We start from the raw sequence: 114,887 nt of genomic DNA on the forward strand, positions 1-114,887 counted from the left end.
GATACACCAAGGTTATGGGTTTGATCCCCGGTCAGGGCACATAGAAAAATCCACCAGTGAATGCCTCGATACATGGAACAACAAATCAATGTTTCTCTCTCTGTCTCTCTAAAATCAATTTTAAAATATATATATTTTTTATTGATTTCAGAGAGGAAGGAAGAGGGAGAGAGAGAGAGAAACATCAATGATGAGAGAGAATCTTTGATCAGCTACCTCCTGCACACCCCCTACTGGGGATGGAGCCTACAACCCACGCATGTGCCCTGACCAGGAATCAAACCTTGATGCTCAACAGCTGAGCCACACTGGTCAGGGCAATAAATCAACTTTAAAACGAACAAAATCAACGAAACCGGTTTGGCTCAGCGGTAGAGCGTAGGTCTGCGGACTGAAAGGTCCCAGGTTCGATTCTGGTCAAGGGCATGTACTTTGGTTGCGGGCACAACCCCAGTAGGGGGCGTGTAAGAGGCAGCTGGTCAATGTTTCTCTCTCATTGACGTTTCTAGCTCTCTATCTCCCTTCCTCTCTGTAAAAAATCAATAAAATATATATTTAAAAAAGAACAAAATCTGTGCCCTGGCCTGTTTGGCTCAGTGGATAGAGTGTCGGTCTGGTTTCAGGCTCCTCCCCAGCCTGGGCCCTGGGCAGGAGGCAAAACCAATTGATGTGTTTCTCTCACATTGATCTTTCTCTCTCTTCCACTCTCCCTAAAAATCAATGGAAAAAGCAAACAAAAAAACAACCCCGGGTGAGGATTAACAACAACAGAGAGAATGCAACCTGCACTGCCTTTCTGATGCAGTGACCCCTGAATCATTTCCATGGTCTGCCCTACGTCCAGCAAATGCTCCTGGGGCCGGCCAGGCCCCTGCTCCAGGGTCGCCTCATTGCAGTGCAGGTGGGTCTTATTTTAAAGACCGTGTCCTTAAGCCACGGCCACCCCAGACACTGGTGTTTTCAGCCTGAGCGCATTCTTCAGGGATCTGGCCGGCGTTTCCCTACAGGCGGCTGCTTCAGAACTGACGGTAATAAATAGATCCGGGCACTGGGGACCTGCAGCAAGTTGCCACCCGACTCATAGGTCCTATAACACCCTCTGCTAGCTTAGCTTAAAGGAATATAAAAGAAAAGAAAACAGCCCAGGGTGATGCAACGTTCTTTAGCAGCAGTGCGATCCTGAGTGCAGGGACTGGCCTGAGGGGACAGTCAGTAGAGGGGTCCCCGTACCCTTGGGCTTTGTCTTCCTGAGCTGCCGAAGGCCTCCTGCCTTTCTAGGTCACAGCGGGTGCTTACATGCCCAGGGGAGAGGCATCGGCCCAGGGCGATCACTGCCCACCGGGCTCCCCTGTCTCTCTCCATAGCTGGGAGTCCCTAACGCTGCACGGGGACCCTCAGCACCCACGTCGCCACGGAAAGGGGCAGGGCGGCGTGTCCTGCCTGCGCCCTCCTGTTCTGCTGCGCTGATTGGAAGTCACAGGCCGCAAAATGACACACATTCTACAATTTCTTTTATGTGAAATGTCCAGAACTGGCAAATCCATAGAGACAGGAAGTAGATTCCTGGGGGCTGGGGCTGGGGGAGGGGAGAGGAAGACTGACTGCTAATGTAAGTGCTAGCAGAGAGTTTCTTTTGGGGGATGACAAAAATATTCTAAAACTGATTGTGGTGATGGTTTCACAACTCAATGAACATAGTAAAAACCACTTTAAAAGGGTGTGCTTTATGGTACGTTAATTATATTTCAACAATGCTATCTATTGTTTTAAATATATATGTGTGTTTTTACTGATTTCAGAGAGGATGGGAGAGGGAAAAAGAGAAACATCCATGATGACTGGCTTGCCTCCTGCATGCCCCCTACTAGAGATTGAGTCCGAAACCCAGACGTGAGCTCTGACTGGCAATTGAACGCTCAACCACTGAGCCGCACTGGCCAGGCAACAGTGCTATTATTTCTTAAAAATCAGCTGCTACACCATCCACCGACTGGCTAACCCCAGGACCTGATTCCCTGGTGAAGAGAGAAACAGGCCCCTTTAGCTTCTGTAGTGGGGGTGGGGGTGGGGGTGGGGGTGGGGACTTCAGATGCCTTGCAGCCAAAACGACTGTACCCATGGGAGTGAAGCAGCTGACGCTTGGCCTGAGAAGTCCCCAGGCCTGTTTGTGGACGGGTTCCCACTCTGCTCCCGGTCACTGGGTCATGACCCCACAGTCTGAGCTTAATCATTTATCGTTAGAGGAGTGTCTAGATCACCTTGTCTCACCTTTGAACACATTAGTCTTTCCAAACACTTTATGTGTCCTGTTTATTTTATTTTTATTTATTTTTGTTTTTGTTGTTAATCTTCACTCAAGGATATTTTTCCATTGATTTTTAAAATATATATATTTTATTGATTTTAGAGAGGAAGGGAGAGGGAGGGAGAGAGAGAGGGAAACACCAATGATGAGAGAGAAGCATTGATGGGCTGCCTTCTGCATTCCCCCTACTGGGGATCGAGCCGACAACCCAAGCATGTGCCCTTGGCCAGAATCAAACCTGGGACCCTTCAGACGCTCTGTCCATTCAGCCATACCAGCTAGGGCTCCATTGATTTTTTTAGGGAGAGTGGAAGAGAGAGGGAAAGACAGGGAGAAGCATCGATGTGAGAGAAACACAGATTGATTACCTCCTGCAGAAGCTCTGACCAGGGCCGGGGTGGGGGAGGAGCCTGCAACCAAGATACATGCCCTTGACCGGAACTGAACCCAGGATTTTTTGGTTGGCAGGCCGACACTCTGTCCACTGAGCCCAACTGGCCAGGGCTATCTCTTTATTTTCATATGACTTGAAGTGGCCCACCTTTCAGGCAAGCCAGTGGCTGTGTCGATGGATATGCGAGTTGCCAACCCACTAGTATCTGAGCTGTGAGTTTTTACAGTTGTGCTTCTAGGCAAGAAAAAATCTGAGCGGCAGATTTCAGTGTTTGGTTTCAATCAAAACCCCACCCCCCACCCCAAGGCTCCCCAGTCTTATTGAAACTCATCATAAGGTTCACTATTTGGGGGAGACCTTCCCACAGTATTTTTGGATCTCATTCAGCTCTACCACTGGTAAATGTTTACCAACCCGTTCTGGGTGGGGCTGGGGAAAGGGTTCTGATGTGTAGGTAGCTTTTGCCAATTTCCATAGTGTAAATGCTCCCGCCATGCCCTTTTCAAACCATCCAGGGGAGGTCACTGAACACAGAATTGGGAAGTGTAGGCCTATCAGCCAGCTGCTCTGCAACAGGGACCCACCCCTCAGGGGCAAACTGGCCTTGCTCAATTGGGTGACCTACATTGGCATCACCTGGGTGGCCCAGGGCCCCACACGTCCTGAACTTGCATGTCGGTCATCCTGGCCTAGCCATGTCCTTAGGAGCCTGGCGGAGCAGACGTAAAGCATCTCTCAAGGAAGGTAACTTCCCCCTGGGCCTCCAGTGATCCCTACGAATACATTTTAAAATCCAGTGTTCAGCATGGACATGGAGAACCAGGCGGATCACAAGGAAATAGGACACCATGAGCAAGAACCAGCAGAAACAGACCCTCAGACACTCCAAGTATTAGACTTATCAGACACAGACTATAAAACAACTGTGCTTTGATGAAAAATAGACGTCTTAACGTCCCCTTGAAGGGGACAGGAAACTATAAAAAGGGACATACGGGATTTATAAAGAACATTGAAGAAAGCTCTACCGTTTCATCAGAGATCAAAACCAAATTCCTTGAGGGGCCATCTGGTGATACAAATGAGTGAAGGGATGGGACACGCTGGTGACCTGGGGAGCTTTGAGGGGCACAGGGCTCCTCGGCTGCAGCTGGCCGTGGCCACGTAGACTGGGGGCCCAGCGTGTACATCTCCTGCTATTTCTAGAAAAAGCTCCACATTAAAAAATTTATTTTTTCTTTTTTTTTAATTTATTGGGATGACATTGGTTAATCAAATTATATAGGTTTGGGGTGGATATTTGGATTGCTTTTTGTTGTAGTAAAATACACACAACGTAACATTGTAAGAGGAAAGCATTTTATTTTATTTTATTTTTTTTATATTTTATTGATTTTTCACAGAGAGGAAGAAAGAGGGATAGTCAGAAACATTGATGTGAGAGAATCATTAATCAGCTGCCTCTTGCAACCAAGGTACATGCCCTTGACCGGAATCGAACCTGGGACCTTTCAGTTCGCAGGCCGACGCTCTATCCACAGAGCCAAACCAGTTTCGGCAGAGGGAAGCATTTTACAGTGTACAGTTCAGTGACATCAGGTACATGCACCGTGTGTGCAGCCACCTCCGCTGGGACCTTTTCACCCAGAACTTTCTCGTCACCCCCAAAGGAAAGAAACCCTGTGTCCACCGGAAGTCACTCCCCATTCCCATGGCCCCCGGCAACCACCCATCTGCGTTCTGTCTCCGTGGCTTTGTCTAGTGGACATGTCTCATGTGAGTGGAAGCAGGCAATGTTTGTCCTTGTGTGTCTGGCTTCTTTCACTTAGCATGTCTCCAAGTTCATTCATGTTGTGGCATGTGCCAGTCCTTCACGCCTTTTTCAATGGCTCAATAGATACATGCATCAATCAATTGGTACTTGAATTTCTGATATGCTATCATATATATATATATATATATATATATATATATATATATATATATATATAATCAGTTCTGTGTGGCCCTCAGCACATACCTCTGCCTGTGAGGGCAGGGCCGACAAGATGAGACCTCTGCATTAGGACTTGCTGCTACGATTATCCTCAGAACGAATCTCTGAGGCGGGTGATCTATCCTTTTTCACATTAGGAACTCGAGGTTCAGAATGGCAGAAAGACATGCCTAGAAAGAGGCCTGCACTGCAGTCCCCCGCTCCATCATCACCCGTAGCTCATCTACCCCACATCAAACCCTCAGGGCAAACTGATGGGCTCCAGAGTGAGTGGGAGCCCAAGATCCAACACATGGCCATGACCTTGAGCTTCCCGGTGACTTAGTTTCCCCGGGTGTAAACATGGCTGGTGCTGGAACAGTTTATCTCCAAGACCCCGAGCTTGCGAACAGGGTCACTCCCACTTTCCCCAGCATCCATCGGGGCGTGCATGAGCTCTGGTCAAATCGGTTTCGCGGGCACCTGAACAAAAAGATGTGGCACCTGGGTTGTCCTGGTAACTGCGGATTCCTCCCCAGATCTACCCTGGGGCAGGATGGGGGGGGGGGAGACACAGCCTCCAGCGCCTTCCCCAATGCTGATCGCCGTTGAACTTTCCCTGCTGGAAGCCGTTTGACGAGCAGGGGCGAGCGTCTGCCCCGCCCCGGGCACCTTTCCTCTGACCCCGGCTTTCCAAAAGGACGCAGGAAAGGGAAGCGACGTCCTGGCGCGCGTGTTTACGCGGGGCAGCGCGTCCCTCCACTCTCTCCAGCAGCACCTCGCGGACTCCCCGATCCCGCCGCCTGCCACTCCGACCGCCGCCTGCAACTCCCGCCAAGTCCGGGGCCCCGCGGGCAACTTGCGTGGCTGCACCCGCCGCCGCCGCCGCCGCCAACCCGCACACCCCGGGCGGCGGACGGGCCGCCAGGCTGGCTCCCAAGGAACGCGCCCCCTCCGCGGCCGGCCCGCCCTCCCCCGGGGAGCCCGCGGCCTCGGGGTGAGTGTCCGCGCCCCCGCCCCGGTCGGGTCTCCGGGCGCCCCTCGCCGCCTCCCCGGGACGGGTGGGGGGCGGGCGGCCCGGCGGCGGCGGCGCCCGGAGGCCGCGCTGCTGGCGGCCGCGCCGCTCCCCCTGCTCCGAGCAGCTGCCGCCCGGCGCTTGCGCACTGGGCCCGGGCGCGCGGGGGCCCGGCTTTGTGTGTGTGTGTGTGTGTGTGTGTCCGAGTGTGTGTGTATCTATGTGTGTGCATGGGAGTGTGTGTGAGAGAGAGAGAGAGTGCACATGTGAGTGTGAGAGAGTGAGTGTGAGAGGGAGTGTGTGTGTGTGTGAGTCTGTGTGTGTGTGAGCGGCGGGCGGGCGGGCGGGCGGAGTGTGGCCGCCGCGGGGCGCGAGCAGGACGGGCGGCGCGCTCGCAGCCTCCCTCTCCTCTCTCCCCGCCAGAACCATGTCGGGCAGGTCCGTCCGAGCCGAGACCAGGAGTCGGGCCAAAGATGATATCAAGAGGGTCATGGCGGCTATCGAGAAAGTGCGCAAATGGTAAGCGGAGGCGCCGCTCCGCGCCGCGGCCGCGCGACCCCAGCCCACATCCCCGGAGCCCGCGGCGCAGCGCCCGCGGCCCGGGCCCGGAGGGAGGGAGAGGGCGGGCGGCGGGCGGCGCGCGGGCCGGTCACCTGCCCGCGGGGCCGCGGCCGTGCCCAGGTGCGCGCGCGCCTTCGCCCACCTGGCGCGGCGGCGGCGGCGGCCTGAGGCGGGGGCTCCCGGGCCGGGCCGGGCGGCCGCGCTGCGGGCAGCGCCCCCGCCGCCGCGGCGCTCGGCTCCCGGAGGAGAGTGCGGGGCCGGCCTCAGAAGCCATTTCGCTTCGTGCGAGTCACATGAAAGCGGCTTCCCGCGCGCCGGGCCGCGGTGCCGGCGGCGGCGGGGAGTGCGCGAGCTCCATTGTGCGGCGCCGAGCGGGCCGCCGCCGCCTCCTCCCCGCGCGCCCCGGGCGGCGCGGCGCCGGCCCCGCGCCCCTGCCCGCGCCGGCGCCCCCGCCCCCGCTCCCTCTCCGGCTCGCCCGCCGCCCGCTCCCGCCGCCCGGCCCGGCGCCCCGGAGTCTGCGGAGTTTGCGGAGCGCGAGCCGTTTAAATTTAGCGCTTCGGGCGGCCCGGGGCGAGGGCTCCTGGCGGGGAAGCAAGATGGGGGCGAGCGCGGGGAGGGGCGCCGCGGGCCCGGAGCGCGGGGTGCCCGACCCCCTCTCCGCGCGGCGCCCGGGCGCCGGGCTCGGGCGAGCCACTGTTATTTTTTTTTAATTTTAATTTTATTTTTATCAGAAGCCGGTCCTGGGCCGCGGCTGCCTCTCCCAAACCAGCAGCTCGTGTTTGTTGTGTGGAGGAGCCGTTGTTTTGTTCTCTGAGCGGGGACGGGGGTGGGGGGAGCGGGGCTGGCCGCGCGTCTCCGCAGCCCGCGGGAGGAGGCCGGCGTGGCCCGGTCGGAATGACCGGGACTGGACATCGGGGGGCGAGAGGGGGGGTTTCTGGCTCGGGATCGGCCCTTCGGGCCGGGCCCGAGGCGCCCGAGATCACCAGGGCGAGGCGGACTTGTTGAAAACTCCCAGCTCCCGGATTTCAACTTCATTATTATTATTATTTTTTTCTTTCCCACGGCTTCACCGGGGTCAGGGAGGTGGAGGAGCCGATGCGCTCACGTGCCGGCGCCGGCGGGCTGGTGGGGAGGGGGGGCCCTTTATTGAAAGCGTGAGCATCGGTCGCCCCACCCCCTCCCCCTCCCCCACCCCCACCCCTCCACCCCCTCCGCGGCTCTGTTTGCGTTTGGGGGTGTCCTTTCTCCGGGAACGCGCCTCGGTCTCTAAGCGCCACAGGGGGCCGAGCATCCAGTCTAGCCGGGTCGCGAGTTCGCTGTCCTTCCCGAGGCAACCCCGACAGAAAGAGGGAAATCAATAAGCCCACGTGCTCGCCGCCGCCTCCCGTGGAGAGGGCCGCCTGCAGATGGCCGGATGCCCGGCGCAGGGCTGGGCTTGGCTCCGGCGGGACAAAGAATTTTCAGGACCGTGAGAAGGGGAGGCTTTCCAAAGTTGAGATCCAAGTCCTGCGAGCCGTGGGAGCTCCCCCAGTGCGCACAGGGCACCCCGAGGCCCCCTGGAGTCTTTTAGAAATGGCAGGAACAGCTGCAGGCCAACACCACACACACACACACACACACACACACACACACACACGAAAGCTAGCCCACCAGTCCCTTCTCCTCCTGCGGGGTTCCCAGAGGGAAGGCTGGGGTTGTGTCCTTAGGGCCTGGGCTGAGCAAGGGGCTGGGGGCAAGGTACCCCACAGCCCCAGGTTCCCAGCGGGGCACAGGCCCTGCACCCAGGCAGCGGCTCTTGCAGGGCCCGCCTGCCAGCTGCTCCGCAGGGAGGGCAGATGGAAGGATGGGGCTTTCCGCCCTGCTGGCCCTGCTGCGGGCCAGGCCTGTGTTGGAGTGGGGAGGGTAAGGGGGGGGGACAGGTCTCCCCCCTCCTTTTGGGAAACAACTTGTCATGAAGACCTCAGGCTTTGGGATCCCGTTCACTTCCTGTGTGTGACCTCTAACCACTGCCCCAGGCGGTCCTGTGCTCCCACCCCCAAAATAAGGTCATGTCTCTACCACACTCATCCCTGCACACAGGAGCCACCATTAAATGTTGTCTTGACGTTAAGGTGGGCTCCACAGAAATTTACATTTTGCTGATTTTTTTTCTTTTTCTTTTCCCCCTGCCCCTTCTAAGCAAAACCAACAAACAAACCAACCAACCTACGCTGCATTGTTTCTTGGGTTTCCCCTGCCTGGAGAAGCCAAATCGCCCCTTCACTCTGCCTTTAGGATGGGCCTTCCCGTCCGTCCTGCAGAGTTTGGGTTGTTTATTAACCGTGTGGCCACCGACCGTGCAGTCCCTGCTGGCTGGGGGGCTGGGTTGCCAGATTTAGCAAATAAATTCATGCACACTGAGTTACATTTGAATTTCATGTAAACAACGAAACGATTTTTAAAGGCATTTCTCTACGTCGTAAGTGTGTCCCGGGCACTCTCGGGGACATACTTAATACTAAGACAATTATTTGTTGTTTATCTGAAATTCAGATTCGGTTCAGCAGTCTGCATTTTGCCTAGAGGATAAGGTGGCATCTGGCATGCCATTCGGCGGGGAAGCCTAGGGTGGTGTTTGTCCCCAGCCCCAGGGACCCCACGCCCGCCCCTCTGCCAGCCCTGCCCCTGCCCCCGCCCCCAGAGAAGCCAGCCACCACCGTGACCAGCGTGCCTGGAGCTGCTGACCCTCTCCTTTCTGTCTGGTGCCCCAGCAGGGCGGGTGGGCAGCGTGCGAGGCAGCAGAGATGGCCGAGGGAAGGACAATGTGGTGGGACCCTTTTCCGGAAACCAGGCCAGGTTAGGGGGCCTGGGGTGGGTGGGTGTTGGGCAGGAGGCAAAGGCTTGAGCTGAGAGGTACAGGCTTAGGCTGGGGACCCCCTGGGCCTTTGGTGTGAAGGGTCCCTCAGAGCCTTGTGGGGACGGAGACAGGCCTGTTCCCCAGGATTTCCCTCTGTCCCTGGGGGAGGGGCAGGTTTGTGCCTAGGGTAGGGGTGTCGAACTCAATCAGAGAAGGGGCCAAAATCTAAAATCCAGCCTAAATCGCGGGCCGAATGGTTTACTGAACAGTCATAAACTGACAATGTCATAAACTGACAGCGGAGTGCAGTGATGACAGCGCGGTGTGGGCCACATTGCAAGGCCTGGCGGGCTGGATTTGGCCCGCGGGCCTTGTGTTTGACACATGTGGCCTAGGGCCTCGCCTCGGAACCCCGAGGGTGCCCTCCGGCCAGACAGGGCAGGGCAGGTGAGTCTGGGCCTCGGCCAGCCAGGCCTCCTGAGGCATCGAACGCCAGCCCCTGGAAACGAATGCAGAGTGAGGGATTCAGAGCTATCGAGGAGGGAGCCAGGTGACCCCGCGATAGTCCTGCCCTGGGACCTGGGCCTGGGAGAACATTGGACATTGATTGGCCTTGGCCTGGGGATTCCGGATGGGTCCCTGTAGTTTATGTAGGAGCCCGTGCTGAGGAGGGGCACTGTGTCTGTAGCTGGGACCACACTTAGCCCTTCCACCCAGGAGCCCGAGTCTGATGTGAAGTCGGATCCGTAAGCATGGCTGGTTCCGGGGGCCATCAAGGCAGGAGGGCTCAGTGCGCAAGGCTGGGGTGAGCCCGGTGTCTACAGGTGGGGAGAGCTGGGGGGTCTGAGGGAGCCTCGGACCCTGGGGAGGGAGGGTCTGTGGGCCCCTCGTGATCAGACCATGTTTTTGAGAGTAGCCAGGAGTCTGGATTTTTATGTTGTCTGCGTTTTTTTTTTCTTTTCCTTTTTTGTCAAGTTTGGCAAACTGGTACAGTTTTTTTTAAGTTTTATTTTATTGATTTTTTTTAGAGAAGAAGGAAGAGGGAGAGAGAAACATCAATGATGAGAGAGAATCATCCATCGGCTGCCTTCTGCCCCTCAGACCTGGGGACCGAGCCCGCAACTCAGGCATGTGTCCCTGGCCGGAATCGAACCCGGGACCCTTCTGTCCACAGGCCGACGCTCTATCCACTGAGCCAAACCGGTTTTGGCTGATTCAGATTTTTAAAAGTACCGTGAAGGCCAGACAAAAACGGCCTGTTGGCCACTTATTTGTCACCTGAGGTAGTAACTACAGCTTAGCGTACCCCCAACCCATCGCCCCGGGGCCGTGTGCCCGGGGCGATGGGTTAGGGGTGGTAGCGGGAGCTCCGCTGCTCCTCTGAGCCCATGTGGTCTGTGTCCCAAGGCACTGTCCAGCCACCCCCTGGATGAGACACCCCCCCACCCCCCCGAGCTCACTCGACATGCCTGTGAAATCCCTTCTCGTCCGTCATCCCTGGTGCTCGCCCAGTGACTTACCCCTGAGCTCCCGGGCCCCATCTCTGCCCGGCTGGCTGCTGGCCGAACCCCGGCCTGAGGTCGGGCTTGACCTCCCTGCCCCGTGTCCCACAGCCCCTCCGTGTCCTCACCTAGAAACGCACCTGCAGCACAGGGACCTGGGGACTCGGGCCATCGGACAGCCTGCTTGTGCTGAGCTCACAACCTGAAGGGCCGGTAACCTCTCGGAGAAGCACCTGCAATCGCCAAGATTCGCCTTCACTGTCCTGGGGCCGGCAAACCCAGACCTGGCCCAGGGTGGCGTGGCTGTCAGCTGGCTTCTCCCGGGGCCAGATCGGAAAGGTGTCTTGCGTATTACAAGTCAATTCCTTTAAAGTGATTTGAGAGAGGAAGGGAGAGGGAGAGGGAGAGGGAGAGAGAGAGAAACATCAGTGATGAGAATCATTGATCAGCTGGCTCTTACACGCCCCCTACTGGGAATGGAGCCTGTAACCCAGGATGTGCCTGACTGGGAATCAAACCATGACCTCCTGGTTCATAGGTCGATGCTCAACCACTGAGCCACACCGGCTGTGTGTGTTTTTGTTATTGTTTTTAACATAAATTGTGGATTTGCTGACCTACTGGGGCCCAGGCCCAGGCCCAGCAGCCAGTTGAGGCCTTGTGAGTGCTGAGGGCCTTCGGTCCCTTGCACAGGTACCAGCAGTTGGCACTTCTGCCCGGCATCTGTGGCTGATGTGCTCTGTGGAGTGGATTCCTCCTTTTCCCGGGAGACGGGAGAGCAGAAGGTCGCTCCGGGGTCGCAGCCTGTGTCCAGCCCCGGTCCTGCCATGGACTGTGAACTGATATCACCGCTCCCCGTCCGTAACGTGGGGTGACCGTGGCCCCCCTTTCCTAGGCCTGTGGGCGATGTCTGGGGGAGAGAGCATGTAAATAAGACGTTGGCACGGGGCCTGGGCACACAATGGCTATTGTGGCTGCTGCTTTGTCACTGGGACTGTTTCTTGGAACGCCCCGTCCCTTCCTGGCACCTTCTGGCTGTTCAGGACGGAGTGGGGGAAGGCGCGGACGGAGGATGGTCCGTCCGTCCTGCCTGCGGGGGGAGGCGGCGGCGGCGGTGACTTAGACACCTGCCTGACTCCTCCTCTCCGGGCGAAAAGGGGCCGCTCCGAACGCAGTGAGGCCCGGAGGTTCCAATAGGGCTCTGCGGGAAATCCCATTTCTCTGTCCGTCACAGCGGGAGGTGATGGTTCTGGCCACACAAGATTGTGGGAAGAGCAGAGCAAGTGCGTCCAGTGCTTCGCACAGAAAACATACCAGGAAGGTCGCTAGTGCAATAACAAAACGGCCCCTCGCTCCCCCCAGAGGGAACGCACGGGGTCCGAGCCGCACAGTGTGAGGGTGGCGGGGTCCGTGGTTTGGGGGAGGGGGCTCTGAGTGTGGCCGGGCACCCAGAAGCCCCTGTGGGGAAGGCGCCGCCTGGTGGCTGTGACGGGTCCCACCAGCCCACGTGGAGGGGAAGACCCAGGCTGGGTGATGTGGGCCGGGAGGGGGGAGAGGGTGGCAGGCAGCCCACGGACGGAGGGGCCCACGCACACACAGGTCTCGGTTCTGGCGGAGCCTGGTCCCTGGCATTGCTGAGGGCTCCTGGCAATGGCACCCCCTGCTCCAGGTGTGCGTCTGGCCCCGCCTCCCACGTCTCCCATGGACCCTGGAGCCAGAACGGCCCAGGTTCGAATCCCAGCTCTCCCTCGGGTGGGTCACCCCGGGGTTTGGGGGCAGTTGGTGATACGATCTGGCTTATGGACAGGAGTTCAGGGCGGAACAACCATCGGGAGAATGACGGGGGCTTGGAGCAGAGTGCTGGGGAGAGGAGGGGGTTTGTTATCCTTCGTGAAGACAGCGACCCCTCCTCCTCCTGTGGCTGGTGGCTTTCTCCTCTTCGCCCATAAGCCTGCCTCCAGCAGCGGGGGCCCTGGACACTGTCCCCCAGGGGTTTAGGAAGCGGCCGGGCAGCTGTGCAGACGGGGGCCTTCGGAGACAAGACCCCGAAGCACCTGCCAGGCTCAGGACTGAGCAGCGGGAGGCTCGGGGCATCTCTCCCTCCAGCTGTACCCACAGTCCAGGCCCCGCTTCCCTGTTAAACCCTCGGTATCGGCGCTGGGGCCTGCCCCTGGGGGTTTGCCCCTGCTCCCTGCCCCCTCTGCTGCTCCAGAGGGCAGAGCCAGGGGTGGTGAGTCCAGCCTCAGACCCCGCCCCTGGAGGAAACAGCTGGCTGCGAGAAGCCCGCCCTGCTGCCCAGAGGGGCTCGGCCGGCCGGTGTGCTGGCTCTGCGGGGTGAGAGCTGCAGGAGCCTGGGGCCCAGACCCCCTGGTCCGGGGGCGTCGTCCTAATGGCAGCTCCTCTCCCGCCCCCCCAGTCTCACCAAGCACTTCCTTCCGGGCGTCCGAAGACTCGAACCCACAGGGTCTTAGGCAGCCCTCACGCAGCCTGGGGAGACTGACAGCCGGACGTGGTCTGGCAGGTGGAGACACTGAGGCTCAGAGGGGAAAGAGAGATGGGCTACACACCGCATCTGTTTGACCCAGAGCTTGTCCTCTTACCCCGAGCTGCTGCCCCGAGGGCGTGCGGCCAGGGCCCCCATGGGGTGAGCAGGGCCGGGCCCAGAGCCCCTGGTAACAGGCTCCCCCTCCTCCCCCTCCCCCTCCTCCCCCTCCCCCTCCCCCTCCCCCCTCCTCCCCCTCCCCCTCCCCCTCCGCAGGGAGAAGAAGTGGGTGACGGTGGGTGACACGTCCCTGCGAATCTACAAGTGGGTCCCCGTGACGGAGCCGAAGGTTGACGATGTGAGTATGAGGGCCGGTCCCAGGAATACACACACCCCCCCCCCCCCCCCCCCCCCCCGCCGCCTGTAACCGCGGGCCGGGAGCCCCACCGTTTGCCAGCGGTGACACACCCTGGGGTTTGGGGCTGCCAGAGGGGCACACAGACAGGCAGGCGCTCCCCGTCATCGCAGCACCGTTCCCAAGCACCCGGTGCCGTGCGGGGTGTTCCCGCGTCTAAGTCTCATCCGGAGTCTGTGGGGCTGATCTCTGCCTTCTCTGTACAAGTGAGGCCACGGGCTTAGAGAGGGGGAGCCGTTTCCCCAGAGCCGCACGGCAGGGGTCACGCGTGTCCTGGCTCCGGGGTTCACGCGCGCGCTCTCTCCACGCGTGGAGAACCTTTTGTTCTCACCCCAGAGTTTGGCACAGGGAAGCGGGGTGGCTTCTAGACTGTGACCACTAGGGGGAGCCCCCGCGGCTGTGCTTGGTTTGAGGGAGGGAGGGATAGATGACAACCCCTCAGAGGCTCTGAGACCAGTGGCTCCCAAAGACCCCAGGTCAGCTCCTCTGGTTCCCAGTCAAAACCCTGCACGGTCCCGCCCCCAGGCCTTCGGTGGGCCGTTCCTCCTGCCGGGAGGGCCTTTCCTCTCCTTGTGATTGGTCCCCCCTGCAGGAGGATGGCCCACACGGAGCCGGCCGCACAGTTTCATTGGCTCCCGGAGGTGCCAGGATCGGGACGGGCAGGCGCAGAGGGGGCCAGAAAGGCTGGTTGGAAGCTGCCGTCTTTGGTCCCCGGCCTGAGTCTCCTGGGGAGAGGGGTGCTGGGCTGAGACCGCGGGTGTTTGTCTCTGCTGGTTCTGTCTGGTCCGGGTTCGTGGGGCACCAGAGCTGCCTTCCCCAGCGGCCCCAGACCGAGGCTCCGGAGGGAGACCCGGTGTGACAGGCTCCTCGGAGGCCGCCTGGCTCTGCCGGGGCCGTCTGTGCCTTGCACACCGTCGGGTGTTGTATCAGCACCATTGCATTTGGGAAGACGTGGTCCCTGCTCTCCAGGAATGTGGAATCTCGCCGGGGAGATAATTATAGAACAGCACGGAGCGGGCACCGGGGACGTGCCACATGGATCATGATTCGGGAGAAGCCACCACGTGCGGGCTGTCAGGGGGACAGGGCGGCTCCAGCCGGGCAAAGAGCACCCTGACGAGCCCGGGATGTTGGACAGGGGCCCCCCTCGCTGGGCCTCAGGTCCCTGTTTCCTGCCACGAAGCAGTAATGCCCAGGTCCTAGGGTATCTGTATGTCTTTTTTTTATTTTTTTTAAATATATTTTATTGACTTTTCACAGAGCGGAAGGGAGAGGAATAGAGAGTTAGAAACATCGATGAGAGAGAAACATCCATTCAGCTGCCTCTTGCACACCCCCTCCTGGAGATGTGCCTGCAACCAAGGTACATGCCCTTGGCCGGAATCGAACCTGGGACCCTTGAGTCCGCAGGCCAACACTCTATCCACTGAGCCAAACCGGTCAGGGCTGTATATCTTTTTAAAAAATCCTTACTGGAGGTTATGTGTGGGTGTGTGGTTTTTTTTTCTTTCATTTGTTTGTTTTTTAGAAAAAGAGGAAGGGAGGGAGAGAGAAACATCAATTTGTTGCCTCCTGTATGCACCCCAAGTGGGGATCGAACTCACAACCTCGGTATGTGCCCTGACTGGGAATCGAGCCTCCAGCCAGCGGAGCTCCCTGGCCGGGGCCTTCCTGTGTGTCTTTTGTAAACGGTTTGCCTCCCCTGCGCTCGGTCCCACCCGCTCAGCTCACTTCCTGGGAGGCAGCCTGGCTGTCCGCAGACGCGTCCGTGTGTCCTGTCCTTCGCCATCAGCGGCCGAGGTCCGCCCCGCGCCTTTTGGAGGTGCCGACACGTGTTCCACGTTGGCATTCTCGGGGATCGTGTCCCACTCTTAAACACAGAGCCGCCCGGCTCTGTAATCGTCGCATCGCGTTACGGCCAACGAACGCACCATGATTTATTTAACGAGCCTCTTCCCGATGGACGCAGGGCGCCCTGATCCTGTTCTCTTCCGGGTTTAAAAGTGGGAGCCCACACAAAAGCAGCCTCCCCTGCCCTCCTGCCCTCGTCTCCCTCTGTGGTACCTGCCCTGGGAGGGCAGCCACGGCCTGGCCCCCAGAGGCTCCCCCTAAAGGAGGAGGGGACCCCGCCAGCCTGGGTGTTTGCGTGCCCCACAAGCACCGGGGCTTTATCCCAGAAGCCTCCCTCTGCGGGCCCTGATCCCGAGCAGGCGAGGCCCCGAGGGGACGTGTTCCAGTGCAGGCCGAGGAGCGCCCTCCGGGGGCTCGGGAGGAGGCGTGCATGGCACCGTCCAGGTCTCTCTCCTGCCCGCACACGCGGCCCGGTGACTCCGTGCCCGCTCCATTTCCTCCTCCAGAAAAACAAGAGTAAGAAGAAGGGCAAAGACGAGAAGTGCGGCTCGGAGGTGACCACGCCGGAGAACAGCTCCTCCCCCGGCATGATGGACATGCACGGTGAGCTCCCCGCCGGCCGGCTGCCACCCGGCCTCTCCCGCCAGGCCCCCTCCCTCCAGGCCCTCTCCCGCCAGGCCCCCGGGCCCTAGTGGCTCGGCCGTATTTTGTTTCCCCAGCAGGTTCGTTCACATTCCAGGCCGAGGGGCAGGAGGGCCAGGCAGGCCTGGGCCTCGGTGCCAAGGAAGAGGCTCGGAGCCCGGCGAGCCAGGAAACATAAACCAGAGCCCCTCCGCTCACCAGGGACAGAGACCTCACAGGAGGCGTCCTTTTTCCCTCCGAGGCCTGACTCCCCACACGCATGGCTGAGTTGTGTTTCCTGTTTCGCTTTGGCCGCCGGGAAGCTCCAGCCTGGGTTTCTGGCTTCACATAAACCCTCACCGACCGCCTCCCTTCCCGTGTTGTCTTACTTCGACACGTGTCGCCCGTGTCCCACCGAGCACCTCCACACTGGAGGCGTGTGGCCTTGACCTTTTGCTTTTTAAAAAAATATGTATTTTGTTGTTTTTTTTTTACAGAGAGGAATAGAGAGTTAGAAACATCGACGAGAGAGAACATTGATCATCCGAGACCGGTTTGGCTCAATGGATAGAGCGTCGGCTTGGGGACTGAAGGGTCCCGGGTTCGATTCTGGTCAAGGGCATGTACCTTGGTTGCGGGCATATCCCCAGTAGGGGGTGTGCAAGAGGCAGCTGATCGATGACTCTCTTTCATCGATGTTCCTAATTCTCTATCTCTCTCCCTTCCTCTCTGTACAAAATCAATAAAAATATATTCAAAGAGAGAACATTGATGAGCTGCCTCCTGCACACTCCCACCAGGGATGTGCCCGCAACCAAGGTACATGCTCTTGACCGGAATCGAACCTGGGACCTTTCAGTCCGCAGGCCTATCCACTGAGCCAAGCCGGTTTCAGCAGACCTTTTGCCCTTTTTACCCGAGAGGAGGGACACGCATCCCCAGCGTATGGCTCCGTGAAATGTTCGCAAACGGCACGCGCCCGGGGAGCTGGCCCAGATGGAGACAGAACGTCCCCGGAGCTCCCCCAGGGTCCCCCCCTCCTTCCCGACACCTGGTCGGTGCCCCGGCCGGATGGATCTCCCCTCTCGCCTTTTCACACAAACGGCCTCGGCCCCGGGGCTGCAGCGCGGCCCAGAACGGGAGCGTGCGGCCGCGGCCGTGGGTTTGGAGCTGCTCCTTGGGAAGCGGCCGTTCACGGTGACTCTGCGCCCGCCAAAGGGGACCTGCAGAGAGGGCGTACGTGCCCCAGGGCCCCCGGCTCTGCCCCCGGCTCAGCCACCACGGTCCTCGCCCAAGTAACGTCCTTTCCTTTCTGTTCCCTTTTTATTGTGAGACATTTCGTAAGAGAGGAGAGCGGAGAGAGTGGAGGGGCAGGCCTGGGCCTCCGAGCCGAGGAAAAGGCTCCGGGGGTTTCCACGGATACGCGCCGCTACTGCCTCGTCTGTCGTTAAAGACGTGCCAACGTGTTTCTGATGGAAATACGATGGGCGGGTCAGAAACACACAGCTCTGGGGAGTACAGTTCAGGGAATTCTGAAAATGGTAGGTAGCTTATGCTAGAGCATTTTTATTTAAAAAATTTTTTTAAAATATATTTTATTGATTTTGTACAGAGTGGAAGAGAGAGAGACAGAGAGTTAGAAACATCGATGAGAGAGTCATCAATCAGCTGCCTCTTGCACACCCCCACTGGGGATATGCCCGCAACCAAGGTACATGCCCCTGACCGGAATCGAACCTGGGACCTTTCAGTCCCCAAGCCGACGCTCTATCCATTGATCCAAACCGGTTTTGGCTTTATTTTAAATTTTTAAATGGATTTTAGAGAGAGAGAGAGGAAGGGGGAGAGAGAGAAACATCCGTGAGACAGAGCCATCCATCAGCTATCTCCTGCACACACCCCTTCCTACCACCTCATTCTCCTATCCCACACACACACACTGGGGAATCGAACCTGCAACCTGGGCATACGCCCTGACCAGGAATCGAACCGGCAACCTCCTGGTGCACAGGACTATACCCAGCCAACTGAGCCACCCTGGCCAGGACTGGAGCATTCGAAAGTAAATTCCCTTCCTCCTGATATTTAAGTCTGCGCCTGCACAGGAGCACGGTCACTGATGGGTGACATGGGTATGCTGTGTGCCCGTGTACCGTTATCACCCCGAACAAAACTAAGAAAAATTCCTGAGTGTCTTTTAGACTCAGACGGGATTCAAATTCCCCAGCCATCCCCAAACGTCTCTTAGCACCTGGCAGGTTCAGCACAACGTTTAAGTAATGTCCTCACATCGTGCTTAGCGGTTAGAGCTCTTTTTTCTTTCTCTCCTGCAATAATCTTCCCTGATCCTTCTCCCCCTGCGTGGTATCGACCCGCAGAGCCTGGCCGGCCGTCCTGTGGGATACCCCGCTTGGTGGGGTAACTTCTCTCTCCCTTTTGCTTCGGATCAAGCTGGGGTCGGTGAGAGGCTCGATCTGGCACTGCGCTTCGGCCTCTGTGTTACTTCCGAGCCAAGCACCCGCGATGTCTGTTTCCTCACCCGGAACCAGGCCTCAGATGCCCCCCGAGACTTAAAGTGTGCCAGGCCTCCGTCTGTGGCCGGCTGCCTCCAAACACAGGGCTCTCGGGAGCCCGTGGGGGCAGGGCAGGGTGGGTGAGGGGCCCTGGGTGTGCCGGCTCGGAGGTTCCGGAGGGGCGAGCGACCCCTTTCCTGGGCAGTGTTCCGTGGGGCGTGGGCCGTGGGGCGGCTGAGCCCCCAGCAGCGTCAGGAGTTCACCTGTGCTTCTGTCCCCCCCCCCAGATGACAACAGCAACCAGAGCTCCATCGCAGACGCCTCCCCCATCAAGCAGGAGAACAGCAGCAACTCCAGCCCCGCGCCCGAGCCCGCCCCCTCCGTGCCCTGCGAGGGCGCCAGCGCCAAGGCCGAGGAGGCCCCGGCCGAGGGCAAGGAGCCCCCCGGGCCCGAAGGTACGTGCCGCAGGGCGGGCTCGGGGGCCCCTCCCCCTCGGACCGTCCAGCCTCTGTCCAGGCAGGCGACGGCAGGTCTTTTTCCCCTCTTTAATATATCTTTATTGACTTCTGAGGGGAAGGGGCAGGGAGAGAGAGATGGAAACATCGACAATAGGAGAGAATCATGGATTGGCTGCCTCCTGCACGCCCCCCACCCGGGATCAAGCCTGCAACCCAGGCGTGTGCCCTTGACCAGAATTGAACCCGGCACCCTTCAGTCAGCAGGCCGATGCTCTGGCCACCGAGCCAAACCAGCCAGGGTGATGCCTGGGGCTCTTATTCTTAGTGGGTAGGGGGGGTGCAATTTAAAAATCACACAATCTAGCCGAATCTGGCTTGGCTCAGTGGATAGAGCGTCGGCCTGCGGACTGAAGGGTCCCGGGTTCGATTCCGGTCAAGGGCGCATACCTTGGTTGCGGGCACATCCCCAGAGGGAGGGTGTGCAAGAGGCAGCTGATCCATGTTTCTCATCGATGTTTCTAACTCTCTATCCCTCTCCCTTCCTCTCTGTATAAAATCAATAAAATATATTCTAAGAAATAAAAATAATAAATAAATAAAAATCACACAACCTAGCATTTGGAAAGCATGTGTTCTGGGGAATGATGAAGTAAGAAAGGGGATGTCGAGTCTTGCCCCTTTTGGGGATACTGTGATTTTTAAATAGGTGGCCCGGAGAAGCCTCCGCCAGCCAATGAGGCGAGGGAGGAGGCCGCCTGGGAGAGCGGGGAGGCCCTGCGGGCAGAGGGAGCCGTGCACAGGTCCTGAGGCAGCAGCGTGCTCAGTGTGGGTGGAGGGGAGCGGGCAGGGCCAGGGGCTCCGACGCGGAGACCCCAGAGGAGGCGGGGCCGGGAGAGTGCAGGCTCGGGGGGCCACTTAGAAGACCCTGACTTTGATGCTGAGAGCGCAGGAGCCGTGGGGGCTCGCACCCCGAGATGAGAAGGATCGCTTTGGCTTCGGTTCTGTGAACGTGCAGGGCGGGGCTGCTGCTTCGTCCGGGTGAGAGAGGAGGCGTTCAATGGTCTGACTGTGCAGGGCGTGTGTGTGTGTGTGTGTGTGTGTGTGTGTTTACGGGAGTGTGTGTTTGTTCTTGTTGAGGTCTCTGGACCCCCTTTATTTTTTATTTTTTAAAGTATATTTTATTGATTTTTTTACAGAGAGGAAGAGAGAGGGATAGAAAGTTAGAAACTTCGATGAGAGAGAATCATCAATCAGCTGCCTCTTGAACACCCCCTACTGGGGATGTGCCTGCAACTAAGGTACATGCCCTTGACTGGAATCGAACCTGGGACCTTTTAGTCCGCAGGCCGACGCTCTATCCACTGAGCCAAACCCGTTTTGGCTATTTTTTATTTTTATTTTTTTACTGTTTTTTTTCTCTTCATTTTTTTTATTAAGGTATTATATGTGTACTTATCTTACCATCCCCCCCCACTCCCATTCATTCCCTCACCCCTCAGAGTTCTGCATCCATTGGTTATGCTTATATGCATGCACACAAGTCCTTCGGTTGATCTCTTATCTCCTCCACCTCTCCCTAACCTTCCCGCTGTCATTTGACAGTCTGTTGGATGCTTTACTGTCTCTGTATCTATCTTTTTGTTCATCCGTTTAAATGTTCTTTATTACCCATAAATGAGTGAGATCACGTGGTGTTTTCCTTTCATTGACTGGCTTAGTTCACTCAGCATAACGTTCTCCAGTTCCATCCAGGTTGCTGCCAATGGTAAGAATTCCTTTTCTATGGCAGCGTAGTATTCCATGGTGTAGATGTACCGTAGTTTTCTGATCCAGTCATCTGCTGACGGGCACCTCAGCTGTTTCCAAATCTGGACCCCCTTCCCGCGAAGATGTTCACAGGTAGTCGGTCCCTGGTTTACAAACGGGTTGACCTGACGATGATGTGAATGAAAGCCATGCCCACGCAGTAGAAGCCAGACTTATAAAACCAATCTCTCCCGGGCCCCTGCTGTGCCCGGCGGTGAGTCCCAGCTCCCCGGCCGCCACAGGGTCAGGAGCCAGGGCGCAGTGAGCACAGGCCGAGCTGGTCACATGGGGCCGGCACCTGCCAGCTGTGTGGCCTTGGGCTGCAGTGTCCGCTCCTGCACACCTTCCTGTTTCCTGGTTCATAAGACGAGACAAATAAAAGCTGCCTCTCTTGTCGGGCCACCACAGGGAAGTGAGCGAGAGAGCAGAATGCCCGGCCGAGCCTGGCTCTGGGAAGGGCCTGGTGAGCCGTTGGTGGTGGTGGTGGGGACACAGAGGGACGGGACCGTGCAGGACCAGGTATGGCTTTCGTCCTGCTTTCTCTGACCAGCTGAGCTGCCTGGCCAGGGCCTGCGTCTCCTCTTAAAGGGCCCGTTGCAGGGATCCAGTCCCTGGTTAAGACCTCCTTTCATAGCTGCCACATTTTGTTACTGCCATCCTCAACCCCCCCCCCCCCCCGGACCCCCCTGTGCCTCCCCTGTGCCCCCTCCTTCCCCCTGCAAGCTTTCTATGTCCAGGTAGGAGCCACACCAGGGTCCTCTTCCCACCACCCCGGCCCCTGGCCCTGCCCAGGTGCCAGCATTGTTCAGGTGGGACCACCCCAGCAGGCCGGGCCCGCCCGCCCACCTGCCGTGGTCAGAGCCCCCCACCCCCACGGCCTCCCCAGGAGGTGCACGCTGCCCGTGGGACCAAGCCGGTTGGTCGCCAGCTGTCGACCTTGCTTTGAACTTGTTTACTGCTGAGTGAGTTCAGGGAATGACATCATGCTCGAGCTCCCTGGACTAAATTTAGGCCCCGGGAAAATAACTTCCCCTGGGCGAGCTCCAGGCCCGCTCTGCCAAGACAATCAGGCCGCGGAGCCGAGCCCATGTACGCGCCCCGAGCCCCAGGGCCTGGGCCCACATCGAGCGCTCAGGCCGGGCGAGGTGGCCGGTGTGACTCCAGGCCACCAGCCTCCTTCGTGATCTCTGTGCCCACATCTGTGCCCCCGCTTCCCGCTCCTCCACAGAGCGCACTCCACAGGGTCAGAGCGGAGGAGGACAGTGACAAAGAAAGTGATTGCTAAAGCAAACACCCATCTATCTATATCTATAAAAAGCCAGCGACCCGAAAGCCAGATCGCCCGGTGGCTCTGACACCCACTGCGTCCAGCGAACCAGCCAGGTCTGGGGGCGGGGCCGGCCAGCCAACCTCCTGCAGCCCCTCCCCCTGCCCAGCCCCACCCCAGATTGGCCCCCTCACCCCAATCAGGAGCAGAGCCGGCTGGCCAACCACCCACAGCCCCTCTCCCAGCCAGCCCCGCCCTGACCGCCCCAGTCCGCTGATTGGGGCTGGGTTGGCCTGCCCCCACCCGCTGCACGAATGTGTGCACTGGGCCTCTAGTTATGAAATAGAATGTAACATGCGTATGGATTTTTTAAAAAAATATGTTTTTGCTGATTTCAGAGAGGAAGGGAGAGGGAGAGAGAGCGAAACGACGATGATGAGAGAGACTCCTTGATCGGCTGCCTCCTGCACGCCCCCTACTGGGGATTGAGCCTGCAACCTGGGCATGTGCCCTTGGCCAGGAAGTGAACTGTGACCTCCTGGTTCATAGGTTGATGCTCAACCACTGAGGCACACCTGCCGGGCTATTTTAGTGTCCTTTTATTTTTAAATTTTTTTTTAAAATATATTTTATTGATTTTTTACAGAGAGGAAGGTAGAGGGATAGAGAGCTAGAAATGTCGATGAGAGAGAAACATTGACCAGCTGCCTCTTGCACACCCCCTACTGGGGATGTGCCTGCAACCAAGGTACATGCCCTTGACCGGAATTGAACCTGGGACCTTTCAGTCCGCAGACCAACGCTCTATCCACTGAGCCAAACCGGTTTCGGCTTTAGTATCCTTTTAAAAAGCCAGGGGACATGTGACGGGGACCCTGAGAGCCAGCTGAGTGGGGCCCTGGGTGGGATGCTGGCGCTGCACACCCCCCCCCCCCCATCCTCTCGCGAGCTCTCCTGCTTTGTGCCCCAAATAAGCTTCAGGAAGAGCAGGTACTTCTTTCTCCAAAGCCGCACTATGACCTGCTGTGCCCTGCACCTTCCTTCTGCTAAAGGGACATGGTTGGGGAGCAGGGAGACGGACGTAGCACCAGAAACAGTCCAAATAACGGGCGGCACGGGGTTCGTGGGATAAGCAATCGGTGACTAGAACGCCATGCAGCCATCTTGTATGGAGAGCATTTTCAGAGGCATGGCGGATCCTCCGCAATGCCGTGTGAGTCCCGTGTGGGGAAAGAGGAGCCGTGTGTGCGTGTAGGGGGAAACCTCTGGGAAAATGGGGCTGGATCCTACAGGGGTCCTCAAACTTTTTAAAGTGGGGGCCAGATCACGGTCCCTCAGAGAGCTGGAGGGCCGGACTATATGAACTACTAATTCCTACTGTAACACCTCGGCTGCGCTCACTGCCCAAAAAACCTGGCTGGCCGGATCAGACTCCTCTGCGGGCCGCATGTGGCCCGCGGGCCATAGTTTGAAGACCCCTGCGAGTGTTACCGGGTGGTGGTAGCTGTGGGTGGTGTGAAATAATTGGCGATTTTGACCAGATTTCCACACCCTCCCCCCCCCCCCCGGTATTTTCTGCTTCTTGCAAAGGCCAGTCATTGCTCTGGCGATCAGAAAGGAATACCCATAGCATTAAGAGAAATGCTTACCAGTCCCCTCTGCGTGTCCCCCAGTGGAGGGAAGGCGGGCTCTGTGATGGGAAGAGGGAGTCGGAGCGCGCTGTGGCCACCAGAGGGCGCCGGGTGCATGTGGCACAGAGCCCGTAGCTTTTTTTTTTCCCCCCCCTTTTATTTTTTTAGGTGCCCTCTGCGGACATTCGGCAGGTAATGTGTGTGCAGGAAAGGGTTGCAGGTGACAGGGCCAGCAGGTGGCCTGGATGCTCATAGCATCTCTAAAAAAGTGAGCTAGAGTCTTCCCCGCCTTCCCCCTCCTCCCCCCCAGCTTACTGTAGCTCCGACAGACTGCCGAGCCACCCCACTACCCCGTCCCCAGGTATTTTTAGTCATTGTCCCATCTGGCCCCGCAAGCCACGTGTCTAAAAACAGCCTCTGTCGTCTTGCTTCACCCTCAGAGGCTTCCGACGAGCAGAATTCGCAGTCTTCCGCGGAGAACTCGGCGAGCAGTGCGGAGAAGGCCGAGCGGCAGCCGTCTGGGGACGCGGGCCTGCCTGCAGAGACCCCCTCCATCGCTCAGGTACCCCGATCCCCGAGGCCTCCGAGGGGCAGCCAGGCCGGCCGGCCGGGCGCCCGTCGGGGGGCCGGGGGACCATTGAAAGGTGTTTTGCTATTTTGTCTTGCTTTCTCGTTGGCCGATCGGAACTCTTGTGCCTTCCCTGAGCGGGTGGCGGGAGCGTCCCGCTGTGTCCCGCCCCGGGCGCTGGGGCTGCGGGGGAGGGCGAGGCTCGGCTGGTGTCGGAAGAGGGAGGGTCCTCAGCTCCGTCATTTTGTTTCCACAAAAGCAGTGCCTGCTCTCAGGGATCCCATCACCTTCCCCTAGAGCTGGGGCGATACGTCCTCCGACTCCTCAAACGCCAGATAAAATAATCTTTGAAGATGTTTTGCAACTGACCCGACTCCCCAGGCCCAGACCCCTCTCTGGGGCATCGCCGTTGGTCAGAATCTGTGCCGAGTCCGTGCAGAAGCAGGAGGCCCGGGGTGGAGTGGTAGGGGAGAGGGGGATAGGAGCAACGGCCAGGGTTCGAGTCCCAGCTTTGTAAGCACACACAGACGTTGGCTTCAGGGTCTCCAGCTGCCAGAACGGGACCGCCGAGCTGGCTTGGGGCTGGGGTTCGATGAGATGAGAGAACGTGGGTAACACGCCCTGGAGCTGGACTCGGAAGGTGCCCCCGTGTTGCCTCGGCGACCGTGATGACTTTCGCCGTGAGCCCTCTGTGCTCATGTGAAAGAAGGCGGAGTGCCAGGCTGGTGTGGTTCAGTGGTGGAGCGCTGACCTATGAACCAAGAGGTCACGGTTCGGATTCCCGGTCGGGCACATGCCCAGGATGTGGGCTTGATCCCCAGTAGGGGGCGTGCAGAAGGCCACTGATCCATGATTCTCTCTCTCTCCCTCTCCCTTCCTTTCTTAAATCAATTAAATATATATATATTTTTAAAAAGAAAGAAATAAAAAGGAGGAGTCAGTGGTATCCCAACAGCAACGAATAAAACCGTCTCTGCTGTGCTGAGCCGTTTCCGGTTTCTGGGGATAAACTGAGGCGCAGCCACAGGAACGAGGGAAAGGGCAGGACTCGGTCCGCATGGTGTGCAGCCCGGAGCCAGGCCTGCCCAGGGCCGCTCCTCTCAGACCTGAGCCTCCCGGTGCCCTGGGATCTGCACCCGCCTTCCTGCAATAGGACACCCTCCAAACGCCCAGAGGCCTAGAGGGCGTGTGGATGGGAGATGTTTGCAGTGGCAGGAAGTTCGTGAAAGGGATCTATTTAAATAAATCTAGGGCCGAAACCGGTTTGGCTCAGTGGATAGAGCGTCGGCCTGCGGACTGAAGGGTCCCAGGTTCGATTCCGGTCAAGGGCATGTACCTTGATTGCAGGCACATCCTCAGTAGGGGGTGTGCAGGAGGCAGCTGGTCGATGTTTCTCTCTCATCACTAATGTTTCTGTCTCTCTTCCTTCCTCTTCGAAATCCATTGGGGGGAAGAGGGGGAAACTGTTCTCAGGTGGTGAACACAAATGCCATATACAGGTGATGTCTTACAGAATTGTACCCCTGAACCCTATATAATTTTACTAACCAACGTCACCCCAGTAAAGTCAATAAAAAAAAAAAAGGGGGGGGTTGTTCTCAGGTGACAGGTGAGGTTGGAAATGATGGCGTGGGACCGCCAGGCAGGATGTGGGAGAGTGACCGTTGAGCCTGTGTTTGAGTCAAGGGACTTCTGGGAATTGGGTGACACCCACAGGCCCTCTCCCATTCCCGGGCACGTTTAACAAATGCCGAGCGCCCGCCTGGGCCCGGCACCCGGCCTGGGCCCCCGGGAGCAGAGGTCAGCAGGGCAAGGCTGGTCTGGGCGTGGCGCTTGAGAAGTAAACTTCAGCCTCACCCTGGCGGTCACTCACGGGTGGGAGGACGGATAACGGGGTCACCTGCTCCAGGAGGGGTGGGCTGAGGGAGAGCTTAGGGGAGGACGCGGAGGGAGGTCAGTGTGACGGGGACAGGCAGGACTGAGGCGACGAGGTTCTGGAGACCCAGGAGGAGTTTGGGTTTGAGGTTTCCTGCCGGTGTGTGACCCTCCTCAAGTCCATGCTCTCCGGCCTTCGGGTCCTGCCCTCAGTTTCCTCCCAGGCTGACCTTTCACCTCCTGGCAGCCCTGAACGGATCTCCTGGCCTGTTAACCTGCCATTCTCTCTCCCTCCCTCTCTCTCTCTCTCTCTCTCTCTCTCTCTCTCTCTCTCTCTTTTTAAATATTTTTAAATATATTTTATTGATTTTTTTTTTTTTATAGAGATGAAGGGAGAGGGATAGAGAGCTAGAAACATCAATGAGAAACATCGATCAGCTGCCTCCTGCACACCCCCCACTGGGGATGTGCCCGCAACCAAGGTACATGCCCTTGACCGGGATCGAACCCGGGACCCCTCAGTCCGCAGACCAATGCTCTACCACTGAGCCAAACCGGTTCCGGCTAACCTGCCATTCTCTTTCCTTCTTCCCCCAAGGATTTGGAAGGAGGGCCGCCCTCTAAAAAGATGAAACTGGAGGCTTCCCAACAAAGCTCGGAAGAGATGTAGACGTGCGGGGGATCCGGGCTCCGGTCCACGTGTCCCGGGAGACCCCTCAGCAGGCTGACGCCCTCGGGTAAGAGCGGCGGACTTCCCAGGCGAACCCGGAGCAGCGCGGCCTCGCTCGGACTCTGAGGAGCTTCCCGCCGCGGAGCAGAACCCGCGGATCTCGAGGCGACTGTCCTTGTGGAGGCGGGCCGGCCGCTCGGGGGTGTCGGGCACGGTCTCCGAAGCCAAGGTTCCGTTTGCGTTGCTGCTGTACCGTCTTTCCTCGCCCCACTTCTACCCCCTCCGCACCACATAAGCCGACCAGAGGGCAGCTCCCACCAGGAGTTCACGCTGCGTCCCACCGGCCCCTCCTCCCGCTTCCTTTTCCTGTGCCTTGTGCCCTCGAGGCGGCCTCCGGCATGTTTCCCCAGTGGTTCTGCGTCTCCCTTTGCGAAGTGCCCTCGCGGCTCCGCGGAGGCTGCCACGGCCCCGGCCCTCGCGTCTCGCTCCCCCCCAGTCCCAGGACTTCAGTGGGCGCAGAGCAGGCAGGGGAGGAGGAGGAGAGCAGCGGGACCTCCTCGGCCACCTGCCCAGCCTCCACGGTCCGGTCCGGGGAGCCTCCGATGTCAGGGCATCTCTCCCCCCGAGCTCCGGCGACTCGATACACTCACTTCCTCCTTCCCTGGAGCCTCTGAACCTGGCGTTTCCCCTGGACACACGGAGCCTCTCCATCCTTCTGGCGCTTTCGCCCTCTGCCCCCGCCCCACCGCCCCCTCCCCCGCCTCCGAAGACGGGGGGACATTTGTGGCCGCTGCGGGACCGGCTCCAGATGACAGGGAGGCTGGGAGGCCGGGAGCGGCGGCAGGAGAAGCTGGTGCTCTCAGAGGATTCCAGATCCACAGGGATCCTTCTGCATCACGTTCCGGACACCACAGAGCCGAGCCAGCCGCTGGGTCCTGTCTTATTCCCGGGGTCCCCTGTGGTCGGTCCCCCCAAGAAGGCCAGAAGGGAAGCACTGAGGAGCGGGAAGCTTTGCCCTCCAAGAAGCGGGGATCGAACCCCTGCCTCCGCCTCCGCCCGCCCGCCCGGGGCAGCTGCTTCTCAGTCAAGGGAAACACAGCCCCTTGGGCCAGCGGCCTGAGTGTCTGGCTCGGAGGCAGCCTGGCTGCTCTCCGTTCCTCTGTGGGCCTCTCAGCCCCGCGCCCGGTCCCCCGGGTTTCCCTCCCGCCCTGGAGGCCGCCTCCCTCGGAGCTGTGTGTGGTGGGGAGGGAGCGGGGAGGATTGAGAGGGTTTGTCGGCGCTTTCTGGTTTCTGGTTTCTGGTTTTTGTTTGTTTTGCTAACTGGTGCGTATTCAGGTTCCACCTTGGGCGCGGGGATCTCCCTCCTGGCCACCTGCGTCTCCGAGGGGGAGGCTCTCCCTCTCGCCCGTCTCCTGCACTTCGAGAAGAATCAAAATGTTCCTGAATTTCAAATACCTCATGCAAAAGCGTCTCCCGAGATCAGGGGAAACACACATGCGAACTTCGGAGATCTCCCCGTTGAAGGGAGCGGTGGTGGCCGGACGCGTTTTGTCTTAAAAAAAAAAAAAAAGAAGAAGAAATCCTCATCCGTTTCACCGCCCTCGGCGGCCAGTGCTCCGCAGACCTGGGCTCCTCCTCCGCGTTACCTCTCGGCGACGCCGGCGGCTTTACCTCCAGACCCTGTAGGTTCGAGTCACGTTTTCCTTTGCAGCAAAACTCCGTCTTGACGAAGGGCGAATTGGGATGTGTATCTCCTGCTCTCGTTTGGGAAGCGAGAGGGGGGCGGCTCAGACGGCCGGCGGAGCGTCATGCACGCGCTTGCACACGCTCGTCCATCGGCCAGGCTCCCCTGCGCCCTCGGTGGGCCCCGCGGACAAGCCAGTGGGGAACGAGGACGCCGTCCACGACACCGAGGCTGTCACTAGTTTTTCTCTGAAGTGCCTGAAGGGAGGGGTGGGCCGGTGGCCTGGGAGCAGCAACCCGGCCCGGCCACGGCCACGGCCACGCCAGGCCACGTGCCAGCGTGGTCCAGACGAGACTGCAAAATCCAGATGTGCTTCCTTCCCCGCGGCCCGCTCCCCGGAGCCGCTGTCCCCCGCCCACCTTGCAGCTGGCCCGGCCAGGACGGGGCCCTGTGCCTTCCGTGGACACCAGGCCCCGTGGCCTCAAGGGCTCCCAGGACAAACCCGTTCCCCCGGCCCCTGGGGACGCCGTGGCTACACATTCCACAAAGTGCTGGCACTTACACCCGCACCGGAAGGCCGTCCGCCGCCGCGCGGGGGGTGACTGACCTCCCGTTTCCAACGGCGGCGTGGCCCGGCACGTTCTCGACCGCCGAGGACCTGGCTAGAGGCATACAGACCTTTTGTTCACGTTACCTGATTTTTGTTGTTGTTTTCTCAACGATTTTTCTTTTTTTCTTTTTTCTTTTGGTGTGCTGTACAGCAGTATAATTTTTCACTTATTTATTCCATCAGTAGGTATGGTTTGTACAATGGTTCCATTTCAGGAAATGAAAATAAAAAATAAAAAAAATTTGGATCACGACCGACGCCATGCGGTGTCGGTAACGTTGTCATCAAAGGTGAAATCCAGCTGATGGCGGGAGCGTCCCTCGGCCCCTGCCCTGGCCTCCCGCACGGCTGGCCCTGTGGCCCGCACAGGGTGCAGGACACCGTGAGGTCCTGGCGCACCGGCGTGCCGGCCGCCGCCATCAGGCACCAGTGGGTGCTGTGGGCAGGTGTGGTGGCCACCCTACCACAGGGAGCAACCTCAGGCCTGGCCCATGCGTGTCGTACAGCCAATCAGAGCCCCAGTTTAGAAGCCACACCTGCCCCACACACACACACACACACACACTCCAACCGGGGTCCTGACCGAGGTCCTGTCCCGGGCTCTGGGCCGCTGGGGCCCGTGGCCAGGACCCTGAGAGGTCAGTCCACATCCCAGGCGTGTTGTCCTGACTTGTCTGAACTCGCCATCCGGTGCGGTGCTCCGAGCAGAGCCAGGACCTTCCGGCAATCCTTCCCCCTCCCAGCAGCTGGGCCTTTTCCCTCTCCGCTCAGACTTCCTCTCCGAGTTGACGTCTTTATTTCTCTCAGTCCAGCCTCACTTCCTCTTGCACCGGCCCCGGGCCCCGGGGGAGCGGAGACCAGGAAAGGGGAGCGCTGAGGCGGAGCCTGCTCCACGCCTCACCCCGTGGCCCCCCTGGAGGCACATGTTCCCTCCGTGTTGGTGCCCCTCCGCTCCCCACCCCTCTGCTTTCTAACACGCCCCGGTGTTTTCACCGGGGCTGGGTGCTCAGCAAAATAAACTGATGTGGGAAGTTCAGCCGGACGGAACACCGGGCACAGGGGCCTGTTTGCTCAGCAACCAAAACGCGTTCGCTGGCCCCCCTTCCCCTCCCCTTCCCGCCCTCGCTGAGCGCCTGCTCCCGGCATCACCGTCCTGCATGGAGGTCCCTGCCTCCCTGTGCCTCCCCCTCTCTCTGCCGTTCTCCCCCCCCCCCCCCACTCTCCCTAGACTGCTGTCTCCCAGGTGTTTTGTTTCCGCTTCTGTGTTTCTCTTGGCTTCTCTGGCTTTTTCAGCTGCCTACCTGCCTGCCTGCCTGTCTGTCTGGAGCTGTCTGACTTCCTCTCCTCTCCCCATGCTGAGGAGCAGTCAGTTTTGCAGGCTTTTCATGCATCCATTGAGCGCCACGTGTGTGCTGAGCCCTGGTCAGCAGTGATGCGAACCTGACCCTTTCCCTCGGGGCAGAGAAGTGAGCCAGCCTGTGCACTAGGGCCGTGGTCGGCTAACTGCGGCTCTCGAGCCACACGCAGCTCTTTGGCCCCTTGCGTGTGGCTTTTCCACAAACTACCACGGCCTGGGCGAGTCCGTGTTCAAGAAGTGGCGTTAGACGAAGTTTACGTTGAAAAAACGTGGCTCTCCAAAGAAATTTCAATCGTCGTCCTGTTGATATTTGGCTCTGTTGGCTAATGAGTTTGCCGACCACTGCCCCAGGGTGCCTGGCGGTTTGTGAGGAGTTCTGGGGGAGATGATTTTGATGGTGTGGCTGGGAAGGCTCCTGGGATGGCAGAGGAAGCCCGGGCACCGGGCTGAGAAGCTTGTTTTCCCTCGTTGATAAGGAGTGGCTGGAGGTTCTGAGCCAGGGCTCTGCTGGGCGGAGGGCAGGGTTTGCCAGGGTGGCAGGGGCTGGAAAAGGTCAGACTGGAGGTGGGGCCGGACAACCAGGGAACTGGGGCAGTAGGCCAAGCAGCAGGCGGCGTGTTAGCTGGAGGGGCTGTGTGCCCCGAGGTAATGGGAGGCATAGACTGTAGACAGGAGGACGGGACAGGTAGGCTGGGGAGACAGAGTTCTGGATCACCTGAGTGTCATGGAGGTCAGCGGCTGGTTTCAAGGAGGAATTGCACCAAGCCTTCAACACCACTCCGGGTGAGGAATGCATAGTTGCCTGCTAGAGGCCATAGTAGATACCAGCTGCCTTTGCCAGTTGCAGTCCCTTCTTCTTCCAGTAGAGGGCCCCATCACTCGCTCTCAGTCCCATGGATGACCTTGTGACCCAGGTCTAGGTCCCTCCCCGTAGGGACAGCAATTGGTTTCCAGGGTGATCACATGACCAAAAGTGGCCCAATGAGAGTCAGCCCTGGGATTTTTTGCGGGAACTGTCGGGAAAGAGTTCTACTGGAGTGTGAAACGGAGCTGCTGACGCCCCCTCCCCCAAGGTGGGGAGAAGCCTGCCTAAAAATGAAGGCAGCACCGGAGAGAGTTGAAAGACGGTGAGTGTGAGCTGCCTGAGAGGAGCATTGGAGCACTTGGTCCCAGCCGGCCCTGAGCCAGCCCTTCTCCTGAACGTTCCAATTTTGTGAGCCAGTCCATGCGCGTGATGGTTTCAGTCTGTTTTCAGTGGGTCTTTCCCACAGGAGGCCCCATGCGGGGTGTCTCCTGGACAAACCCAGGAGGAGTGGGTGCTGAGATGGTGCTCTGACTCCTAATTGGGAGCGTTCCTCTCCCCTCCACACCACTCCTCTTCCCATGTTCCCGGGTGACAAGGACTCGGAAATTTCCCAGCTGGCACCGGGAACTAAACGGAGGATAGCATGGGCCCGCTGTGGACTTCGGAAGCAGCCTCTTCTAGAACCCTCAGAGCTGCCGCACCTTAGAGCTGTGTGACCTCGGGTGCGTATTTGAACGCCTCTGGGCCGCAGTCCCCTCAGCTGAGAAATGGGGAGAATAATAGTGCCTGCTCAGGCGGTTGTGAGGATTAAATGAATTAAAACATGTAAAACGCTTGGGATGAGCCCTGGCACATAGAGAATCTCAATAAACATTCGCTGCTATTGTCATTACCACTGTGGCTATTTATCCTCAAGCATGTTTAGACTCCAAAAGTCCAGCTCCTGGAAAATGATGCACAGAGGAAGGCTTTAGCCTTGCCCTCTGAATTATACCTCCTCTATCTCTCCCTCTCCCTCTCCCTCTCTCTCTCTCTCCTCTTTTTAATAAGTTTTTATTTTTCATATCATTACAAATGTTCCTTCCCCCCCCCCCCACCATTGCTCTCCTCCACCAGGTTCCCACCCCACCCTCTGCCCTTTCCCCTCTCCCCATTGTCCTCATCCATAGGTGCACAGTTTATGTTCAGTCTCTTCCCACGCCCCCCTCTCCCCTTTTCCCCAAGAATCGTCAGTTCACTCCCCTTCCATACCTCTGATTCTATTATATTCAACAGTTAATATTGTTCATCAGATTTTTTTAATTTCCTTGGTTTTTAGATTCACTTGTTGATAATTACGTATTTGTTGTTCATAATTTTTATCTTTGTTTACTTTCTCTTCTGAAAGAACCCCCTTCAGCAATTCATATAATTCTGGTTTGGTGGTGATGAACTCCTTTAGCTTTTTTTTATTAGTGAAGCTCTTTATCTGGCCTTCGATTCTGAGTGATAGCTTTGCTGGGTAGCTTATTTTTGGCTGTAGGTTCTTGCTATTCATCACCTTGAATATTTCTTGCCATTCCCTTCTGGCCTGCATGGTTTCTGTTGAGAAGTCAGCTGACAATCGTATAGGTGCTCCTTTATAAGTTACTACCTTCTTTGCTCTTGCTTCTTTTAATATTCTCTCTTTATCTTTTGCTCTTGGAATTTTAATAATGATGTGTCTCGGTGTGGTCCTCTTTGGATTCCTTTTGTTTGGAGTTCTGTGCGCTTCCTGGACTTGTAAGTCAAATTCTTTCACCAGGTGGGGGAAGTTTTCTGTCACTATTTCTTTCAGTATGTTTTCGATATCTTGCTCTCTCTCTTCTTCTGGAACCCCCATAATTCTGATGTTGGTTCGCTTGAAGTTGTCCCAGAGGTTTCTTACATTATCTTCAATTTTCTGGATTCTCTTGCCTTCTAGCTTCTGTGGAGGAGTGTCTTCTGGCTCTTTATGTTCCAAATCTTTGACTTGATTCTTGCGATCTTCCCTTCTGTTTTTAGGACTCTGTAGAATATTTTTTATTTCAGACAATGTATTCTTTATTTCTTGTTGATCCCTTATCATTTCTTGTTGACTCCTTATTAATTCTAGTTGATCTCTTTTCATATCCTCATAGGCCTTATCCATCTTTTCTAGGAAATTCTTGAAAAACCTTATAAGCGTAGATTTGAACTCTATATCCAGACGCTCTTTGTCCTCCATTTCTTTCGTTTGTGATCTATTTTGTTGTCGCATTTCGCAGTTACAGATGGGGCGGGGTTTCAGGGTGGAGCCTGCAGCTTTGGCTTCCGTCAGCCCCGCCCTATGCGGGTCCTTCAGTGCTCGCTGCCGGCGCCTCTGAGAGAAAGGTGCCCTCGATTTTCGCCTGCTGCCAAACAGTCTATGCTCTCCCACAATGAGCCCGGTATTGGGGTTCAGTTCAGTTGGAAGTGGAGTTGGAGGTGGCGTTCAGAGCAGTCTGGAGCCCCAGTCTCCTTCCCGTCAGGGCAATCCCGCGGCACAGCCGGCCGTCCCTTCTCTGCGCGCTGTGTGCGCACCTCCGGGACCTCCTTTCTCCGCTACCCCGGGGTTCCGACTTACAGCCCAGCTCCCTCTGGCTGAGCCTGAGTCCCCGGGGTCTGGCCCAGAACGGGGGTTCAGAGCAGTCAGGGGCCCAGCACAGTCGGAGTTTTATCTCCTTTCCGCTAGGGAACGCCCGCCAGGCACTCGGCCTCCCTCCTCTCCGGCTCCGTCCTCTCCGCGCGCCGCGTGTCTCCGTACCTTAGGCTTTTACAGCTCCTCCGTGCTTCCTTCTGGTTTTCTCCTTGCTTCTTGTTGTAGGATTTCCAGTCAGTCGACTTTCCTGTAGTTCTGGGTAATGTCCATTTTATATTTTAGTTGTATTTTATTAAAATTGTTGTGTGCGGCTGCGGCTAGTTGCCTACCCGAGCAGCCATCTTGGATTCTCCTCTAAATATTCTCTCTCTCCTCTTTTTAAATATATTTTATTGATTTTTTACAGAGAGAAAGGGAGAGGGATAGAGAGCCAGAAACGTCGATGAGAGAGAAACATCGATCAGCTGCCTCTTGCACACCCCCCACCGGGGATGTGCCTGCAACCAATGTGCATGCCCTTGACCGGAATTGAACCTGGAACATTTCAGTCCACAGACCGTCGCTCTATCCACTGAGCCAAACCGGTTTTGGCTGTAGCCCCATTTTAAAGATGTGAAGACTGAGCCAAAACCGGTTTGGCTCAGTGGATAGAGCGTCGGCCTGTGGACTGAAAGGTCCCGGGTTCGATTCCAGTCGAGGGCATGTACCTTGGTTGCAGGCACATCCCTGGTGGGGGGTGTGCAGGAGGCAGCTGATCGATGATTCTCTCTCATTGATGTTTTTAACTCTCTATCCCTCTCTCCTCCCCTCTGTAAAAAATCAATAAAACATATATTTAAAAAAAAAAAAAAGATGTGAAGACAGATTCAGATACGGCGGTGCCACAGGTGACCCAGCAGGCAGGGAAGGCCCAGGGTGCAGGTGGGCGTGCTTGCTGTCCTGGCTCACTGCTCCCTTGTTAGATTCAGGCTTGAAATCCACCCGTGACTGCAGACTGGATCCCATTTATATGAAATTTCTAGAAAAATCAAAACTATGGAATCAGAAATTAGGACTTTGGTTATTTGGGGCTGGGAACAAAGATTAGCTGCAGAGAGGAAGGAGGAAATATTTTGAACTGTACTCCTAAAGTGGGTGAATCTCCTGGGGGTGTCAAATGAGTTGAATAAAGCCCAAGAAATGCCTCTATTTCTTCTTCCCCCGTGCCTCAGTTTCCCTTACGGGGTGTGTGAGGCTGGCTGTCCAGATTGTCAAGGGCCATCCACCCACAGGAGTCTTCCAGGCCCTGCCCCACAATCAGATGCTCCCCACCAGCATGACCTGACCCGGCAAAGGGATCTGTCAGGGGGCGGGGCAGGGTCTCCCAGGCCAGAGGTGACACTGAATGACCGCAAAGCATCCTGTTTGGCGTCCCCGTATCCGACCTGCTGTCTGGCGGGCCGGAGAGCCACGCGCCGCGGATGCCCGGGCCTCAGACCGTTTCTCCAAGTGGTCCCCAGAGAGGCCGCTGCCTTCCAGCTCCCTCGCTTGTTTATTTTCAAAGGGATGTTGCCAGACCGCGAGGCCACCCTGCCCTTTCACGGTTTGTTTCCTGTAAAAAAAAAAAAGATTCAGGAGGCGAGTGAGGCGGGAGCGCGACCTGAAATCAATTCTTCTGCCGGCAAAGAGCGGCAAGAGGCCCCACTGTCAGGTTGGAGGAGCGTGCGGGGCCAGGAGGCCCCCTGGCTGACCCTGACCCCAGGACACCTGAGGTCCTGATGGTGTTAATGATCATTGCGGATATCCATCCAGTGACTGATGCTGGGACAACTGGAGATGCCTGTACAAGCCTGAGTGAACCCCAGCCCATACCTTGCACCTTATAGCTGGCAAAAGTCACTCAAAATAGCCCTAAACGGTTTGGCTCAGTGGATAGAGCATCAGCCTGCGGACTGAAGGGTCCCAGGTTCGATTCTCATCAAGGGCATGTACCTTGGTTGTGGGCACATCACCAGTAGGGGGCGTGCAGGAGGCAGCTGGTCAATGTTTCTCATCAATGTTTCTAACTATGTATCTCTCTCCCTCTCTGTAAAAAAAGTCAATAAAAATATTTTTTAAAAAACGTCACTCAAAATGGATCCTAGGCCCAAATGTAACTAAAAGTTCTAGAGGAAACATAAGAAAAAAGTCTTGGTGATCTGGTGGTCAGGCAAAACATTTTTAGGCATCGAAGTGCTAACTATAAAAGGAAAATATTGATAAATTGGACTTCATCATAATTACAAACTTCTGCTCTGCTAAAGAACTGCTAAGGGAATAAAAAGACAAGCCACAGACAGGCAAATCTTTTCAAAAACACGTATCAGATAAAGGACTTGTATCTGGACTATATAAAGAACTCTCTGGTGGGTTAGAAGGGGTCAATGAGAGAAGAAAGGGGACATATGTAATACTTTCAACAATAAAATTTAAAATGTTTTTATTGATTTCAAAAAGGAAGGGAGAAAGAAATAGAAATATCGCTGATGAGAGAGAAGCACTAGGCTGCCTCCTGCACGCCCCTCATTGGGGATGGAGCCTATAATCTGGGCGAGAGCCCTGACCAGGAATCGAACCGTGACCTCCTGGTTCATAGGTTGACGCTTAACTACGGAGTATGCTAACTGGGCAACGATAAAGATTTTTTTAAAAATAAAAAAATAAAAAACTCTCAAAAGTCAATAATAAGAAAGCCAGCACGCACCCCCTAAAAAACCTAGCAAAATATTTGCACAGACACATCATCAAAGAAAATGTAAAGAAAGTAAATAAGCAAATGAAATATGATGGTTTGGTTCAATGGATAGAGCGTCGGCCTGCAGACTGAAGTGTCCCACATTTGATTCCGGCCAAGGGCACATGCCTGGGTTGCGGGCTTGATCCCCCGTAGGGGGTGTGCAGGAGGCAGCCAATCAATGATTCTCTCTCACCATTGATGTTTCTCTCTCTGTGCCTCTCTAAAATCAATAAAATATATTTAAAAACAAACAAACAAAAAAAAAACTAGAACGAGAGACCATACCAAATGCTGGTAAGGATGCAGAGAGATGGAGATTCTGCGTGCTGGTGGAAAGGGAAAATGGTACCGCCCATTGAGAAAAAACGTTAGGCAGGTCCTTCTAAAGTTAAACACAAACTTAGCCTACAAGCTGGCCAGTCCCACTCCTATTTACCTAAGAGAAACCAACATGTACGGAAGCCTGTGTGGGAATGTTTACAGTGGCCTCGTACGCAATCACCAAAAACTGGAAGCAACTGAAATGGCCTTCAACTGGTGAACGGATCGACAAGCTGTGCTGTACTCACAACATCTCAGAAATAGAACAGAATGGACGGCAGCTCCCCGCAGCAACGGGGTTGGATCTGGATGTGTTAGACTGAGTGAAAGGAAGCCAGACTCAGAGTTGCTTACTGAATGGTTCCATTTATATGAAATTCTGGAAAAGGCAGAGCTATAGAGGCAGGAAGCCGATCAGTGGCTGCCGGGGACCCTGGGGTGGGGAGAGGGGCAGACTCCTGCAGAGGGCGAGGGAATTGTGTGTGTGTGTGTGTGTGTGTGTGTGTGTGTGTGTGTATGTGTATGGACTATTTCATGTCATGTTTGGTGCCGGTGAGTTCCTGACTATATGTTTGTCAAACTCGTGCAATTGTACACAAAAAAAGAGAGAACGTTACGGTAGGTAAATCATACCTACTTCTGCTTCTGCTAAAGAACTGCTAAGAGAATAAAACAAAATAAAAACAATAACAGCCGACATCACACCATAGGTTATGTGCCAGGCAGGTTGAAGTACTTTACGTACCTTAATTCACTCAATCCCTACAACTACCCTGTGACGTGGGTATTAATTATCCCCAAATTGTGAAAGTTTTGTCCCCAGAGCCCTCTCCCCGTCTTGGTCTCCAAGCCGCTCGGTTTGACCCTCACGACCCTCCTCCTTCTGGGCCTCTCCCCTTTCCCGGGACCGGCTCCTCTCGCCCACACCACGTAGGAAGTTGCCCCATGGATGAGCACCCAGTTTGTAATGAGGCCAGCGGGGATCTCAGACTCCCATGCCTCCAGGGACCAAGCAGGCGATGCAGACCAGCAAACCCCATAACAGGAACAGCAGGGCGTGGTGGGGCCGGTGGGAAGCTGGGGAGCACGTGCTGTGTCTGAAGGGGACGGTGGCTCCTCCGCTCCAGCTTCCACAAAGCGGAAACAATATGGGCCCAGTGTTGTCAGATCTTCGGATAGTTCAAGGAAATCCTGACATCCTGATGTTTCTGTCGGTTTTTAAAATGTTAGCAAATAAGTCACATTTTTAAAAAAACCGTTTAGCCGAAACCGGTTTGGCTCAGTGGATAGAGCGTCGTCCTGCAGACTGAAAGGTCCCGGGTTCGATTCAGGTCCAGGGCATGTACCTTGGTTGCGGGCACATCCCCAGTAGGGGGTGTGCAAGAAGCAGCTGATTGATGTTTCTCTCTCATCGATGTTTCTAACTCTCTATCCCTCTCCCTTCCTTTCTGTAAAAAATCAATAAAATATATTTTTAAAATATCTTAAAAGAAAAAGAAGGAAAATAAAAATCGCCCCCATCCAAGCAGATAACTGGTGTTAGTTAACATGGTGCACTCTCTGACATATACACATAAATGTATGAATTTATTTTTGAATTTGATATAAAATTACTGATAATTTTTAATTTTTTTGTTTTGTTTTGTTAATTCTTACCCGAGGTTATTTTTTACATTGATTTTTAGAGAGAGTGGAAGGGAGGGAAGATGGGGAAGGAGAGGGAGATTGGTTGCCTCCCACATGGGCCCCAACAGGGGTTAGGGGTCAAACCTGCAACCTAGTTACCTGCCCAACCTCCTACCCTTTGGTCTGCTGGCCAATACTCTAACCACTGAGCAGAACCAGCTAGCGCTACTAATAACTTTTTATTTATTTATATATTTTAAAATATATTTTAATTGATTTTTTTTTTTTTTTTTTTTTACAGAGAGGAAGGGAGAGGGATAGAGAGTTAGAAACATCAATGAGAGAGAAACATCAATCAGCTGCCTCCCGCACACCCCTTACTGGGGATGTGCCCGCAATCAAGGTACATGCCCTTGACCGGAATCGAACCTGGGACCCTTGAGTCCGCAGGCCAGTGCTCTATCCACTGAGCCAAACTAGTTAGGCCTGATAACTTTTTAAAAGTTGTTTTTCCATCCAATATCTTATGGACTTCTTCCCATGCCAATATATATACACATAGATCATTTAACATGTGGTGTTTCATTGTATTTGGGGCCATATATAACCCAGTGACTTCCTTCTTGTTAGACATTACATTGTTCCTGTTCACGCTTTATAAATGGCACTGCAGTCCTCATCCTTGTACACGTATCCTCAGGCTAAAATTCTAGAAGTGAAAGCTGGGCATTTAAGAGTTTACCAGGAAGAAACATTTCCAGGCGAAAGAAGGCAAATCATAGGCTGGCAGCTTCAGATTTTTGCAACCAGTGTTCAAAGCCATGGTCCCAGGTGGCCTCCTCCTCCTCCTCTGGAGAGACATCCAGGAAAGGAGTGAGTGCCGCCCAGTTAGGTGAGCCCTTCCTCCCCTCCGTCCCCAGCACCCTCCCCTTCAGGAGGAGGGAGGGGCCGGGCGCTCAGCCTGCATCCAAATGTGGAAGTGAAACTGGCCTCAGAGTAGGGGAGGGTGAGTCACTGGAGGACTCCGGAGGTCCCGCTGGGGCCAGGGTGGGTGCTCTGGGCCCAGGGGCCTCACTGGGCCTCTTGATGCCCTGCCACCGCCCTCTTTCCCCACACCACTCCCACCCCAGGCTGGCTCTGAGTTCCTAAAACCTTCTCAGCTTTCTAGAAGTGTTAACCATTAGATTGAAGCATACCAAATTGCTGTTCCTGTAGGTCAACAGTGGTTGGGCATTATTTAGATAAGTCTACATTGCACACGTACTGAACACTCATCCTGGGCCAGGTGTTGTGTCTGAGCACTTTATATTCTTTTCTTTTTCTTTCTTTCTTTCTTTCTTTTTTTTTTAACTGTCACAACTTTCTGGTGCATAGGAACTGTTCCCCCACTGGACGGAAAACAAATCTCTGGCTCAGAATTTCCCTGGCTCGCCCTCCAAACTTAAGATCTTAAAACAAGCGCTTCTGCGGACGGACGGACTGCGATCTCCCAGGAAAAAAAAAACGCCTCCACTTGGCAGAGCCACCTCTGTGTTAAGCGAGGTCTCGGAGAGAAGTTTCCTTGACCTTGTTTTCACGGTCGGAAAAATGCCTTTTGGTATTCTGGGACTCAGTCTTCTCATCTGTAAAATGGGGACAACCACCACAGCGGCCCCCACCATCAGGGAGGAGCTGTTGAGGACGCAGTTCCGGGCTCTGCAGGAGAAAGCTGGGTTGGGGTTGGGGTGGGGGGCCAGGAGAGGCGGGAAGGGGGAGCCCCACCCCCACCCTCCACGTGGAGGGCCCGCCCCGCCCCGCCCCGCCCGCAGCTCGGCAGCAGGGCGATTCTCCGGAGCGTGGGGCGGGGTCAGCGCCGCCGGCTCGGCCTGCGCCTCCCCTAGGCCAGGACACTGGCGACGGACACCACCCGGCCACCGCGTCCCCCGGGCACCCGGACAGCCCGGAGGGGAAGGGGCGGCGGGGGCGGGGCTCAGAGGCGTGGCCCCGGCTCTGCCTGTTTTTTTTCCTTTTTTCTTTCTGTCCGCCTAGATACCGAAAGGCTCCCCTGCGCCTTTAAGAGGCCGAGGCGGGCATCCGATTGGCCGAGACGCGCTGCTGACGTCACGCGGGGGCGGGCGCCGAGGCGGCCCCGTCGGCCCGCGCCCTCCCCGCCCCCCATCACGCCCCGCGGCGCGCTCGCTCGCGGGCAGTCGGCGCGCGGGCCGGGCCGGCGTCCCCCTCAGCCTCGCCCGCCGCCCGCGTCGCCCCGGGGCCCCGGGGGATGCCCCGGGCCGGGCGCCCCCATGGCCGCCGACGTCTTCATGTGCTCCCCGCGCCGGCCCAGCAGCCGGGGCCGCCCGGTGCTGCTCAAACCCCCGGTGCCCGAGGACGACGACGACGACTCGGACACGGATGAGCCGTCCCCGCCGCCCGCCTCCGGGGCGGCCCCCGCGGCCCGGGCCCCCGCGAGCGCCAGCGCCGCGCCGCCGCCGCCCTGGGCCGCGCCGGGCCCACGCGAGGAGCCGCCGCGCCGCCAGCAGATCATCCACAGCGGCCACTTCATGGTGTCGTCGCCGCACCGCGAGCACCCGCCCAAGAAGGGCTACGACTTCGACACGGTCAACAAGCAGACGTGCCAGACCTACAGCTTCGGCAAGACCAGCTCCTGCCACCTGTCCATCGACGCCTCGCTCACCAAGCTCTTCGAGTGCATGACCCTGGCCTACAGGTAGGGGACCCGGCGACGCCGGCCGGCCCCACCTGTCAAGCCGCGCTCCCTCCGTTGACAAAACCAGCGTTTGGGGGGTGGGGGAGCCGGGGGGGGGGGCTGGGCCGCCTTGTGGGGGGACGGACCCCTTGACTCCACGCATGCCCTCGGGGTCGCCCCCCCCCCCCCCGTTTTGGGGAGGATTTATGGGTCCGAGGTCCCGGCCTCTTCCCCTGCCAGCAGGGCGCCGCTTCTTCCGGCTTCGCGCTCCCCACCGTGCCCTCCTCCTCCCGGTGTCCCCGAGGCCGCCACCGATTTGGGGCCGGAACGAGGTGTCCCTGCGGGCTCGCCCTCCTCCCAGACGCCTCGCGTGTTTCCTGCAGTGTCAGACGACCACCTGCCGGCCGCGGTGGCTCGGTGCAGGTGCCAGCCTGGACCGGTGGGAGCCTCTCTCCTCCCGGATAAAGAGGGGATGAAGGCGTCGTACCTGCGTGGCTCGGCCGCTGCGGGGATGGGAGGTGGATGGGCTGCCGCGCTCCCGGACGCCGCCGCCGCAGGGTGTCTGGCTCCCAGCGGAAGGCTCCTTTTCTTGTCCCAGCACTGGGAGGCTGGGTCTCCTGGCACCCCCAGCTTGGGAGGGGCCCTGGGCGTCTCCCAGGAAGACTTCTGGAACCACAGCTGTTGGAGGGGCAGCCTGTCCTCCTGGCACGCCGGAGGGCTCGCTGGCCCGGCCCTGAAACGTTATACGGAGATGCCCGTGTGGAGGGCAGGCATCCCAGACACCGCCCTGACGTGTGTGGCTTTGGCTCTGGGGCAGAGGGGAGGCACTGAGATGCCAGACCCTCGCTTTCCATTCTCTCCCTTCCTCCTGGTGTTAGGTCTTAGCCTCAGGCGACTTCCGCCTCCGCAGCAGAACTTCTTTGGACTCTGCAGAGAGCCCCGTCCTGCACCCGAGCTCGCCCCTGGGTCGGATCTCTGCGAAGCGGGGTTACTCATTCAGGAACTGGCCTGGCTCAGGCTGGCTAGGGTGTTCTCTGCAGGCAGCCCAGGAAGTTTCCTAGGAGATTCCAGAAAAGTGTAAAGGAGAAGGGGAACCTTTCCCACCCCAACCCCCTTTTTTTGGGGGGAAGAGCCATGAGCCCAGACTGCATCCAAGTTAAAACATTACCCATTTACCGGAAGTCGAAACGCTAGATACGGGACTCGGGGTGACATTTTCCTCTTCTGGAATAAATGATTAATCCATTTGTTCCTTTGTTATGTCCCTGAAATTCCCCCACCCTCCCGTTTCCTCTCCAAGGCCTTCCCTGGCGGTTTGTTTGCCACATGGCTGCAGCAGGTCACCCTTTAATGGCGCGTTGGTCCGGCTCTGCTCTGCCGCTCTGGTCTTGCCAGTTTGAGCTGGCACCGGGCCTGTGAAGATGTTCTGTTTTGTTTTCTGTTTTTAAACAAATGGTATTGAGGCGGCGGCCCTCGGCCTTCCTTTTAGGTCTGCTTACACCATCTCAAATGTTGAGCGCTTCCATTGGAATCAAACCCATTGCAGCATATGCCCCCGTGTGAGAGAGCCCTCTCACACAAAGCAAGGAGTGAAAGACAGGAATGTGTTTTATTAAAAGAACTTAATCCTCTTCTCTATTTTAATATAAACTCCACATACAGGGAGAGAGTGGATGACCGAGTTGCAGGAGGTATGGGCTAGCAAAGAATAAACCAGTCTCCCTTTTGCCCTCAGTTTAGATAACCTAAAGGAATTTTAGCAATGGCATTCCCCGCCTCACACACACTTCTTTCAAAAGTATTTTGGCAACTGGCCATTGCTCAATTAACTTTCTTGATTGCAAAATGCACACTTAGTTTGATTGGAGACTTACCTTGCCCTTAGCACCTCCCACCCCACTGGCTCTCTTGCTTTACTGCTACTCCCCGTGCCCAGGTCCTGCCACTGCAGGTCCCCAGTGGGTGCCTGCCTGCCTGCCTGCCTGCCCAGTAACTTCTCCTGAGGGTGCTCTGCCTCTCGGTGGGAGGCTGGTGTGGATGGCCCTCAAGTTGAGTTGGCAGTGTGGGACTTTGGTACAGCGTGACAGGAATGACTCAAGACCAGTCAGTGGACTGGGATGTAGCCTCGGGCTTAGAAAGCAGCACGGGAACAGGAGGGAGTTTCTGGCCTCAGCTGTCTGTCAGGAGCACTGGCTGGCTTTCAGAGAAGTAGGATCCCTTCGGGCAGGGGTCTTCAAACTACGGCCCGCAGAGGAGTCTGATCCGGCCCGCCAGGTTTTTTGGGCAGTGAGCGCAGCCGAGGTGTTACAGTAGGAATTAGTAGTTCATATAGTCCGGCCCTCCAGCTCTCTGAGGGACCGTGATCTGGCCCCCACTTTAAAAAGTTTGAGGACCCCTGCCTTAGGGGGCAACCAGGGAGGAAGACTTCCCCTCAGAGGTGGCCTGACTCTCCTTTCGCTGGGGCCTGAGCCTTCACCACTGTTTGCCGTTTTTCTCCTTCTCCTTGGCCAAGAGGAAGGCCAGTTGGGCCTCCCCTCCTGGCCTCCTTCCTCTGCTGCGTGACTGTTTCTGGCATGGGCTTTCTAACCAACTTCCTGTGTGTCCCCTGGCCTCCTCGTTCTAGCTGCCTAACTCCCTGGTACACTCTGTGCTATATGGTTGTTGTTTTGGTTTCCTGTGAACTGCTGCCTTCCAGCTGTTTCCAGATGAGGTTCAACAGCCCTTTGGAGGGAGGAACTAAGTGCAGGGGAAGCTGTGGTTATTTCCCCCCAGTCCTGTGAAGTGGTCTGGGACTCTGAATGTGATCTGTTCCTGAACATGCAAAGTCTTGGCCGCCTGAAGGGTCTCTGGCAGACTGACTTTGGGTGGGAAAATAGGATGTTGGAGGAATCGGGACTATATGAGTGCCCAGTGGCCCGCGTGAGTGAATAGCAGTGCTGATGGGACTCCAGCTTCATCTCGTTTCCTTAAAACCCACGTCCTTCCTATCTTGATTGTGTGCTCAATAATTGGGACATTTTGAAGGGAAATAGTTGCTTCCCTCAAGGCAAAATCTCCATGATGGAAGCTTCCCTTTCCTCAGCCTTTCCGTCTGTCACAGTAAAATGGGGAGGATAAAACTGCCTTGCTGGGTGAATGTTAGGATTAACTGAGACAATGTCTGCGAGTGTGTCTCGTACCTGGCAAATAGGAGGTTTAACAGGCGGAATCCAACTCCGCATCCTCATTCAGCTGACATTGACTAGGAGCCCAAGTTTCTCATCTGTAAACTAAAGGAAATGATGTATCTGACGGGTCTTTTAGTGTGGCTTTCAAATGTGCTCTCGACAAATACTCAATGGACACATTCTTGGTTTGCCCATATTTTCTAAGGCTCCACAATGGAGCTGTGCACTCTAGAACAGAGTTCACGGCATTTTAAGGACCGTTACACATGTAAATCATCCACACAGATTCTGAATGCCTCTAGTATTTAGCTCTTTGTGGTTGGTTTTGGTTTCACTTCTCTAGCTTGCTATGTAGCTCTGTATTAGAGAGTCTTGGCATGAACGTGAGGGGAGGAGTGAGGAGTGATGGTTTTTTAGGTATATAGAGATAAGCAGGAGCTCTCTGCACAGTGGGTTTCTGAGGAGACCTTTCATTTGGACCTGTAAGATAGCCTTGGAATACAAGTTTCTAGACTGTGACCTTGAGTAAGTGTAGCCTGTATGGCAATCCCCTATTCCTGGCCCAAGGTGGGAATCTCTGTCAGACATAAGGAATAGCTGGGATTAAAGGTTTAGAGCACTGTGCTCTTCAAGCTTTAACTTTTCAAAAGAAGAACTTTCTGATGCTAGGCCTGGTAACTAGTTGTAAATGGGAACCATTTACACAAACGACTAAGTTAGTTTGACTCTTCTGCAATCATGCTGAAGATACAGTTTTTCTCCCCTTGCTTTCCTTAGTCATTTACCATTGTACTAGGGGCCCAGTGCATGAATTCATGCTCCTTGAGAGTAACTGTGGGCCAGGAGGCTGCGATACACACAGGTGGGTCGCTTGGCCCATCCTCCCCGCCCCTGCCTGGCCCCTCCCACTGCAGCCTGGTCCCTGTCTGCAGGCAGCCCCCCTCCCCCTGCCATGGCCACCACTCCCACACACTGATGGTGCCCGCCCCGCTTGTACCCCTGAAGGCGTGGAGCAATTGGGGCTGGTGGTGTCACGCCGGAGTGGCATCTGATCATGCTTCAGGAACAGGGGGAGGTAGAGAAGCCCTCAGGGGTGATCAGGGGCGATCAGAGCCAGCGCCACCACTCACACCAGCTGATGGTGCCAAGCAATCTGCACCAGCAGCGGGTACTACAAGCAGCAGTTCCTGTGATGACTACAGGTGCGAGTGGGGCCGGTGCTGGTGGTGGGTGTGAGAGGCAGCTGCCAACCCCCAATCTCTCCTTAGGAGCAGGGGGAGGTAAAGAAGCCCCGAGGTGCGATCAGGGCCAGCAGTTGCTGCTCACACCTGCTGACGGTGCTGAGTGATCGGGCTGGTGCTGGGCGCTGGCAGTGGGTACGAGTGGCAGCTCCAGCGCCAGCAGTGGGTACAAGTGGGGCTGGTGCTGGCAGCAGGTGTAAGCACTGGGTAGGACTGTGGTGGGCAGGAGCAAAGAATTTTCAGTAACCACCAGAGGCTCTCCCCAATGACAGCGACTGGTGCCCCACCTTGGTCTGGCACCCCCACTCACTGCTCCATCATCCTGCTGCGGCCGATGCCTGCCATGTTCTACACACACACACCCTGGTGGTCAGCGCACGTCGTAGCAACTGGTTGTTCCACTGTTCCGTCTATTTACATATTAGCCTTTTATTATATAGGATAGTGTGCCATTAAAGGTTTGGATGGGAGTGAGGGCTATCAAGATGAGAAGGACAGGCTCTCTCCTCAGGAGCTCACAGTCTTGGAGTGGGCAAAAGACAGACCATTGTAGAGCAGTTAGCAAGGACTGTGGTAAAAAAAAAAAAAGGTGAACCAGGTCAATGGCGGTGCCAACGATTGAGTGTGTGTGTGCTTACATAACTGGTATCACTATGGACCGTTTCCCCTGACATCAGGGTTTAATGTGCATTGCCCTTTCCTGTGTTAAGGGTTAAAAATTATGAATCACATTGCCCAGCAGGAAGCCCCAGTGTCCCTTTTACCTATCATCTCCCCTTTAGTAGTCTAGGACCAAATTTTCTTTGTTTATAGAGTCCGATTGGCTAAATGCTACCCTGATGGAAAGGCGAAGGGTGAAAACTTTGGGAAGATCCTGGAAAAAGAGGCTAGAGGAAAAGTGGTGTGAGGGTAGGAGAAGAGAAGATTCTCAGATGAACTGAGCAACAACTATATCCTAGATTCTCCTTATATTATCTTATGCATTTCTCACAATAACCCTCTCAGGTAGGTGATGGTAGAGTTCTTATTTTTCATATTTTTTTTTTAAAAAGAAAGAAAACCTGAGCATAAAAGTTAATTTGTCCTATCACCAAGAGGTTAGTCAACTTGCCCAAGACAGTGTCTAGAGCTGAAATGTTATCTCCCTTATCTACTCATAAAGTCTGCAGTCTTGGAGAGGTGGTGAAAACACCAGTTCTTCTCCTAATGGGAGGCATGGAGAATTCAGGATGGGGAAAACGAATGCCGTTAGGTGGCTCCATGCCCCTCCGTGGCTGCCCTTCCCCACTGGTGAAATCCTGTCCTTCCTAAAGTTGCCCTTGTAAACCCAAAGGGAGTGAACGCCATGGTCCTCTGTATGTAATGGCATGATTCTGCCTCATGCCATTACATAGACCTGAGCTACCAGGATTTTCGCTGTCTTCACCTTTGATCTGCCCACAGAGCCTAAGTGTCTGGCACATACTGAGTGGTTAGGAAATATATATAAAATTGAAAAGGGAAGCTCAGGCACCTGGTCTTGCTTCTGGCAAACTTTTACTTATCTTCAGCTGTGCAAAGGCAAACCGCCTCTGTGGAACAATGCTTTGTGGGATGTTGGTGCGGAGTGGGACAGCAGGCCTAAGTGTTTTGCTAGGCAGTGTGTGTATTGTGGCTCATATGGACTGGAGTGGTGGGCAGATTAATGCCCCCCATCCCCACCAAGATGTCCGCATCCTAATCCCCACAACCTGGGTGTATGTTGGGTTACACAGCAAAGAAGAATTAAGGCTGTTAATCAGCAGGGTTTAAAACGGGGATATTATTTTGGATTATTTGGGTGGGCCCAATGTAATCTCAAGGGTCCTCCTTAAAAGTAGGAAAGAAATCTAGAGAACCAGCGAGAAAGAGCAGCGGGGAGGGCTTGGCCTGATGTTGTCTTTGAAGCTGGAGGAGGGGGCCCGGAGTTAAGGAGTGTGGACCTCCTGAAGAAACTGGAAAAGGCAAGGAACAATTCGCCCTCAGATCCCAAGATGCAGTCTGCCGTCATCTTGATTTTAGCCAGTGAGACCCATTTCAGACTTCTGACCTCCAGGACCATCAGATAATAAATTTGAATTGTTCAAAGCCATTAATTTTGTGGTTGTTATAGCAGCAACAGAAACTAATACCGACTTGGTTCCCAAAGATAATTAAGGTAATGTTTTTAAGCACATTGACCCATGTATAAAAATGTCCTTCTTATTTCTTCCACCACTGAAGAGCATAGCAGCACACCCAGAATTATATCACGTTCTGCTGAGTGTATTAGGCGCCAGTTCAGAGGATCTCGTGATAGGTGGGACCTCGTTTTAAAAGGAAAAAGTCTAGAAAGTGGGCCTTATTCTTGCTTCTCAGTACAATTCCTACAGTAGAGTATTGTAGAAAGTTAGTATTACTTATTTTTAAGGATTCATATAATGGTTGATGAAAAAATTCACTGTGAGCTCCCATTTAATTAAATTACTGAAATTGAATTACTTCTTGGGTATAATATGTGCAGTCCAGATAGCAAATAGCTTAGGTGATATATTCCATCTTTTGTTGGAATTCTTTCTATAGTTAGAATTCCAGGCCACAGGACTTGTGTTTTAGTCAGAGCTCTTTTGGCTACCTGGATCAGGGGCCCTCTTGCCCATGCAATGGGAGTTTATTGCAAGTATCTTGGAAGGGAGCTGGTTATCTGGAAGGGTGCTGGCAATCTCATGATAATTCTGGGATTCCTGCATTGCCTGATTCCATGGAGGCTGCAGCTGGGCTCAGGCAGCTCTGGGTCCTCAGCTGGGGAGTTTGCCCTCTTCCCTGGTGATTCGGTGCTTCCCTTCGTGACTGGTCTCCTCTCTCAGACTCCATTTTTCTTTGTGGCATTAATCCTGCTGCCACCAGTTGGCTTTCTCACCTGCTGTCCTGTTCTCTGCTTCTCAGCTTCTGCTTATGGGAACTTCTGCCTCGGCCTGGCTAGAGCTTGCCAGAGGCCTGTGTTTCACACACAGACCTGGCTTAGAGCTTTCTATTACCATCAGCGCTCTTTGCCAGTTGTCTAATTAAATTAGCCTCAAGCCCTAACCGGTTTGGCTCAGTGGATAGAGCGTCAGCCTGCAGACTCAAGGGTCCCAGGTTTGATTCCGGTCAAGGGCATGTACCTTGGTTGCGGGCACATCCCCAGTGGCGGGTGTGCAGGAGGCAGCTGGTCGATGTTTCTCTCTCATCAATGTTTCTAACTCTTTATCCCTTTCCCTTCCTCTCTGTAAAAAATCAATAAAATATAAAATAAATAAATAAGCCTCAGCCTCCAATTTAGATGTTTGAGAGGGAGACTGTCCTCTCTGAGCAGACCCTCACCAGCCACAGAGCATGCATCTAGCCATGGTCTTTGGACTCGTTGCTTTTGGCACAAGTGCTTATTCCTTTCAGCAGTGTTAATCAGGTCTCTATTGTGTGCCAGACACCGCTCCCGCCCTTGGGGATATAGTAGGAAACAGGACAGATGAGTCATCTCCCCTCACAGGGTTTATATTCTAATACTCAGCAAGCAAAGTAGATTTCTATTGTTCGTGCAGTGAAGAACATATAGCAGGAGGGAGGATGGCAAGTGACAGGGGATGGAGGTGAGTAGATACTTTATCTCGATGATCTCGGAAGTTCTTTGAGGAGGTGACATTTCAGGTTTGAACTGAAACCTGAGTGGATAGTCATCCAGGCAGTGAGAGAGGCCTAGGCAAAGGCCTAAGGTGGGATGAATGTGGCACAGTCCAAGGCTAGAAAAAGGGCCAGAAAGCTTGGCTGGTATGTGGGCAGGGGGGAGTAGTCAGAATGACTGAAGAGGGGAGGGGCCTTGTTGGCTTTGGTAATAAGTTGGAAATTATGCTCATGGCACTGGGGAGTATGGTTTGTTGAGGCCACTCTGTGGAGACTAGTCAATAGGAGGCCATGAGTGGAAATGGGTACCACTGGGGGTCTGTTGGCACCATTCTCAGACAAGGATGGTAGCAGTGGGGGTGATGAAATGTGGATGATTCAAGGTGGGTTTTGAAGTCACTGATGGATTGGACATTCAGGGTGAAAGGGGAAAAAAAAGAAATTAACAATGTCTCAGGTTTTGGTCTGAGCCCTGGGAGCTGAGATGGTCCAGGCAGCTGTGCATGCTAACCTTGGCTGCCTTGGCCACCCTGAAAGACAGAGCTGTGGGGGGGCAGCTCCCCTGAGAAGAGACTGCAAGGAGGTGACCCAGTGGCATCCTCACTGTTACCAGAGCTATTCTTCGCTTAGCCTGACCAAAATGTTTTGTTGATTCCAGAGAGGAAGGAAGAGTAAGAGAGAGAGAGAAACATTAATGATTGAGAGAGAATCATCGATTGCCTGCCTCCTGTATGACTCCTACTGGTTGAACCCTGATCTCCTGGTTCATGGGTCAACACTTAACCACTGAGCCACACCAGCCAGGCATGGTTATGGGGTTTTGTTGTTTTTTAAATATATTTTATAGATTTTTCACAGAGAAGAAGGGAGAGGGATAGAGAGCTAGAAACATCAACGAGAGAGGTACATCGACCAGCTGCCTCCTGCACAGCCCCCACTGGGGATGTGCCTGCAACCAATGTACATGCCCTTGACCGGAATCAAACCTGGGACCCTTCAGTCTGCAGGCCAACGCTCTATCCACTGAGCCAAACCGGTTTCTGCATGTTTTTTTTGTTTTTTTTTAAGGGAGTGATTTAAATGCATTAAAGTTAGAGAATGGCCCTGACCGGTTTGGCTCAGTGGATAGAGCGTTGGCCTGCAGACTGAAGGGTCCCAGGTCTGATTCTGGTCAAGAGCATGTACCTTGGTTAGGGGCACATCCCCAGTGGGGGGTGTGTAGGAGGCAGTTGATTGATGTTTCTAACTCTCTACCCCACTCTCTCTAAAAAAAATCAATAAAATATATTTAAAAAAAAATAAAGTTAGAGAATGGTGGTAGCTGAACAACTCTGTGAATATATTAAAAAGAGCAAACACTTTTAAAGGATGAATTTCATGATATGTAAATTATGTCTCAATAAAGGTGTTTAAAAATATTTCAAAAATAGTTCAGGTTTTCAACATTAACTTTAGGGAATCTGACTTGGGAAGCACAGGACTAGGTGATGATAAAGATCTTAAATATTGGGGGGGGCCGCAATAATAAAAAAATAAAAATTAAAAAAGGAAAAAAAAGTAAATAAATAAAATAAAAAAAGAAAGAAAAAGAAAAGAAAAAAATCTTAAATATGTCAGTGTCTATAAATTCCATAATTCTATCTCTTCCATGTACAGAAAGTGAGAGTGATTGGGAAAGTGACCTGCCCTAAGCATTTCCCCTTGATTAAAATTGACTCAGAAATTGATTCTCCAACTTGCCCCCTTGATTGCTAGATCACTCTCTGTAAGGTAATCAATCCTATTAAGACCTTTTCCTTCTTAACATTGTCTTTTAGGGGGTCACAACTCAAATGCCCACATGGGCCAGGAAATAAAGTTGGCCATTTATAAGGCTAAGGGGACCTTTGCTATCTTTTATTTTTTGTTTTTCAAAGTCATGATTACAGAGAAACATTTCTTTGTTATGAACACTATGTGGGCATAAGTGAAATTGACTTGGTCTCTGTGATGGGAAGGCAATAGGGGGCAGTGGTGCAGTAGACAATACCTGATTAAAAGAGGCAGCCATCACTCAGCTCCAAGTGATTCTTGCCAGTGTTACAAGATCTGGCATATTTAAAAAATTGGAAGAAATCTGAATTTGTATGTGAACTCCACTTTTAAGTCTTGGATCAGTCTATAATTTACTGTCTGAGTTTAGAGATTAGGGATTCTGGGAAAATGAGTTTAATCTAGGCTGGATTTAGTTTAGAACTGAGTTTTAGCCTAAGAGATGAAGGAGTATGTTGTGCTGTTTGCCACAGGCACAAGGAAAGTCTTTTTACGTGTTCTCACTCTTTAGTGTACATTCTGCCCCAGGCTCTATTTAAAGTCACAGGACTATAATCTTCTAGATACAGAATTTTAAGACTGTCTGCCTGATAAACCCCAGAAGTATGCATGCTCCTAGTAGTCAAATATGCCGAGTTATGAGGAACTTGGGCAGTTAGTTAAATAATCTTGTCTTGGAGGTAGAAGGTTGATTCTCCATTTTGTGAAATTCTTGGGCCATAGGTTACTCGTAGCTTTACCTTCCACTTCGGACTATTACCCCTTCACCACCAGGCTTGATTGGGGTGGGTCTGTTTCATGGAGTGATTCTGTGGTGAAGGAAAGGGATAATAATTTGACTTAACTCCAGACAATAGATTTGGTTATAATTGAAACAAAATTATAACTTCAAATTAGACTGAGGAAGCCTCTCTCTTGGCTCCTGTTTAAAGTTTCTAACCTATATATGACCTTACACTAATTACCTCTATCTTTTCTTTCCCAGTGTAAGTGTGTGTGTGTGTGTGTGTGTGTGTGTGTGTGTGTGTGTGTGATGGAGGTGGTTAAGAAAGGAATGGACCCTCCCCCAAACACACACAAGAGTATGGTCTGTGTAGCCACCTTGCACACGTTTCCTACCTTTTCTAGCTCTTGGGTTTTCTACTCATATTTGATTTGATCTGGAAAGGTTTTGGCAGATAGCTTTATGGCTTAAATGCCATATCTTCTGCTTCTAAGCGAGATTGAAATAGAATTTGGATTTATTAGAGGTACAGTGTTTTCTCTGCTGAGACAGATTCACTGAAAAGTCGGACAATTATTCTTCTAAGCTTAGAACTTACTTTTGGGAATTTGACTGTATTTCCAGGCCCCTTTCCAAGAAAAAAAAAAAAATTTCAACACCCAGAGATAACCACTGTTAATTCCCTAGTGTTTATCCTTCCAGACCTTGTGGGTTTTTTTTTTGTGTGTGTGTGTTTTTAGGAATAGTGAGTGTATTCTCCCCTCCCCCCATTTAATAGATTGTGAACATCTTTCCAAGTTCCCAAATATTTATCTGCAAAATGTTTTAGTGACTGAATAGTATTTCATTGTGCATATATAAAATTATTTATTTAATCCCTCCCTGCTGGTCATTGAGGTATTTCATGGTATTTTGGGGTAACTTAAAGGTGTTTCTGGGCCCCTGTTCCATTCATCTTTGTTTCTATATCCCAGGTTGGCCACTTTGTCTGAAAATGTCCCTGTGCCTCTTCCTTCTTCCTGACAGAAATCCCCCTTTACCTGAGAACCTTTCAGCAGGACTCTTGAAAAAAAGCAGCAGTAGGCATTGCCACATTAGGTCGCACCTGCCTTGCCACACCCTCATCAGTAAGGTGTGTGTGGAGGAAGGTGGTGAACATATACACAGCTGAAAAGTAGCTGTGCCGGGGGCTGCTGATAGGAAAGCTCCCTGCACTCTCGTGTGCCCCTATAGTCTGCAGGGGGTTGGGGGACACTTTGGATGGTGTTTGACATAGTTGCCGGCAGCGTGCATGCCTGGACTGCACTCCGAGCTTGCGTGTCTGTGTTGTGCCCTGCTGGCTGACAGACCAATGAGGCCAGGGATGTGAGCAGGATGCCTTCCTTGGCTTTTTGTAGTTCCAGAAGCAGGGAGAGCGTGGAGCCTCACGAGAGGCTGTGATTCCAGCTGTGAGTCGCACTGCTGCGGCGAGCTCATGTGTGTTGGGGAGCAGTGTGGGTGAATGTTCCTCCGAGTTACAAAACAAAACTCTGGGATGCGGTCGTACATGGAAGGAAAAGCTGATTCACCCCTAGGAAACAATTTAAATACTTCCTATCACAGAGTCCCGAGATGCTGATCTCTGGCTTTAGTGCCTTACTTACTCATCAGCTTGATCCGCTGTGGGGTGGCTCTGGTTTCATCCATCCCATGCTGGAGGGTATGTGCTGGAGGGGCTGGGTGAAGACCTGAGGTCTTCGGCTATGTTTTAAAAACTGGATCAGGTCATCTGACTTCCTAGGCCCAGGGGAGAGGTCAGGCTGCCTCTTGTGGCATCCACATCGGCAGCTGCATTCTGGCTCAGAACTCCTTACCGAGGGCTCCCTGTCCCAGCCCAGCAGAGCCTGGCCTGGCCCCTTTTCTTTCTCTCTTGCTGAACATCCATTTATCTGACTAGTCTCCATTTCCCTTTGGCTTTGGAATTCACGATTCTCCTCCAAGAGAAACCTTGGCTGAGGGCGTTGTCCCATGGGAAAAAGCCTTCCCATGAAAGCAAGGAACCCAGTTATCAGCTTAACCTCTGGCTTGTCCTTGGTGTTGTCCTTGCATAGTTGTTGAGAGCCAGCAGGCAGGTGGTGTGGGAAATTCACCTTGTGGGCTACATGGCCTCCTCCAGATGCTGCTCAGAGCGGCCTACCAGAGACCTGCTGGATGCAGTCGAGCTGGTTTGGCCTCTATGCAGCCAGCTGCATTTTGCTTATCTCTGTTTTTGTGCTTGTTGCTGGCTCCTTGGGGCTTTAGGTGTGTTTGCATAGTGCTTTGAGATGATTGCCACTGATTTTGTGAAATATGGATGAAGTGAACAGGGCAGGGTATGGTGTGAGAAATATTGCAATCTGCTGGTGCCCACCCCCACCATTTCTTCCCAAAGAGAAGTTCTTTGTGTCTTGCCCTAGAGGACCCTGGAGTAGCAGCTTTCAGGCTTTTGTAAAGCTGGGAGCAGCCACTCCAGCCTGGTAGCTCTAATTCAGATCTTGGGTGCACTGCCCTCCTGAATTGACTGGAAAATTGACCCAGCAGCGCTGTAGAAATACTTGACGTTTCAGCCCTCGTCCTTTGTTGGCTAACTTCACTGGAAATATATCAGTAAGTGAGATTCAAATGCATCCTGGGAGCTCAGCTTCTGGGAAGAACAGGGCTGCAAAACAGCCAGCTCCGTGATGTGTCATCTCTGAGTGGTAGCTGTCTCTGACGCATCACATGGGTTGGCTGATGTTTGCTTATGTATGTAACCTCCCCCTTTTAGTGTGATGTCTCAAAGTCATGGGGACCAGCGGTTGAAATGAGTAAAGGAGGGCAGGTTTTTCAACTGGCTCTTGTTGGGCTGTTGCAATCTCTTGACAAAGCCAGCATTGTTTTGAATAAAGCTGTTGATTGGCTTGAATTGCTCTGGTGCTCTGAGCTAGCTGTTTTTCTTCCACCTCAGCCATGGTGCTCTGAGCTAGCTGTTTTTCTTCCACCTCAGCCAGGTTAGCTGGTCAAGAAGAGAGAACCTGTTTTCTGTTGCCCTCTGTGCTCAGCAGCATCTGAGGTGATTAGTTAGCCATCCAGAATAGACAGCTGTCTCAGTGGGCATTCCACGCTGCTTCTGACCCCCGGCTGGGTGACAGCCAATCATGGCCTCTTGGCATGGAGCCTCCAGGAGTCAAGCTGCTTGCCTGTGCCCTCAGCCTTACTTGGCACTCGCCTGCCCAGTACAGGAGACCACCTGCTCTGGCCAGGTTCCCCACCTGCTGTTGAGGCTGACATTTATGCTGACCTTTTGGCCTGGCATCTGCCCCTATCATTATGTGTGATGCTTCAAACTTGAGATTTAATCTACAGAGCAAAGAATTCCTCTGGCTGGGCTCCCAGATACAGTTCCTCAAGAGTGGGACAGAAACTCAGTGTTTGGCTTCTTTCAGACGTTTTCAGAGGTCACTTTGTCTCACCTCTGCCCCTCATTTAGTTTTGCATTTGAGTGGTCAGATTAGTCATATCAGCTGTCCTTGTGGAAGTCCCAGCCTCGTAGATGAGGAACTCACATGGGGGTGGAGGTAGCCCACACAATGGTGAGAAGATCCAGACTCCATTTCCTTCCAGAATGGGAACTTGGTTTCTTTGCATTTGATTGGATAGCTCTTTAAATGCAGTTGTGATTGTAGAGTGGCATTTGAAGAACTTAGGCGAAATGAAAAAAAAATTTTTTTCTTGCAAGATTCTGGCCCCAGACAGCCAAGTTAAGAAGTGCTTTTTCTCAAAGATGGAACTACAAAGGCAGGAGGAGATGATATATTGTGGACAGAGCTGGGGTGGAGGGTGGTAATAGAAAATGACCTTAACCACAAGGTTAGTTCTTACTCAGACATAGTCCTGGGAACCATCCTACATGATAGATCTGAGGAGCACTGAAGAATCTATCAGTGCATCTAAATCCCTTCTTTTGTTCAGTCGTTTGAGATTTGTATTGAAGTTGAGTATTAAAATGTTTGCAAAAATACCTTATTTATTTGCCCTTCTCTTACGAATAGAGCTTCCTTTGCTATAAGCCAATTTTCCAGATCACCATTGTTTATTTTGTTAGTCATATATTTTATAAACCTAAGCTTATTAATGGAAAGGGGAAATCTCTCCCAAATGCATGGTAGCCATCACTGCTTCTTGAACACATTGATGGTAGTATAACTTTTGATTATTTAGATGCCTGTTTCTACCGAAACCGGTTTGGCTCAATGGATAGAGCGTCGGCTTGGGGACTGAAAGGTCCCGGGTTCGATTCCGGTCAAGGGCATGTACCTTGGTTGCGGGCATATCCCCAGTAGGGGGTGTGCAAGAGGCAGCTGATCGATGACTCTCTCTCTCATTGATGTTTCTAACTCTATCTCTCTCCCTTCCTCTCTGTACAAAATCAATAAAATATAAAAAAATAAATAGATGCCTGTTTCTGAATATTTTTATTGTATTATTACAGTACCGTCTTGATATTCTTGCACTGTTAAGGTACATTTGCTTTTCTAGCCAGGGCTCTCTTGTGAGTTGGGTTTTCAAATTTTTAATGGTTGTCTCCTGCAGGATCTTGGTTGCCACTTGTGCTGCAGTGTTTACCACTTACTTTCCCTTTTTGTCTGGTGCCTCTCTCTTATTATTGGTTTACTTGTTAAAATGAGGGTAAAATAAGAGTAATTAACTTAGTGAGGGTTTAGAGACGCTCCTTTGAATCAAGTGCACAGACCTTTATTATCTATCTTTAATTATTTTATTTATTTCTGTATAACTAAATAAAACTCCACATAGTTGCAAGATAATGCTGTACTTATAAGCTTCTCTTACAGAATAATCCTAAGCCATTCTTTATCCCATTGCATCAGTCAAGTTTGTTGACCAGATTAACTTGTATGTATGATAGAAATTATCTGCAAATCATGTGGAAGAGCAAAGATATTAAACTCTTAAGAAAATTACAGTGTATTTTTATTTCTAAAATGTGGCAAATAAAAAAGTAACTCCAAATCAACATGGTAAACTGTGTCCCATGGGTAATTAATATTACTTTCAATTAATTCTGAGGTGGAAATTCACTTTTTCTCCTTTTTTAAGATGGACATAGTTTTGTAAAGGTCTCCCTCTAGCCTTTCTTTTCATTATATAGAAATGGAGAATTCAGAAATTTCAGAAAGATAGAAAAAAAAACAAAATCATCTGAAACACTGTTCTTGGAGCTATATACCCTGTATTTTGTTATTGTGTCCTTTTTACTTTCTATATCTTTGTAGGTAAAAATAGAACTGCACTATCATTTTCAGTTGTTTTTTGAAGAGCAAAAGTTTTTAATTTTGATGAAGTCATGTGTATCTGCAGGTTTTTGTAGCCATAATTTACCAAACCCAAGAGTTTTTCCCCCTGTTTTTTTCCCCCCAATAAATTTGTAGGTTTGAATGTTACATTTAGGACTATGATTTATTTGGATTTAATTTTTGAATATGGTATAAGATAAGGCTTAAGATTCAGTTTAAGTAGCACTTTGATATATGTTCTTGTTTATATCTCTTCTCATTCTACTTATTTAATTATAAGTTCTTAAAAGTGTAAAACTAAACTCACGCTGAAATCTTTGATATATGTTGCCAGACTGGTTTTCAAAAGTTTGAAAAGATCACCCCAAGAATGGGAGAAAATATTTGCAATTCATATATCTACTAAGGGATGTGTATCTAGAATATATAAAGTTTATACAACTCAGGAAAAAACAAACAAACCCAAGTTAAAAATTAGCAAATGTCTTGAATAGACATTTCTCCAAAGATGTAAAGATGACCCATAAACACATGAAAAGATACTTAACATTATTAATCATTGATAGATCCTCCCTTCCTCCAATTGATGGACAGACGTAAACTCCACCTGCAGCCAGACATTCCTGAGCACTGAACCACCAATCAGCACCTGCCAAAAACCCTAAGCCCCCAATTCCTAAGTCCCTAGGTCCCTAATCATAGGCCTTACATGAAACCACCAATTAGCGTGTGCTGAGTGCCCTAAGCCACGTCCCCTCTCCTTCCCTTAAAAAGTGCTTGTACTCGGCCCTCGCTCGCTCTCTCTCGCTCTCTCTCTCTCTCCCCCCACCCCCTCTCTCTCTGGAAGCAGCCGGCAGTGGTCCTCTTCTCTTCAATAAAGCCTGTGTCCTGGCATCCCGGTCTCCGGCCCTCTCCATTTCATCTTTCATACTGGTGCCTCAGACCCGGGTGAACGTGGACTCGATCCTCTGGCTCTGCTCGGTGGCATGGTCCTGAGTTGATTGGCCCGTCCAGAATACCTCTCGAACCCTGCCATACCAGGACACGTGGAATTTTGTCGCTTTCTTACCAGTAGGCCTCAGGGACCTTCCTGAAACCCCACCCCCACCCCCATCTATTTCATCTTTCAATCATTAGGGAGATGAAAATCAAAATCATGGATTCACACCAATTAGCATGTGATAAGTGTTGGCAAAGATGTGGAGAGCTTGGAACTCTGGGAATGTAAAATGGGGTAGATGGTATGGAAAACACTTTGGTAGTTCCTTAAAAAGTTAAATATAGATCCTTCTGAGTGGTTCAGCTAGTTGGAGTGGCACTCCATGTACCAGAAGGGTTGCGGGTTTGATTTCCAGTCAGGGCACATACCTAGGCTGCAGATTCAATCCCAGGTCAGGGTGGATACAGGAAGCAACTGATCAATGTTTCTCTAATCAATGCTTTTTTCCCTCTCGCTCTCTCAAATCAATTTAAACACACAAAACACGCACACACACACACACAAACATAACCTTGGGTGAGAATTTTAAAAAAGTTGAAGACAGCATGACATTTATTCCTGAAAATAAAGGTATTCCCTTTTATAACGATTGCCATTTTCTTTTTTTCTTTTTTTTAAAATATATTTTTATTGGTATTTTACAGAGAGGAAGGGAGAGAGATAGAGAGCTAGAAACGTCGATGAGAGAGAAACATCGACCAGCTGCCTCTTGCACACCCCCTTCCGGGGATGTGCCCGCAACCAAGGCACATGCCCTTGACCGGAATCGAACCCGGGACCTTTCAGTCCGCAGACCGACGCTCTACCACTGAGCCAAACCGGTTTCGGCACCATTGCCATTTTCATGCCAAAGAAAATATTAGTTCATAAATTGTACAGCCTACATTAAAGTTAGTCCCATTTTCTCAAAACTGTCTTTTGTAACTAGTGTTTATGAATCAGCACTCAGTCAAGACTTTCATTTTGCATTTGGCTTTGATCACTTTAGTATTTTTTAATCTAGAATAATCCCTCTGCTTTTCCCCCCTTGGCAATGACTTTGTGAAGCAGCCAGTCCAGCTGTCTGAAGAATGCCCCATGTACTGTATTAGTTTTCTTGTTGTGTTGTTTAGCAGGTTGCTCTGTCCCCTGGATTTCCTGTGAACTATGTGTTAGGCTCCAGAGACTTGATTACATTTAGGTTCAATGTTTTTGGTGAGTGTGCTTCACAGATAGTCCCTTAAAGGTGCAAATGTCACCTTTGATCATTTGCTTCGCTGTCTTCATTGTAAAGACATGCTTTTCTCTCTGCCATTAGTAAGTCACGTGGGGAGCGTAACTAATTCTGTAGAACTCCTTAAACGTTAATGTTTTTTCACCATCTCCCTCAGTTTGGCAATTATCTTGTAACTTCCCTTATTGATTTTTTTATTTAGAAGAGTTTTTCACTTTTATGTAGTTGAACCACCAATAGTATATAAAAGCTATCTTTCCAAAACTTCCCTTTTCTAAGTCCTGTCCCCTTCTTTTCTTCGTTTCTTCTTTCTTGTTCGGCTTGACTTCAGAAATGGGTGCAACAAGCTAGCTCTTCCTCCTATTCTATCATCTTTTTGGACTACACATTCAGAAATTACATTGACACTAAATATGAGCAATGCATGAACTCATAGCTCTCTCTTCTGTTCCCCAGAATCAGCTACTGGTGCTGACCCCATGCAGTGGCAAGGAACAGGCAGCAGTGAGGTTGAGACTTTGATCCTTAAGGCTCTAATCAGTGGCTCTTACCTTATCATCTCTTATCAAAGCTAAGGATGCAGTAGGGAGGGGACCCAGAAGCCAAACTGCTGGTATTTTGAGAAAGACCTCTTATTCCTTCTGCTTAGAACCCTTTTCTCCACACTTCCTTTCCCTGGTTAGCGCAACCTTCCTACTTGAAGAAGACATCCTGGTTTGCGTGCCCATCCGTGTTTCCCCATGTGCGTTTCCATACACTTCATGGGATCCTAGAGGTTCTATATTTCCCATTAGCTTGTGAGGTCCTGAGGCCAAGAGCTGAGACTGGCTTTGTCACCCAGTCTTCAGGGAAGAGCCTGACACATCACACTGAGGTGAATGTTGCTGGGAGTTTCACCTCCTGGCCTGCAGGCGATTTCTTCCCTACGGATGGATGCATTTGCTTCCTGGTTGGGAAAGCAAGGTGTGATTGCAGGCTCTACACATTTGTACCTTATAAAGAGCTGAGGAATTTAAACGTTTTGATCTTTTTGTTTGTTCTGACTGCCTCAACGTGGGATTCTTAGCATTTTCTAGAGTAACTATTTCTCATTATTTATTCTTATAGAGTCATAGAATTGTGGACTTTGAGCTGGAAAGAGCCGTAGCAATAAGCTACACTATGTGAGTCCACCAGCCTTTGCACTTCCTCCTGGAGGCTGCAGGGTTTAGAACATTTCAACAATCCTCCAGGCATCCCGCTTTCCCCGCCCTCTTCTGGGTGTTCCAGCTCTATCTCAGTGCTTGATAAGGGACATTATGGAGAAGTGCACCCGCTGTGGGAGGTGAATAATCAGTCCCCAGCTGCACTGTCTTGCTGAGGGCACTTTGTGGGGTAAGGAGACTGCTAGTGCAGATAATAGGCGACCATAAAACCCCAACTCCCATTCCTGTTGAAGAACTATTAGGCTTTTCTACTAGGTAGATACTCATCTGTGGTGGAGAGTGAAATGTGCTAGTAAAAAAAAGAAAGATGATTGTATCTGTGCAGATAGGAGTGGGATTTGATTGCTCTGTCATTGAAAAATATATCTAATCTCCAAATGGTAGTTCTCTCCTGCTCCCAAGGACCTTTCTTGAGTCATCACTCGCCCAAACAGTCACTGGGAGACTAGGCTGCTGTGGCCTCGAGGCCTGTAATTGCACTTTATCACAGCACAGAGAGTCAGAGCAGTTCTGAGCGCCATGGAAACGTCACCTGAATGCACAAATCTCTTTTATTGAGACCCTCCTGTGTTCCAGACACCATTAGTTCATTCTAAATATCTTGTTTCATTTAATTCTCGCCTCTGCTCTGTGAGATAGGTTATCGCGCCCCCCCCCCCCCCCAATGAAGTTCTGAAAGGCCAGATATCTGCTCAAAGCCATATCGTAGGCAGGTGGGGACACCCTCATTCTTCCCCTCTCTCATGGCCAGCAGCCGGTAACAGTGATTATGAAAGCCGCCTCTGATTAGAAAAGCTGCTCTTGAACTTCAGTCAGCCCTCACTGAAGGCACCCTGTGTTCCCCCCGTGGAGGGCCTGGCCTGAGGTTCTGGTGATAGATGAATTTTTATGACATGAGGACCGGCACCGTGGACAGGATCAGATTTCCTCAGTAAAATCTGACTTGAGAGCAATCAGATGTTAGCCATTCTTCCTTATGTCAGGAAAGCGGAGCAGGCCCTCCCAATAGCATAAAGACTCGGAAACTCTATAAACAATAGTTAAAGTGGTTGGCTTCAAGTTTTGTTCATAAGTACCTCTCTCCCTACTCTCCTCTTCCCCCCAGAAAGCACACTGGTCCCCAAACGACTGCAGGATAAGGAAGTACAAAATCTCCTTCCGTTTGGTTCAGTCTTTCATTCCAGCCCACTGGTTGGTTTTGTCTGTGAATGTGGAGGGGAAACCCCAGCACATCGGGGACTGCAGTTTTGAGAAAATAAATGTCCATCACTTTCTGTGTTGGCTTTTTCCCTGCTCTGCAGTCTGTTAAATTATTTGTACCTTAGGTATTGTCATTGTATTTTTGTCTATTTTCCCAGGAGGCCTTGAAGCAAGGGTGATGAACAAGATATGCTACCTGACCATAGTTTTTAAAGGCGTGTGTACCCTTCCCACTTTTCTTTTTAGGCGTTTGCTGCAGCAGTCAGGATGCAGCCGGGTGAGTGAGGCCTGTGATCATAAACTGAAACTTCACCTTCCACCCCTGTGTTAAGGTTGAGTTTGTGAATAACAGATTATTACTTTTGACAGAAAGGACATAGTGAAAATAAGTGTATCACAAAGGAAAAAATATAGGTGTTTTGAATCTGATAAAGATGTATCGATAATATGATCATATATCTGAGGAGACAGTGTCAGCAGTAGGGGGCGCTCATCTCGGTGGGGGTCAGTGTAGACTTTCAGTGTTTCCGAAATAGTGACGCATCTGACAGAGATGATCTGGCCTTTGATGTAGTGGGTTGGGGATGTGAGGGCGATCTGGCTGCGACATCTGTCACCCCATTGATCGCCAGGGTTGATGTAGTGGGTTGGTCTCCCACTCTCCTGCCCACCCAAACTCCTGCTACTTGGAAGGTTAACAGCAGGCATGGGAAGAGGACGGAGAGAGGGAGAGGTTTAGGCTGACAGCTGATTCTCAGTAGCAGATGGGAGGGAAATTATCTTTAGCAGGCAAAGGTAAAGCAGATTTTATTTTTGAATTTTTATTATGTGAGGAGTGTTGCACAAAGTTTTTTATTGGTTTGCATGCTTTTTAAAATCCCCTCCTCAGAGATAAGTCAGAAGTCTGGTTGTGTTGGGGTTTTACAGATCCTTTTCTTCTTTCTTACATTGAATGGCAGCTGTTATTACCCCACATGCCTACCTACTTTGGGGATCTCTCGTTTGTATTCTTTAGTGCCAGCATCTCCCTTTCTGGAAGTTGGGAGCTTAGAACTGAGAAGGAAGTTGGACTACTCTACTTTCTCCTCCCCTCCCTAAAAAAGGGGAAACTGAGAGCCAGGGAGAAGAAATGACTTGTTGAGCAGAGATGGTATCCCACTTGAAGTCTCACTGCTATTTTGCATCAAAGCTGGGTCTGCAGTGCTGGATCCTGACTCCTGGTTTAGTCTTGCTCCGTTTGTAGTATACTCCTCCTCTTCATCCGGACGATTCCTTTGTGTTCTCTGAAATAAAGCAAACCTGGAAAAGCTGACAATCAGTTAATTTACAAAGATGTGTTATCTGATTTTTAAATGGTGAGGGGAGGGGAAGGAAGGTGGGATGGGAAAGAACATAAACCTAGATCAAACAAACAAGAACACATCCATGTGAGTGTGTGAGGTTCAGGCAGAGAACGGAGCGTGCTCTGACAGAGGACCGCTTGAAGGATTGGGTGCAGGACAGTAAGGGAAGCGTGGGGCAAAGCCAGGGAGCAGGGGCTGTTCTGGCCAAGCGTGGGGCCCTGTGGGCAGTAGGAAGACAGTGTAGTTTCATTCAGGAGTTCGTTGTACACATACTCTGGTGGTATGTGTTGGGCACTGTTTGTATTGGCGAACAGAACAGTAATGGTCACTCCTCCATGGAAAATGCAGTCTGATTGTGGAGACTGCCAGCAGACACATAACTAGGTAACTGCAGATTGTGGTAGGTACAGGGTGTTGTGAGAGGGCAGAGCGAAATCATTTACCTTGAGAGCGATCCCGCAGGGCTCCGGCAGGAAGGTAAGATGTGGAAGATGAAGACATTAGACAAGTGAAGGAGGATATATCAAAACCAGATGTGGACAGCATGGGGTGGGGAGACTCTACTTTGGGGAAAATTTAGGGGTTCTATTCTGACTATGAGCAGGGGAACCTCTGAAGGAGTTCCAGGGAGGGCGATGTGAACTGGCAAGCGTTGTCAAGGGCATTCCGGCTTGCTGGGTGGGAAGGAGGGGAGAGAGGAGAAGCTCAGAGAGTAGTAATCCGGGCAGCTAGTGTGCAAGCCTGGAGGACACACGTGGAAGGGAGCAGAGGGGAGAGTACAATAGGAAGAGCCCAGGACCAGTCCCGAGGACACCAGAGACAGAGGCTGAGGGAAGGAGGCGGGAAAGGTGGTGAAGGAGAGACTCAACAGGAGCAGCCGGAGTGACCAGAAGGCCGGAGTGTCCGGAGAAGGCCTGGGGTGGGGTGAGGCAAGGGGGCCAAGGAGCAACGTCAGATGTTGCAGGGAGCTCTGGTCAGATGAGGCCGGAAAGTGACGGCTGGATTTGACAGTGTGGACGTTATCAGCGGCCTTGGCGGGAGCAGTTTTGTTGGCTTATTGAGACAGCAACCAGGATCCACCCAATGTCTCACTTCCACATCTGCTCACCTGCCCCTTGGCCCATCCAGCTCCCTCTCCACCTGCCCCTGCTCCATACCACTGAGTGCTTCTGACACAGCACATACTTGGTTGTCTGTCCATAGAATATAAGCTCCATAAGGTAGAGACTTGGTTTTGTTCACTGCTCTATTCTTAGCACCGAGAACAGTGCTAAATAAGTGAGTTGAGTAGACGAGTCAGGATCGTGTCATGGGGAAAGTCATGGCCACAGTATTCATGCTTTGCGTAGCCACATCAACCCATTTCTTTTGTCAAGCACCACTGAACACGGGGCATAGGTGCTACATAGTACAGTATTAACGGCGGGCTCCAGCTCCTGGCCCCAGAAAGGTTAGAATTTGATAGCTGTACTTATACTAACTTCAGTTAACTTACCCTCCTGTCACTGTGACCATGGTTATTGTCAAGGTTAAGGTTTGGGGCTTCATGTTCAACAGAGAACAGATTCCGTGGGTTTTCTTTATTAGTCAAAGCTGACTTTCTGCAAAGGAGCTAATGCTTTTAAACCTATTTATAGATCTTGGCTACCTGGAGAGTGTTACCTTATCCTTTGAAAAGCATCAGACAGCTTCAGATTTCTCTGCCTTTTAAGTAAGTGATGTAGCTGGCAGTGCCTTGAAAATGACTAATGATGGTGACAATAACACTTGTTTCTTGCCAGATTTCATAGGAACTCAGCAACATTTGCAAACATGCTCTGTGTCTACTAGTATCACTCCTCTGGTAGCAGTTTCTGTAGTCCTGGCTCAAATGTGCATTGTGTCCCAGACCTCTGTTATTTTCCTCTTTAAGCCCGATGTCTGAAATGGGGTGGGTGTTTTTAATCTTTATGTAAAAGTCTTAGCCTTGGTGAATATTTGAATCTAATTACTTTTTCCCATCGGAGGATGGAAGTGCCAGGGAAGGCTGTGCTCTTTGAGGTAGTTATTCCTAGTACTGATGTGATGGCAATGTCTCACTCGTGCCCGTGGCTTAGCCACTTTGATCAGGTGAGGAAGGCAGTTACTCTATCATTTGGGTGGGGCTGTGTTGAATATAATAAAATGTGGATGGTGCTTGTGTTTGCACATGTAACTATGTGCATTTATTTTTCTTGCTGGTTTCTCTTCCTGTATTTCATTTTTACATTATTTTTCAATGTTAGTGAAAGTATTAAGATTAGAAATGAGAAGGGACATATGTGGAGAAGCTTATGGAATACCACACAGCTTTAGGTTCCTCTGAAGTAAGTTAAGTAGCTTGAATAAGTGGAGAAGCATACACTGACCTAGGATGATAATGACCCAGTTGGATGGGTCCATGTTGCCCACATTAATTTATGAATTAAGTGCAATCCCAGTCAAAACACTAAAATGGTTTTCTTTTGAGATTTTACAACATGATCATAAAGTTCCCATGGAAAGATAAATAGGCAAGAATTGTAAAAATTTATTTAAAAATTAAGGGACCATCCTTACATAGATACTGGGTGATAAAGTACATCATAATTTGTAATTATTAAAGCACTCTAATACTAGCACAGGATTGAATGTGAATCAGTGATACAAGAGGCCCTAGACCAGACACCAAGTAACCACGACAATGAATTCCAGGGAGGACCCATGCCCTGGCATGGGAGCCGGACCTGAAAACCCCACAAGCTACCTCTGGGAGGAGGCTCTGCTTGGGCGGGACCCGGGGCAGAGGGCCCACAGCTCTAGGCGATTGCCCTCTCCTGTCTTGTCTCGCCTGTGGCTGCTCCCCATGCTTTGGCACCTCAGTGAACCTCTGTCCGTCTGGAGCCTGTTAGTTTTGGCTCCTAGCAGCCTGTGGAACCAAGCCCAGATCCCAGGAAAGGCCAATAGAGACCACTCTTTTGAAGAAAAATCAGAGTCCTGGACGAGGACCAATCTGACTGAGCATTATTCATCCACTCACTCATTAGAGAAACAGCCTAATAGCCATTCTCCTCATATTCGGATCTCTTGCACAAGTTTTCCATCTGCTTATGTGATTAATTGTCTTCCCCAATTAACTAGAAGCCCTGTAAGGTCTTGGGTTGTCCCTGATCCTATTTTCTTGTTTATTTTGGAAATGTAACACATGCACATGTTATATTTAAACAGTATAAAACATTAAACAATGAAAACTAAGTCTCTGACTGACTCCCTTCTTCAGCTCTCCAAATGAAAATCGGTTTCACTGTTACCTGTTTCTTGCCTGTCATTCCTGAGCCTGACTGGCTGTCTTCTTGCCCCTCCCTCCCTTGCTCTCTCTCTCCCTCCCTTCCTCCCTGTGTGTCTGTGCATATCTCCCTGCTGAAAGTACAAATCGTGGCCATACTACATATCTTGCACTTCGGTGTTCCCTCCACTTAATGCAAGTAACCACGATCTTGCCTGTATGTCAGTACAAAGAAATGTGTGTTGGTTTTTAATTGCCCCATGGTGTTTCACTAGGTAGGAGCAGAGCCTGACCAGTGTGGGCCCTTGGTGGGCAGCTTGCTCCCAAGAGGAGAGAGAGAGCCCTGACCACCCACACCGGCTCCTCTTACCCTCACTGGTAACATGCCTATTCCATCTAGCTGGGAGAGAATGAGGGGGAGGCAGCACTAGGGATATTTTGCTACTGGGCATCTTAGAAGCATCAAACAAGCAAGTACGATCAAATGAAGAAACAAGTGGCCTCCACCACTGCTCTGGGACCTATCGTGATAGGCTGACTAGGATAGGACCTCATTCTACCTGGGACCTACAGAATCCCAAGGCCCCTCCCCAGCCCCACCCGCCCCTGTTCTTAATTCCAGCTCCAGTCTGTGCAAGGCCTGCCCTTTAATTTCCATTCCAGAGCAGTCTCTTGCCAGACCTCTGAAGAATTCGGTCTGCTAGTTCTATCCAACAGTTTTCAGAGGGACCTTTGTTGTACTGTGAACTTCCTTGTTTCATGTCATGAATCTGCCTTCTAGGAAGGGTGGCATGGCAGGGTGAGTATGAGTTTGCTTTATGGAGAAGTTTAGCCTTCACTTAGTAAACCCATATTTATTTATTTATTTATTTATTTTTAAAAATGTATTTTATTGATTTTGTGCAGAGAGGAAGGGAAAGAGTTAGAAACATCGATGAGAGAGAGTCATCGATCAGCTGCCTCTTGCACACCCCCCACTGGGGATATGCCCACAACCAAGGTACATGCCCTTGACCGGAATCGAACCCGGGACCCTTCAGTCCCCAAGCCGACGCTCTATCCATTGAGTCTAACCGGTTTCGGCAGTAACCCCATATTTAAAAGCACCTCCCAGGTGCCAGGCACTGTGCTGAGATGAGTCAGACATAGGTTTTGACCTTCCCATGGTCTGAGTGGGAGGGCATGTGGTGCATCCAGGCTCATTGTTCTGTGGGGGAAGCCCCAGGACCTGCACAGGCATGTGGGAGGGGCAGGTTTGGGAAGCTTAGGCCAGAGGAGGTCTCTCGTCTGTGTGTGTGTGGGGGGGGGGGGGGGGGGGGGGAGGCAGAGGTCGCAGAAATTTTCATTCTGTGTTTCTGGTTACACCTTGATGAAGGCAGAGGGATGATCCTGAGTTAGACTAAGAAGTATCCAGGTCTGGAAGACTAAGCTGGGGCAGGGCCTGGGGAGCAGAAGCCCCACCATAGGTGCTTCCTGGGGTACTGCTCTAGGGAGCTCTGGCAAGCTCTTCAGGACTCAGGACTTTTTAGAGCAGCCAGCCAGCCTCTCCTGGCCCGTGGCATGGGAGACTGGACTCCGGGTAGCCCTGTAACAAGGGTCCCGTCCAGTTTGGTCTGTGGCTGTCAGCATAGAGAATGTCTCCTGTCGGCATAGAGATTGACAGTGACATCAGCACACAAAAGGCTCTGAGAAACCCGTCACTAAAGAAACACAGAAATGTAGTCCTCCCAGCCCCTCGCCCCCCCCCCCCCATTCCTAACAGTTTGCCTGTGGAATCTTTGCTACCATACAGCTGTGTGTATCGCTTCTTCAGCTCTTGTCTTGAAATTGCCGTGGAGGAGGGGTGGTCAGCCCCCATGAAAACATCCAGGACCTCTCCTTTCACCCTACCCTCTACTTCTGTGGGTGGGGTTTTGGTTTTGGACTCACTCTTCTTTGTGTTGGTTGAGCGCCACCTGTTGGCTATTAAGACATTACAGAAATCGGGGGTGGGAGGGCGGGCATGTAATAGCAGTTTGTGCTCTGATATCTGGCATACTCCTGCTGAAGTTTGACCACATTTGACATAAATATCAAGGGAAAGTGAAACATTTCAGCAAGAGAGAGGAAGACGACGAGAACCCCCACACTACACCCTGTCAGGTTTGGTTTCCAGCTCACAGGGTTGGATCTCTCCTGCATCACCCCACCCCCTTCATTGTAAGTAACTGAAGCCGGCAGGTGACCTCACTTCTCTGAGAAGATGCTGTTATGCTCAGGTTGCCCTGCTTTGTCTTCGGTAACAGAGTAGTGATGAGGTTGGGTTTGTTGTTAGCCCAGTGGTTAGTTCTTCACCAAACACTGCAGGGCACCCAAGCTGGTTCTCTTCCCAGGAGCCCCCACTTTCCAGTGCCTTTCTCCTGCTTGTGTCTTCTGCGCCGTGGCAAATGCTGGGTCAGGATCCAGCAACATGGAAAGGAGCCTTTTATCCTGGGCTTAAATGTGAATAAACAATCAGTTATAGGAAAGTTTTGGATATTTTTCCCCTTCAGGAAGTAAAGAAATAGGGACCGTTTTGTTTTTATTCCTGGAACCACCTGCCTGGTTAGGCATCAGGTTGCTGACAGGTCGTGCGGAGGTGGGGGAAGCGGGTTGGTTCTGCCCGCTGTTGGGACCTAATGCACTCCGGGACGTACTCTGCTCTCCAGCCTGGTCTGTCTGGTAGCGCCGCACCCACTCCCACTCCCCACCCCTCCAGGCTGCGGCCATGCTGGGTGTTCTCCGCTGCACTGGCCAGGTGTGTTCCTGCTCACCTCGGGCCAGGCAGCAGGAACGGCCTCTCCCCCTCTCCTTGGTTTATTTAAAGGTTTCTTATCTTCTAGACCTTGGCTTAGATGTCACCTCCTCCAGAAAGCCTCTCCTGACTGGCAAACTGGTCAGTTATGCCGACTGTATGCTTCCAGAGTCCTCTGCTCTTCTTCACAACACTCAGCACAGGCAGGACTTGTGCCTCCGGGGACTTCATCTGCCTCATCCATCCCATTCCTCATTCTTAGCTCGCACGCGGCTCAGAGTAGACTTGTCAGATGAGGAAACAAGAAGCAAGTGGTTCTACAGCCATGTGGAATTCAGGGTAGACCTTTGCCCAGGTCCTTGTTCAGGGGTATTGAGAGTGGGCATGTGGGTGTCACCTTTTTCCTCCCATAGAAGAGGAAGTCTATTGACAATAGTGGCACAAAAGAGAGGCCTTTTCAAGTCAGGAGGTGTTAAATTAGGCCTTTCAGTAATAACATAAATCTAAATCACTGAGGTGGTTATTAATATCTTATATTTTGCTTTAGGGTTCACCCATTGTGTGTGTGTGTACACACATTTAATCCCTATTAAAACACTCTGGAGGTGATAGTATTATTATGATCTCACCCAGGAAATGGGTGCCAGAAGAGTTAAGTGACCGTAAAAGTTCAGTTAGGATGCAGTTATGCAGTAGAGTCTCTGAAACACTGCAGCTGCTGGCTGTTGAACTGGGGTGAATGCTGAGCAATGGGGGCGTGGGTTCAGAGTGCCATTGGATGAGGATGGAAGAGAGGAAGAAGGTGTTTAACTGGTTTGAAGGCCCTAATTCTTTGAGCTGAGGCTTCTGCTCTCTGTTCCTCTGATTCTAAGAGAATGTGCTGTGACATTTTCTCTCGGGGGTGGGGGTGGGGGTGTCACAGCCTTCTGGCTGATGTGATTCTGTGATTCTCAGCCTGGCCCGGTGCTGGGTGGGTAAAGGGAGCCATGAGGTTTTGCCAGGTGCACAGCCTTTTGCTTCGTAACCCAGGTTTTCAGGTTCAGCTCAGGTTTATTGCTTGGGTACCATCGTTGAAGACCTCAGCTGTTGAGCTATTGGCATGTCTCTGTCACTTGAGCTTTCTGAGTGGGTCTGGAAAAGGGAAAGGGCTGTGACCTGCAGTCAGGAGGACCCAGAGAACCCCGTTTGGTATGAACCAAAAATAGCCCCTTGCCTAGCTCAAGCCATCTGAAAAAGAGGAGCCCTGTGCCAGCTGCTCAGAGGAGGCTCCTGGCAGAGCCCTTGGAAAACTAAGCTGTCCGAGGAGGCTGTGCCTCCAGAGAATGTTCCTTGCCTGTTGTTAGCTGCTTTGCAAGCGCTTTAACTCATTAACGAAGAATTACTACCTGAGCCCCAAGTTTTGTGCTAGGTGCGTAGGGTGAGGGAAGCCTAAAGGGCCCTCCCTCTGGAAGCTGCAGGCTGTCTATTGGAGGGAGATGTGGGCACAGACATTGTTCTAGCGGCTCCGGGTGAGTGCTCTTTGAGGTGTGAGCTGTGCGCTGGGAGGTCTCCGTGCCTGCTCAGAGGAGGTGGTGGTGGAGCAGTGTTTGAAGGCTGAACAGGTGGGTAGGGGCACAGGGAGCTCCAAGAGGAGTGAGGACCATGTGTGCAGAGGCCTGGAGGCAGGAGAGCGCCTCACAGGTTCAAAGGCCTGTTGGAAGTACCTTGTGGGGAGGTGGGCCAAGACCAGGTTAAAGGAGCTTGGCTTTGCCGAAACCGGTTTGGCTCATTGGATAGAGCATTGGCCTGCAGACTGAGGGATCCCAGGTTCGATTCCTGTCAAGAGCATGTACCTTGGTTGTGGGCACATCCCCAGTGGGGTTGTGCAAGAGGCAGCTGGACGATGATTCTCTCTCATTGATGTTTCTAACTCTCTATCCCTCTCTCTTCCTCTCTGTAAAAAATCAATAAAATATATATTTTTTTTTAAAAAAAAGGAGCTTGGCTTTCATTCAGTGGTCGACAGATATCTTTTTCAGCTTCACTGAGGTATAATTGATAGTAACGTTGTGTAAGTTTAAAGTGTACAATGTGACTTGATATTTATATAGCAAATTCAACAGATTTCTTTTTAACTTTTAATTATGGAAATTTTTTTAAAAATGCAAAAAATAAACAGAATATGATAATGAACCTTGCCCTCACCCTGCTTCAACAGTTAACCAATGGCATCATCCCAACACCTCTACTCCACGTCACTTGGAAGAGGTCCCAAAGGGTCTTATATATTCTATCAATCTCATCTGTGACTTGTAATGGATTAATCCAGAATTTGGTGCCTGGAATGATCAGGTGGCACTTTCTGATGTCACTTCATTTTCAGAGGAATCAATGAGTGTCCCTCTTCTTGCCTTTCAGTGGGAAGTTGGTGTCTCCCAAGTGGAAGAATTTCAAGGGCCTGAAGCTCCAGTGGAGAGACAAGATCCGGCTCAATAACGCCATCTGGCGGGCGTGGTACATGCAGTGTGAGTGCCAAGTGAGCTGGGGCCTCCTGGGAGCTGGGGCAGGAGGCTGCAGGGGCCCCCAGGCCTGTGGGGATGGCCCTCCAGGTTCTTCCATCTGGAGGCCTGTGCACCTTGGAAATTGTTCCTCAAAGAAAAGCCTCTTTTGGGCAGTCTGCAGAGACAGGAAAACCAAGCCAAATCCTAGTGAACTGGACACCTCTCTGCCAACAGGCACAGGGGCCAACCAGGTGGTCTGTGTTGTGAAGGTGCCCGTCATCTGCAGGAGACAGATGTGTTAGCTGGTTGCTTACAACACAGTTGCCCTCTGTTATGATAGACACCAGGGCCCAATGTCGAAAAGGCAGAGGCGGAGGGAGGGGTTTGTTCTTTTCAGGGGAATCAGAAAGGGTGTAGCAGACAGGTGACATTTGAAGCATCAGGGAACAGTTCCCACTTCCAGCAGGTCTAAGAAAATGCAGGTCCGGCCTTGTTCTGTCTCCAGCTGGCCTGGGTGACTTTTCCAGGAGATTGGCGTGCTTGGGCTACCCTGGTGTTAGGCTGGCATTTCCATTTCTTACCCATGCCACATTGACACATTCTTTCTCTTTAACCTGGATCCCTTTGTTTGTCTGAAATCTTGTTTCCCAAGGGAAAGAGAGGGTCCCACCCGAGAGGAGGGTTGTAGACCAAGGACAAGGCTCCTTCAGGGGTCTTGGTTGCAGTAATGATGTCTTACTCCCTCTCTGCCCAGATTTGGAGAAGCGAAAAAATCCCGTGTGCCACTTCGTCACTCCCCTAGACGGCTCTGTGGAAGTGGACGAGCATCGCCGGCCAGAGGTGAGTGGCAGTGATCATGGGTGGCCGGGAAAGGAACTCGCCTCACTCAGGAGCCGGCTCATGAGGACTGGGAGCCAGGGTTGGTTCCTAATGGGAGACCACAGGGCAGCATGCTGGGGCTGCGCTGTCCTGTCAGCTATTGTGACCTTGAGAAGCCATGGGGATGTGGGGAGCAGGTGGCTCCCCTTCTCAGAGTGGGCTGACCCAGGGACTGAGGGACTTTACAGCTGGGACTTACCCTCTACTTTCCTGTGACTGTAGTGTTTCTTGAAGTCAATAGGGAGGGACTTGGACTCCTTATAAGGCAAGTATCTTTTTTTTTTTTTTTTTTTAATCCTCACCTGAGGATATTTTTAGAGAGTAGAAGGACGTGGGGAGAGGTGCAGAGAGAGAAATATCGATGTGAGAAAGACACATCGATTGGTTGCCTCCCACATGCACCCTGACCGGGTCTGGGAATCGAGCCTGCAACCCAGGTATGTGCCCCTGATCGGGACTCAAACCTGTGAACCAAATGCTGTAACTACTTAGTAACACCTACCAGGGCACACGGAAGTATTTTTGGGTGAGATTATGGGGGGCTTTGGCATGATAGGGATCTGACAGTGAGCGGGCTCTCTGAGACAGTCGTGAATTCCTTGTCACCAGAACATTTCAAGGATGTGGAAGGATGCACGCCCTGAGTAAAGGTTCAGTTGAATGAGATACTCTTGGAAGTCAAATCACTTTCCACCAGAAACTTCTGTGATTGACCGTTTGTTCTGACCCTTTGACTCTCCCTGCAGCTACAGGAGCGGCCACTGCCTTCTCACATGAAGGACTGAAGGGCTGAGGAAAGGGGTCAGTTCTCTGCGGGGTGGGCTGCAAGGGTTTCTGCACCCACTCACGTTCTGTGGGCAGCCCCTGCCTCTCTGTAGAATAGGGGGCATATGTCCCCAGCACAGTGTAGTAGTGGCTACTGGAAACATGCATTTGGGTGTTATCCCTGGGTCTCTGTAGGGCTCCTCAGCACCCGAGGGATCATTCTGTCTGACCCCATCCAATCCAGACCCTCAGGACCCATGCTGCCGAAGCCCCCCTTGGCTATTGCATCTTCAGTTAGAGGCCACTTGCAGCCCAGAAGAGGGGAACACACTTTGTGAGTGAAGTCTAGGACCATGGTGGGCTGCGAGCTGGATTGACCAGGCTGACTTCCAGCCTGGCGTCAGACATGACTCTGTTCCTGGGTGACTGCTGCTGACGTGCCGCGGCGCCATCTCTCCTGCTGACCTGCTTCTCTCCCGCAGGCCATCACCACAGAAGGGAAGTACTGGAGAAGTCGCATCGAGATCGTGATCCGGGAATATCACAAGTGGAGAACCTACTTCAAGAAAAGGGTAACTGGCCTGGGATCCAAAAGGAGCATGTTGGGGAAGGGGCCCCGGAGGAAGGAAGGGATGAGTCCTGCGTTCAAACACTGGCCCTGAGGCTGCAGCTCCATAGCTCTCCGTGGAACAAGCGTTCTAGCTTTCCGAGTGATGGGCTTGCTGTGGCCGGGATCTTTGCTGTCAACGTCTCCATCTGTGAAAAGGCTTTTGATCCACAAACACTGGTCAGGAATCTCCTCTGCCGGGCATTGCCTGGGGGTGGCAGGGTCAGGACTCTCTCTCCACCTGCCCCCCAGAGACAGGATGCCTAGATGTTTCTGGAGTCCACGCTCTTTTAGGGAGGAGAAGCCGAGGGCCTCATCTCTTCCCTGGCCCTGGGTGACCTGCTTGTCTCCTTTTCTCCATAGTTACAGCAGCACAAGGATGAGGACCTCTCCAGCCTGGCCCAGGTGAGGGAGCTTGGGGGTGAGGACTCCCGTAGGGAGCCCCCTTTTGACAAGAAACAGCAATAACTTGGATGGCTTGACAAGTGAGCCCCATATCAGAGGAGTTTGGGGATATGGACTCTCCCTGCGGCTAAAGGAGGGGCCGCTACCTTCTCACATGAAGGATTGAAGGGCTGAGCAAAGGCATCAGTTCTCTGCTGGGTGGGCTGCAGGGATTTCTCCCTTCTGTTCTGCACCCACTCATGTTCTTCGCAACAGCCCCTGCCGCTCTGTAGAATAGGGGGCATATGTCCCCAGCACAACATGGTTGGGAGCTCTGAGTCCACCACCGCCTGCTCGACTTCTCCATCCCCTCTGTTGGCGGTAGGAAGATGACATGCTTTATTGGCACAAACATCGGGATGGATGGAAGACCCCAGTCCCGATGGAGGAGGACCCACTGCTGGACACAGACATGCTCATGTCAGAATTCAGCGACACACTTTTCTCCACACTCTCCTCACACCCACCGGTGGCCTGGCCCAACCCACGGGAAATAGGTAACCCACCCCCAGATCCCTGACTTTGAGTGCCTGGCTGGTTTCCTTCTCTGTCAGGCCTCCCTGGGGCAGACTTCACTTCAGGGCCATCTCTGAGCAGCTGCATGTCACTTGTTTAGAGCAGGCGGTAAGAAGGAAGATTGACCAACCTCACTGACGTCTGACGGCTCCATGCATTGAGTGGGTGGGGACTGCAAATTGAGTCTACCTAGGAGCTGTCAGGCCCATGGTCTCACTGTGAGAAACAGCGGGGGTTTGATCTGAATCAGTTTCATATTTCTGATTCTGTCCCCTTAGCAAAAGATGTGTGCCTAGCCCAAGTGACAGGTCTGAGACCCACTCTGAAGAAGATGAGCAGCACTCCTGGGCATGACCTCTCATCTGGCCTGAGAGTTTGTCCAGTTCACCCATCATGGAAGCGCCCACAGAATTAGAATTGGGACAGGGGTTGGGGGAATCTCTGCAGAACTGATCATGATTTCTGGGAGTGTCCGTACTTGATACTCTATTTACCTTTCTTGAAAAAACTTATTCTTTTCTGCATTCTGGGAGCAGAGAATGGCCATGAACCCACAAGAAGGTAGAAATCCCAGCCAGTTGCCTACGTTTCTTCTTGGAAGAATCTAGAATCTGAGCAGGACCAGGCCTTTCATCTCTTCCTACAACTTTGAGAAGGCAAAGTCATTGCTCTGTCTCCTTTCTGATCCTTACAGCACATCTGGGGAATGCAGACATGATCCAGCCGGGGCTGATTCCTTTGCAGCCCAACCTGGACTTCATGGACACGTTTGAACCTTTCCAAGGTGAGGACATGAGCAGAGAGGGCATGGCCACCTGCACCTCCTTCACCCAGGACAAAGCAGACCGGTGCTTCCCTTTCACAGAGGGAGCTGTTGGAGTGGGAAAGGGAGCAGGGAGGACTTAGAATTTCCCCAATTTTTTGGTTGTAGCTGCAAAGTCTGCAAGTGTCTCTGGGGCATTGCTGTTGTGGGAATTGGTCTTCTCATTCTCAGTCTGAAGAGCCTCTGGTTTGGCCATGACTGTGAGCAGTTTTCCCTCTAGGCAGCAGAGGGCGCCAGCGACACGGCCACCTCCCCACAGTTTCCTGCAGTTAAAGCTGGTTCTTTGCGCTAATATATGACTGCTTTAGGTTCATTACATGTTACGCAATTTTACCATGAGATGAACTGCCAATAAAAACTTTTGATAACACTTTAGGAATAGCTTTTTGTACAGTGCAATCAGTTTTTCTAGAATATTCGTTTATTTCAATTAGCCACTTTAAATAACTGAAAACTTGACTATTCTATGTCAAACTCAACACTCTAACAACAATCCTATTTTACCCTGTCTATATTAGTGGAAAGGATTATTTGCCTTCTTGAGTAGGCCTAAGCATTCCTGGTACTAGGCTGGATTTGGATATCAAAAACCCACCTCCCCACACCATGGGTACAAGACATCTCAAACAAGTCTTGTCGCAGGGAGAGGGCAGCTGCTGTCGGTCAAGTCTCTGTCTGTTACCTGGATTCCGACTTGAGCTGTGCATGGGAAGCAAAGCAGCCATGGGGGCAGGAGACCTCCCTCAGAAGGGGTGAAGGTTCAGGCCCCTGCAAAGTTTGGGGGGTAAGGGTCTGTGCTTCACCTCTGTTGACCCCTCTGCGACAGTGCCTGTGTTAGGTTGTTCCTTTCCTGAAGAATCTTACCCTCCGGGGCCAAGCAGGGTGATGTGAGGTTCAATTCTGTCTCCTTGGTAGCCTGTGTAAAGCTGGTTCCTGAGCTCCCACCATTGTGAGAGCTGGTGAAACTCCAGGCCTGGGAGTATCTCAGAGCTCACACTAGTTGCCATCAGGTGTGGTTCCAATCAGAGGGCCTCTTCCTGCAGTTCCCTCAGGGGGAATGCCCTCTCCGGCCATGGCATTCCTCTGGGTAAGGTGGGGTTCAGTGCCTGATTTGTTTGCATTTTAATTTAAGGAAGTGACAGACACACGGAGCTCAAAAGCCCCAATGTTGTCTTTCAGAACTCTTCTCTTCCAGCCGCTCCCTTTTTGGCTCCATGCTGTCTGCACCTGCCTCAACATCTGCACCAGATCCCAACAGCCCACCTGCTCAGGTAGAGGAGCTGGGGGAGGGGCACAGGGCTGGTCATGAAACCTCTGCAGTTGTGGTTAGGCTAATGACATAACCACACAGTCATGAGCAAAGTGCGAGGGGCTGCTAGATCACAAGAAATTATGCTAGCCCCTCCTTGAAAGCATCCTGGAGATTGACACGGTGGGAGACTGACTCCATAAGTATATGCTCCTATCTAAGGCTCCAGGTAACCCGTGTGCAGTGAGCTCTGTTCTGATCATTGAAGACAGTGGTTCTCAACCTTTCATAAAATTATTTTCGTTGCTACTTCATAACTGTAATTTTGCTACTGTTAATGAATCGTAATGTAAATATCTGTGTTTTCCCATGGTCTTAGGCTCTACAGCAGAGGTTCTCAACCTGTAGGTCGCCTAAGACCATCGGAAAACACAGATATTTACATTACGATTCATAGCAGTAGCAAAATTACAGTTATGAAGTAGCAACGAAAATAATTTTATGGTTGGGGGTCATCACAACATGAGGAACTGTAATTAAGGGTCGAGGCATTAAAAAGGTTGAGAACCACTGATTTAAGACAAAGTAAGCAAGACAGCAAAGAAAAACGTGGGTGGCAATGAAAGGAAGTTCTGTGTATTCCTTTGAGTTTTTACTCAGCAATCACCGGAGATTGGTTTCCAAGTGAGGCCGGGCCTTTAGCCCTGAAGGGGCTCTCGGCTGGTGCCCATGTGCAGTGAGATACCAGTAACCTGGCCCATCTTCTCCCATCTGGCTCTGGGAAGAATTTCCTCTGAAGAGATTGAGATCTGATTCCTTATAGCTTTTCCCTTTTAGGAAGAGGTGACCTCTCTGGAAGTTGATATACGAAACTGTCCTGAGGGAACCCCATGAGCAGCTGGCATCCAGGCTGCCTCTGCTCTGTAACAGAAGATGGCAGGGACTTTTGGGGACCCCTGCTGGACTTCAGAAACAAGATATTCCCAGGCCGAGAGCCAGCTGTGTGCAGACAGTCACTTCGTCTGAGCCCTGTTATCACTTAGTTTCTAAGGGAAACAAGACCCCGTGGACATCTGGGAGACACAGGTGCACCCCCCAGATCAGCAGTAACGGGATGGGACAAGTGCCTTTGTCCCTCTGTTCAGGGGTTCATCTCAGGTGCCCGGCAGACATTGTACTTTGTGGCGTGTAGCACCAGAAAGTGATGGCAATTTGTGTGATCCCAGTATTTTTTCCTCCTTTCTCTTCCCTTTTCAGGAGAGCATCCTGTCCACCACCTCTCTCCCCACCGTGAGCCTCCCCGACAGTCTCATCGCATCCCCCGCAGCCACGGCCCTGGACCCCACAGATAGGCCGGGCTGTGAACGCACGTCCCAGCCGGAGCACCCCTTTATCCAGCCCGCAGACTTTGGTCCCTCCACGCCCCCACTGAGTGTCCCACAGCCTTTCCTCCCCCTGTTCACCATGCCTATGCTCTCACCTAGCCCCACCCCGATGCCAGCTCCCCCTGCTGTGCCACTCGCCCCTCCTGCCACCCCCCTGAACTCCCCACCCCCACCCACCTTCCTGCAGCCACAGAAGTTTTCTGGAGCCAACAAGTCCCCTGCTGTCATTACCCACACGGCTTCCACCACTCTCACGCACGATGCCTCTGCTACCACCTTCAGCCAGAGCCAGGGCCTTATCATCACCACTCACCACCCCACCCCCTCAGCATCCCCCTGTGGCCTGGCACTGTCTCCGGCCACTCAGCAGCCAGCTGTGGGCCCTCCGCAGCCCCGTTTAACGTTTGTGCACCCCAAACCTGTATCCGGGACTGGAGGGAGGCCCAAGCAGCCCCCCAAAATAGTGCCTGCTCCCAAACCAGAGCCCGTGTCCTTGGTATTGAAGAATGCTTGCATTGCCCAAGGTGAGTGGGGAGGGAAGCTGGAGTCTGACCCCTCTACAGTCCCCAGAATATTCTCTTGGCCCCAAGGCTTGCATATTCATCACACACACACACACACACACACACACACACACATTATGAGGTGAAAAAAAGTATAATACTGCATATGATTGCTCTAGTCTGTTTTGTATTTTGTGTTGTTCCTTTAAAATTAGTCTCAATCCAGTTGGAAAACACATGGTCCTGGTCATCTCTTTCCTGGGTCTGTAATCTGTCCCCTTCAAAGGGAAATTACAAAAACATGTCAGGGGCCTTGGTGGCTTTGTCTTTCCTGTGCCCCGCGGTGAGGAAAGCTATGTCTCAGTGGCAGCCAAAGGGCCCCATCTTTCTCCTGGGGGACCCCATTGTGCCTTGGCCAGGCACGGGGTTAGCACTAGCGTTGAGAGCAGGTCCCATGGCTTGGGGCCTCCCCCTCACCTTCTTGTTCTGGCAGCTGCCTTCTCTGGACGGCCACAAGCAGTGATCATGGCAGGCCCTATGAAGAGAGAAGGGATGTTGGCTTCAACCGTGTCCCAGTCCAATGTGGTCATCACGCCTGCTCCCATCGCCAGGGTGAGGGCCTGGACAGACCTCAGCATCCTTAAACCCGCAGCATGGCCTGCTCTTGGGCAGCCCTCGCCCAACAACCATCGTCAGGAGTGACCCCTCTCTCTCTCGTCACCCCAGGCTCCTGGAGCCCCAGAGTTCCACAGCAGCATCCTGGTGACAGACCTGGGCCATGTCACAAGCAGCCAGCCTGGCCCCATCTCCCGGCTCTTCTCTGCAAGCTCAGTGCAAGACTCCCTAGTGAAAGGCGAGCAGGCCCCACTGCACGGGGGCAGTCCCCAAGGCGCTGTTGTGGGCTCTGGTGAGTGGTCACTGTGGCTGGGACAGTTGGGACTTTGTGAGTGAAATGAGCTGGCCCACTCCTGGATTCGGGAGGCCCCCAGGGTGCCCCAGGATCGAGCCTGGGCTTACAGGCCAAGCAGCGAGGTCTCATAAACCCGCTGGTGGCCCAGTCTGGGAAAGTGAGCGATGCAGGCAGGATACAGCCAGGAGCAGAAAAGCAGCAGGCATGCTGCGGCATGATTCTTTGGTTTTTGCTGGGGGGCCGCTGTAGGAGGCTGAAGATGGGTTTCTGGTCTTGGGACTTGCTGGGGGTTCCCTTCGTGTGTGAGGACTGCGGCAGGCACAGCCTGGCCGAGCCCCCTCTCCAGTCCTGTCCCTAAGCAGGTCTCTGTTCTCCTCAGGTCGTGACGGCCCAAACTCCGGGCAGGCCTCGCCATGTGCCTCAGAACACAGCCCCAGTCCTCAGTCTCCCCAGAACAGCTGCTCAGGGAAATACTCTGCCGATTCCAAAAATGTGGCTGTGTTAAAGGTACCACCGTCTCTTTCGGGTCTCTGTTCCCTAGGAAGGATGGGGAGGTAAGGACCTTTGGGACAGCCATGCCCTTACAAGGGGCACACTGGAAAGGAGAGCCATGGCTCGGCTGGTGCTCCCCAGGCTGAGGTAGCCTCGGAAGTGTGGTGTCAGCACCTTTAATTTCAATATTAAGCCCTCTTTCTCCACCCCCACCCACGGAATGGCCTGTGGGGGGAACACGGACTCCTGCAATGTGGCAGAAAGCGTCCGCCTAGGACAGGAGAGGTTTGCAGGTGGCTGGGTAGTGCCAGACCGGCAGTGTTTGTTCCTTTCCAGGACTTTGAAGCATGGCCACACACCATGCTTCAGGGGTGGTTTTCTAGGGTCCCATCCTGTCCCCTCGTGGCTCCTGCTGAAGCCTTTCAGCTTCCTGTCACCGCTCCTTCCACGTAGCTCTCTAGCCTGGCCACAGGGTCCAGTCGGCCCCAGCAGTCAGCAATAGGTTGAGAGGGCAGGGAGGAGGGGCCAGGAGAGGTGGCCTGCAGCGCACCCCATGTCACAGTGATGGGTCGGTTTTCCAACAGAACCGGCAGATGAAGCACATTTCGGCCGAGCAAAAGAGGCGCTTCAACATCAAGATGGGCTTTGACACCCTGAACAGTTTGATCTCTAATAATTCCAAGCTGGTGAGCTGCCTGGGGGCCTTGGGTGAGGAGCTTAGTCCTGGGGCGTGGGCGCTGCTCTGACCCCACACCCGTCTGCAGACCAGCCATGCCATCACGCTGCAGAAGACAGTGGAGTACATCACCAAGCTGCAGCAGGAGCGCAGCCAGATGCAGGAGGAGGCGCGGCGCCTGCGGGAGGAGATCGAGGAGCTCAACGCCACCATCATGTGAGGCGGGGCACATCATGGAGGCTCGGGCGGTGCCCAATCCTCACATGTGCACCACACAGGCAGGATCCTCCTGCCCATCCGGTGCCCCCGGGGCCCGTATTTGTCACCGGCTGCTCCAAGCTTCCTCTGATTCTTCCTGTCATTGCAGCTCCTGCCAGCAGCTGCTCCCTGCCACAGGAGTCCCCGTCGCCCGGCACCAGTTTGATCACATGACAGACATGTTTGATGAATATGTGAAGAGCCGGACCCTGCAGAATTGGAAGTTCTGGATTGTATCCTTGGGTTTCTTTTGCCCACCCTATCCCAAACCAGGGCACCAAAACAGCAGACATCTACACTCTAGTCCTTTTAGAAAGATTCTCATATAATGGCTGTCATTCAGCTTCTGAAACAACAAGGTCCGTTTTCTCCTTGAGAGAGCAGGGCCAGGCCCGAGACGTGGAGTGGGGCTATCATGGGCCACTCTTCAGGCCGAGGCTTCCGGAGGAGGCAGAACAGGCCAGCATTGCTCTCTGGGTCCTTGAGGACTGAAGACAAGAGCCGCTTGTAGAAGGAAGTGGCCTCTAGCCTAACACGTCCCGGCAGCCAGCTTGTCCTTTTGAGGGGAGGGGAGGCGGGGGAGGGGACGGGAGGTGAGGGGAGGAGAGGTGACAGGGGACAGGGAGTACCAGGTGGCAGGTGAGAGACCAGGCTCACAAAACCAAGCAGCAGAGCCTGGGTTTGAAACCAGCTCCTTCCACCTGCTCCCTGAAAAGGTACCCCAGGCCTTGAATGCTGTCATGAGGCACTTTCCTGTGGGCTGGGCCTCCCTTGGCTGGCCTTCCAAGTGGCCCTTTCAGGGGCCGGCTCCTGCCTTCTCACTGCCCACCCAGCCACTACTCTGCCTCTGGATTGGCCACTGCCTCAACCTTGTGTGTGACAAATGGGTCTGGACTTAAAATGGCTAGATGGGATTTTCAACTTTAGGATGGTACAAAAGTGATACAAATAGTAAATAGCGTGTGATAGTCAATACTTTACTATAAAACTTGGGCTTTGTGTTAGATCAGTGAATTTCAACCTGTGTGCCACAAGAATTTTTGTTTTAATCCTCTATATTTTTCCACTGATTTTTAAAGAGAGTGGAAGAGAGAGGGAAAGACAGAGAGAAATATTGATGTGAGAGAAACACATTGATTGACTGCCTCCTGCACAAGACCCGACCAAGGCCTGGGCCAGGGAAGAGTCTGCAACTGAGGTACATGCCCTTGACTGGAATCAAACCCAGGACCCTTTGGTCCATAGGCCAGCACTGTGTCCACTGATCAAACCAGCCTGGGCACTGCAAGAATTTTTAAAGCATGTAATACTTGACTATTTTATCAGGGGCACTGATCTCTTTTCCCTTAAATTGTCAAATTTAAAAAATGACAACAGCCAACACAAATAATCAGGATTCTACTCCACTTTTTTGTCAAGCAAAAATATATTTATATCTATAAATTTTTGGTGTGCCACAGAATTTAGTTTATGTATGCATGAGATGAGTGAAATGAGTTTGCCCAACTATAGATTATTGTGAGTGTTCTGAGCATGTTCAAGGTAGGGTGGGCTAAGGTATGATGTTCTATAAGTTAGGTGTAATAAATGCATTTTTTACTTCTGGATTTATCAAGATGTAACCCTGTCATTAGGCAAGGAGCATGTGTATATTTATGTCATGTTCAAGTCATTGCACCAGGATCCATTCCAGACCAAAAAAACGCTTCTGTGCCTGCCTCCAGCCTGCTCAGTGATCAGTTCTGGTTACACTTGGTCTTAGCCGGAAGGCCGGGCAGCGATGGGGGTCATTACAGTTCGATAGGAGCGTCGTAGGCGAACGGAAGGGAAGGCATGCTTACCTCTTCAGATGTCTGTCGCTCAACCATCTGTCACAATTGCTTGCCCGCCCCAAGGGAAAGGCCCTCCCTGTCGCTTACCTTTTCTTTAACCCACGTGCCCTGCAGTTCAGTATCATCATCAAGCCGCTGTTCGAGTCCTTCAAGGGGATGGTGTCCACCAGCAGCCTGGCGGAACTGAACCGGACGGCGCTGTCCTGGCTGGACGAGCACTGCTCCTTGCCCATCCTCAGGCCGAGTGAGTGAGGTGCCGCACAGCGCGGTGGGGATGGAGGCTGCCACCTCCTGTTAGTGCCGGAGAGATGAGGACCCTTAAGGCGACAGAAAACCCAGGCCCCACTGTAAACAACCATGCAGACAGGACCCTGGGCATGAGGATGGTGCTGTGCAGAGTCCTGAGCTAGTCACTGGCAGGGCAGGGAGCAGACCTTCCCAGCCTTTCTGTGGCTTCACTGTGTCAGTTCCATCAGATCCAGTTTATGTTTGTTTGTTTATTTATTTAAATATATATTTTATTGATTTTTCACAGAGAGGAAGGGAGAGGGATAAAGAGTCAGAAACATCGATGAGAGAGAAACATCGATCAGCTGCCTCCTGCATACCCCCTACTGGGGATGTGCCCGCAACCAAGGTGCCCTTGACTGGAATCGAACCTGGGACCCTTCAGTCCGCAGGCTGACGCTCTATCCACTGAGCCAAACCAGTTTCAGCAGCTTATGTTTATTGAGCTTTTCCTATTGGCTGGCCCTTTCAGATGTCTCCTTGTTTAATTCTTATAACTAACAAAGCTATGTCTATATGTTAAGGTTATAGAGAAGTGGTAGTAACACTGGTGAACAAGCCTGGAGAGCTTAGTCCTCTCCACCTATCCGCAGGCTACGAATAGGATTCAGAGAGCTGCCTTAAAGGCAGAGGCGCTGTCCTGGTGTCCCCCTCCTCCTTTGGCAAGCACGAGAGTCACACGATGGTGGTACACGTAAGGCTACGTGTGCATACTATCCGTGGTGGGACTCAAAGCAGCCGCCTGCACCCTGCCTTCGGGCTAACTCCCCCTCCTGTCTTTCAGTGGTGCTGAGCACCCTCCGGCATCTGAGCACCACCACCTCCATCCTGACAGACCCGTCCCAGCTGCCAAAGCAGGCCGCGGAGGCTGTCACCAGACGTGGCAAGAGATCCGGGGAGTCTTAGTGCTTAGCCGGCAGTGCCGCCCAGGATGCCAGAAGACCCTTCCCTGCCTGTGCAGAGGAGGCTGCACCCACGCCTCTCCCGACACAGAGCCTCAGGGCCTCCCTCCACCTGCGCCAGCCCCTGGGGCTGCTCAATGCCACGCTCAGGTCTGAAGCAGGTTCGGGTCCTGCCAGCAGCAATAGTCCACCTTTGGGAGCTCGTTGCTGTCAACTCTCACTCAGCGACCTCAGTCACAACCTCCGCTGCCCTCGGGGCAGCCCAGACAGGGAAACACCACAGCTCATTTCTGTCCTGCTGGTCTGCCAGGCCCACGGAAGCAGGTGGGCACGAGGAGGCAGCGCCTGCTCCTGGAATTGGAAAACGTACAGGCCCCTGCCCGGTCCCTGATGTGTCATCCTGGCGTTGTCTCTGGATGACTCCCTGCCTGCTCTGGCCGTCCTGGGGCAGTAGGAAGACAGTTTTCCTCCTCCTCCAGACTCTGACCTGCAGACGGATTGGACAGCTGTGCAGGCTTTGCCATGGCCAGCTGCCTGGCAAACCCTGGACTCACGTGTGCAAAAGCAGAGGGTGTGAATGCACGAGGACAAAAAGGAAAGCACAAGCAATGCAAAGCTGCTGCTCCGGCTCGGAGACCCTCCTGGTGGCCTGTGGCCTGTTGCGATTTGGCTCCACTCGCTTTGGCGGGCAGCACCCGGCACCGCTGATGGTAATGGTGGCGTGGACTGATCTGAAACTTCGCCAGGTATCAGCTCTCAGAGTGGCCTTTCCACCTTGTCCTCCACCGGCTTCCACACTCAGCCTCCAACACGCCAGCAGCATCTGACGGGCATGCGTGGCCCTTTGGGTGCAGCATTCGAAAGGCCAGGCTCCAGGGTGCTTCCACCAGCCTGGTCCTCTTGTCTGCATTGTTCACCCAGGAGCCTCCATCCAGAACGGTTCTCGGACCAAAGAGGTCCCCACACCCAGAGGCCTTCCTGTCCTGTTTGGAGGAAGCAATTGAATGTCGACAGGCAGAATTCCTGGCCAGCCTCAGCTGTCCAGACGTCGCCCAGATCAGATAGTAAAGAACTGCACCCAGAGTTGATGAGGTGGGGGAGGGGGGTTCCCCTAGGGCACCGGGTATGGGGATTGCAGCGGAGGGTCCAGAGGGTCCGGAGGAAGGTGTGGCGGGAGGGTGGTCTGGGCAGTCCTTGCAGTGTCGGCCAGAGTAGCTGCGGGTGAAGGGCACTCGAACACCCTGGAAGTCTGGCCTGGCCAAAGGCACCTTCTGGTTGAAAGAATGCGCTTTTATCGTCCTGCTGTGAAGTTCAGAGGGCCAGCTGGCTCTTTTTCCTCCCGCCAGATGTGGAGATGGGCAGTGCTAGGCAGGCCAGGAGAGCTGATGGGCTTTGAGGGGGGCCAGGAGCCATGTGAGGGGGACCACAGCTGCCTCCTGAGGTTCTGATCCATTAGGAGGCTCCCTGGTTCCTGGAGGACTGAGGAAGGTGCTCAGAGGGCGGCCAGCCCTGCCTCAGCCTTGGGTGGTGGAGGCTGGATGGGGGTTCTTCCCCCTGTGACCGTCCACACCACCCCCTCTGCTGCAGGTCACTAACCTGTTACCTGCCCCTGGTCTTTGCTTCACCCCTCAGCCTCCTCAGAACACGTGTTTACAGGCCTCCATTCCTCTCCTGAGGCTGGACTGGTTCCTCATTTCCCCGGGGATGTGGTGAGAGAACCACCGTCACCCCCAGGGAAACATGAAGTCCCCTCAGAAGGGGAAGGCCTCCGTGGTAAGGGCTCCCTCAGGGCCAAAGGGGAAAAGGAAAACACGAAACGTTCGCAGCTGTTAGGGCTCATGGAGGGGCGAGCTCGGCCCCTCCACAGATCTGTGCCTTCATAAACCACGTGGGTGGCCGCAGCGCTTGGCCCGGCCTAGCCCTCCTAAGCCGTAGCTTTCTCCCACCCTTGCCGGGAGTCCTTTTTAAAACAAATTCAGTGGGCATAAAATTGGCCTCTTGCTTCGCTGGCCTACCTCTCTCCGTCTCTCCCCTTTGCTGATTTAGTGAACAGATTCTGTTTAAGCTGTTAGGCTGTGTGTGACTTCGAAGGGTGTGTGTCTGTGTGGCATGCGTTTGTTTGAGGAATTTACTTAAACCCATTTCTCTTGGTGCTCACCATTACCGTGGCTGCAGGGCCACAAAGCTTTCCTCTTACTGCAGACACACTGTTGCTTGTCCTCCGGGTTTTCTTGTTTTTGCCTCTTGTCTGATGAATCTGGCCAGCACAAGGGCCTCTTCGCCTCTATCCTTGAGTCCCGGCCAGAGCACGGGGAAACTGAAGCAGCCTGCCAGTGGCCTCTAGTAGATGCTGACCATGGGGCTGTGGTTTGTTTACACTTATTTTTACTCCCATGCCAGTCCAACTCCCATAAAAGAAACTTAAAAATGCTGACACTTGGGAGAATGAGAAAATCAGTCTGAAAAGGGGAAAAAATCCTGTCTGGTACATACATTCTGCAAGTATTTCTGTGAAATCTCTCTGTGCCATCAGCTCCCTGCACTGCTCTTGACTCTTTCACAATGAGTGGGGATGCAGGGACCGAGCAGAGGCCGCTGTGGGGCTTTCTGAAAGCAGAAAGGCCTGTCCCTCCTGTTCTAGCAGCTTACCCACCCGATGCCGCCCCTCAGCAGGCCCCCGACCTGTGGCAGACCCGCAGCTGGCAGCGGTTTTCACAGCACCAGGAAAGCAGTTCCCACGTCAGAAATGAGTGCTGACGGAGGAGGGGCTGGGGGAGGGGGGCAGTGAAATCCCCAGCATGCTGTGGATTGAGGTCGCATATGTGTCCTTGGGCACCCACCTTTCTCCACTTCCTGTCCCTGTGACATGACCCCATTTCACCTTTCCAGAGGTCAGGCCTGCAGGTGTTTTTGCTGCGGCCAATAGAAATATAAAGTTAGCTTCTCAGAGGACACGGGACCCCAGCGTGGTCCCACCCCAGGTGAAGGCGTGTGGCAGTGGGTGACATCGCCTCTTCCTAGCACAGCCTCCTCCACAGTCACACAGCCCTGTCTCCATGTGCAGTTCTGGCTGGCTCCGCCCCAGCTGCCTCTCAGGCCTGGCTTCCCACCAAACGAGTCCTGGGGCAGCAGGGCCGTTGTTTTCAAGATCACAAGTGTTTGCTCTCTGGCTGACAAGAGCTGTCAGAATGGAGCGGGGCTGTACTTGGGTCTGTCTCCCGCCCCCCATGGTCAGCAGACTCGCTCAGCGAGCAGGGGGTGGGTGCTAGGGGCCAGACCCTGTGCTGCCTGACCCCTCTGCTCTTGCCTCTAAAGTTCAGTTCTTTTACCTCACTGGCTCCGACGGGCAGGCTTGGAGCATTGCCTCACCCCCCCCCTACTCAGCAGCCCCCTCCCCTCCCGTGGTCCCTGGCCCCTCCATGGTCTTTGTCCCACTGACTGGGCTGCTCTCTCTGGTGGGAGGGTTGCCTTTCCCAGAGATTCCCTGCTTCCCATTAAGCTCTTTGCAGTAGGTGAACTGCCCCCACCACCACCCCGCTCCCTACACTTAGCTTTGCAAAGTGTTCCTGGCGGGACCTGGCCGGGATGGAGCTGGGAGAGCCCTGATGTGGCCGCCTCGGGCTCGGTGCCTCGTATATTAAGGTTTTCCCCACGTCTGAACACGGGGAAGCAGAGAGGAGAGCTTGGAGGCTGGACATGTTTGTGCCGTTCCGGAGCTGCCTTGGTCGTGGCCCACTCAGCAGGCCTTTGTGGTTGGAGGGGCTCCAGGAACAGGGAGAAGCGTCAGGACCCCCCAACCCCCATCACGTCCCTCCCCGGGGTCAGCTGCCTGATGCTCCTGATGTCGCGGCTCTGCTGGCTTCACCACGTGGGGGCTGTTGCCTTGTCTGGCTTGTGAAAATCCGCCTTGGAGAAAAAAAGGGAACTTTTTTATACTGACTGTTGGCTTTGACTGTGTGTGTGTGTGTGTGTGTGTGTGTGTGTGAATGAAATTTTATTTTTGTGAAATTCCTTTCCAATTATGTAGCAAAAATTCACCTTCACCTCCCAGTCAAACTTTTAGTTCCACAGTCGACCTTGGGCGTCGCCGATTTGAAGAATTCTCTTGTGCGTTTCTGAACAGAGATGTGTTGCTCTCAAGACCTGAGCTTGTGCAGGTTGGGAGAAAATCAGGTTTTGTACTTTTCCACAGAGTTTACATCCTGCAGTTAGAAGGTAGGAAGGGCCCGGCCCTGGGAGACCCGACCCAGCTGTGTGCTCGCGAGGGAGCCGAGCACAGCCTCCCCCACGCCGCCTGCTGCTCCCCCTGGACCCAGGCTCTCGAACTTGTCCGGGTTCCCGTTCCCTGGGCGATGGTTCACTCTTTCCTCCGGGAGCTTTGGTGATGGTGTCGGCTCCTCAGGAGACAGTGACCCCGTCTGGAAACAAACCCCCGGAGGTCGGGGCAGCGGAGGCTCCTGCAGGCCCGCGTCACCCAGAGCACAGCCCTGTCACGCGTGTCGAGAAGCATGTTTCCACCAGCTGTGTTCAACACTACAATGCAGTTTGAAAACTACATTTACATCTGAAACAATAAAAAGCCGTATTTTTTGGAAACGCCTGTGGTGTGCGGTCTTCAGTGCTGCCCTGTTGGTCTATGGGGAGCCGGCTGCGCGCTCCTGGCCTGGAGGTGGGGATGCCGCCTGCAGGGGAGGCAATGGGGTGAGGACAGAGGCCCAGGTGAGCGGGGTTCCGAAAGTGTCCCCAGAAAGACTGATTCTACAGAGAGGCCTCCGCCAAAGGGGCTGGTACCCCAAGCCTCGTGCGACCCATTCTGCCCATAAACTCACCAGGCGGGCAGAGTTGAGTGGCGCTTGTATCTACTGTCCAGATCTGTATCTCTTGACTAAAATGCAGTGGTTTGCTACACAGGTTCTTGTCTGATCAAACCCCAAAGCCTCCCCCAAGGGAAAGAAGTTCATGACACAAAACAAGATGTGGGGCTTTGAGGGCCGGGACCCCGGAGAGAGGTGAGTGGCATGTGGACTCCTTCCAGCCACAGGGAGCTCAACTTCCAATGAGCTCAGCAGCGGTGTCTGTCTGGATCTTTTTAAGTTTTTGAGCCCAGCTACGTGTTAAGTAAGGAAGATGCTTGGGCATAATTGGGAGAAATTGAGTTTGGATAGGCTGGGAAGGGAGGAGCAGAGAGTGTCTAGAGCAGTGGTTCTCAACCTTTCTAATGCCTCGACCCTCTAATAGAGCTCCTCATGTTGTGGTGACCCCCAACCATAAAATTATTTTTGTTACTACCTCATAACTGTAATTTTGTTACTGTTAATGAATTGTAATGTAAATATCTGTGTTTTCCAATGGTCTTATGTTGAGAACCGCTGCTGTAGAGCCTAAGACCATCGGAAAACACATATTTACATTACGATTCATTAACAGTAGCAAAATTACAGTTATGAGGTAGCAACAAAAATCATTTTATGGTTGGGGGTCACCACAACATGAGGAACTGTATTAGAGGGTCGCGGCATTAGGAAGGTTGAGAAACACTGGTCTAGAGGGAGTGTGGCTAGTGCACAAGGGATTCCCGTCCCTCTCTCAGGCGTGGAGCCACCGCAGGGACATCCACACCTGTGGACACTTCTCAGATTGGTGGGGTGGTTATCCCCATTCCATAGAGGAAGCAACAGTCAAGTGACATGGGTCCGAGTGAGAAGGCTGAAGGGTCACTTTTTGTCTTGTCAATGGGCTCTCCATGCTCCAAATCCCAGCGTTATCCTTGATGCCCCCTCTCTCCTTCCCCTCCCCCAACACCAAGCCCTACCAAGTTTGTCTTTTAAGTTTGTTTCAAGGTCATTACCCCCAGGAGGGAAAATCAGTCAGACTAGATGAAGTTGCCCACTGCCCTAACCCTAACCCAAGTTCACGGCACCATCATTTCGCAACCAGTTCACATGATAACATTCACCCCACTCTGCCTCACAATCTGACAATCAATGTACGTTTGGAAAAGTCCAAGACTAGTCATGTCTCCTCCGCATCAGATGCAGGGGCTGCGGCCAGGTCAGAAGTCAGGGACAGAGGGGGCGACTAGGGAGTGAGATGTCACACTGACGAGGTGTGGAACAAGGTTTCGAGATTGACTGGTGCAACTACACACTGAATATAAAGAGTCGAGTTTCATCGTTGAGGCTGTCATTTCGTAGTTAGGTTTGGATAGGATAAGAACTCTCTTAAGTGGCTTTTAGAGGCACCTCGCCTCAGTTGTGGACTCAGTCCTACAGAACAGAACTCACCTTCTCCAGTAGCTCTTTTCGGTGTGTCAGCATCTACATTGAGCCTCTGTGGGGTGGTGTGATTGCACTTGTCCTAAATTTCAGAAAGTGTGCTTTTTTTTATCTTTTTATTTCAGACAGTCTCCAGCATCCACAGGAGTAGAGCCGTGTAATGGACCTCGGGCCCATTCATCCATGTTCACAATGATCCACTGAGGGCCAATCCTGTCGTACACGCACCCCTCCCACCTCCGCCCCTGTTATTTTGAAACAAACCCCAGGGACCGTGTGGCTTTCTCTATGAGCTGCAAATGCGTTCTTAGTGCCGTTCCCAGCGTGGCGTAGACGCCTGCCACATTTGTCACGGGAAGGCTCCTGTGAAAAGCTTCGAAGTCACAGTTCATGAGAAACCTGGGGAATGGGGAGTTCTGATTGATCAGATTTTTCTGTTTCACCGAATTATTAGGTAGAAAACCGTTCTTGTTTAAAAAGGGGGGAAGGCTTTCTAAGATAAGCGTCTACTTTCCTGCCTTAATGGGTATGGTACAGCCAACAATCTAATCTCTTCATCTCGTCTGACTGATTTTCGCTCCTGGGGGAAGTGACCCAGCAGGGCTAGTTGTTTCCATTACAGATTTGTGGTGGCAGTGGGCCTGGGTGACAGGGATTACAGTCTTTCCCACCTGCCCCTCACCTGCCTCTGAAGCCCACGCTCCAACCCGTCCGTGTCTCCCGAGTCCCCAGCCCTCCCTGTCAGTGTAACCGAACGGCCCATACGGTGTGCATACTGTACCTCCGCCCCCAACACCCGCCACGAGTTTACCCAATTTTTCGCTCTTTCCTCCAGTCTTTGATCAAGGAGTGTGAGCTGCAAGTGGAATCTGCACTCAGCTCAGGGAACCCAACAGGGACTGTACTGGAGACACAACAAAACCTGTGAGTGATGGGGTAAGCAAGGGGGGCGTGAGGAAGGGCAGGAACCAGGCCTGGAAGGGGATCAGGAATGTCCCCGTGGTAGGCGACACCTGAGCAAGACAGGCAGGGTGAGCCAGGCAAAGGGGGGAAAGCCCACAGGAGAGCACTTCCCACGGGCAGAAAGGGTCACAAATCTAACCCCCCAAGCTCCCCACTGGGGCTTTTTCTTGCGTTATCACGTCTGTCCCTTCAAAAGTTATCTCTTTTCCCCTCTTCCATTTGACTCATTCCTCTCCGCTCACAAGTTTCTTCCGAGTCTCTCTATTTTGAACCAGCCTTTCATTGACTTTCAACCTCGCCTGCCCAAACTCAGACATCCCCAAATCTGCATCTCGATTCCCCACTGCTCAAGACACAAAGTCAGACATCACCCTCACTTCTTCCTTTTCTTCACTTTCTGCCTTTAGTCAATGTTGCCTCCAAAATAATCACAGGCCCAGCGCTCCTCCCACTGCACTGCCATCACAGTAATCCGGAAGCTGTCGCCTCATGGCCTGGCTGGGTGACAGCACCATCCTCCAGGTTTCCCCCTTTGCTGCCGCCCATTGTCGCCACAGAGCTGGAGTCAGCTTTTTAAAGTCCCTGAAGATGCACTGTGTTCTTCCCCTGCTTTCACTTCCAGTGGCTTCCTATTGCATTTAGATGAAAACCCAAACTCTACCATCTTCTCTGGCTTCTTTGGGGCAGCGACAACCTGTCAACCAGAAAGTCTTCATCTGTAAAATGTGGCTAACGATACACCTCCCCCACTGGGTTGCTGTAAGGATGAAATGGCCCTGAACCTATCATGTTAGCTACTTACCGTGTTTCCCCGAAAAAAAGACATCCTCCGAAAATAAGACCTACTTACAGGTTTCCTTCTGAGTGAAATATAAGGCATCCCCCCGAAAATAAGGCCCCCCTCCTAGGCTAAACATGAGAGATTTGGTCCACTGATTCTGAAAGAAATGAGATCACAAGAAATTCACCAGGAAATTCAGGAATTGGATTGTTATGATGATGTTCCAGAAGATGATGACATGATTGTCATTGAATAAATGAGTAAATTCTTGATACTGGATTCACAGTTTGTCTGGTTTGTGATGACAACTACTGTACTACTGTACTGTATACAGGTAATAAATTTCCTTTATTTTCATTTAACAATAAATGTGTACCGTATTCTTCTTCATGGAAAAATAAGACATCCCCTGAAAATAAGACTTAGCGCATCTTTGGGAGCAAAAATTAATATAAGACACTCTTATTTTCGGGGAAACAGGGTAGCTATTCATCACCTCTCTTCCCTGCCTTCTTCCCCATTCCCAACAAATCATACCTTATTCCAAATTTCTCAGCTATTTTTAAAAATATGTTTTTATTGCCGAAACCGGTTTGGCTCAGTGGATAGAGCGTCGGCCTGCAGATGGAAGGGTCCCGGGTTCAATTCCGGTCAAGGGCATGTACCTTGATTGCAGGCACATCCCCAGTGGGGGGTGTGTAAGAGGCAGCTGATCCCCTACTGGGGATTGAGTCCACAGCCTGGGCATGTGCCCTTGACCAGAATCAAACCCAGGACCCTTCAGTCTGCAGGCCAATCTATCCGCTGAGCCAAACCATCAAGGGCCAAATTTCTCAGATTTTATTAACACCACAGCCAAGTACATTCTCCTTTTTAATATCCTGGAGTCCTTCTGATTCTTATTTCCTGACAGCATCCTGCCTGCCCCCCTTTAATTTTTATTTAAATTTATTGGGGTGACATTAGCCAACATGAACATGACTAGAAGGGTGGGTTTCTAGTCACTTCCCACTCCTTTTTCATTCATCAAATCCCGTGTTGTGAATTCTTCCTCTGAAATGTCGCTGACTGTAGTCCCATCCCATGCCGAGAACACAGCTGTAGGGGTCAGGATTGAGTCTGTCCTAACAGTACCTTCCTCGACTCAGGGCTAAACAGTCAGGAAAGAGCTTTCAGCTTCCTAACACCCATCCCCTTTCAAACAATCTAATCTCTTAATCTCCTCCCAGCACTTCTTGCCCTACTACCTTGGGGCAAGAATGAAGCCCCAGTGGCAACCTCATCTCCCATCACTCCCCGGGGCGTGGCCCAGGTGCCAGGATAGACGGGCTCCTTGTTGTTAGGTAGCCATGCCCCACACTTCTTCGCTCTTCCTCTGGCCAAGAGCCCCTCCCCCTGGAAGGCCTTGTGCTTCCTCCTCTCTGCAGCCTGCTCTGGCCCACCCCCCTTTGGACTACCTCCATTGCTCCCTTGCTCACGCCACATGCCACCTTCTGCTTGGCAGTTGTCAGTACTGCATTCACGTGATCACCCCTTCCTAAGGACAGGGACCACATCTCGTTTTATCAGTCATCTACCAAAGCACAAAGCATCTGTGTCCTGGGCACTCGCTCAGTAAGCTCGTGATTTAAATCACATCTACCACTCACTGCCCAGGCTGACTCAGCAACCCTACGAAACAGGTGCTATTATCAACCCACTTCAAAGATAAGGAAGTTGAAGGCTTACATAACTTGCCGGGTGGCACCAGCACCCAGTGTGAATCTGAGCTGTAGACATGGGCGTGTCTGACTGGGAAGCCTAGCCCCTCCCCTAGCCCCTGTAATCCCATTTTTATCCTTATGAGATCTGTGGATGGTAGAAATTATTATCCTTATTTTACAACTTTTGTAGTAACACTCAACAAACTAGGAGTCGATGGGACTTCCGCATCCTGACACAGTCATCTATGGAAACCCCACAGCTGACGTGTTGAATGGTGGAGGACTGAATGCTTCCTGTCTGAGACAGGAACAAGACAAGGATGTCTGTGCCCCTGCTTCTGTTCATACTGCAAGTTGATTGGACAGGAAGAAGGAAAAACTGTCTATGTGTACATATGACACGATGCCATATAGAGGAAACCCAAAATGAGTTCAGCAAGGTCACGGGACACAAGATCAATATACAAATATCTGCTGCTTTCTGGACCTAGAAATACACAAATTTATGCACAATAGCATCAAAGAGAGTAAAACACAGGAATACCTTTAATCAAGGAAGTGTAGGAATTCTACACTGGAAACTATAAAACATTGTTGAGGAATATTATTCAGCCACAAAAAGGAATAAAGGACTCACACCTGCTACAACATGGATGAACCTCAAAAACATGATGCAAAATGAGAGAAGCCAGACACAGAAGGCCACACATCGTGTAGGATCCCATTGATATAAACTATCCAGAATGGGCGAGTCCACAGAGAGAGAAAGCAGAGGAATGTTGCCAGGGGCTGGGGGAGGGAGAGTAGGAGTGAGTATGATGTCTCCTTTTGGGACGATGACAATGTTTTTTAACTTCAGAGGTGGTGGTTACATAACATTGTGATCATACTAAATGCCACTGCATTGTACACTTTAAAATGGTTAATGTTATGTTATGTGAACTTCTCCTCAATTTAAAAAATGTTAAATGACATTAAAGGAAGCAAGACATCCAGTGTTCATGGATTGGAAGAAAGTATTGCCCAGACAGCAATCCTCCCTAAAGTGATCTCCAGAGTTAGTGAAATTCCTATCAAAATTACAAATATCTTTTTTTCAGAAATGAACAAGCAGATCCTAAAATTCATGTGGAAATGCAGGGGACCCAAAAGGGCCAAAACAACTGTGAAAAAGCAGTACGAAGTTTGGAGGGCTCACACTTCCTGATTTCAAAACTTACTACAGACTTCCGGTAATTGAGACATGGTGATACTGGCATTGAGGTAGATGTGTCAACGGATGGATTTCTATTCCATTGAGAGTCCAGAATAAACCTATAAACCTATTGACGAGATTTTCTACAAGCATGCCAAGAGCTTTGTGGAGAAAGAATCGCCTTTTCAGCAAATGATGTTGGGACTTAGAAAAAAATAAAATAAAATGTAAAATCTTCATGACCTTCGACTGGGCAACAGTCTCTTAGACATGACATCGAAACCACAAACAACCAGAGGAAAACTAGAGCCCTGGCCCGTGTATTCAGTGGTTAGAGTGTTGACCCATCCACGGAAGGGTCATGGGTTTGATTCCTGGTCAAGAGCACGTACCTGGGTTGTAGTCTGATCCCACGAGGCAACCAATTGATCTCTCTCTCTCTCTCTCTCTCTCTCTCTCTCTCTCTCTCTCCCTCCCTCCCTCCCTGCCTCCCTTCCACTCTCCAAAAATAAATGGGGAAAAAAATATCCTCGTGTGCAGATTAACAAAGAAAAAATAGATGTTACACGTCATCAAAAAATAAACATTTTTTGTGTTAAAGGGCACTATCAAGAAAGTGAAAAGGTAACACACAGAATGGGGGGGAAATTGCAAATAGTTTATGTAGTAAGGGCTTAGTATCCAGAAAATATAACCCCTACAACTCAACAATAAAATGAAAACTAACCCAATGAAAAAAATAATAGCCAAATATGGAACAACCCACATGTCCTTGAACTGAAAAATGGATAAGCAACATGTGACCTATAGATGTATACATGGAATATTAATCAGCCATGAAAAGGAATGAGCACTGGCACCTGTTACAATGTGGATGAACCTTGAAAACAGGATGCTGAGTGAGAGAAGCCAGACACAAAAAGCACATATTGTCTGATTCTGCTGATACGAGATGCCCAGAATAGAGATGAGGTTACATCACATAAAGGTGAAGACCAGAAACCGAAATCCAAGAATATCTGTTCTTAGCACCAATGTTGTTGGGGAAGGAATGTGTTTGAATAAGTGAATGAATAAAGCTGAGGTCACAAGGAGCCTTACTCACAATGGTCATTCTAAATGCCTCTTCTCATTATAGAGTACTGTAGTTACAGAGAAAGGGGCGACGTGACAATAAGGTTACACGGAGAAACTGGTTCCTGTGCCAGGAACAATTTGCCCTGATAGGCTACTTCGGTTGTGCCATTTAGCCAGGAATAAGAACAGCTGTGAACAGTGGATCCTAGTGTAATTTCAGAGATCGGTGAGAAGAAACAAGCTTCCTTCGCCCAGCTGGGGTGGCTCAGTAGTTGAGCATCAACCTATGAATCGGGTGGTCATGGTTGGATTCCCAGTGTGGGACATGCAGGAAGCAGCAGATCAAATTCTCTCATCATTGATGTTTCTTTCTTGGAAATGAATAAATATACATATTGGAACGAAGGAAGGAAGGAAGGAAGGAAGGAAGGAAGGAAGGAAGGAAGGAAGGAAGGGAGGAAGAAAGGAAGGAAGAAAGAAAGGAACAACCTTACAAAATCACTGCAACAGTGAGCAGCCGTGAGGTGGTCAAAGAATTTGACCTTTACCACTTGTAAAACTCTTCAAACCTCTCCGAATTTCATCCTCTTTTCCCTGGCTGCAATTTCTTTTAAAATTTAAAGTTGGGGGGGGGGGGACACACACAATATTAAAATACGTACACAGATAATAATTTAATTAAAAAATGTAAAAATAATAATAATAATAAATAAAATTTAAAGTTGAGTCTGGCCAGTGTAGCTTAGCGGTTGAGCATCAAGCCAGGAACCAGGAGGCCACTGGTTTGATTACCGAGCTGCAGGCTTGACCCCTGATAAGGGAGTGTGCCGGAGGCAGCCTATCCATGATGTTTCTCTCTCATCGATGTTTCTAATTCTCTATCCCTCTCTCTTCTTCTCTCTCTCTCAAAAAAATAAAAATAAAAAAATAAATAAAAATAAAAATCAATGAAAGCATTTAAAATTTGAAGTTGTGTTTATTTTACTGATTTCCAAAATAACATATACTGATTTTAGAAAAATTTGAACACGATATAAATATAAAGAAAATTATCCCTATCCTCAAAGGTACTTCATTTCCAGTCTTGCTTTCTGGCCATATATGTCACACACACTCACATATACACACACATTTTTAAACTTCATAGAGATCTTCGTAAATACATTTGTATCCTGCTTTTTACCATACCATTAAGTATTCCTTAAAAAAAATGATTTTGAATGGCCACATAATGCCATCTTATAGAGATACCATAGTTTGTTTTTTGTTTCATTTTGTTTTGGCCATTCCCTTATTTGGGGGCATTTGGGTTACATAGGAGCCACGAAACTGTGCCTCTCAGACCTCCTCCTTCGGGAAGTATAATGGACTGAGCCCGGGTGCTGTGCTCTGAAATCCCTCAGCCCATCACTCAGGGCCTAGCCTCCCAGCGGCCTCTCCCAGCCAATGACGCTGTCTGTGTGTGTCCCAACTCCCTTGGAAAAGAGATGGGTCTCAGATGCTGCCACAGCCCTCCTTCCTTCCCTGTCTCCTGCAGCAGGGAGCAGACCTGCCTGGGTCTGCCTGCTAGCCCAGCCCAACCTGCTCCCTTGGCTGCTAATAACTTCTTTGCATGGAGAATCCCATCCTGGTGCCTGCTCTGGGAAGACTTGGATTCACACAGGTTGGTTCCGCTCTAGTTTCCTTGTTTGTTTTTGATTGTTATCATTAGCGCTGTTTTGAATATGAGGTGTGTGTGTCCGGTCCAAGCATCTGATCATTTCCTTAGGAAATCTCATTACAATAGAATCCCAGGAGAGGATTACTTGTGTGTGTGTGTGTGTGTGTTTGGCGGGGGCGGGGGGGGGGGGGGGGAGGGAATAGAATGGACTTTTCTCATCACAAACTCACCCTCAAACCTCATCACTGATTGAATGGACAGAAAACACGATCTTCTGCATATTTGCGTTTCTTTGTTATGAGTGATGTTGAGCATAGTTTCACATTTATTGGCTACTTGATTTCTCATTTTATATAAGACATCCCTCTCCCTCCTCCTTTTCTCTCTCTCATTATCTGATTGCCTCTTCTATTTCCTTTTTATTTTTCCTCTCTCCTCTGAATTCTCCAGAATAAGAAAAAAGTTACATTGCTTAAAAACGTCTCACAGCTTTATATTCCCTGCCCTTCCTTTTGAAATTGGGCAAATTTACCGCAAGTTTCCCCTGAAATAAATAATGTTAGCATATGACTTTCTGCTTCTCTGTGACCCTTGCTTATCAGTTTATTTTTTCTTTACTCTGTAGATGAGGGGCCCTTGAATTTTAAAAGTCATCACTTAGAATTGTTTTGATCACAAGCTATGCCATGGGAATCGTTTGGTAGAGGAGACACTAAATTAGTCACAAAATGCCAACACCTGCTTATCTTTTTGCCTCTTTCTTGGTTTTGGCAGATGAGCAGAGGAATTCTAATTGTTTAGGAGTCCTCCTTGGTGAGGTTCCGGGTAACTTAGGATCTGTCACCTGGTCACCTGGGGGCAACTCTGCCCCATGTTGCCACTCTCAGGAAAGGTGAGAATGAATCCTTTTGTTTTTCTTTTCCATTGCACTGTGGTAGGTGGTTTTGATTTAAAGGAGTAAATGAGGCCCTAATCTCTTCCCCCATCTCCCCTCCAAATGCTTCTTGTTTCTGAGAAATGGGGAAAGTAGGCATGGAGGCAGTGTCACCAGCTGGTGGGCCCCCTGCGTCAGGCCCCATTGGTCCTATCTCAGCCATCAAATGGAAGAAATGGAGCTCCACACCTGCGGCCACGTGGGTGGTCCTGGAGGCCATGATGCTGAGTGAGAGATGCCAGACACAGAGGACCATGTAGTGTGTGGACAGGACACAGAAGGTCCAGAGACAGAAAGCAGAGCATAGTCTTAGAGCCCGAGGGGTGGGGAGTGGGGGTGACTGCTAACGGTGCTGGTTTCTTTTGGGGGTGATGAAAATGTCCCAGAGTTAGTGATGACGGTTGCACGACTGTGTGACTATACTAAAAAAGACATCATCGAGCCCAACCGGCGGGTCCCTGGTTCAATTCCCCGTCAGGGCACATGCCCGGGTTGCAGGCTCAATCCCCAGTATGGGGCATGTAGGAGGCAGCGGATCAATGATTCTCTCTCATTGCTGATGTTTCTGTCTCTCTCTTCCTCTCCCTTCCTCTATAATATCAATAAAAATATTTTTTAAAGACATCGAATTGGACTCTCTAAACGGGGAAGCTTTGAGACATGTACATTGTATGTCAAAAAAACTGTTAAAAATACTGACTCCAGGGCCAGCCCAGACCCATTCGGTGTGAAAGCCAGGAATCAGCACTTCACTCAGACGCCCCAGCAGGACCAGTGACACAATGTGTGGGCCTCATACAAAATGAAAGTGCCGGCCCCTTGTTCAGAATCATCAAGAATGTCAAGACCGTGACAGCAGAGCATCCGAACCGGCGTTCTGCGGGCGGACAGACTGGTGTTTGGGATGCCCAGTGCTGTCCCCAAAGGAAGGAAGGGGGTTGGTTAGCAGATAAACCTCTTCATCAGAGAAGCTGTAGGTGGATTTGCTGGAAACACAAGAGGAGAAATCAAAGGCTTCAAAAGGCTTCCTCTCCCTGCAAGAGCCTCAACGTGATTTTAGTCAGAACCGTGGTGCGGCCCCCAGCAGTCACTGAGTCATCTGTGGAACCCTGGACTTTCTCAGCCTGCTGCCAGGCCCGTGGGGCCCCGGGCTGCTGTCAGCTGTGCAGCTGGGACCACTCTGGCTGATTGGGGCCGAGCCCGGGTCTATGAGAGGGTGCGAGGGGCCTGGTCCTAGCAGGGTGGAGGGCCAGCAGCCCCTAAGAGCTCGCTCGGCCTCTGCTGCCCCCCAGGACAATGGCCGTCTCTCCCTGCAACACTGAACTTGCTGAGCTTGCTGCTCCGTGCCACCAGCCCCTGAGCCACAGTCTGATGGCATTGCCATGGCCCCATGCCGGGACAGAAAGAGAAAGATGTATTTGGTCTCTGCCCTGCCCAGTTCCTCACGCAGAGCTCCTGAACCAGAGATGCCTGGTTGATCCCCAGAGTAATAGGAGTGTCCCCGGTTTTAATGGAATGACTTTTGGGGGCTCCCGGATATCTTCAGGGTGCTGGTGCACCCTCAAGACCAAGCCAGGATTAGGAGCTTGGGACTTGCCACCCCACACTCCTGCCCTTCCTCTCCTCCTCAGAGGGAGAGGGATGGGAGATTGAGTTAATAATCAATCATGCCTGAGGGATGTAACCTTCATAAGAAAATCTCTGAATTATGGGGGTTGGTGACTGCGTCCATGCGCCAGGAGCGGGTGCAATCAGCTCCCCAGGGCAGAAGCGTGGTGCTCGGGACCCTTCCAGTCCTCACCCTCTGCACATCTCCATCCGGCTGTGCATCTGTCTGAATCGTCATCACATCCTTCATAACAGACCAGGGACGTGACTAGAGGGTTCCCTGACTCCTGTGAGCCGTCCTAGCAAGAGTGGGTGACCTGGGGACCTGCCGTTGGTGTCTGAAGTGGTGGGGGGCAGTCTTGTGGGGCCGAGACCTCATCCTGGGGAGTCTGCACTAACTCAGCAGCCATGGCGAATCAAGGTGTAACGCCTGGCTGGTGTCCGCAGCGAGCTGGAGACTGGGAGGGTGGAAGGCCCACACCTGTGCTGGGAGTGGAGAGACGTTTCCCTTCACGTGCCCACGTCCTTGCTACAAGGAAGGCAGCATCGCCTTTTCAGCCTCCGTAGCAGGAGGCTGGCTCTGCTTTCTACCAAAGCTAAGTCTCAAACCATTAACCCTTCATTCTCAAAGACAAAGACAAAGGTTTCCTTCACCTCATCAAGGAAGGGACAGGACTGTACAAGGAACTAACATCTCTCTCATCTGAAGAAATGGATGCTGGGATAAAATGCTCAGGTTGCTGTTCCACTGGTGGATGTTCTACAGTCAATAAACCATCACCTCTGGGGTTATCTTCTCCTCTTGGTAGGAATCATTTGCATCTCATCAATTGTCTGCAAGTTCACAGACTCTGGCACCTAAATCGATAATAAATCATGCCAAGGCCCTGACCAGGTAGGTTAGTTGGTCAGAGCATGATCCTGATCTGTCAAAGTTGTAGATTCGATCCCCAGTCAGGGCACTTAAAAGAAGCAACCAACGAACGCATAAGTAAGCGGACAGTCAAAAAGAATGCTAGCTGTCCACCACAGCAGGTGTTTGTCTGGGGACTGACGGAAACATTGTCATTGGGGGTCAGGCTATTTGGGAGCCTAAAAGGCTGGTGTGGAACTTAGAGCCCAGAAGTCCGAGGCTGAACTGTCTATCTCAGCATGCCTGCCTCACCCCCCTTATATGAAGACTTGGGCAAGTCCTACTATCTGTCTGGGCCTCAGTTTCCCTCAAAAAGATGAAAGTGCTGATGGACTCAGGCCCGCATGTGTATGCGAATCACCTGGAGCTTTCACTAAAGCACAGATTGCCAGCTGCACCACAAACTGCTTCACCCAGTAGGTCTGGGGCAGGGCCCACGGATTTGCATTTCTAACACGTTGCCAGGCAACGATTCTGCTGTGGCCTCGAGAAAGTAACTAAATGACTCTTGACTTTGGTTTCTCCACCTATAACAAGAGGACAATAATGGTACCTACATGACCGGTATAAAGAAAATGCCCCGTAAATGCTTGTGGCTGCTGAAGTTATTATAATTTGCTACCGAGCCTGCTCAGTGGGCCGAAATGGTAGAAGTGGTATCTATTTCTACAGCATGTCCCCTGCTCCCTCAGCCGCACACCACCCGGCCAGGACCCCCAGGCACTAATTTTAACCCCCTTCACAACATGCAAAACAGAGTTATGAGAAAAGTTCAAAATAATTTATTAAATAGGTGCCAAGGGCATTAACAACTCTCAATACAATAAATATCAATAAGTTAACACAGGTGCCAGCTCCTGCCCTCGCAAGGGTACATATATAAGGAGAGTAATAAATAAAATTTAAGTCCAACAACATTCTATAAATACCAAGACAGATAACAATGACAGTTTGAAATCTGCCTCAAGTTCATTCACAGTTTTATATCTCACTTCCCCCAGGACTGGTCATCTGGGGGCTCGCTGAGGTCATTCATTGGAGTAATTTACTTGCAACTCGTGGTAGAGTTCGCCCACGTCAGCAGTCACTGGTCTTTTCTGAAGGCTTCACACGCTTTCACCATTCCAAGAGGAAAAGGCTCCACCGGATGGCCGTCAAGCCCCTGCTTCCGTGACTACAGCGATTTCACGCACGTAGAGAACGCCTCTACGACAGCCCAGGAGAACTTCTTACATTCAAAGCTGTTGTCAGGGGCCGAAACGTTCGCTTCCGGCCCGCGTGGAAACAGGGGCTTTTCGAGCTGCTGTATGATGTCATCGATGTCCATGTGGTCTTCGCAAAGGCACGGATGACGTTTGACGGCCCTGAGGTAAGGCAGGACGGCTGAGCTGTTGATGTAGTGTGGCGGTCGGCAGTCGGAGGCGAAAGGCCGCAGCGGGTGAAGCCTGGACTTGGGCAGGCCCGTCTCTTTCTAACAAGGGGGAGCCAAGATGAGCATCAGGTTTGCTAGGAATCCCAGCAGGTGATTTCTAGTTGCTTTTTCTATGGCTGGTCACACCCCTCCCCCATCACTCCCACCATCTTCTCTCATTGGGGCCACCACCCCAGGAGGCTGTGGTCATCAGTAGAAGAAGCTAAAGCTCGGCTGGTTGGTAGCTGGCCCAAGATCAGGTGGCAGACCCAGATGCCCACCCACGCCAGGCGGCCTGGCCGTCAGGACGGCTGTGCTAAGTCACTGCTCCTCTGGCCTCCTCTCCCATCTGGCTGAGGCCCCCGCAGCCTCACTGCCTGGGACTCAGAGGGACAGGAAGTGAGACTTCTGGGTGTCCGTGTGGCTGCTTGCTCTGGGCGGCTCGCGTGACCCCCGGTGCAGCTCCTGCTCCAGAGGAGGCTGTGCTTGGCGGAAAGGCCTCCAAGACGCCAGGGCGAGATTTCCCAAACACACCAGGCTCCAGACCACCCTCTCCCCGTCCCTCTGCCTGAGGACTAAGCATCAGGGTTGAACTGGAGCTAAGAGCACCCACCAGCCTGAACTGCCCACCACCTCGCCGACAGCCTCTGCCCCTGGGTCTCCACAAGCCAAGGTTGCGGTTTGGATGCCAGCGTGGACAGAAGGGGCAAGGCCAGTGCCACCAGCTGTGTCCACGTTTGGGTTTTCGCTTGTTCGTTTAACCAAAGCTGCCTAAGAGGGTCTGTCCTGATCGCAACCCTGAGAGAACGAGGGACTGCGGACATTTTCAGCCTCAGACGTTCCCCCTGAAGGGGCTGGCTCAGCAGAGCCTCAGCTGGAGGCAGACCGGGTCCTAATCAAACAGCGGAGGGCAGACAGGCGGACACCTATGGGTTAGCTGCCCTGCTCTGCGGGGAGAGAGCTCCCGGTGACCCACAGGAGCTCTCGACGTCCTTGGTTCTCAGGGGCACTGTCATAGCTTAGACTGGTGGTCACCGGCTCCTGAACCAGCAGACAAGATGGGCCACATCAAAGGATGCGCTGCAGACAGGAAACTTCATTTTACAATATTGAGAGCCAAACCTCGTAAGGATGACCGAACCTACCGAAGCACATCCTGCCGTGCGGGGTGTGCAGGAGGCAGCCGATCGGTGATTCTCTCTGAGAAACGTTTGGGTTTGGGGCTCATCTCTGCCTCTGACCCCCACCCGCATAGAAATCCCACCGTCACCTGTCTCATTGTCCCCATCCCTTCCCACGTAGCCACAGCCCTGGCCTCGGGTCTGAAAAGAGCTACTTCTGGGCGCAAGGAAAGGCGTCTTAAGAAACGTCTCAGGAAAGAAGTCTGGGGGGCACTCACGCAGCTTTCCAGAAGTCTCTCCGATGAGGCCCTTAGTTCTATGATGATTTCCTTCAGGCCACCGTCACGGACGGGAGCCGCATGGACGGACAGCAAGGCTCCCATCCAGCAGAGCAGGAGCAGGGCGGCCCTGGCGGGTCCTGAGGAGAGAATGCTGCCGTGAAGCCCCCTGGCCAGGCGCCCCTGCCCACCCAGCCTCTCTCCCCGCCGAGCCCCCTCCGGAGTCTTCCTGCCCGTGTGCCGGTACCTGTGCGGGAGGCCATGGCGAGAGGGAGCGGAGCCTGCTTCAGCGGCGGCGGCCTGAGCTGATGTGCTCGCCATGGCCTCCGGGCGGTATATAAAGGGCCCGCCTCGAGGAAGGACCATCGATGTCCCGCCCCTGGCAAGATCATTGCTCAGCTTTTCAAAATTTTGCCGCCCAAGGCTGAGTGAAAGCAGGGCTGGAAGGAAATGCTGAGGTTACCCTCAAGGTGGGCAGATGCCTGACTCAGCGCAGGCACACACAGGAAGGCACACACGCACCTCTGCCACGTCTTCTTGGAAAGAGCGGGCAGATGTGACCAGAAGAAATTTTGAAGCCCAGGGCTGACAGGCGCAACCACCACGAAACTTGATGCCGCAGGAGATGCTGGCCAGCGGCCCGCAGGGAATTTCTGGGGGGGTCTCAGCTGAGCGCGTGTGGGTGGCGTGGGAGTGTGCTCGCAAAGCGCATTATCTTTGTGAATTTCTGAAGCAGCCCCTGCCAGCGTGCAGGGACAGCCCTGCTACCCACTGCGACGGGCCTGTCAACGCCTGAGTCTCCCTTCTGTGCGTCCTTGAACATCACTGGACTCTGCAAGCACAGGACCAGGAGCCGGAATCGGTGCCCGGGAGTCATTTGTTGAGATCACTGACGCGTGGTTCGAGTGCCACCTTCGACCGGGCGCTCTTCTGGGGTCTCAGGGACAGGGTCCCTGCCCTCACGGAGCTGGCATTCTCATGGGCAAGGCGCACAACGTTAATAAACAAGAAAGCGTCAGGTCACAAGAACTACAAGAATCGAGGTGTTGGGGTAGAGAGTGACAGGTGACCAGGAAAAGTCTCTCTCTGAGCCGAAACCTGACAGGTGAGAAGGACCTGTTGTGGGAAGGCCTGAGGAAGCAGTGCTGACAGGGGGGACCCTCGCATGCAAGTCCTCAAGCAGAAATGAGCTTGCTATGACTAAGGACAGGAAGCAGCTGGTGGCAGCTGGAGCAAAGTGAGAGACGGAAGGAGGGGGGCCAGAGGTCAAGTCGCAAGGGTCATATGAGGATAAAGAACTTGGGTTTCATTCTACGTGTGATGCACCATTGATTGGCTGTAGGTAAAGAAGTACAGGGTCTGGCTTACTTTAAGAAGTGAGAAGAAAGATAGGCTGCTGAGTGGAGAACGGATTTGCGGGAATCCAAGGTGGAAGCAGAGAGACCCATTAGGAGGGTCGGCACCCGTGCAGGTGAGAGAGGAGGGCAGCTTGGATCAGGATAGAGCGGATGGAGGTGGAGTCTACAGAACTAGCGAATGGAGTCATGTGGAGAGGAATCGAAGACAGGAATCAAGGATGACTCTGGGAATATTGGTAAGGCAATCAGATGGTTGATGTGCAGCGAGGGAAAAGAAGACCAGAGAGGGGAAACCAAGAGTTCTATTTGGAATGAGTCAAGTTTGAGATGCCCAATGGGAATCTATTCAATGTCTAGTCAGCAGGTGGATTGGAGTCCAGAGCGCAGAACTGAGAGGTCAGGCCAGGGCAGTCCATGAGCTGAAGATGCAGCTACAACCCCCCTTTCACCTTAATCCCAAACCTCCTTCCAACTGCTCCTGGTCTCTTTCCTCTTCTTATCCAAGCTTGTTGGCAGAGCAATCTATGCTCGCTTTTACCTCACTTCACAAACTGCCACAGTATGGTTTTCACCCCAAGAATTTATTAAAAATCCTCTAGCAAAGTCCATGGTAAGCAGAATTTTGCCCCCATGACTTTCAGTCCCTGGTATTTACTCTCATAATTATGTTACATTCCATGGCAGAAAGGACTTTGCAGATGTAATTACAGTTACTAATCAGTTGATCTTAAGCTAGGTGATTACCAAGTGGGTCCAGTGTAGTCACAGGAGCCCTTAAAAACAGAGAGGAAGTCAGAAGAGAAAGTCAGAGAGACTCAAAGCATGAGAAAGAGTCAACTGCCACTGCTGGCTTGAAGATGGAGGGAGCCAAGTGGAAAAAGCATGAGAAGAAAATGAACTTGGCCAATGACTAGTGAGTGTAGCTGAGAACTGCAGCCTCAGCTGATATCGTCAATTTAGCCTGATAAGATGCAGACCAGGGAACCCAGTGACACCATCTGGACTTCTGACCGACAGAAACTGTGAGGCAGTAACTTTGTAGTTTTAAGCTGCCAAGTGTACCCCATTTTCTACAGCAGCAACAAGAGCCAATATTGCCCCGGCTGGTGTGGCTCGGTTGGGCATCATTCCATGCAGTGAAGGGTTGCAGGTTTGATTCTTGATCAGGGCACATGCCTGGGTTGCCTGCTTGATCCTAGGTGGGGGGCATTGCAGGAGGCAGCCGATCAATATTTTGCTCACATCAATGTTTCACTCTCTCCCTTCCTCCCCCCCCGCCCCCTCTCTCTCTCTTAAAAAAAAATCTTTCAAAAATCTTTTTTTAAATGCCCGGCCGGCATGGCTCAGTGGTTGAGTATTGATCTATGAAGCAGGAGGTCATGGCTCGATGAGAGGTTGTGGGCTGGGTCCCCAGTGTGGGGCATGCAGGAGGCAGCCGATCAGTGATCCTCTCCCATCACTGGGGTTTCTATCTCTCTCTCCCTTCCTCTCTGAAGTCAATAAAATATATTTTAAAATCTAAAGAAAATACAAGATATAAGTCAGGTGAGGCGCCAGGGGTGCCCCTCCATCAGCAGCACAGGGAGAGGAAGGTGACTAAGCCCTGAAGACGGAGAAGGCGCTCTGGAGAGAAAGAGAAGCATGTTGTCATGGAGCAAGATGAAAGCGGTTTTCAAGAAGGAGGAAGTGACCTGCCCCACCGTACACTGCGGAGAGGGCAGCGAAGAAGAAGGCTGAGAGTCGCCAGGCAGGGAACGTGAGGTCACTGGGAAGTCTGAGCACTCCGTTGGGGGGGGGGAAGCTGTGTGGTGGTGGTTTGAGAAGTGAGAAAAAAGTGAAACCAACCAGTTGCTTCGTCAAAATCCTGGGAGTTCATTGTGATTCATCTCTCTGATTGGTTTATATTTAAGGTGACCAGACGTCCCGCTTTTGGCGGGGCGGTCCTGATTTTCAGGACTTTAAAACGCCGCGGGACTCGGGACAAACTGTTAAAAATCTGGACTGTCCCGCCAAAAGCGGGACGTCTGGTCACCTTATTTATATTGCAACAGACTCCCGGACATGTATTTTATTATTTATTTTCCTTGTTTGGGAGAAATTTTCTAACAATAGCAAAGGTTCTCCTACAGGAGAGTAGTCACCCCAGCAGGTATTTTGGGAAGGATCACACAGGAAACGGGACTTCCTCAACATGAAACGTTTTTGCTTTTCCAGAGACACCATCAAGAGAAAGGAAAGACAGGCCTAGAAGAGGAGAAAATATCTACCAATCACAAATCCGGACCACACGACCCATCAGTTGCGTTCCTAGAGGAATTCATTCCGAGAAAAATGAAAACATGCATTCCCGCGGAAACCGGGACATGAGTGTTCATAGCAGCATGATTCGTCAGAGCCAGAAAGCGAAGACAAGCGAAGGTCGGTCAGGTGATGAAAGGATAAACAAAACGTGTTCTGCCCGTTTCGTGGCCCAGTACCCCCCGGGGACAGAAAAATATGGTGGTTTGGGGGGAGGGGGGACTGGGTAGATGGGGGGATGGAGATCAGTTGCCTGATCTGTGCGGGAGGTCCTTTTGGGACTAGGGAAATGCTGAAAGTTAGATGACACTGACAGTTGCGCTGTGAATACCCTGAAGCGCACATTTTAGAGCAGCGAGTTCCAGGTACGTCAATTGTATCTCCATCCACGACGCTGCGTCTCCATGTTACAGGAACCGGAGCCATCTTATCCCACAGATGTCACAAACTGTGTGACCGGCAGTGAGCTCTCCGAGGATGGAGATGTAAGTGGGATCTGGGCCTTTAGGGGCTGAAATGGGGTCTGGATGCTGAACCGGTGACGGATGTAGGCGGTGATTAAAACCCCCTGAAGTCAGAAGTTAAGGAGATTCTTTTTTTTTTAATATATATATATATTTTATTGATTTTTTTACAGAGAGGAAGGGAGAGGGATAGAGAGAAACATCGATGAGAGAGAAACATCGATCAGCTGCCTCCTGCACAGCCCCCACTGGGGATGTGCCCGCAACCCAGGTACATGCCCTTGACCAGAATCGAACCTGGGACCTTTCAATCCGCAGGCCGCTGCTCTATCCACTGAGCCAAACCGGTTTTGGCAGGAGTTAAGGAGATTCCATTGGAATCCCCTGATGACAATCTTGAGAGTGGCCCTGAGCTAATTTCTCCTTCCCAGGTCTGTCCGTGGGGATGGCGATGAGCACTTTTCTCCGGAGGAGAAAGCCTCAGTACGGGCAGCGCGGGCGCTGCTGGGAGCCGCAGTCACCGTTTCCCCTGGTTCACAGCCCGGAGCACCGGCGGGGTCGGGAGGGGAAACCCCCGTGGCCGGGGCCTGAGCCGGGGCCTCCCGGGCGAGTCCTGGGTCCCAGCGCGCCTGCGCCTGCGCCGCCCGCCGGAGCACGTGCGCGTCCCGGCGGTTGCTTAGCGACCGGCAGGGCGCGGGGTCCGCGCGGCGATGGAGGAGAGTGTGGACCAGGGCGCGGGGACCGTGAGCGCCGCGGTGCGGGAGCACCTGCGGAAGCTGTGTCTGCGGGAGTTCCCGTGCGGCGCCGGCAGCTGGGTGCGGGCCGCGGAGATCGGCCGTCCGGGGCCAGGGGGGTGGGAGTCCGGCCGGGCAGGGCCGAGGGGGCGCTGCCTGCCCTGGGGTGGGGGCCGGCCGAATAGCCCCCCCCAGGCCCGTGGGAGCCGACCCAGGGTGAAGGGCAGCGCCCGTGTGTGTGTGTGTGTGTGTGTGTGTGTGTGTGTGTGGCTGTAGGGACCACGGGGTGTGTGTGTGTGTGTGTGTGTGTGTGTGTGTGTCCCTGTGTCCCTGTGGGCCGGGCCGCCCCCTCCCCGAAGGCCCCCCATGCCGCTTGGGAGGGGAGAGCTGTCCCGAGGCGGCGCCAGCACGTGGGACCCCGCCGTGAGGCCCCTGGACGCCCTGGGGGAGAGGGGGCAGGAAGGGCCGGAGGGCCGGAGGGCCGGAGGACAGAGGCTCCTGAGCCCAGGAGGCCCCACACACTGGTCAGCGCCAGGGGGGTCGGCATTTTTTACACAAACATGGAGCACCCACTGTGAGCCTGGCCTGGCACTGAGCGTTAGGGTCTCCTAATGTCCTCCTGGGGGAGGAGTGGGAAGGAAAACTGGGGCGAATTCGCTCACCTTCTCCTGCCGGCACCTAAATGTTCTGAACTCACCGCCAGCCTTGCCCCCTTCCCTTCGTTAGTCAGGACTTCTCACAGGGGGCCTGCGGCACCGCCTGGCTTCCAGGACAGGCTAAATCTTCCCTTAGGTGTTTCATCTCTTCCGCCTGCGTGGCCCAGGGTCCCAGCTCAGGAGCAACTCCTAAAGGCGGGAATGGGTCTTCTCCTTGTTATTTTAATCCCCCTCGTCCGTCCCTTGGCTGAGGAGCAGTCAAAAGTGTCCATGACACATTGTCTAAACTTCCAAACTCTTTATCCCTGACGGTCCTGTCTTACAATCTGTTCAGTTCCTCGGGTTTCGGATCCTTGAGAGGACCGAGTCATAACGAGAGACCTTCTCCCTCCCCACGGCCACAGAACAAGTCGCGATTCCTCCCCCGGACCTGTCGGGTGTGGCGGGAGCTGGTCCCCAGAGAGGAGGAGGCCGGGGGTCCCTCGGAGGAGACGGTGGAGGACCTGCTGGGCCTGGTCTGCAGCCCCCAGTCGCCCTGGGCCCTGCTGGAGGGCTCCAGCGCCGAGGACCGCTTCCTGAGGCAGCTGGCCATCAGCAACCCGCAGATGCTCAAAGAGGACTTCCTGTACTCCTACTTCAGGTCCCTCCGCGTGGTGGACAAGAAGGTGAGTGCCGGCAGCTGGCACCTGCTGGCCGCGGGCACACCGAGGGGACAGAGGGGACGTTAGGAGACCACCTCCTGCACTCAGTGATAAGACCAGGTAGGGAGGGGGAGGGGGAGGGGAGGGGAAAGGAGGGAAGGGGAGGGGGGAGAAAGGGGGATAGCTCTGCCCGCCTTCTAAATAATCTCACCGGCTGGCCCACCCAGCAGAGCCAGCTGCTCCCCTGTTCTGTGCTCTGTGCCTTCTTCCTTCCCCCGGTGAGGTCCCCTGCGGTCCCAGTGATTTCCAGAGTGCCCTGCAGTCCGCCCTTCCGGGTCCTCGTAGAAACCTTCCCAGTGTTTGTATTGGTTTTACTTCATCTCAGCTGTGGGGCCCAGGGCCAGGGGAGGGGCACCGTGCTATAGTGATTCCTGTCCCTAAAGAGCCTTCTCTGCTGGCATCACCGATAACGGAGCCCACAGCCTCTCCTCCTTCCCCAGAGAAACGGAGCGACCGGTGCTGGGGGGTGCGGAGGGAGAGCAGCCTGTGTGCCTGGGCCTGGCCCCGCCTGAACGCAGGAATGTTCACGTCCCTGGAACCCCTCGCTCCTGGGCAGGCTGGCGGGGTCAGTCACCCAGAGGAGAGGCCCCGCCAGGAAGGGCCCCTGCAGCTCCGGCCCGGCTGTGGGAAAATCCCTAAAGGCCTTTGGGCTCCCCGAGGCTTCAGGGTGCGCAGGAGGATGGACTTCCTGCCCTTGGAGCTCCCCGTCCAACAGGGGGCTCGGGACACTGAGCGGGACACTGCGGGCACCCAGGCAGAGGAGGGGGGAGGGTGGCAGAGGGGAGGGTGCCCCAATGCCCGAGGCGCCTGTGTCCTGGCAGAGAGGGAGAGGCTCCAGGAGCAGAGGCGGGTGCTGGGAGGGGCTGTGCAGCTGCTTTAATGGTGCCACCCTCGCATCCACAGGTTTCTGCGCCAGCTGGGCGCTCAGCCTCCTCCCCTTCCTCCCCAGGTGAGCCTGGTGGATAAAGACCTCCTGAAGTTCCCAAAGCTCGAAGAGCTGGTCCTGAGCGCCAATGAGATCAAGGAGATCGACGCCTTCAATCTGCCACCGACTCTCAAGGTAAGGAGCCTGGGCTCCGTGTCAAGCTGCCCCTGCCCTGCTCTTGCCCCACCCCTGCCCCTGCCCCTGCCCTGCCCCATACACTAAAGTCTTGGCTGTGTGAAGACAGTGTGAAGCCCCAGGCTTTTCAGAGGTGGAGTAGATTCCTCAAACAGTGTACTTTCCATAGACCCAGCAATTCCCTAGCATTGGGCTGAAAGATTTGAAGACAGGGACTCAGATGATTCCTCCTCCTCCTCCTCCTCCTCTTCGTCCTTCTTCTCCTCCTCCTCCTCCTCTTCTAATTCTCTTCCTCCTCCTCCCTCCTTCTTCCTTCTTCTCCTCCTTCTCCTCCTCTTTTTTTGTGGTTGTTGTTACTCCTCACTCCAGGGTATTTTCCCATTGATTTTTAGAGAGAGTGAAAGGGAGAGGAAGAGACAGAGAGAAACTTCGATTGGTTGCCTCCTGTACATACCCGACCAGGGCTGGAGAACCTGCAGCTAAGGTACATGCCCTTGACCGGAACAAGCCCAGGAACCTTCCGTCCCTGGGCCACCGCTCTATCCACTGAGCAAAACCGGCGAGGGCCAATCGTTTTTAAAAATTAAAGAAAAAGAGACACGTGCTGATGGGAGAAAAGTAGGTTTATTCGAGAACCAGCGGCCTGAGACATGGGGGACTCTCATTACAAGGCCCATTCCAACATCTCGGTGCAGGCAGGGGTTTTTATAAGGAGAGAGGGAAAGCAGAGCGGATATCAAGGGAGGGGTGGAGAAAGGTTCTCAACACGCCGACCTGTACGGCCCATTCCGGCAGGATCCCCACGCCGAAGGGTCATCCTGGCGCTCATCCTGGCGCTCAGGTGGGAGGTCACAAACTCCCCGAGCTGGAATGCCTGAAGGTCAGCGTCGGCTTCTTTTGAGTTAGTTCCTAGGATCCTTACACGAACATCATGCTGTGTATCTGTAAGATCCATGTCAGAGTCAGCACTTTGGAAACAAGGTCAAATGAATGGCGGGGGGGGGGGGGGGTTTACACAGAGACACATGGCCAAGTCTGTGCATGGCCCTCCCACGCTCTCCAGTATCCCTCCCACGCCAAAGGTTAAAGTCCCTTCACAAACCAAAAGAAGCACCCCATGCCTGCTGCAGGAATATCCTCTCCCCGGGGTTTCATAAGCGGGTCCGGGGGGAGGGAGACGTGGCATGAGGGACTGGTGCTTCCTCTGCGGAGTTTCCGGGATGGAAGGACGGTGGACGGGCGGACGGGCTGTGCTGGGGCAGAAGGATGGTGCTGGGGCAGAAGGACGGGCGGATGGGCTGTGCTGGGGCAGAAGGATGGTGCTGGGGCGGAAGGACGGGCGGACGGGTGAACTGGCGGACAGGAGGACAGGGCGGTGCTTCGGCGGAAGGACGGTGCTGGGGCGGAAGGACGGGCGGTCGGGCGGTGCTGGGGCAGAAGGACGGGCGGTGCTGGGGCAGAAGGACGGGCGGTGCTGGGGCAGAAGGACGGGCGGGCGGGCGGTGCTTGGCAGAAGGACGGGCGGTGCTGGGGCAGAAGGACGGGCGGATGGGCGGTGCTGGGGCAGAAGGACGGGCGGTGCTGGGGCAGAAGGACGGGCGGTGCTGGGGCAGAAGGACGGGCGGATGGGCGGTGCTGGGGCAGAAGGATGGTGCTGGGGCGGAAGGACGGTGCTGGGGCAGAAGGACGGGCGGGCGGGCGGTGCTGGGGCAGAAGGACGGGCGGGCGGGTGAACTGGCGGACAGGAGGACAGGGCGGTGCTGGGGCAGAAGGATGGTGCTGGGGCGGAAGGACGGTGCTGGGGCAGAAGGACGGGCGGGCGGGCGGTGCTGGGGCAGAAGGACGGGCGGGCGGGCGGTGCTGGGGCAGAAGGATGGTGCTGGGGCGGAAGGACGGGCGGGCGGGCGGTGCTGGGCTCACGGGCGCCTTCCCGCCCGCAGGTGCTGGAGCTCTACGGCAACTCCATCAGCAGCATGAAGTGCCTGTGCGACCGCCCCCCGCCGGGCCTGCAGCACCTGGGCCTGGGCGACAACAAGCTGCTGGGCCCCCTGCAGAGCGTGTACATCACCGCCCAGCACTGGTACGGCCGGGGGGAGCCGGGAAACGGGGAGCGTTAGGTTTGGACGCTGAAAGGGACCCAGCTTTCCCCTTTTCTGTAGTAACTCCTGGTTGGCTGTGGGCCCAGACATAACACTTCTTTCTCTGGATCACTTTAACACACACACACACACACACACACACACGCACACACATACACACATACACACACATACAAACACATACACACTCACACACGCACATATATATACACACACATACACACACATACATACACACACTCACACACACATACACACTCACACACACACACATATATATATACACACACATAATATACACACACATACACATACACACACACACACACACACACACACACACACGACTCAGAAGGCCAGGAAAGGACCTGAGAGGCGGTGGGAGGAGATCAGGCCTTTGCTGTGGGCGTTGGGACTGGAGCATTCTCCGTGTGGGGCTGTGCTGGGCTCTGCGGGAAGCTGAGATGCTGGTAGCAGCTGCCCGCACCGGTGTGGCAGCCGACTTGTCCGGACAGGGCCGAAGGTCAGGGGGACAGAGTCGTCCCGAGCGGGGAACTCTTGGTCTGACTTTGTGTCCTTGGTGGGTGAAGAGTGGGGAGCTGAAAACCCTGCACCCCCACCGATGAGGTCAGAGGCCGCGGTGGTTCTGATCGTTCCTCCCGGCCCAGGAAAGACGCACGCCGGGGCTTCAGACTGTGGCAGGGACAGAGAACCCCGTGTCCCCACCTGTTACGTGGAAAATGAGACGTATCAGAGCAGCCTGCCTGATGCCGAGCGTAGATTTCAGAAAAGCCTGCACCGCCCTCTCGGCCGTCGGGGGGGAAAGGCAGGGTGACTGGCTGACGCTCCGGTTCCCTGAAAGGCGGCGGGGTGAAGCGGGTGCTTCCCCGCGGCGGCCGGGCCATAAAAGGAGGGCGGAGATGGCCGTGGGAGACGGGCTGAGGAGGTGACTCCCTGTGTGCGTCTCACGCTGTTCTCAGAGCGAGATCAGTTTGCTTTCTAGTCTGCCTGGTGGTGAGGAAACCACCTCCCGCCTGCCCCCCCTCCCCGGCGGCTCCGCACCCACGGCCCCAGCGGAGCACAGGCTTCCTGTGACCAGCTGCCCGTCTGGCCTGCAAAGCGCCTCCCACGGCCCCTCCCCAGGCCCCTCTCCCCACCCATCGCTCCTCCCAAAGTGGCTTCCCCCGGCTGTCCTGACCGCTGGTCAGTCTTTGTCCAGAACCTTCCAGGTGCCCTGGCCGGTCTGCTCGGTGGATGGTGGCAGGCCTTGGGCTCGGTTTCGGTCAAAGGCGTGTACCTCGGTTGCAGGCTCGATCCCAGCCCCGTTGGGTCACATGCAGGAGGCCGCCAATCGATGTGTCTCTCTCACATTGGATTTCTCTCTCTCTGTCTCTCCCCCCTCCCTTCCATCCTCTCTAAAAACCAACGGAAAAATATCCTCGAGTGAGGATTC

General features: G+C 52.9%; 3 protein-coding genes and 2 long non-coding RNA genes across 6 annotated transcripts in view; 3 read left to right on the plus strand and 2 right to left on the minus strand.

The window, feature by feature from the left end:
• Positions 1–4,764: 4,764 nt before the first annotated feature.
• On the plus strand, positions 4,765–29,293 carry BCL7A (BAF chromatin remodeling complex subunit BCL7A). 2 transcript variants are annotated; one of them, XM_084867760.1, is made up of 8 exons: positions 4,765–5,671; positions 6,113–6,208; positions 13,347–13,428; positions 15,843–15,939; positions 18,758–18,925; positions 23,801–23,824; positions 24,073–24,194; positions 26,674–29,293. In XM_084867760.1, the coding sequence occupies exons 2-8, from the start codon at positions 6,117–6,119 to the stop codon at positions 26,743–26,745; spliced, it is 657 nt and encodes a 218-aa protein (XP_084723886.1). In that variant the 5' UTR covers positions 4,765–5,671; positions 6,113–6,116; the 3' UTR covers positions 26,746–29,293. The 2 variants fall into 2 exon arrangements, with proteins under 2 accessions (XP_084723886.1, XP_084723887.1); XM_084867761.1 differs by lacking the exons at positions 4,765–5,671; positions 23,801–23,824 and having other exon boundaries at positions 5,700–6,208.
• Positions 29,294–34,676: 5,383 nt separating this feature from the next.
• LOC311613642 lies at positions 34,677–42,541 on the minus strand. Its single transcript, XR_014793493.1, has 4 exons — positions 41,694–42,541; positions 39,263–40,215; positions 35,243–35,409; positions 34,677–34,836 (listed from the first exon to the last, which is right to left on the minus strand). It is a non-coding gene; the product is annotated as an uncharacterized lncRNA (long non-coding RNA).
• Positions 40,347–88,118, plus strand: MLXIP (MLX interacting protein). The gene is made up of 17 exons (XM_084867754.1): positions 40,347–41,227; positions 71,534–71,640; positions 72,371–72,456; positions 73,743–73,832; positions 74,231–74,272; positions 74,637–74,808; positions 75,522–75,611; positions 76,830–76,921; positions 78,157–78,808; positions 79,281–79,399; positions 79,514–79,694; positions 80,077–80,204; positions 80,774–80,875; positions 80,954–81,081; positions 81,233–81,356; positions 83,070–83,199; positions 84,028–88,118. Exons 1-17 carry the CDS (start codon positions 40,803–40,805, stop codon positions 84,147–84,149), a joined length of 2,790 nt encoding a protein of 929 aa, XP_084723880.1. The 5' UTR covers positions 40,347–40,802; the 3' UTR covers positions 84,150–88,118.
• Positions 43,081–50,174, minus strand: LOC311613643. The gene is made up of 2 exons (XR_014793494.1): positions 43,606–50,174; positions 43,081–43,423 (listed from the first exon to the last, which is right to left on the minus strand). It is a non-coding gene; the product is annotated as an uncharacterized lncRNA (long non-coding RNA).
• Positions 88,119–108,131: 20,013 nt separating the features above from the next.
• The window catches only part of LRRC43 (leucine rich repeat containing 43), a 14,601-nt gene continuing 7,845 nt past the window's right edge, over positions 108,132–114,887 (plus strand). Inside the window, 5 exon segments of the mRNA XM_084867755.1 lie at positions 108,132–108,205; positions 108,616–108,999; positions 109,979–110,239; positions 111,225–111,335; positions 113,276–113,415. Coding sequence (XP_084723881.1) covers positions 108,895–108,999; positions 109,979–110,239; positions 111,225–111,335; positions 113,276–113,415 — 617 coding nt within the window. The 5' untranslated portion in view covers positions 108,132–108,205; positions 108,616–108,894.

This window comes from Pipistrellus hanaki (genome assembly GCF_964339955.1).
Source record: "Pipistrellus hanaki genome assembly, chromosome: 19".
NCBI classification, from domain to species: Eukaryota; Metazoa; Chordata; class Mammalia; order Chiroptera; family Vespertilionidae; genus Pipistrellus; species Pipistrellus hanaki.

Coding starts and splice junctions, on each gene's coding strand:
- BCL7A (XM_084867760.1), top strand. CDS start 6,117: ATGTCGGGCAGGTCCGTCCGAGCCGAGACCAGGAGTCGGGCCAAAGAT. Junction 6,209..13,346: donor ATCGAGAAAGTGCGCAAATG/GTAAGCGGAGGC, acceptor CCCCCTCCGCAG/GGAGAAGAAGTGGGTGACGG. Junction 23,825..24,072: donor CCTCTGCGGACATTCGGCAG/GTAATGTGTGTG, acceptor CTTCACCCTCAG/AGGCTTCCGACGAGCAGAAT.
- MLXIP (XM_084867754.1), top strand. CDS start 40,803: ATGGCCGCCGACGTCTTCATGTGCTCCCCGCGCCGGCCCAGCAGCCGG. Junction 71,641..72,370: donor GCGGGCGTGGTACATGCAGT/GTGAGTGCCAAG, acceptor CTCTCTGCCCAG/ATTTGGAGAAGCGAAAAAAT. Junction 83,200..84,027: donor CTTGCCCATCCTCAGGCCGA/GTGAGTGAGGTG, acceptor CCTGTCTTTCAG/TGGTGCTGAGCACCCTCCGG.